The sequence below is a fragment of the Hylobates moloch genome, unplaced genomic scaffold (assembly GCF_009828535.3).
Source record: "Hylobates moloch isolate HMO894 unplaced genomic scaffold, HMol_V3 SCAFFOLD_3, whole genome shotgun sequence".
NCBI lineage: Eukaryota > Metazoa > Chordata > Mammalia > Primates > Hylobatidae > Hylobates > Hylobates moloch.
Genome location: NW_026652278.1, coordinates 136,550,286 through 136,694,464, shown reverse-complemented (window position 1 = coordinate 136,694,464; position 144,179 = coordinate 136,550,286). Strand labels below are relative to the sequence as shown.

The 144,179-nt window shown below is 39.7% G+C and overlaps 1 protein-coding gene and 1 long non-coding RNA gene across 6 annotated transcripts; one reads left to right on the top strand and one right to left on the bottom strand.

Annotated features, from left to right (window-relative positions):
* Positions 1–50,104: 50,104 nt before the first annotated feature.
* SMAD1 (SMAD family member 1) lies at positions 50,105–127,409 on the bottom strand. 5 transcript variants are annotated; one of them, XM_058436787.1, is made up of 7 exons: positions 127,195–127,409; positions 93,981–94,552; positions 69,095–69,352; positions 66,485–66,601; positions 62,280–62,501; positions 55,234–55,490; positions 50,105–51,483 (listed from the first exon to the last, which is right to left on the bottom strand). In XM_058436787.1, the coding sequence occupies exons 2-7, from the start codon at positions 94,378–94,380 to the stop codon at positions 51,340–51,342; spliced, it is 1,398 nt and encodes a 465-aa protein (XP_058292770.1). In that variant the 5' UTR covers positions 94,381–94,552; positions 127,195–127,409; the 3' UTR covers positions 50,105–51,339. The 5 variants fall into 5 exon arrangements, with proteins under 5 accessions (XP_058292770.1, XP_058292771.1, XP_032003719.1 ...); XM_058436788.1 differs by having other exon boundaries at positions 127,203–127,409; XM_032147828.2 differs by lacking the exon at positions 127,195–127,409 and adding an exon at positions 126,893–127,183.
* Positions 91,834–94,393, top strand: LOC131383130 (uncharacterized). Its single transcript, XR_009212914.1, has 2 exons — positions 91,834–92,014; positions 94,004–94,393. It is a non-coding gene; the product is annotated as an uncharacterized LOC131383130 (long non-coding RNA).
* Positions 127,410–144,179: the final 16,770 nt, after the last annotated feature.

The following is a 144,179-nucleotide window of genomic DNA, read 5'->3' as shown; positions in this document are numbered from 1 at the left end:
CAGCAGTATGTGCTCAACAAGAAAATATTTACATGGATAAAAATGAATGTGCTTTATGCATTGCTTTGTCCCCAGAAAATAGTTGGTGAAGTAGTTAATACATTCAAACTGTGGCCCCAAGTGTTTATCTTTTAAGCATGCTTTGTGAAGAAATTGGCAGCAAGCATAAGTCTGCTTTTCTACACAGAAGTAAACTATTGAGGTGAAACGTTTTTACACAAATTTTTGAAACCAGGGTTGAGATAAAAGCATTTCTTTTCTTCATGACACCAGTAATGCCATTTTTTTAAAAGTAGTTTTTTTCAAGTGGCATATCTCAGTGATATATTCTACCTTTTAGTAGCCTCATGTCAAAGTGTAAATTTAATCATTTTAAATATCATGTCAGTTAGGGTTTCTTAAGAAAACCAAACTATGGTATAAATATCCTAATCAACAAGTTCCATTTTAACACTTGATTGTCTCACTCATGATAGAGATCAATGACATTACAGGACATATTTGTACATCATAGTAAAAAATATATAAATAAAAACAAACAAATCCAAATGCCATTCACAAATCTTCAGAAACACCTTCCAGAGCCAGATGGAATCAAAGTGGAGCAGGACTGCATTCGTCATCAACTCTGGGGCTATAACAGAGGACATTCCAGGTATTAAGTGTGATGTTTTCCCCTGTAGTACCTGACTTACTGCTGAGAAAGAAATACTGTGCTTTCTGGGTACATGTTTAAATGATATATTTAGAATGATCAGACAGAGGTCCTGAACAATTCTACCAATCCCGATGACCGATAATTATGATTAGGGCTATTTCAGCAGCAATAGAATCAGGAAAGAAATGGACTGCATGTGGGCTTTTTATCTTGAAAAAAAATTACAAAAAACATCATCCCTTTCACTGATATGAAATAGTCATTATTAAGTGAAAAATATTATGTTTTGGATGAACCTTGAAGATAATTATGCTAAGTGAAAAGAGCCAGACATAAAGTGACAAATATTGTATGATTCAACTTATATGAGATACCTAGAATAGCCAAATTCACACAGATAGAAACTAATATAAAGGCTATTAAGGGCTAGGGGGAGATCAGAATGGAGAGTTAATGTTTAATGGGTGCATAATTTCTATATGGAGTAATGAAAAAGTTATGGAAATGGATGGTGGTGATGGCTGCATAATATGAATGTACATAGTGCCACTGAATTGTACACTTTAAAATGGTCAAAATGGCAAATTTCGTTACAGTTTGCCACATTAAAGTAATTGTTTTATTATGATTTTTAAATTGTGATTAAAATGCACTTAAAGCCAGGCATGGTTGTGTGCACCTGTAGTCCCAGCTACTTGGGAGACTGAGATGAGAAGGTCACTTGAGCCCAGGAGTTAAAGTCCAGCCTGGGAAACATAGTGAGACCCTATCTCTTAAAAAAAGTACCCCAAATTGTTAGCCTTGTGGGTACCCAACACCCAGTTACTGGTCTGTGAATGCTGGAATCCAGCTCTGGAAATTCTGGTTAGGACTTTTGAAGCATCATTTCTACCAACTGAGGGGAAGTGAGAGTGGATTGGAAAAGACCAGGAAGAGGGCTAACCCTGAGAAATTAGGGCTAGGAGGTGAAAATTGAAACTCCTTGTAGTTTTTTGTGGGGTGTCCACTTTCCTCTTATCTGCAGAGACAGAAGCCAAAGAGAAATGTAATGTAGAGTTTTCTTCTCACCAAGGAAAATTCTGTGGTAGGCAGCAGAAGCACATTTGTTGCTGTTTGATAGTTCTGTACTTATTTTACACTTTTACTCGTTAGGTATATTAAAAAGAAAGCATTTGGCTGTAGAATCCCTTCTTTAGGGAAAGTCATCAAAATAAGAAGCCTTTGGAACTTCAATGAAAGACAGAAATTCTTCTCAGACTGAAGACGGCACTATGGTTTAAGTGTGTCCCCCAAAGATCATGTGCTGTAAACTAAATCCCCAATGAGACAGTGTTGGAAGGTGGGGCTTAATAAGAGGTGGTTAGGTCACAAGGACTCTGCCTTCATGAATGGATTGATGTTGCTATTGTGTGAGTGGGTCAGTTACAATGAGAGTGGGCTTGTTATAAAAGTGAGTTCAGGCCCCTCTTGATCTTGCTTTCTCTGGAGCATCCTTTCTTGACCTTCCACCTTCCACTATGAAATGATGCAGCAGGAAGGCTCTCCCCAGATGCTAGCATTTTGATTTGGACTTTTAAACCTCCAAGACTGTAAGAAAGAATTATTTTTCTTTATAAATTACCTAGTGTGTGGTGATCTGTTATAACAACACAAAATGAACTAGGCTGGCATTTCCTAAAGTGGGGACCACGAAATATTAATAGGTGTTCCATGAAAATAATGGATCTGTGGTCAAATAAGTACAGTTGACCCTTGAACAACCTGAGTCTGGGGCACCAACTCCATACAGGCAAAAATCTTCATGCAACTTTTGACTCCCCCAAAACTTAACAACTAATACCCATATTGTTGGAGGGTCAACAACTGAAATTGCTGTAGAGGTTTCTCTACTGCAGATCATTCCAGAGTGCCTTTTGAATTTACGAAAGATTTAGAGTCCTTTTTAAAATGTTGCTGACATGGCTATAGGTCTTAAAAATCAACCCTGTTTATGCTTTTCACAGAGAATTTTGTGAACGTGTATTCTCAGGAACACACTTTGGGAAAGGTTGGCCCCAAAGAATTTATTGTTATTTATTTGCTTCTCACGCATGCTTCTGTGATCACTGCAAATATCAGTGGCTCAGTTGCTGACAAGTGATCATAACACTTTTTGTTATACAGTATGTTTAATATTTATTTTTCTTATTAAAAAGACAATGCAACCTTATTGAAGAAAAACTGGGAAAAAGGTCAGCAAGAAGAGTAACATAAGATGCCCATGACCCCACTGTCTAGGGGTAATCACCGTTAACAGCTTTGTGTATCAACTCAGCTCTGTTCTTTTTAATAAATATGTATACACTTATCCACTACAGTGGCACCATTCACTACAAATTGGTTTTTCACCTGATTTTTAAATTATCAGTCTACTACAAAGTTCTTCCCAGGTCAGTAAATATTCATCCTCAATATAGTTTTCAATGATAAAAATATTTTATATGTGTAACTATATATGTAGAATATTAAAATGCAGGTCTGAATTATCAGCACAAATGTTGTAGGTTTAGGAAATTCATACATGCTTTCATTCATTTTTTTCTTCTGTGTTACATTTTAATGCAATTTTTAAGAAAGGATTTAGTCAGCCCTTCCTTAATCCCTTCACAGCTGCATTTTGACTAACATAGCCACAGCTGATCAAGGCTATGTGTATTGTTAACATATTTGCCTATAAGGTAATGTTGACATGAATACTTGAAAATGACTGTCCTTTTCTGAGACACTTATTAGCAGTTCACAAGTATTTATTTATGCATTGACTGCCATCTCATTGCACATTCTGGACTATAAATGGTGGTTAGCAAATAGAACACAAAGTTCAATACAGAAAACGGGAAAGACACAAAACTCCTTTTGAAAGGAATTTGGCCTTTGAATTGAAATTTATAGGAGAGGTTCCAAGATGGCCAAATAGGAACAGCTCCAGTCTGCAGCTCCCAGCATGAGCAATGCAGAAGATGGGTGATTTCTGCATTTCCAACTGAGGTACTGGGTTCATCTCACAGAGGCTTGTCAGACAGTGGATGCAGCCCACTGAGCACGGTGGGGCATCGGCTCACCCAGGAAGTGCAAGGGGTTGGGGAATTCCCTTTCCTAGCAAAGGGAAGCCATGACAGATGGTACCTGGAAAATCAGGACCCTCCCACCCTAATACTGCGCTTTTCTAATGGCCTTAGCAAAGAGCACACCAGGAGATTATATCCTGCATCTGGCTTGGTGGGCCCCACGCCCATGGAGCCTTGCTCACTGCTAGCACAGCAGTCTGAGATCAAACTGCAAGGCCGCAGCAAGGCTACGGGAGGGGCGTCCACCATTGCTGAGGCTTGAGTAGGTAAACAAAGTGGCCGGGAAACTCCAAATGGTTGGAGCCCACTGCAGCTCAACCAGGCCTGCCTGCCTCTGTAGACTCCACCTCTGGGGGCAGGGCACAGCTGAACAAAAGGCAGCAGAAGCTTCTGCAGACTTAAACGTCCCTGTCTGACAGCTTTGAAGAGAGTAGTGGTTCTCCCACCATGGAGTTTGAGATCTGAGAATGGACAGACTGCCTCAAGTGGGTCCCTGACACCCAAGTAGCCTAACTGGGAGACACCTCCAGTAGGGGCCGACTGACACCTCATACAGCCAGGTGCCCCTCTGAGATAAAGCTTCCAGAGGAAGGATCAAGCAGCAACATCTGCCATTCTGCAATATTTGCTGTTCTGCAGCCTCCACTGGTGATACCCAGGCAAACGGGATCTGGAGTGGACCTCCAGCAAACTCCAATAGACCTGCAGCTGAGGGTCCTGACTGTTAGAAGGAAAACTAACAAACAGAAAGGACATCCACACCAAAACCCCATCTGTATCTCACCATCATCAAAGACCAAAGGTAGATAAAACCACAAAGATAGGGAGAAGCCAGAGCAGAAAAGCTGAAAATTCTAAAAATCAGAGCATCTTTTCTTCTCCAAAGGAATGCAGCTCATTGCCAGCAAGGGAACAAAGCTGGACGGAGAATGACTTTGACGAGTTGAGAGAAGAAGGCTTCAGACAATCGGTAATAACAAACTTCTTCGAGCTAAAGGAGAATGTTTGAACCCATTGAAAAGAAGCTAAAAACCTTGAAAAAACAATAGACTAATGGCTACCTAGAAAAAACAGTGTAGAGAAGTCCTTACATGACCTGATGGAGCTGAAAACCGTGGCATGAGAACTGCGTGATGCATGCACAAGCTTCAGTAGCTGATTTGATCAAGTGGAAGAAAGGGTATCAGTGATTGAAAATCAAATGAATGAAATAAAGTGAGAAGAGAAGTTTAGAGTAAAAAGAAGTGAACAAAGCCTCCAAGAAATATGTGACTATGTGAAAAGACCAAATCTATGTCTGATAGGTGTACCTGAAAGTGACCGGTAGAATGGAACCAAGTTGGAAAACACTCTGCAGGATATTATCCAGGAGAACTTCCCCAACCTAGCAAGGCAGGCCAACATTCAAATTCAGGAAATACAGAGAACACCACAAAGATACTCCTCGAGAAGAGCAACTCCAAGACACATAATTGTCAGATTCACCAAAGTTGAAATGAAGGAAAAAATGTTAAGGGCAGCCAGAGAGAAAGATCAGGTTACCCACAAAGGGAAGCCCATCAGACTAACAATGGATCTCTTGGCAGAAACTCTACAAGCCAGGAGAGAGTGGGGGCCAATATGCAACATTCTTAAAGAAAAGACTTTTCAAACCAGAATTTCATATCCAGCCAAACTAAGCATCATAAGTGAAGGAGAAATAAAATCCTTTACAGAAAAACAAATGCTGAGAGATTTTGTCACCACCAGGCCTGCCTTACAAGAGCTCCTGAAGGAAGCACTAAACATGGAAAGGAACAACTAGTACCAGCCACTGCAAAAACATGCCAAATTGTAAAGACCATCAATGCTAGGAAGAAACCACATCAACTAAAGAGCAAAGTAACCAGCTAACATCATAATGACAGGATCAAATTCACACATAACAATATTCACCTTAAATGTAAATGGGCTAAATATTCCAATTAAAAGACACAGACTGGTGAATTGAATAAAGAGTCAGGACCAATCAGTGTGCTGTATTCAGGAGACCCATCTCATGTGCAGAGACACACATAGGCTCAAAATAAAGGGATTGAAAATCTACCAAGAAAATGGAAAACGAAAAAAAGCAGGGGTTATAATCCTAGTCTCTGATAAGACAGACTTTAAACCAACAAAGATCAAAAGAGACAAAGAAGGCCATTACATAATGGTAAAGGGATCAATTAAACAAGAAAAGCTAACTATCCTAAATATATATGCACCCAATACAGGAGCACCGAGATTCATAAAGCAAGTCCTTAGAAACCTACAAAGAAACTTAGAATCACACGCAATAATAATGGGAGAATTTAACACCCCACTGTCAACATTAGATAGATCAACAAGACAGAAAGTTAATACGGATATCCAGGAATTGAACTCAGCTCTCCACCAAGCGGACCTAATAGACATCTACAGAACTCTCCACCCCAAATCAACAGAATATACATTCTTCTCAGCACCACATCACATTTATTCCAAAATTGACCACATAGTTGGAAGTAAAGCACTCCTCAGCAAATGTAAAAGAACAGAAATTATAACAAACTGTCTCTCACACCACAGTGCAATCAAACTAGAACTCAGGATTAAGAAACTCACTCAAAACCGCTCAACTGCATGGAAACTGAACAACATGCTCCTGAATGACTACTGGGTACATAATGAAATGAAGGCAGAAATAAAGATGTGATTTGTAACCAATGAGAACAAAGGCACAACATACCAGAATCTCTGGGACACATTTAAAGCAGTGTGTAGAGAGAAACTCATAGCACTAAATGCCCACAAGAGAAAGCAGGCAAGATCCAAAATTGACACCGTAACGTCACAATTAAAAGAACTAGAGAAGCAAGAGCAAACACATCCAAAAGCTAGCAGAAGGCAAAAAATAACTAAGATCAGAGCAGAACTGAAGGAGACAGAGACACACAAAACCCTTCAAAAATCAGTGAATCCAGGAGTTGGTTTTTTGAAAACATCAACAAAATTGATAGACTCCTAGCAAGACTAATAAAGAAGAAAAGAGAGAAGAATCAAATAGATGCAATAAAAAATGATAAAGGGGATATCACCACTGATCCCACAGAAATACAAGCTACCATCAGAGAATACTATAAACACCTCTATGTAAATAAACTAGAAAATCTAGAAGAAATAGATAAATTCCTGGACACATACACCTTCCCAAGACTAAACCAGGAAGATGTTGAATCCCTGAATAGATCAATAACAGGCTCTGAAATTGAGGCAATAATTAATAGCCTACCAACCAAAAAAAGTCCAGGACCAGACGGATTCACAGCTGAATTCTACCAGAGTTACAAACAGGAGCTGGTCCCATTCCTTCTGAAACTATTCCAATAAACAGAAAAAGAGGGAATCCTCCTAACTCATTTTATGAGGTCGGCATCATCCTGATACCAAAGCCTGGCAGAGACACAACAAAAAAAGAGAATTTTAGACCAATATTCCTGATGAACATCAATGCAAAAATCCTCAATAAAATACTGGCAAACTGAATCCAGCAGCACGTCAAAAAGCTTATCCACCATGATCAAGTCGGCTTCATCCCTGGGATGCAAGGCTGGTTCAACATACACAAATCAATAAACATAATCCATCATATAAACAGAACCAATGACAAAAACCACATGATTATCTCAATAGATGCAGAAAAGGCCTTTGACAAAATTCAGCAGCCCTTCATGCTAAAAACTCCCAATAAACTAGGTATTGATGGGACGTATCTCAAAATAATAGGAGCTATTTATGACAAACCCACAGCCAATATCATACTGAATGGGCAAAAAACTGGAAGCATTCCCTTTGAAAACTGGCACTAGACAAGGATGCCCTCTCTCACCACTCCTATTCAACATAGTGTTGGAAGTTCTGGCCAGGGCAATCAGGCAAGAGAAAGAAATAAAGGGTATTCAATTAGGAAAAGAGGAAGTCATATTGTCCCTGTTTACAGAGGACATGATTGTATATTTAGAAAACCCCCTAGTCTCAGCCCAAAATCTCTTTAAGCTGATAAGCAACTTCAACAAAGTCTCAGGATACAAAATCAACGTGCAAAAATCACAGGCATTCCTATACACCAATAACAGACAAACAGAGAGCCAAATCATGAGTGAACTCCCATTCACAATTGCTTCAAAGAGAATAAAATACTTAGGAATCCAACTTACAAGGGATGTGAAGGACCTCTTCAAGGAGAACTACAAACCACTGTTCAACAAAATAAAAGAGAACACAAACAAATGGAAGAACATTCTATGCTCATGGGTAGGAAGAATCAATATTTTGAAAATGGCCATACTGCCCAAGGTAATTTATAGATTCAATGCCATCCCCATCAAGCTACCAATGACTTTCTAAACAGAATTGGAAAAAACTACTTTAAAGTTCATATGGAACCAAAAAAGAGCCTGTATTGCCAAGACAATCCTAAGCAAAAAAAACAAAGCTGGAGGCATTAGGCTACCTGACTTCAAACTATACTATAAGGTGACAGTAACAAAAACAGAATGGTACTGGCACCAAAACAGAGATATATACCAATGGAACAGAATAGAGCCCTCATAAATAACACCACACACCTACAACCATCTGATCTGTGAAAAACCTGACAAAAACAAGAAATGGGGAAAGGATTCCCTATTTAATAAATGGTGCTGGGAAAACTGGCTAGCCATATGTAGAAAGCTGAAACTGGATCCCTTCCTTACACCTTAAAAAAATTAATTCAAGATGGATTAAAGACTTAAATGGTAGACCTAAAACCATAAAAACACTAGAAGAAAACCTAGGCAATACCATTCAGGCCATAGGCATGGGCAAGGAGTTCTTGACTAAAACACCAAAAGCAATGACAACAAAAGCCAAAATAGGCAAATGGGATCTAATTAAACTAAAGAGTTTCTGCACAGCAAAAGAAACTACCATCAGAGTGAACAGGCAACCTACAGAATGGGAGAAAATTTTTACAATATACCTATCTGACAAAGAGCTAATATCCACAATCTACAAAGAACTTAAACAAATTTACAAGAAAAAATCAAATAACCCCATCAAAAAGTGGGCAAAGGATATGAACTGACACTTCTCAAAAGAAGACATTTATGCACCCAACAGACACATGAAAAAATGCTCATCATCACTGGCCATCAGAGAAATGCAAATCAAAACCACAATGAGATACCATCTCACACCAGTTAGAATGGCGATCATTAAAAAGTCAGGAAACGCCAGGCGCGGTGGCTCACGCTTGTAATCCCAGCGCTTTGGGAGGCCGAGGTGGGCGGATCATGAGGTCAGGAGATCGAGACCACGGTGAAACCCCGTCTCTACTAAAAATACAAAAAATTAGCTGGGTGTGGTGGCGGGCGCCTGTAGTCCCAGCTACTCGGAGAGGCTGAGGCAGGAGAATAGCGTGAACCCAGGAGGCGGAGTTTGCAGTGAGCCGAGATCGCGCCACTGCACTCCAGCCTGGGTGACAGAGCGAGACTCCGAAGAAACAACAGTGAGAGGATGTGAGAATAGAATGTTTTACACATTTGGTGAGATGTAAATATTGTGGTGATTCCTCAAGGATCTGGAACTAGAAATACCATTTGGCCCAGCAATCCCATTACTGGGCATATAACCAAAGGATTATAAATCATGCTGCTATAAAGACACAGGCACACGTATGTTTATTGCAGCACTATTCACAATAGCAAAGACTTGGAACCAACCCAAATGTCCATCAATGATAGACTGGATTAAGAAAATGTGGCACATATACACCATGGAATACTATGCAGCCATAAAACAGGATGAGTTCATGTCCTTGGCAGGGACATGGATGAAGCTAGAAACCATCATTCTGAGCAAACTGTCGAAAGGACAGAAAACCAAACACAGCATGTTCTCACTCATAGGTGGGAATTGAACAATGAGAACACTTGGACACAGGGTGGGGAACATCACACACTGGAGCCTGTCATGGCATGGGGCAAGGAGGGAGGGATAGCATTAGGGGATATACCTAATGTAAATGATGACTTAACGGGTGCAGCACACCAATGTGGCACATGTATACATATGTAGCAAACCTGCATGTTGTGCACATGTACCCTATAACTTAAAGTACATAAAAAAAAAGAAATAAAGCTGCAATGAACATTAAAATAAAAAAAGAAATTTGTAGAGAGCACCACCACTTTCCCAAAGATGATGCTAAGTATTTCCTTGTGCCACCCAAAACCCTATTTGTAATTATGTTTATATTTCAAAAGCTCTTGGAGATCAACAGAGATGGACAATTACACTCTGCTGGTGGAACCACTGTTTCTCAGGGAGGAAAGAATATTGGTGAAAGACAGACATTTCTTCTTTAGCTTTTTTCAGTGACCCACACGAGATTTCTCTCTCAACTGTTAATCATAACTTACCTTTATTTTCTGCCTCAATACCACCCAAAGAATTCATAGTGGAGTCATGTTTTCTGTGAATTTAGCTAAACCACACCTGAGTACCAACTCTTTGTCCAGGGGAGAGGGACAGCCCCTTTGATGAAATAATGAACTCACCTAGATTTGAGGACCAAGTGGATCAATGACTTGAAGCTGCTGAAGGTAGAGAGTTTACTCCAAATTAGGAATTAAAACTATGAGCATAATCAAGGATAATTCAAAAACAAGTTAAAAGATGGAAGTGTAATTTTATTTTTAAAATACACGAGCATTTAATTCACTTAGAGATATTGTTTCCAAACTATAAACATTTTCAATCAAGCACAAGAATAAGCACAAACTGATAAACAAGGGATTAAAGATAACATCCTTCAAGAAGCAGAGCTAGCCTAATTCTAAAAACCGTTTTAGGATACTGACCACATATAAGTTCCTCTTTCAATCTGCCAAATCACTCAGGCAACCTAAGATATGTTATCATTTCTAGGGACATTTTTATAGACAAGAAAATAATCTTGTGTTTCTTCAAGGGGGCTTTTATTGCCAATAAATACAAAACACACACACACACACACACACACACACACACACACAAACTTCCACCCAATTTCATGAAGGATATTTTAAAAGCAACAGTTAACACTATTGCAAATTAACATTTTAGAAACTTTCACAATTTAAAATGAGTCCAGGAGCAAAAATCCCAAAAGGATACTTAATTAATGCTCAAAAATAATTTTCACTTGAAACCCTGCTCTTTAGCCAATACATCTCCCAGAAACAAGACCAATGTATATTTGTCAATATGATGTCATTTTAAGTGCAAACAGAAATATACAAAGATATGAGGTCATTTTATGTGAAGACACAAATATATTTCTGTGTCTTACTCATCACTTAACAGATTATTTCATCTGATGTCTTCATTTTACAGATGAAAAAATCCTTCCCAAGGAAGCTGAGTTGAGTTGCCCAGGGTCATATAGTCATCTGTTGGCAAATCTGAAACTAAAATGTCTCCCAGGTCTCCTGATGCCTAGGCTGGATTTAACTATCTTTCATGATTGAATCTATCTGTGCAATAACAGTATACATACATATTTATAAAATGTACAATGGCCCTTATTGAAAATTATGCTCCTCATAAGTCTGATCCTCCCAAAAACCTTCACCTACCCTTCAGACTTGGTCAGCAACCCCTTATTCAGTCTTACAGATGTATGTATTGTTTCAGCAAAGCAGTAACCCCAGATGTAATTTTACATTTAATTATTGTATTAGTCTGTTTTCATGCTGCTGATAAAGACATACCAGAAACTGGGCAATTTACAAAAGAAAGAGGTTTATTGGACTTACAGTTCCACATGGCTGGGGAGGCCTCATGATTATGGAAGAAGGCAAGGAGGAGCGAGTCACATCTTACATGGATGGCAGCAGGCAAAGAGGGAGCCTGCCTGATCAAACCATCAGATTTTGTGAGATTTATTCACCATCACAAGAACAGCACGAGGAAGACCCTCCCCCATGATTCAATTACCTCCCACCATGTCCCTCGCACAACACGTGGGAATTCAAGATAAGATCTGAGTGGGGACACAGTGAAACCATATTAATTATATAATCATAAGATTGTAAACTCTATGAAGCCAAGAAATATGTGTGATTTTGTTCACTATTATAGATGCTTAATGAACTATTTATTGAATGGATGTTGATCATTGGTGTTGGTGACTGAAAAAACCATTCATACTAGGTTAACATTTTTTTTCCATGTTGAGGACATGGACAAACTGTCCTGTGGCTTGTGGCTGTGATGATGCATGGCAGCACTGGGGTACTTCTGACTGGTCTGCTAAAGACTATTAATAATTTTTCTATATCTGCCAATAGGAATCTTATGTTATTTTGTCTGTGGCTGTGTTTCCTGTCCTTCAGGGAACAATCAAGCCCCATTTGCCTCAAGTTGTTTTTCTAATGATTTTCCTTTGCCCATATCCTGAACCAGTTTCTGGTGTATCAAATTTCCACAGAAGACTGTACTCAGGATGGCACACCAAAGCACACACACTGATCTACAGCTCCACTTGAGAATCTATTAATATTATAGTAATTTAAAATGTAAAAAAGATAATTTTCCAGCAATGATAATAATAATAATAATAATAATAATAAAATGGCAAGGGATCCATCCACTGATAAGAGAGCTCAACACGTTTCTGAAATGTGTGAAGAGAATGTCAAGTGTTGGCCATGAAGCAGACAAGAGGCAGGAGCCACCTAGAACATAGGCAGTAAGGGCTGCAGCTGTGGGAAGGAGACTGGAAATGACAGATATCACAGTACAGAAATGAGAAGTGAAGCAGAGAACAGAAGGATTAATATAGAGTACAGTTCTCCCACCTCCCTCCCAAATCCAGTAGAATTGCTTGCAGTACTGTGACAACCCAGCAATTACTCCAAGACAAAGATTCTTCCCCAACAAACTCTCTGGGAAGAACTAGGGCAGCCACCACGGCACTTAGAACCCTAGAGCAAAACCCTGCTCATTTTGGCCTTAGGGATTCCCTAACATCGTGGCTGTGCAGGGAAACCTGATGGTCAAAAAGTCCCTTTGCCCATATTCAGAGCTTCTAATCAGCCTTTCTATCCCTCATTCTTCAGGATGAATGAACAATTAGAGCTCAACACATATTTGAGAAAAGTGAACACAATGATGTAGAAAGTTGAAATTAAAAGTAAACAACAGGTTGGGCACAGTAGCTCACACCTGTAGTCCAGCACTTTGGGAGGCCGCAGCAGACAGATTGCTTGAGCCCAGGAGTTCGAGACCAGCCTGGGTCACAAAGCAAGATCCTGTCTCAAAAACAACAACAAAAAAACTCAGAGAAATTTATAATGGAGGAAGAAAAATTTTTAAGTAAAACATTACTGAAAAACTTCTCAGAGTGATGATTCAAGAAGCTAGTCTATCCATAAAATAGTAATAGGATGCTATAAAAAAGAATCAAGGAAAATAGTTCTTGGAAATTGAAAACATAATACCTGTAATATTGAAAGTTTGATGATAAAGGTGGCTAAATTAGCCTGGCTCAGTGGCACAAGCCTCTAATCCCAGCACTTTGGGAGATCAAGGTGGGAATACTGCTTGAGGCCAGGAGCTCTAGACTAGCTGGACAACATAACAAGACCCTGTCTCCATAAAGAGTTAAAAAGTTAGCTGGGTGTGGCATGCACCTGTAGCCTCAGCTACTTGAGAATTTGACTCTGGAAACGTTTTTCCACTGAGGGGCTCAGTTGTTGTGTCATTGGAACCTTAGAGAATGAAGGGTAATCAGACCTCACCACCTAGTTCTGGATAGACACAGTTAGGATAATGTAAATGGTTATTTGTTTGGAACGTTTAGAATCAACCTGTGAACAAATCACAGGAGACTTGGCTATGTTTAAGGAATGCAGTGAAAATGTCATCAGCCTTGACGTCATACAAATAGAGGTTCAGGTGATGAGGTTGGAAGGTGAAGTTGCAGCCAAGGTATGAACACTTATGTCTTCATCTCAGTGAGTGGGCAGCCATGGGAAGCTGTCTACAATTGATGGAACAAGAAATGGAGATTTAAGGTGTGAAGACATGAAGAAGTCCAGTGAAGGAAATGAGAATCATGAAATTGCTACACTGAGAGGAGGTGGGAAAGGGACGTGGGAGTCATATAAGTTAGCTAAATTCTCTATCACTCAAAGAAATCAATAAATAAGGCTTAAAATCAGTAAATCAAGATATAAAAGTTGAAGTTTATTATTTAGTGCTGTGGAGATGCCAACCAAAAGAAAAACAGTAACATATTAAGAATCATTGCCTCGGCTGGGCATGGTGGTTCATGCCTCTAATCCCAGCACTTTGGGAGGCCGAGGTGGGTGTATCACCTGAGGTCAGGAGGTCAAGATCAGCCTGGCCAACATGGTGAAACCCCATTTCTACTAAAAATACAAAAATTAGCTGGGTGTGGTGGTGGGCACCTGTAATCCCAGCTACTCGGGAGGCTGAGGCAGGAGAATCGCTTGAACCCAGGAGGTGGAGGTTTCAATGAGCCCAGATTGCACCATTGCACTCCAGACTGAGTGACAAGAGCAAAACTCCGTCTAGAAACAAAAACAAAAACAAAAACAAAAAACATTGCCTCAAGACAGCAAAATTAAAATAGGAAAGGGTAGAGTCCAAGATTGTTGCTTTGCAGTTCTAAGTTTTTCTGTACTGATTTAACCACAGGCGTGTTACACTTATAAAAATTTGAACAATTGTATTTGTAAAAAAAAAAAAAATCTCAAAAACGAAGAGCTATGTGAGACATGTAAAGGATGAAAGTGAGACAAAAGAAGACTATAGTAATCATATTAATTACAAGGGAATCTGGGATCACCACCCAGTGTTCGACTGCCTAATTATGGCCACAGTAAAGCCCCCCAAGATTCTTGATTGAGGGCCAACGTGGCAGTTCAGCATGGAAACACACAGAGCACACAAACTCTCTGGGAAGAACTAGGGCAGCCACCACGGAGCTTAGAACCCTAGAGCAAAACCCCGCTCATTTTGGCTTTAGGGATCCCCTAAAGATGGCCATGAATGGAAACTTGATGGTCAGTTTCATGCGCATCCGTGTGAAGAGACCACCAAACAGGTTTGTGTGAGCAACATGGTTGTTTATTTCACCTGGGTGCAGGTGGGCTGAGTCCGAAAAGAGAGTCAGCAAAGGGTGGTGGATTATCATTAGTTCTTATAAGTTTTGGGATAGGCGGTGAAGTTAAGAGCAATATTTTGGGGTCAGGGGGTGGATCTCACGAAGTACATTCTCAAGGATAGGGAGAATTACAAAGAACCTTCTTAAGGGTAGGGGAGATTACAAAGTACATTCTTAAGGGTGGGGGAGATTACAAAGTACATTGATCAGTTAGGGTGGGGCAGAAACAAATCACAATGGTGGAATGTCATCAGTTAAGGCTATTTTTACTTCTTTTGTAGATCTTCAGTTACTTCAGGCCATCTGGATGTATACGTGCAAGTCACAGGAAATGTGATGGCTTGGCTTGGGCTCAGAGGCCTGACATTCCTGCTTTCTTGTATTAATAAGAGAAATGAAACAAAATAGTGTTGAAGTGTTGGGGCAGTGAAAATTTTTTAGGGGGTGGTATGGAGTGAGAATAGGCAATGTTTCTCAGGGCTGCTTCAAGTGGGATTGGGGCGACGTGGGCACCTAGAGTGGGAGAGATTAAGCTGAAGGAAGATTTCGTGGTAAGGGGTGATATTGTGGGGTTGTTAGAAGAAACATTTGTCGTGTTGAATTATTGGTGATGGCCTGGATACGGTTTTGTATGAATTGAAAAACTAAATGGAATAAGAGAAGGAGAAAAACAGGTATAAAAGGTCTAAGAATTGGGAGGACCCAGGACGTCTGATTAGAGAGTGCCTAAGGAGATTCAGCATAGTCCTGCCAGCAAAGATTATTTATTTACTTCAAGAGCTAAGAGTGGCAGTTTGGGGATAGCACGAGGAGGTATCAGCTGTGATGGCTTGGAGAAACAGTGTAAACTGGCAGTGTAAACAAGAGCAGGGCATGTATGAGTAGTTGAGAACGGAGAATAGGAGTATGACTAGACAGAAAATAGTAGGGATGACAAGTTTTTTGGGGCACAGTCTAAGTTGGTCCGGTGTCTGGAATGAGACTGGGGCCTAATAAAAAGGAGCTCAAATTGGCTGTACCTTGTAGCATTTGGAGGACAGGCCTGAATTCTTAGAAGCGAAAGTGATAAAAGTATTGTCCAGTCCTTTTTAAGTTGGTGGCTGAGCTTGGTGAGGTGTGTTTTTAAAAGACCTTTAGTCCGTTCTACTTTTCCTGAAGACGGAGGACTGTAAGGGATATAAAGGTTTCACTGAATACTAACAGCCTGAAAAACTGCTTGGCCGATTTGACTAATAAAGGTTGGTCCGTTATCAGACTGTATAGAGGTGGGAAGGCTAAACTGAGGAATTGTGTCTGACAGAAGGGAAGAAATGACTGCGGTGGCCTTCTCAGACCCTGTAGGAAAGGCCTCTACTTATCCAGTGAAGGTGTCTACCTAGACTAAGAGGTATTTTAGTTATCTTACTCAGGGCATGTTGAGTAAAGCTAATTTGCCAGTCCTGGGCGGGGGCAAATCCTCGAGCTTGATGTGTAGGGAAGGGAGGGGGCCTGAATAATCCATGAGGAGTAGCAGAATAGCAGATGGAACACTGAGAAGTTATTTCCTTGAGGATAGATTTCCACAATTGAAAGGAAATGAGAGGTTCTAAGAGGCGGGCTAGTGGCTTGCACTGTAGCATAGCCTGCCTTTGCTGGTGTGTGGCAATTAGGCCTGGTGGAACTGCCATCAATAAATCAAGCGTGATCAGGGTAAGGAACAGGAAAGAAGGAAATATGGGGAAATGGGGTGAACGTCAGGTGGATCAGAGAGATACAGTCATGGGGGTCAGGTGTGGTATCAGGAATAATGTGGGAGGCCAGATTGAGGTCTGGGCCAGGAACAATGGTAATTGTGGGATTTAACAAAGAGTGAGTACAGCTGAAGGAGCTGGGGAGCAGGAAGTATATGCATCAGGTATGAGGAAGAAAATAGATTTTGGAAGTTATGAGAAAGGTAGAGAGTGAGTTGAGCATAGTTTGTGATTTTTAGGCCTCTAAAAGTATTAAAGCAGTGGCAGCCACTGCACGCAGACATGAGGGCTAGGCTAAAACAGTAAGGTCAAGTTGTTTGGACAGAAAGGCTACAGGGTGCAGTCCTGGCTCTTGTGTAAGAATTCTGACCGCACTAACCATGCCTAGGAAGGAAAGGAGTTGTTGTTTTGTAAGGGATTGAGGTTTGGGAGATTAATCAGACACGATCAGCAGGGAGAGCACGTGTGTTTTTATGAGAATTATGCCGAGATAGATAACAGATGAGGATGAAATTTGGGCTTGACTGAAGTAATGGGGGCTGTCTGTGAAGGCTTGCGGCAGTACAGCCCAGGTAATTTGCTGAGCCTAATGGGTGTCAGGGTCAGTCTAAGTGAAAGCAAAGAGAGGCTGGGATGAAGGGTGCAAAGGAATAGTAAAAAAAGCCTGTTTGAGATCCAGAACAGAATAATGGGTAGTAGAGGGAGATAATGAGGATAGGAGAGTATATGGGTTTGGCTCCATGGGGTGGATAGGCAAAACAATTTGGTTGATAAGGTGCAGATTCTGAACTAACTTGTAAGCTTTGTCTGGATTTTGGACAGGTAAAATGGGGAAATTGTAAAGAGAGTTATAGGTTTTAAAGCCCATGCTGTAGCAGGTGAGTGATAACAGGCTTTAATCCTTTTAAAGCGTGCTGTGGGATGGGATACTGGCAATGAGCAGGGTAAGGGTGATTAGGTTTTAATGGGATGGTAATGGGCACATGGTCGGTTGCCAGGGAAGGAGTAGAGATGTCCCATACTTGTGGGTTAAGGTGGGGGGATATGAGAGGAAGACGTGAAGGAGGCTTTGGGTTGGGGAGAAGGGCGGCAATGAGATGTGGCTGTAGTCCAGGAATAGTCAGGGAAGCAGATAATTTAATTAAAGTGTCTCGGCCTAATAAAGGAACTGGGCAGGTGGGGATAACTAAAATGGAGTGCTTGAAAGAGTATTGTCTAAGTTGGCACCAGAGTTGGGGAGTTTTAAGAGGTTTAGAAACCTGTCCGTCAATACCCACAACAGCTACGGAGGCAAGGGAAACAGGCCCCAGAAAAGAAGGTAATGCGGAGTGGGTAGCCTCCGTATTGATTAAGAAGGGGACGGGCTTACCCTCCACTGTGAGAGTTACCTGAAGCTCGGAAGCCGAGGCAATCAGGCAGTGTCAGACTTCAGCTGCTAAGCTGAGAAGATCTGGGAAGGAGTCAGTCAGAGAGCCTTGGGCCAGAGTTCCAGGGGCTCTGGGAGTGGCTGCCAGGTGAGTTGAACAGTCCGATTTTCAGTGGGGTCCCACACAGATGGGACGCGGCTTAGGAGGAATCCCAGGCTGTGGGCATTCCTTGGCTTGTTGGTCAGATTTCTGGCACTTGTAGCAAGCTCCAGGGGGAGGCAGGCCTGGAGGAATGCGTGGCCGCTGCAGTTCAGGCGGTTGGAAGTTTTCGTGTGCTGGAGATATGGCTGGGGTTTGTCTCACATTGGAGGCAAGGAATTGCAACTTTTTTCTATTATTGTACACCTTGAAGGTGAGGTTAATTAAGTCCTGTTGTGGGGTTTGAGGGCCAGATTCTAATTTTTGGAGTTTTATTTAATGTCAGGAGCAGATTGGGTAATAAAATGTATATTGAGAATAAGATGGCCTTTTGACCTTTTAGGGTCTATGGCTGTAAAGCATCTCAGGGTTGCTGCCAAACAAGCCATGAACTGGGCTGGATTTTTATATTTGATGAAAAACAGCCTAAACGCTATCTGATTTGGGGTAAAGAAAAAGGAGCATTAACCTTGACTATGCCTTTAGCTCCAGCCACCTTTTTAAGAATAAATTGCTGGGCAGGTGGGGGAGGGCTAGTCACGGAATGAAACTGTAAGCCGGACCAGGTGTGAGGAGGGGAGGTGATAAAAGGATTATAGGGTGGAGGCGTGGAGGCTGAGGAAGAATTGGGACCTAGCTCGGCCTGGTGAGGAGGGGAGAGGTCAGATAGGTCTGTAGAAAAGGAAGATTAGAAAGGCTCAGTGACACTTGGGGTTGGAACTGAGGGGACAGGCAGGACGGAAAGAAGGAAGATTTGGGATGAGCTGCATTGGGCACAGAGACTAGGAAGGGACTGATGTGTAAAAGAATGCCTGGACGTCAGGTACCTCAGACCACTTGCCTATTTTATGACAAGAATTATTTACATCTTGCAGGATGGAAAAATTCAAAGTACTATTTTCTGGCTATTTGGAACTACTGTTGAGTTTGTATTGGGGTCAAGCAGCATTGCAGAAGAAAATAAGGCATTTAGGTTTTAGATCAGGTGTGAGTTGAAGAGGTTTTAAGTTCTTGAGAACACAGGCTAAGGGAGAAGAAGGAGGAATGGAGGGTGGAAGCTTGCCCATAGTGAAGGAGACAAGCCCAGAGAAAAGAGAGCGTAGAGACATGGAGGGAAGGGGTTCAGGGGTTCGTACCCTCCAGAAAAGTGGGAAAGGGGTTGGGGCACTGAAATATAGGATTCGGGCGCAGAGATATAAGAGGTTGGGGCACTGAAATAAGGGATTGGGGCACAGAGATAAAAAGTTGGGGTGCGGAAATAAGCAATTGGGGGTTCTTGACCCCTAGAAAAGCGGGAGTTGCTGCTAAGGGTGAAGGAGAAGGGGTTGAGGGGTTTTTGCCCCTACCCCAGAAAAGCAGAGAAGGAGTAGAGACATGGAGAGAAGGGGTTGGGGTACTCGCCCTGCCCCCGGAAAAGTAGGACTTGCCACTAAGGGTGAAGGACCAAGGCAAGTGTCCCTGTGTGGTCTGATACCTCTGAAACGTGGGTAGAATAATCAGAGAGCTGTCCCTGCAATGATTAAACACCAAGGGAAGGCTGCCTTCCCAGTCCGTGACTGGCGCCGGGGTTTTGGGCCCACGGATAAAATGTGTCTCCTTTGTCTCTACCAGAAAATGAAAGGAATTGAAATTAAGAGAAGGGAGAGATTGAAGCATGGTGCCAAGATTGAAAGGAGAGAGTTTGAGGGATAGTGGGGGAAGTTGGAGAAGAGAGTAAAAAGAGGCCGCTTACTGGATTTGAATTTGGTGAGATGTTTCTTGGGCTGGTCGGTCTGAGGACCTGAGGTTGTAGGTGGATCTTTCTCATGGAGCAAAGAGCAGGAGGACAGGGGATTGATCTCCCAAGGGAGGTCCCCCAATCCGAGTCACGGCACCAAATTTCATGCGCATCCGTGTGAAGAGACCACCAAACAGGCTTTGTGTGAGCAACATGGTTGTTTATTTCACCTGGGTGCAGGTGGGCTGAGTCCGAAAAGAGAGTCAGCAAAGGGTGGTGGATTATCATTAGTTCTTATAGGTTTTGGGATAGGCGGTGAAGTTAAGAGCAATATTTTGGGGTCAGGGGGTGGATCTCGAGAAGTACATTCTCAAGGGTAGGGAGAATTACAAAGAACCTTCTTAAGGGTAGGGGAGATTACAAAGTACATTGATCAGTTAGAGTGGGGCAGAAACAAATCACAATGGTGGAATGTCATCAGTTAAGGTTATTTTTACTTCTTTTGTGGATCTTCAGTTACTTCAGGCCATCTGGATGTATACGTGCAAGTCACAGGGGATGCGATGGTTTGGCTTAGGCTCAGAGGCCTGACAGTCAGAAAGTCCCTTTGCCCATATTCAGAGCTTCTAATCAGCCTTTCTATCCCTCGTTCTTTAGGCTGGCCAGGAGACTGGGGCAGAATACTAGAGAACAAGTCCAGTATAATGAGATAGTAACATAACAACCAATCCCTAATTAATGTCAGAGGGCATATCTCCCACTGCCTGACATCTCAGGCTCCTACCTCTTGCCCACTTCACCCACAGTCAGTGCAAATGGAGCATCAACTTGACTGCTGTGTAAGGGAACCCGGGAAAAAGGACCATTTTGCCAGTGGCCCCAATTCTATTTGAGTGTAACCACCCACTGCTGGGGATTGAGGCTCTTGTTGGAACTGTCCCAGATTTTACTTCCTCATTGCAATTTCCTGGCAGCCCTGCTCCAAGGCTAGATGAAATCTTCACTCTTGCCAGAGCCATTCTCAATAAACTTTTGCTGAAGAAATACTTGCTACCTGAATGAATGATCAGAAGCCAGAAAAGACAGCTTTCAAGAGGAGCTTAGGAACAAGCAGGTCAGCAATTGGAGGCTGGGGGAAGGCTGGGAACTTGAGGTGGGTACCTTGGGGAAATAGGGAGGTACAGATAACAACTGCATTCTCCTGGTCTTTTCTTTCCTTCTCCTCCTCCTCCACTCCCTACTCCTGCTTCCCTACTTCCCCTTCTCCCTATCCCCTTCTTCTTCTCCTTTTTCTTTTTTTTGTTCTTGTCATTCCTTAACCCTCTTCATTTTTCCTTCCTTTCTTGTCTTCCTTTGCCCCTGGCCTGGGCTGTGAAGCCTCCTTGAAGATCACCCCTCCTGCTCACTAGTTTTCCTCTGCGTTTGCAATTTACATGCATTTGCCCCTCCTATGTACATAATGCTAATGCTTTACTATATTTGCATAATGCTCCTAGACTTTTCTTCTGGTCGTTTCCCCTCCAGGCTTTTTTTTTTTCCTCCTTTACTTTTAGGAATTCCCATAGAGACAGGATTTGTTCCATCCTCCCTTCTCCCCACTAGCTCCTTCCCACCACTCCCCAAGGTTAGATGTTTCATAGTGATAGTAGCATATGTCACCAAGCTCTTCTGCAACTGGAAGCTTTTTCACCCTCTCTTACCCCATTTGAGCACTCTGAGTGAGATTAGTTCAGCAATAATGCCATGCTTTAAGCAGAATCACTGTAGACAGTATGCAACCTGGGAAGAACTTCCTGTTCTCCTTTAGTATTGTAGTTAAATCTCTGAACTATATATAGTTGAACCTCTTCTTTAAAATCTTACAAATAAGAAAACAATGTAGTGTATTTATTTTATAAATTAAAAATACAGCATAACAACTATTTACATAGCATTTACATTGTAGTAGGTATATAATTTAGAGATGATTTAAAGTACATAGGAGGATGTGCATAGGTTATACACAAATACTATCCATTTTATATAAGGGACTTGAGCACCTGGGGATTTTTATATCTGAGGTTGTCCTGAAACCAGTCTTTCTGCTATATGCCTCAGATATGGAGAAACACTGTATTTAAAAGCCAAGAAAATGGTTACAGGAAAGAAAATGGTTACAGGACGATAGGCTGTTTTCATTGATACATCAGCAATTGCATCAAGGGAGTAACTCTAAAAGGGGGGCATATTCCATGATAAACAGAAACACATAACCTCTTTTTGCTATTCCAAATCAAAAAGCAATGATGTGTTTCTTTCCAAAAGCATAAAAATGGAGTTGAAACAAGAATTTCCCTGGGGAATTTCTGATTGTCATTTCCTACAGAGAAAACCAAATATTGAAATGCATAGTTCCTTTTAAAGAGTTAAATAGCTTAGCTCGTGTATAAATAAAGCAAATCATCACTATTTTAGAAACTAAGAGCCTATGAAACTACAATTTTAAAAGCTCAAACACAACTCAGTAATTTTATTATAAAATTTGCATTCTGACCTGATACAAATGTAAAAGGAATTTAAATGCATCTTCAAATTGTAGAAAGCCAGGGAGAAGGGACAGGGAGATGTAAGTATCATAGTATAGTTATATAATCTGGTGTCAAATGGAGATCAAATATAATAAGCCTAGTATTTACCCCTAATTTTAAAGTGCTACCCTTTGATATTATATTTAACTTAGGACTAATGGAAACACTGCCATCAATTTTGGAAGCCTTTCCAACAGAACTGCCAGAGCCTTCAGGCTTCTTTGATAGGACAACGATGTGGCCAAGAAGTGGAAAGATCCCTGGACATTGAGGTCAAGACACAGATATGACACTAAAGTGCCGTGAGGCCTGGGAGAAATGACCTAATTGCTCAGTCCTCAGTTTCCTCCATAGAGGTGGGAGGAGTGGACATTGGGCCAGATCTTAACGTTTTGTCAGTCACAGATGGCTTTGGGAATTTAACAAAAGCTATGGGCCTATCCACCCCCACCCTTTTAGGGAAAAGACATCTTGATATATACACAGAATATTTTACGTGCAATTTCAGGGTCTCATTTTCTGGCCATTAATGCCTCACAGGGACCATCCAAGGGCTTGTAGAGCTACATCACCTGTCTGGTCCCTCATTCTCTCTCCTATGCCTGTATACTGGCCCTCCTCACTTTAACTGTGACCCAGGCTGGGCCACATCTTTCACTCTTTTGAGAACTCCATGATAGTGTTAAGGTTGAAAATATCCTTGGTAAAATCTTATCAAGTTTAAGGACCGAGAGTGGTGGCTTACACTTTTGGGAGGCCAAGGCAGGAGGATCAATTGAGGCAGAAGTTTGAGACCAGCCTGGGCAACATAGCAAGACCCTGTGTCTAAAAAAACAAACAAAAATCTTGTTGAATTTAATGCACATAAATATTCACATGCCTTCATGTATCTCCTGGTTTTGCTGAACTGTATTCTAAAGAGATAGAATCTGAGAATCCCAAGGAAGGAAAGTTCAGATCTCACATTCAGACTGAGTGAGCCTTCCTTGCAGACAAATTGAGTCATGTTCAACCCTAAAAATATAAAAATCATATATTTATTTTTTGAGGTGGAGTCTCGCTCTGTCTCCCAGGCTGGAGTGCAGTGGTGCCATTTCGGCTCACTGCATCCACTGCCTCCTGGGTTCAAGCAATTCTCATGCCTCAGCCTCCCGAGTAGCTGGGATTACAGGTGTGTGCCAACATTCCTGGCTAACTTTTGTAATTTTAGTAGAGATGGGATTTCACCATGTTGGCCAGGCTGGTATCAAACTCCTGACCTCAGGTGATCCACCTGCATCAGCCTCCCAAAGTGCTGGGATTACAGGAATGAGCCACTGTGTCCAGCCAAAAATCATATTTATAATAGCCGTTTCTGAGAGGTCTGTCTACTCCTGCACAAAGAGTTTATATAGCTTTAGGTGAGTCCACTTTTTCATTCAGACTAGCATTTATTGAGTGCTTATTATATTCTGAGCCCTGAAGTAGCACTGGGAATCCTAGGATAAATGAGATATGGTCCTGGATTCAAACAGCAGCTAGCAGAGTGGGAGAATATGGTTAGAAAATTACACAAGGACTATTTATTGCTTGGAATGGTGCATGTGCAATGGAGAGTACCCACCACTGCCTGAGACAGGGATCAGGGAGGCCTCAAGTATTTTTTAAAGGATGAGTTAGAATTTTCCAGGCAGCAGGAGAAGAACCTCTCAGACAGATGTCTGTGTGAGAGCAAGCGGTTGTTAATACAGCCTGGGTGAGGTGTGGCTGGAGCTTAGCCATGTGTGGGGTCATGCTAGGAGGATGGGAGGACTATACATGGTCCCTACACATTTTGCAAGTAAATGGCATTTTTAAAATCTCATTACACATGACATATAGGGGGACAAGAACTTACTGAAGGATTTTCACCAGAGTAGAGTGATATAATTGGTATTTTGGAAAGATGGTGTGAAGGATGGACTGGAGATGGGGAGGCTGGAGCAGGTTAACACACTTTACTCACATCTCTTTGTAGATCCCCTTGAGGAAAATATCCACTTGCCTGAGCACTATGCTTATACTTCAATTTTTGATGCTGACAAGTCTTTTTGTGCTAATTGGTAACCAGGGTTTGCTGGGAGGCATCTGACCTCATCTCCATCCACTATGATTGGTTGGTTTTTATCCCTGGTCTTGATAAGATATCACATAAGCTTTTATACCTCACATTTGTGCCCACAAATATGTTTTAACTAATTGGTATAAAAGAGCGTGCAAATATATTGTGAATGTCAGCTTCAGTTAGCCTTAATTTGCCACCTCTGAAATGGTGGCCTGGGTACCACAGATGCTATAGGTCGGCTCAAATGTTTTAACACTTTAAACACTTTATTTCACTGGCAAAACTTGACAGTTTTCTGTCTTATAGAATTAGGAATGCTATTTATATATTACCAAGAGGATGCTCACCACACTGCCTCACCTTATTCGTTCTTTCATTCCACAAATATGCACTGGGCCCCTACTATATTCCAGGCAATGTTCGAGGCACAGTGGACACACTGTTGTGTAAGACAAAAAAGGTCTTTTATCAGGTGACAAGTGCCAAAGAGAATTCAAGTAGGTGATGAGCTGGAGAGTGCCTCAGGGTGACACTCATGAAGGAGCCATCCATGCAAACTGTCGGGAGGAGCACTGTAGGAAGAGGGAATAAATAGCTGGCGCAAAGATTTAGACTGCTCCCTTGTGGCTTGCATTCATTTCTGTTTATTTTGCCTTAAGATTGTTATGACAACCATACTCTATGCATTGGGAAATAAATCTGTGGCTTCATACAGAAATGCATTCATCCCTCAATGGATGAGTATAACCAGTCCAAAATTTTTGCTCATAAGCCTGGACTGGTATTGTCAATCAAGCATTAATTATTGTTAAAGGAGTAATTTCATAAATTCATAATAAAGTGCTTCGTATTGCCACATGTCAATGCTCAGGCATGTCTCCACTAGAAAGAATGAGAAGCCATCAAATGATTGCCCGTTTAGGTGGAATCACTGTGCAGAAATGTTGCAATAGTGGCTCAGATACAGCCAGTAGCTCCTCTAAGGGTGAGGTGATTTTCTGAAATAGTAAACATTTCTGGACAAATTTTGAAACAAAACAAAGTACATCCTCTTCTACACTGACACAGTCATTGCATTCCTGGAAAATTCCATGTAAGTACTTTGTATTTAATATATAATATTGCATAATGATCCAGGCTCAGATAATGATTGACAGGCAAAATGAAGGACCTTCTCACTATAGTGGGATATCTAGTATTCCTGACCCTGCCTGCTAAATCCCAGTTGCAGCCCCTCTTTCCAATCATTTCAACAATAAAAATTGCTCCCATGAAATTCCAAGCACTCCTCAGGAATGAGAACCACTGAGCCACTGGAAGGAGTTTGCATTTATTCAAAGTACTATGGGAATCCACTGGAAGATTTTATTCTGGGAAGTAACATAAACTGATTTGCATTTTTAAGAGTGCTCTGGATGTCATGTGAAGAAGTGATGGTAGCAGGGGCAAGAGTGGTGGTGGGGAGACTTTGGCAACAGATAACTAGCCTCAGGCAAGGCAGCAGGGAAGGAGCAGAGATGGAAAAAAATTCATAGATTAAGGATGTTTTCAGGGTGGAGGCAACAGGTTTTACTGTTGGTACTGATGTGAGATGAGAAAAGATTTTTGGCTTTAGCAACTGAGTGAATGATACATACCTTTATGGAACCTAGGAGAAATCCACGGCTTTTGTCTTCTTAATGTTTTTAAATTTAACGTGGCCCACACTGAACTCATGATCCCCATGCCACTCCCAAGTTTGAGATGACAGCCATGTGGAGATGTCAAGTTAGATATATGAGTTCCTGTGAGATACTCTGGCTGGAGACACATCTGGGAGTCAATGGTACACAGAAGGCATCCAAAACCGTGGGATTGGAGACGTGAGGTCACCTTGGGAGAGTGGGTGGATGGAGGAGAGAAAGGCAGCCAGGACAGAGCCTTGGGGACCTTCAACACTATTAAATGAGGCACTGTCTTCTATTAATTACTCCATTAAGAGAAAGACTGAGGTTTTTAACATTAATTTTAATGGGAATACTCAGTGATTGATGATACCAGTTTTGGCTTATGAACAGAAATTTTGGAACGAATTATACTCATTTATCAAAGCATGGAATGGACTTCTTCATGAATTTCAAATTATTTCCCAATCATAGAGTATGGATATCATAATAATCTTACGATACCAAAGTAGTAATTAATGTTTGTATTAAGGGCAGTCTACCTAAGGGAGGTCTTGGACTTATGTTCTCATGAAAAATTACAGATAAAGTCCCTTAATCAGTATTCATTGATCACCCACAGAATAGGCTGTGAAATTTTTCAGCTTGAAAATTACTTTCACATTTTCTAAGCGAATTTGATAGATTCAATTTTCCAAATTAAAAAAAATTTAACAGACTTATTGAGGTATAACGCTCATACCATACAATTTTAATCTTTAATTTGAAGTGGTTACAGTGCATTTTCAAGTAGACATATGTAAATTAGAAACTAAATTACCCTGCGAGCTTAACAAAACAAAACAGCAATTACTGTTTATTGGGCATCAACTGAGGTGACAGGTATGATAAGCAGCATTTAATCGATCCCAATCCTCCCAGCATCCCTGAAGAGTATGTCTTCCATTTTACAGAGAGAAAATCCCACCTCAAAGGATCTGGAGAACTGGCCAGAGATCACCCCAGAAGAGAGTACAGGAGCCAGACTTTAGATGCAGGTCTGTCTGATTCAAATCCTTTTCTCTTTCCCTTACTTCATCCTCCCCATCGTCTCCTGAAAAATAGAAGCTACAGTCTGGAATACACACAGAAAACTCTCCACCCATTTTAAGGATACATCAAGATCAAAACTCATTGGTATTGTAATCTTACTAGTTTGAACTTTAAAACATTTTACTGCCATACAGGGACTGGCTTCAAAGAAATGTTTTAGTGGTGTAATGTTTAATGCCTTGTGTTTATGTAGAATTACATATCCTATAAATGTTACGTTGGTTTATCTTGTCTCCTCCCTCTCAAAAGGACCTATGCCAGTTTAAGCTTCTAAATATATTTAGGCAAGTGTTTGGGGGTGGGTAGGAAAATTAGTAGGGACATGAGTTAATGGATTTTTACTAGATACAAGTAAGTTAATATATGCTGACTGGTAAGGGTAGAGTCTGCTGTGTACTTAGGCAGACACCCAGGGCAAAGTGCCTGCCAGTTCACCTAGTTATGAATCATACACTTCCAGAAGTAGAAGAGGAGACTTTCATGTCCTGAGCAAAGGAGACAAAATTATGTTACCAAAATAAATCCTTGCCTGTGAAGGACTAAAGAAGTATATGGGATGTGGAACTCCACAGAAAGAGAATGTCCAAAGCCATGGTGAAGCCACATACTGACTGTGAATTCCTGGTGGGGTGAAAGGATGACTAGCATGTGATTTCAGCAGCAACAGTGGGATGTGGGTGACAGTAAGAACTGAAGAATAGCTAGAATCCTTTGAGGTCAGCAGTGCTCTGAGGCTGAGGATGGGAGTCACGGGTCTGAGATCAGATTAGAAATAATTCAAGGTAGTATAACTGTGGATGGAACCAATGATAAATAAATTATTTTAATATTGGGAATGACAGGGTAAGGGATGCCCTAAAAAGCAGCTGACTAGTCTGTAAATTAAAGGTGGGGTAGGGAATGATGTAGATGAAAATTTACATTTGTAAGTACCCTGAGAGTAATATTATTAGCAAATAGGATAAAACTTGCGGAATAGTCACATCATTATCTTCAAGTCAGGAATCTACGGATGAGATTCCGGTTGGAAGCATTAGGGGAAGATTGGCAGGGTCTGTTTTATTAACATCAGCTATACACATACTGAGCACTGCTTTTTTTTTTTCTTTATTTAATCTAAATTTTTTTTATACTTTAAGTTCTAGGGTACATGTGCACAATGTGCAGGTTTGTTACATAGTATACATGTGCCATGTTGGTTTGCTGCACCCATCAACTGGTCATTAGAAATACATTAGGTATTTCTCCTAATGCTATCCATCCCCCAGCCCTCCACCCGCTGACAGGCCCTAGTGTGTGATGTTCCCTGCACTGTGTCCAGGTGTTCTCGTTGTTCAGTTCCCACCTATGAGTGAGAACATGCGGTGTTTGATTTTCTGTCCTTGTGATAGTTTGCTGAGAATGATGGTTTCCAGCTCCATCCATGTCTCTGCAAAGGACATGAACTCATCCTTTTTCATGGCTGCATACTATTCCATGTTGTGCATGTGCTACATTTTCTTAATCCAGTCTATCATTGATGGGCATTTAGGTTGGTTCCAAGTCTTTGTTTTTGTGAATAGTGCCACAATAAACATACATGTGCATGTGTCTTTATAGCAGCATGATTTATAATCCTTTGGGTATATGCCCAGTAATAGGATGGCTGGGTCAAATGGTATTTCTAGCTCTAGATCCTTGAGGAATCACCACACTGTCTTCCACAATGGTTGAACTAATTTACAGTCCCACCAACAGTGTGAAAGCATTCCTATTTCTCCACATCCTCTCCAGCATCTGTTGTTTCCCAACTTTTTAATGATCGCCATTCTAACTGGTGTGAGATGATATCTCATGTGGTTTTGATTTGCATTTCTCCAATGACCAGTGATGATGAGCATTTTTTCATGTGTCTTTTTCAAAATAATAAGAGCATTTTCATAAATGTCTTCTTTTGAGAAGTGTCAGTTCATATCCTTTGCCCAGTTTTTGATGGGGTTGTTTGTTTTTTTTTTTCTTGTAAATGTGTTCAGGTTCTTTGTAGATTGTGGATATTAGCCTTTTGTCAGATGGGCAGATTGTAAACATTTTCTCCCATTCTGTAGGTTGTCTGTTCACTCTGATCGTAGTTTCTTTTGCCATGCAGAAGCTCTTTAGTTTAGTTAGATCCCATTTGTCTATTTTGGCTTTTGTTGCCATTGCTTTTGGTGTTTTAGTCAAGAAGTCCTTGCCCATGCCTATGGCCTGAATGGTATTGCCTAGGTTTTCTTCCAGCGTTTTTATGGTTTTAGGTCTAACATTTAAGTCTTTAATCCATCTTGAATTAATTTTTTTTAAGGTGTAAGGGAGGGATCCAGTTTCAGCTCTCTACTTATGGCTAGCCAGTTTTTCCAGCACCATTTATTAAATAGGGAATCCTTTCCCCATTTCTTGTTTTTGTCAGATTTGTCATAGATCAGATGGTTGTAGATGTATGGTGTTATTTATGAGGCCTCTATTCTGTTCCATTGTTCTATATCTCTGTTTCGGTACAAGTACCATGCTGTTTTGGTTACTGTAGCCTTGTAGCATAGTTTGAAGTCAGGTAGCATGATGCCTCCAGCTTTGTTCTTTTGGCTTAGGATTGTTTTGGCAATGTGGGCTCTTTTTTGGTTCCATATGAACTTTAAAGTCGTTTTTTCCAATTCTGTTTAGAAAGTCATTGGTAGCTTGATGGGGATGGCAGTGAATCTATAAATTACCTTAGGCAGTATGGCCATTTTCATGATATTGATTCTTCCTATCCGTGAGCATGGAATGTTCTTCTATTTGTTTGTGTCCTCTTTTATTTCATTGAGCAGTGGTTTGTAGTTCTCCTTGAAGAGGTCCTTCACATCTCTCGTAAGTTGGATTCCTAGGTATTTTATTCTCTTTGTAGCAATTATGAATGTGTGTTCACTCATGATTTGGCTCTTTGTCTTTTATTGGTGTATAGGAATGCTTGTCATTTTTGCACATTGATTTTGTATCCTGAGACTTTGCTGAAGTTACTCATCAGCTTAAGGATATTTTGGGCTGAGATGATGGAGTTTTCTAAATATATAATCATGTCATCTGCAAACAGGGACAATTTGACTTCCTCTTTTCCTAATTGAATATCCTTTATTTCTTTCTCCTGCCTGATTGCCCTGGCCAAACCTTCCAACCCTGTGTTGAATAGGAGTGGTGAGAGAGGGCATCCTTGTCTTGTGCTGGTTTTCAAAGGGAAAGCTTCCAGTTTTTGCCCATTCAGTATGATATTGGCTGTGGGTTTGTTATAAATAGCTCTTATTACTTTGAGATACGTTCCATCAATACCTAGTTTATTGAGAATTTTTAGCATGAAGGCTGTTGAATTTTGTCAAAGGCCTTTTCTGCATCTATTGAGATAATCATGTGGTTTTTGTCATTGGTTCTGTTTATATGATGGATTACGTTTATTGATTCGTGTATGTTGAACCAGCCTTGCATCCCAGGGTTGAAGCCCACTTGATCATGATGGATAAGCTTTTTGATGTGCTGCTGGATTCAGTTTGCCAGTATTTTATTGAGGATTTCCACATCAATGATCATCAGGGACATTGGTCTAAAATTCTCTTTTTTTGTTGTGCCTCTGCCAGGCTTTGGTGTCAGGATGATGATGGCCTCATAAAATGAGTTAGGGGGGATTCCCTTTTTTTCTATTGGTTGGAATAATTTTGGAAGGAATGGTACCAGCTCCTGTTTGTACCTCTCCTAGAATTCGGCTGTGAATTCGTCTGGTCCTGGACTTTTTTTGGTTGGTTGGCTATTAATTATTGCCTCAATTTCAGAGCCTGTTATTGATCTATTCAGAGATTCAACTTCTTCCTAGTTTAGTCTTGGGAGGGTGTATGTGTCCAGGAATTTATCCATTTCTGCCGGATTTTCTAGTTTATTTGCATAGAGGCATTTATAGTATTCTCTGATGGTAGTTTGTATTTCTGTGGGATCAGTGGTGATATTCCCTTTATCATTTTTTATTGCATCTATTTGATTCTTCTCTCTTTTCTACTTTGTTAGTCTTGCTAGTGGTTTATCAATTTTGTTGATCTTTTCGAAAAACCACCTCCTGGATTCATTGTTTTTTGGAAGGGTTTTTGTGTCTCTGTCTCTTTCAATTCTGCTCTGATCTTAGTTATTTTTTGCCTTCTGCTAGCTTTTGAATTTGTTTGCTCTTGCTTCTCTAGTTCTTTTAATTGTAATGTTAGGGTGTCAATTTTAGATCTTTCCTGCTTTCTCTTGTGGGCATTTAGTGCTATAAATTTCCCTCTACACACTGCTTTAAATGTGTCCCAGAGATTCTGGTATGTTGTGTCTTTGTTCTCGTTGGTTTCAAAGAACATCTTTATTTCTGCCTTCATTTCATTATTTACCCAGTAGTCATTCAAGAGCAAGTTGTTCAATAACCATGTAGTTGAGCGGTTTTGAGTGAGTTTCTTAATCCTGAGTTTTAATTTGATTGCACTGTGGTCTGACAGATGGTTTGTTGTGATTTCTGTTCTTTTACTTTCGCTGAGGAGTGCTTTACTTCCAACTATGTGGTGAATTTTAGAATAAGTGCAATGCGGTGCTGAGAAGAATGTATATTCTGTTGATTTGGGGTGGAGAGTTCTGTAGATGTTTATTAGGTCTGCTTGGTGCAGAGCTGAGTTCAAGTCCTGGATATCCTTGTTAACCTTCTGTCTTGTTGATCTGTCTAATGTTGACAGTGAGGTGTTAAAGTCTCCCATTATTATTGTGTGGGAGTCTGAGTCTCCTTGTAAGTCTCTAAGGACTTGTTTTATGAATCTGGGTGCTCCTGTATTGGGTGCATATATATTTAGGATAGTTAGCTCTTCTTGTTGAATTGATTCCTTTACCATTATGTAATGGCCTTCTTTGTCTTTTTTCATCTTTGTTGGTTTAAAGTTTGTTTTATCTGAGACTAGGATTGCAACCCCTGCTTTTTTTTTTGCTTTCCATTTGCTTGGTAGATCTTCCTCCATCCCTTTATTTTGAGCCTATGTGTGTCTCTGCACTTGAGATTGGTCTCCTGAATACAGCACACTGATGGATCTTGACTCTTGTTCCAATTTGCCAGTCTGTGTCTTTCAATTGGAACATTTAGCCCATTTACACTTAAGGTTAATATTGTTATATGTGAATTTGATCTTGTCATTATGATGTTAGCTGATTATTTTGCCCATTAGTTGATGCAGTTTCTTCCTAGCATCGATGGTCTTTACAATTTGGCATGGTTTTGCAATGGCTGGTACTGGTTTTTCCTTTCTATGTTTAGTGCTTCCTTCAGGAACTCTTGTAAGGCAGGCCTGGTGGTGACAAAATCTCTCAGCATTTGTTTTTCTGTAAAGGATTTTATTTCTCCTTCACGTATGAAGCTTAATTTGGCTGGATATGAAATTCTGCGTTGTTGAATATTGGCCCCCCCCCGCCCCCTTCTGGCTTGTAGAGTTTCTGCCAAGAGATCTGTTGTTAGTCTGATGGGCTTCCCTTTGTGGGTAACCCGACATTTCTCTCTGGCTGCCCTTAACATTTTTTCCTTTATTTCAACTTTGGTGAATCTGACAATTATGTATCTTGGAGTTGCTCTTCTCGAGGAGTATCTTTGTGGTGTTCTCTGTATTTCCTGAATTTGAATGTTGGCCTGCCTTGCTAGGTTGGGGAAGTTCTCCTGGATAATATCCTGAAGAGTGTTTTCCAACTTGGTTCCATTCTACCCATCACTTTCAGGTACACAAGTCAGGTGTAGATTTGGTCTTTTCACATAGTCCCATATTTCCTGGAGGCTTTGTTCATTTCTTTTTACTCTTTTTTCTCTAAACTTGTCTTCTTGCTTTATTTCATTAATTTGATCTTCAATCACTGATACCCTTTCTTCCACTTGATCGAATCAGCTATTGAAGCTTGTGCATGTGTCTCGAAGTTCTCATGCCCTGGTTTTCAGCTCCATCAGGTCATTTAAGGTCTTCTCTACACTGTTTATTCTAGTTAGCCATTCGTCTAATCTTTTTTCAAGGTTTTTAGCTTCCTTGCGATGGGTTAGAACATGCTCCTTTAGCTCAGAGAAGTTTGTTATTACCGACCTTCTGAAGCCTCCTTCTGTCAACTCGTCAAAGTCATTCTCCGTTCAGCTTTGTTCCATTGCTGGCAAGGAGCTGCGATCCTTTGGAGGAGAAGAGGCACTCTGGTTTTTAGAATTTTCAGCTTTTTTGCTCTGGTTTCTCCCCATATTTTGGTTTTATCTACCTCTGGTCTTTGATGTTGGTGACCTACAGATGGGGTTTTGGTGTAGATGAACTTTTTTGTTAATGTTGATGCTATTCCTTTCTGTTTGTTAGTTTTCCTTCTAACAGTCAGGTCTCTCAACTGCAGGTCCATTGGAGTTTGTTGGAGGTCCACTCCAGACCCTGTTTGCCTGGGTATTATCAGCGTAGGCTGCAGAACAGCAAATATTGCAGAACAGCAAGTATTGCTGTCTGATCCTTCCTCTGGAAGTTCTGTCTCAGAGGGGCATCCACCTATATGAGGTGTCTGTCGGCCCCTACTGTGAAGTATCTCCCAGTTAGGGTACATGGGGGTCAGGGACCCACTTGAAGAGGCAGTCTGTCCATTGTCAGAGCTCAAATGCCGTGCTAGGAGAGCCACTGCTCTCTTCAGAACTGTCAGACAGGGATGTTTAAGTCTGCAGAAGTTGTCTGCTGCCTTTTGTTCAGCTATGTCCTGCCCACAGAGGTGGAGTCTTTAGAGGCAGTAGGCCTGGCTGAGCTGCAGTGGGCTCCACCCAGTTAGAGTTTCCTGGCCACTTTGTTTACCTACTCAAGCCTCAGCAATGGCAGAAGTGCCTCCCCCAGCTGGGCTGCTGCCTTGCAGTTCGATCTCAGATTGCTGCACTAGCAGTGAGAAAGGCTCCGTGGGCATGGGACTTGCCAAGCCAGGCATGGGAGAGAATCTCCTTGTCTGCCAGTTGTAAGACCTTGGGAAATGTGCAGTATTTGGGTGAAAGTGTCCCATTTTTCCAGGTACAGCCTGTCACAGCTTCCTTTGGCTAGGAAAGGGAAATCCTCTGACCCCTTGCACTTCCTGGGTGAGATAATGCCCTGCCCTGCTTTGGCTCACCCTCCGTGGGCTGCACCCACTGTCCAACCAGTCCCAAAGAGCTGAACCACGTACCTCAGTTGGAAATGCAGAAATCACCCATCTTCTGCATCGATCATGCTGGGAGCTGCAGTTCCTATTTGTCCATCTTGGAGCAGACCTCTTTTTTTCTTCTTTTCTTTACCATAATGCTTATTATTGTTACAGGGATTTAAAAAATTCTTACTGAGTTTCAAGTCATCTCTCATATCCCAGGGATACTGAAAATCCTACCACTTCCACTTATTTCATATACACTAGACCTGTATTAATGAACCCCTCTAGGTCACCATGACCATTGCAGCCAAGCCACTATTAAGCACTTACTGTGTGTCTCTGTGCAAGTATTTAATGTGCATCACACCATTACTACCTCACCTATGAGAGAGTGACTGTTATTTTTCCATTTTACAGATAATGAAACTAAAGCTCAGTCATTAATTCACTTGCTTGAGATGATCCAGCTAGATAATGGTAGAGCTGGCAAGTCTAGATAACTCAATATCCGCTCCTAGTCATTACATCTGCAGTATAACTAAAAATCCATGGGATGGAAATTATGTGTAGGTGACTCTTCTCCAGTCTCTGTCAGACACAAGACCAAAGCAAAGATGAAAATATTCTCTCTCCAGCTAGGAGTGGTAGCTCACCCCTGTAATCCCAGCACTTCGAGAGGCCAAGGTGGGCAGGTCACTTGAGGTCAGGAGTTTGAGACCAGCCTGGCCAACATGGCAAAACCCCATCTCTACTAAAAATAATAATAATAATAATAATAATAATAATAATAATAATAATAATAATAATAATAATGCAAACATTAGCCAAGCGTGGTGTTCCATGCCTGTAATCCCAGCTACTCAGGAGACTGAGGCAGGAGAATCACCTTAACCCAGAAGGTGGAGGTTGTAGTGAGCTGAGATCATGCCACTGCACTGCAGCCTGGGTGACAATGAGATTCCATCTCAAAAACAAATAAATAAATAAGTAAATAAATAAGAGATGTTTTTTGTTTGTTTTTAAAAAGAAAATGTTCTCTCTCATATTCTCACAGGGTTTGTAATCCTAGAGTAACAAGGAGCACTGTTGCAATTTCTTTTCTTTCTTTCCACTCCATTTAAAAAATTGTCTATGTTTAGAGATAAAGAGAGTCATGTTACTTTGATATATTTGTTTTTTGGATCAAAGGGAAATTTACAAATTGTCAACTTTTCACAAAGTATTTCTTAGAGACCATGCTCCCAAGTTTTAATTTTTTTTTTTAGTTTTTTTTTTTCTCTTACTGTTTTTTGTTTGTTTGAGACGGAGTCTCGCTCTGTCACTCAGGCTGGAGTGCAGTGGCACAATCTCAGCTCACTGCAAGCTCCACCTCCTGGGTTCACACCATTCTGCCACCTCAGCCTCCCGAGTAGCTGGGACTACAGGGGCCTACCACCACGCCCACCTAATTTTGTTTTTGTATTTTTAGTAAAGACGGGATTTCACCGTGTTAGCCAGGATGGTCTCAATCTCCTGACCTCGTGATCTGCCTGCCTCGGCCTCCCAAATTGCTGGAATTACAGGCATGAGCCACCGTGACCAGCCTCTCTTACTGTTTTTTTAAAACTTTTATTTTAGGTTCAGGGTACATGTCCAGGTTTGTTATATAGGTAAACTCATGTCATAGAGGTTTGTTGTACAGATTATTTCATCACCCATGTACTAAGCCTAATATGCAATCATTATTTTTTCTGATTCTCTTCCTCATTCCCCCTCCACCCTCAGGTAGGCCCCAGTGTCTGTTGTTCCCCTCTTTGTGTCCATGTGTTCTCATCATTTAGCTTCCACTTATAAGTGAGGACATGTGGTCTTTGGTTTTCTGTTCCTGAGTTATTTTGCTAAGGATAATGGCCTCCAGCTTCATCCATGTTCCTGAAGAAGATGTGATCTTGTTCATTTTTATGGCTGCATAGTATTCCATGGGTTATGTACCACATTTTCTTTATCCAGTGATATGGTTTGGCTGTGTCCCCACCCAAATCTTATCTTGACTTGTAGCTCCCATAATTCCCACGTGTTGTGGGAGTGACCTGGTGGGAGATAATTGAACCATGAGGGTGGTTTTCCCCATACTCTTCTCATGGTAGTGAATAAGTTTCACAAGATCTGATGGTTTTATAAGGGGAAACACCTTTTGCTTGGCTTTCATTCTCTCCTACCTGCCACCATGTAAGATGTTCCTTTTGCCTTCTGCCATGATTTTGAGGCTTCCCCAGCTACATGGAACTATGAGTCTATTAACCTCTTTCTTTATAAATTACCCAATATTGGGTATGTCTTTATCAGCAGCGTGAAAACAGACTAATACATCCAGTCTGTCATTGATGTACATTTAGGTTGATTCTGTGTCTTTGCTATTGTGAATATTGCTGCAGTGAACATATGCATGCATGTGTCTTTATGATAGAATAGTTTACATTCTTTTGGGTATATACCCTTCATATAGGTATATAGGTGTATAGGATTGCTGGGTTAAATGAGAGTGCTGTTTTTAGCTCTTTGAGGAATTGCCACACTACTTTCCACAATGGTTGAAACTAATTTATACTCCCACCAATAGTATATAAGCATTTCCTCTTCTCTGTAACCTCACCAATATCTCTTATTTTTTTGATTTTCTAATAACAGCCATTGTGACTTGTGTGAGATGGTATCTCATTATGGTTTTGATTTGCATTTCTCTAATAATCAGTGATATTTAGCTTTTTAAAATATGCTTGTTGGCTGCATGTATGTCTTCTTTTTGAGAAGTATCTGTTCATGTCCTTTGCCCCACTTTTTGATGGGGTTGTTTAGTATTTTCCCTTGTAAATTTGCTTGTAAAGTTCCATATAGATGCTGGATGTTAGACCTTTGTCAGGTGCATAGTTTGCAGATATTTTCTCCCATTCTGTAGGTGTCTATTTACTCTGTTGATAGTTTCTTTTGCTATGCAGAAGCATTTTAGTTTAATTAGATCCCATTTGTCAATTTTTTGCTGTTGCTGCAATTGCTTTTGGCATCTTTGTCATGAAATCTTTGCCAGTTCCTATGTCCAAGTTGGTATTGCTCAGGTTGTCTTCCAGAGTTTTTCTAGTTTTAGGCTTTAAAGTTTTTAATCCATCTTGAGTTGATTTTTGAATGGTATAAGAAAGAGGTCCAGTTTCCATCTTCTGCATATGGCTAGCCAGTTATCCCAGCACCATTTGTTGAATCAGAAATCCTTTCCCCATTGCTTGTTTTCATCAGCTTTGTCAAAGATCAGATGGTTGTAGGTGTGTGGCCTTATTTCTGGGCTCTTCATTCTGTTCCATTGGTCTATGTATCTGCTTTAGGACCAGTCCCACGCTGTTTTGGTTACTGTGGTTCTGTAGCATAGTTTGAAGTTGGGTAATGTGATGTCTCCAGCTTTCTCCTTTTGCTTAGGATTGCCTTGGTTATTCAGGCTCTTTTTTGGTTCCATATGAATTTTAAAATAGGTTTTTCTAGTTCTGTGAAGAATGTCATTGGTAGTTTGATAGGAATAATATTGAATCTGTAAATTGCTTTGGGCAGCATGGCCATTTTAACAATATTGATTCTTCTTACCCATGTGCATAGAATGTTTTTCTGTTTGTTTTTGTCTTCTCTGATTTCCTTGAGCAGTGTTTTGTAATCCTCACTGTAGAGATCTTTCACCTCCCTGGCTGGCTGTATTCCTAGGTATTTTATTCTTTTTGTTGTAATTGTAAATGGGATGGGTTCTTGATTTGCTCTCAGCTTGGCTATTGTTGGTGTATAGGAATGCTAATGATTTTTTGTACATCGATTTTGTCTATGGAAACTTTGTTGAAGTTGTTCATCAGCTTAAGGAGCTTTTGGGTCAAGACTATGTGGTGTTCTATATAGAATCATGTTGCCTGCAAACAGGAATAGTTTGACTTTCCTTCTTCCTGTTTAGATGCACTTTATTTCTTTTCTTGATTGACTGTTCTGGCCAGGACTTCCAATACTGTGCTGAATAGGAGTGGTGAGAGTGGCTATGGGCATAATCGTCATGTGCCAATTTTCAAGGTGAATTTTTCCCAGTTTTTTCCCAATTCAGTATGATGTTGGTTGTGGGTTTGTCACTGATGGCTTTTATTATATTGAGGTATGTTCCTTCAATACTTAGTTTATTGAGATAATCATGTGGTTTTTGTCTTTAGTTCTGTTTAAGTGATCAATCATATTTATTGATTTGCATATGTTGAACCAACATTGCATCTTAGGGATAAAGCCTACTTTATTGTGGTGGTTAAGCTTTTTTGATGTGCTGTTAGATTTGGTTTGCTAGTATTTTGTTGAGGAATTTTGCATCTATTTTCAAGAATATTGGCCTGAAATTTTCTTTTCTTGTGTCTCTGTCAGGTTTTGGTGTCAAGATGATACCAACTCATAGAATGAGTTGGGGAAGAGTCCCTCCTCCTCAATTTTTTTTTTTTTTTTTTTTTTTTGAGACGGAGTCTCGCTCTTTCACCCAGGCTGGAGTGCAATGGCGCGATCTCGGCTCACTGCAGGCTCCGCCCCCCGGGGTTCACGCCATTCTCCTGCCTCAGCCTCCCTTGTAGCTGGGACTACAGGCGCCTGCCACCTCGCCCGGCTAATTTTTTGTATTTTTAGTAGAGACGGGGTTTCACTGTGTTAGCCAGGATAGTCTTGATCTCCTGACCTCGTGATCCGCCCGCCTCGGCCTCCCAAAGTGCTGGGATTACAGGCGTGAGCCACGGCGCCCGGCCCTCAATTTTTTGGAGTAGTTTCAGTAGGAATAGTACCAGCTCTTCTTTATACAGCTAGTAGAATTTGGCTGTGAATCCATCTGGTCCTGGGCTTTTTTTGATTGGTAAGCTATTCATTACTGATTCAATTTTGGAGCCCATTATGGTCTTTTCAAGGATTCAATTTCTTCCTATTTTGGTCCTGGGAGGGTGTATGTGTCCAGGAATTTATCAATTTCTTCTAGATTTTCTGGTTTGTCTGCATGATTATTTGTATTTTTGTGGGGTCAATGGTAACATCCCCTTTGCCATTTCTTATTCTATTTATTTGGATCATCTCTTTTTTCTTTTTTATTAATCTAGCTAGCAGTTTATCTATCTTATTTTTTTTTTCAAAAAACCAACTCCTGGATTCGTTGATCTTTTGAATGATTTTTCTTGTCTCAATCTCCTTCAGTTCAGCTCTGATTTTGGTTGTTTCTTGTCTTCTGCTAGCTTTGGGATTGGTTTGCTCTTGCTTCTCTAATTCTTTTCATTGTAATGTTAGGTTGTTAATTTGAGATATTTCTAACTTTTTTATGTGGGCATTTAGTGCTACAGATTTTCCTCTTAACACTGCCTTAGCTATGTCCCAGAGTCTGATATATTGTATGTTCTCATTAGTTTGAAAGAACTTCTTGATTTCTGCCTTAATTTCATTATTTACCCAAAAGTCATTCAGGAACAGGTTGTTTAATTTCTAGGTAGTAGTACAGTTTTGAATGATTTTCTTAGTCTTGACTACTATTTTTATTGCACTGTGGTCCAAAAGAGTGTTTGGTATAATATCGGTGCTTTTGCATTTGCTGAGGAGTGTTTTATGTGTGATCGTGTGATTGATTTTAGTTTATGTGCCATGTGGCAATGAGAAGAATGTATACTCTGTTGTTTTGGGGTAAAGAGTTCTGTAGGTGTCCATCAGGTCCATTTGTTCCAGTGTTGAGTTCACGTCCTGAATATCTTTGTTAAATTTCTGTCTTGATTATCTCTCTAATACTGTTAGTGAGGTGTTGAAGTCTCCCTCTGTTTTTGTGTGGGAGTCTAAGTCTCTTTGAAGATCTCTAAGAACTTGCTTTATGAATCTGGGTGCTCCTGTGTTGGATGCATATACATTTAGCATAATTAGGTCTTGTTGAATTGAACCCTTTACTATTGTGTAATGCCATTCTTTGTCTTTTTAAATTGTTGTTGGTTTTAAATGTTTTGTTTGAAATTAGGATCACAACCCCCACTTTTTTTCTGTTTACTTGGTAGATTTTTCTCCATCCCTTTGTTTTGAACATATGGATGTCATTGCATATCTTCTCCTGAAGACAGCATATCATTGGGTCTTGTTTCTTTATCCAGCTTGCCACTCTGTGCCTTTTAATTGGGATATTTAATCCATTTATATTCAAGGTTAGCATTGATACATCTGGATTTGATCCTGTCATTGTGTTGGCAGCTGGTTATTATGCAGACTTGTTTGTTTGGTTGCTTTATAGTGTCACTGGTCTGTGTACTTCCAGTATGTCTTCATAGTGGTTGGTAATAGTCTTTCCTTTCCATATTTAGTGCTTCTTTCAGGAGCTCTTGTAAGGCACGTCTGGTGGTAATGAATTCCCTCAGCATTTGCTTGTCTGAAAAGGCTCTTATTTCTCCTTCACTTATGAAGCTTATTTTGGCCAGGTATAGAATTTCTTGTCTTTAATAACGTTGAATATAGGCCCCCAATGTCTTCTGGCTTGTAGGATTTCTGCTGAAAGGTCCACTGTTAGTCTGATGGGCTTCCCTTTGTAGGTGAGCTGACCTTTCTCTCTAACTGCCTTTAACATTTTTCTTCCATTTCGACCTTGGGGAATCTGATGATTATGTGTCTTGGGGATGATCTTCTTGTGAAGTGTCATGAGGGGATTCTCTGCATTTCTTGTATTTGAATGTTGGTCTCTCTAGCTAGGTTGAGGAAGCTCTCATAGATGATATCCTGAAATATGTTTTCTAAGTTGCTTCCATTCTCTGCATCTCTTTCAGTGACACCAATGAATCATAGATTTTGTCTCTTTACATAATTCCATGTTTCTTGGAGGTTTTATTTTCATTCTTTTTTCTTTATTCTTGTCTGTCTTATTTCAGAAAGCCAGTCTTCAAGCTCTGAGATTCTTTCATCTTTCATCTTGATCTATTCCTCTGTGAATACTTGAGATTGCATTATGAAATTCTTGTAGCGTGTTTTTCCAGCTTTCTTGGGTTGGTTACATTCTTTTCTATACAGGCCATTTTGTCTGTCAGTTCCTGTATCATTTTGTTGTGATTCTTGGCTTCCTTCAATTGGGTTTCAATGTTTTCCTGAATCTCAATCATCTTTGTGCCTATCCATAGTCTGAATTCTATCTCTGTCATTTCAGCCATCTCAACCAAGTTAAGAACCCTTGCTAGAGAACTAGTGCAGTCATTTGAGGAAAGAAGGCACTCTGGCTTTTTGAATTGTCAGAGTTCTTGTGCTGTTTCTTTCTCATCTTTGTGGGCTGATGTTCCTTCAGTATTTAAAGTTGCTGTCCTTTGGATGGTCTTTATTTTATTTTATTTGTTTATTATTTTATTATTTATTTATTTTATGGTTTTTATTTTATTTATCCTATTTAATGACCTTGGGGGTTTGATTGTGGTATAAGGTGGATTCATTTGACTGGCTTCATTTCTGGAAGATTTTAGGGAGCCAGGCCTCAGCTCAGGACTCCTAGACTGCATGCTGTAACTCTGGGGGACTGGTATTGGGTCCTGGCTTTGTTCTCTGGCTCCTTGAGGTTAGAAACCTGCTGCACTGGAGGGGTGGATGTATTCTTCAGCTGCTAGTCACAAGCTAGTCACAACACTCCAATGGGTATTGGCAGCCAAAGCACTTTGTAGGGCAGTAGCAGTGGGATCTATCCTTGTTTGCACAAGCCAGCAGCAGCAGCAGCATGGTGGGGTGCACACTCATTGGCTGCAGAAGGTTGCTAGTGGACACCAAGGTGCCTGTCTCTGTGTGGGCATTGCAACAGCAGTGGTGGCAGCATGGCTGAGAGGTGCTGGTGTGGGGGACATGAGGGATTCTGCTGGTGACTGTGCATACATTCTTGCCAGGGGTGGTGTTAGCATGGGGGCAGGGGACTGTTGGGCACAGGACTATGTGCCTTCTGTGCATGTTCACACCAGCAGTGGTGGCTACTTAGGGTGGGGGCATGCCCACTGTTTTCTGTGCCTAGTTTTGCACCAGTGGCAGTGACAGTGCAGGGATGAGGCACTGGTGGGGTCATGGCTGGCAGACTCTACGTCTGCCAACACTGACAGCAGTGGCAGTGTGGTGGGGTAAAGGTGCAGGGTGCACTCATGCCAGCAGCAGTGGCATGACAGGGTGCACACACACATGCCTGCTGGTGGGGAAAAGGAGGCAAGGTCTGCTGATGCACACATGCACTGGCGTAGTGATGTTGGGGGTGGTTGTGTGTGAATGCATGCAGGCAAATCAGCACAGGGGAGGCTGCAGTGAGGAAAGGGTGTGAATGGGCTGGTGCATGTCTGTGGGAGCTGCTGTGCTCCCACTGGAGCTCTCTTCCAGTCAGGCATGGTCTGCCAGCACAGGAACCATGATGTGGGCCCCCAGGAGGTATCCTCCCTGGGCACCTGAGGCTGCACTGCAAGTGGGCATGGCCAGGCTGGGGTACCAGGAGAGGCCACTAGACTGAGGGGTGCTCAGGTCAGGCTGGCCCCATCTTATGGGCAGGATCACCCTGCAGAGTTCAGGCCTGACAGTTCTATTGGAGCTAAAGTCCCCTGTGGGAGTGAGTGGAGCCTATGGTCATGGGCATCCCTGGCTATGCTCCACTATACGTGCTTCTGCACAAAACCCTCTGGGCTCCGCACCAGCTGGAGTTCTGCCCCTACCACTTCTCTGAGCAGCTCTCTTTGTCAATTCAAGTGTCCGTGGTGGTCATGGAGCCTCCTGCTGTCAGGATTCTTGAGGTCTATGGTGAGAGTGTGTTGCTCCTTGCCTGTTCAACTCACCCTTTCCCCAGTAGTCACTGGGGGCTAGGACCAAGTCCCAGTGTGTGGTGGCCCCATGCAGGGTTCCCAGCTTCCTCCCCCTTTAGCCCAGCATCTGTGTCTTCTCATCATCCACTCTCAATGCCTTCCTTCTGAAGATCTGTTAGAAATATGCCAGTCTTCCCAATGTCCTGGTTTCTCGGTGGCAGATATTCCTCCTGGCTGTGTCTAGTCAGCCATCTCGCCATCTCTCCTCAAGTTTTAAATATGGAAATTCCCTGCCTTTTAATTATCAGCCAACATTTAGTCTGAATAGATCATGGCCTTTCAGCTGCAAACACTGAGCTTCCAGATCTGTTGAGGTGGTTTTACAGTTCCAGTGCTTGAAAACTGCAGGCCTGAGGTTTCCCTACAGCACTCTCTTTGGGGAGCCATTGCTTTTGAAACCACTTAAGAATTATGAAACTACACATGGTACAGTTACCAGACACAATAAAAAGTAGACTTTTCAGTAAATTGCCTACAATTTGTGCAACCCCAATTATCCCAGAAAAAGTAAAAACAAACACATGTATATGTAACAATTAATATTGTGGCCTACAGCTCATCTTTTATGTTGGGTGAAACCTGAATCTGGCTCTTTTCTGTACTTTTTTTTTTTTTTTGGACTGAGTCTTGCTGTGTTGCCCAGGCTGGAGTGCAGTGGTGCAATCTTGGCTCACTGCAACCTCTGCCTCCTGGGTTCAAGCAATTCTCCTGCTTCAGCCTCCCAAGTAGCTGGGATTGCAGGCATGCACCACTACGCTCAGCTAATTTTTTTTAGTAGAGACAAGGTCTCACCATGTTGGCCAAGCTGGTCTTGAACTCCTGGCCTCAAATGATCCACCTGCCTTGGGTTACATGTACTGGGATTACAGGCATGAGCCACTATGCCCGGCCAAATTTGGCACACTTTTAAGATACTCAGCAAATTATTTCTTTTTAATAAGTCCTAGTAGTATACAAAAATGCAGGCATAAAATGAAACATTCTTTTAAGGAATACCTACTGTTCTAAATGATTATATCAGCCCAGGAAACACCAAATGTCCTATGCTTATGGTCCCTAGAGTTGGCAATAGACAATGAGCTTTTCAGAGATTCACTATTGTTTCACTTGTGGCTAGAAATACAGTGTGCTTTGGGAAGAAGAGAGGTCTGGCTGAGATGAAAAGATCTTGTATCCCCATCACCATATTCCTTTCCTGCTATTCTCTCTATGACCTTCTCGCTACATTCCATTCATTCCACTTGCTGGGTGTGCTCTTATTCTGCATATTACTGACATAGAACATATGGGGAAGCAACTAGTTCATACCCGAAATATGAGAAAGGAGACTCTCAGGAGCCTGGGAATTCTCAGCCAGTGTGCTTCACCAACCTAATTTTCTTCATCCCACACTTGTTTCCTTTTTCTTGAGTTCCTACTTTATTTAACAGTACCACAACCTCTGTGAACTCAGCTAGAAATTCTTCAGAAATCCTTCTAAAACCTCAGGTATAGGGAATCTTTAAAAGATACACAAGACAGAAGATGAATGTCTACTGAGCTCTGGTATAATCCCTGCCTCTGCCAAGCATGTGGAAGATCATTCTGATCCCAGGGTGACAGATGTTGCTGATTTGCCCTGGTTTTCTTTCTCATTTATCTTCCTTTTCAGACCCTTGTTCTGGATTGTTGATGGTTTAACTTTTGTTTCTTCACTACAGTGGCTCTGCCCCTCCCTTTCCCTAATTCCACTGTAACGTTCACAGTGTCTCCTGTATCACCACAGGTAACTCAAATGTCTATGAGGCTAGACAATATCATTCATTCATTCTTTACTGAAAGCCTACTGTGAGTTAAGCACTACCTGGTGATGCAAGGAGGAGCAAAAACACTTCGCTCCTCTCAGCCTACTTCTTGGTTCCTTGATTTTCCTCTCCTCCAGTGACTTCTGCAACTCTGTTTCATATTAGCAACCCTCATGAAATGGCCTTGGTTCAGGATTTATTACCTCTGAGAATTTCAAGATGCTCGTCTTCTCAAATTTCTCGGGGGGGAAGTAATGATTGAAGACTGTGGACACTCACACTGAATGCACTCTTTGCTGTCATCTCAACTTCCCAGCAACTCCCTTTGACTTCTTGTTCCTAGTTTGATTCTTACCCTGCTCCACATAGGCCATCATTCCAATGATGGTCATTAGTCTGACAGAATTTCCCCAAGACTGCTTTGCCGATCCTCAACTCTAAGCACTTTACCACTCTTTTTCTCTGATTTGGTCCCCAAATTCCAGAGACTTTGTGTGATTATGTGGACTGAATCCACCTCAAGGTCATATCACCCAATCTCTGCCGTGCACACTGATACTTCTTGACAGTGCTTTGCTTTATTACTAGTGCACTCCTCTCTTCACAGGTGGCTGCTCTGACTTTTCTGTTCTTCAGCCTGGTCTTAGTTCCCTTTGAGTGGATGACCTCACCAAGGAGGCAGACATCATTGAACAGGCATGTCCATAGCTCCTTGTTCTGGCCTCTCTCCACAGCTACTCATCTCTCCAGCCACCTCATTCTATCCTCTTTGTGTCCTTCTCACCAATAAACTTTTCTAGAATCAAAATGCTTTTGAGCTGGGCACAGTGGATCACGCCTGTAATCTCATCACTTTGGGAGGCCAAGGTGGGAGGATCACTTGAGCCTAGGAATTTGAGACCAGCCTGGGCAACATAGTGAGACCTTATCTTTACAGAAGAAAGAAACTCTTTCCTCTACTTTTTTTAGTCCCTTGTAATTTGGCTTTATGCCACACTCCTACAAAACTTTAAGGTTATCAAAGACTTCCTAGTTATTAAGTGTAAACTTCTTCTAAGTTCCATCCTTCTCTGTCTTGTAAATCAAGCCCTGCTTGTTGAAATGCCTCCCTTGGCTTCTATGATTATTTCCCACTCTTTGTTAGCTCCTTTCTCCTCCTCATGTGTATGCTTGGCTGTTGGTTTTCTCCTGGCCCCTGTTCTGTTTGATCCTTAGGTTGAGATCCCTAGGAGCTAAAATCCTTGGGAAACATCCCATTTCTTAGCAGAACATACACAAGATTCTTAATGGCTTGGCCCCTTCCTACCTCTCCATTCTCTTACTTACCATTGCATATAATTGTCCTACACCCCAGCTACGCAGAATTACTGGTTGTTCCCAACAGTCTTGCCTTGTTTTCTGTCTGGTAAACATTTCCCCCTCCCTATTCCTTGCTGTGTAATACCTATTATCACAGCAAGACTCAGTTCTGAGGCACTATCTCCTCTGAGAAGTCTCCCCTTACTCCTGTCTGGGTAATGTACTGTTCTGTGCCCCTTGCTATCATGGCACTGTGCCATCAGTCGATTTACTTGTCTGTCTTTCCCATTAGAGTTCAGGCCCTTGAGGGCTGGGCTGAGATTTGTTCAATTTTTTCACCTAACACAGTGGCTAACACAGGATTGGTACTCAATAACTGCTTTAAAAATGGAGTCAATCATCATCTCTTTACTAAGCAGGTAATCCAACTAACCTCTAGACTTGCATTTCCTATAGCATGCTATCTCTATGCCAGGTTATCATCACCTAGTGCAAGGATAAACTAATTCAATTATCATGGGTTAATACAGGTAATTTTAGGTTTCTTCTTTTTGTTCATCCTGTGCTTTATGGGCCCAGCATGCTTCCACTGCGTGACTCTGCTTGTTTATTCCATACTTTAAAAATCTTTCATGAACAAGTATTATTTTGGTTAAAAGAAAATTATCTATTTAAAAAAGATCTATCTTTTTAAAAAAAGTCAAACATTTTCATACTGTATTACTTTAATCCTCATTTGCTTCTAAGGAACAAAAACCCAAATGAAACTACATTAAGCAAAAGGCGAGGGGAGGGGGGCATCTGTACGGATTCTGGTGTATCCAAGGACAGCAAAGAACAGAAATGTGGCAGGTCTTGGTAAATCCTAGACCCAGGACACTGGATGCCCTGAGATTTCTGTCTCTTCTTTCTTGTCTCCAGCCCATATAGCAGGTGAGATGACGGGACAATTCCCAAGGTTTACTGTATCTTCAGCCATGCAGAGACTTTACTTCTAGCTCCAGAATTCCCAAAGAGCAGATTCCACCCAACAGTAGCCAGAGGGGATATGTCATGCAGTATGATAAATCCCAATCACCCTGAGGCCGGGAGGCACATCTTTAAAAATTGGGGGGTAGATGCTGGGGCATGGCAAACAACAGGTATCTGTCTTGGAGTCTTCTCCTGCCCACAAGTTCCTCCAATTATCAAAATGCTTCCCACCTTTCAAGCTCAATCTTAAATGCCACTTCCTCTGTAAAAACTCCACTGATCTCCATCCAAACAAGTCTGAACTACTTCTTCTTCCGTTTGTGCTCTTCATTCTACTTTATTTTATAGTAAGTACATGTGACTGTAAACTCACGAGAAAGAAGACTATAGTATTTAATAGAATTAACTCTAGATTTTAAAGTCAGATCTGAATTGAAACTGATTTCCACACTAACTAGCTAGGTGACTTTGGGCAACTTATTTAGCTTCTGAGTTAAATTTCCTCATTTATAAGAAAAATGGCAGCCAGGTGCAGTGGCTCATGCTTGTAATCCCAGCACTTTGGGAGGCCGAGGCGGGCGGATCACCTGAGGTCGGGAGTTCAAGACCAGCCTGACCAACATGGAGAAATCCTGTCTCTACTAAAAATACAAAATTAGCCAGGCATGGTGGCGCATGCCTGTAATCCCAGCTACTCGGGAGGCTGAGGCAGGAGAATCGCTTGAACCCGGGAGGCAGAGGTTGTGGTGAGCTGAGGTTGCGCCATTGTACCCCAGCCAGGGCAACAAGAGCGAAACTCCCTCTCAAAAAAAAAAAAAAAAGGCAAGAAAAATGGCATAAGGAGTTGGGGACAGAGTAGTATCTCATATGTCCTTGGGAGGATGACAGACAATGTTTGCAGAGTCCTGGAACACAATAGGCTAGGCACTCAAGCATTGCTAGTTTTCTTTCTCCAGGTTTCTCTCTCTAGACTCTGAGTTCCCAAAAGATAAAATCTTCCACTGTGTTTATTAAATACTTCAAAGGTAAGTAGGTCTTCATCAAATGTCTCTTGAATGAAATTCCTTTCAGGTGTCTTCCCAGCCAGATTTAGCTGGCTGTATTAACACTTATTAAGAGGTTCTAACTGCTTTGCATGTATCAGCTTAATCTTCATGATAACCCCAGGAGGTAGGCTTTACTCTCTCCATTTTACAGATAAGGAAACAGGTGCAGAAAAACCAAAAAACTTGATGGGAGTCAAATACCATTAAATGAAGAATGAGGCAAGAGCTCTAGGGCCCTCCATTTCTAATAGTAGATTTTTTCCATTCCTTTAAACCTTTCCAAGAGATTTAATAGCCTTCTACGGCTGATGACAATGGTCTTCCTAAGATTTCACCAAAAATACATAGAGTTGCACTTAACCATGAAGGACCTACTTATGCACCATGTTGCAACCAGGAGATTTCAATTTACTGGTTGATCCTGGTGTTTTATCTGATAGAACTTCAAGCTGGTTACCAGCATTGCTACACCCAACTAACAACTTGCCTAACTGTCCCACCAGGCAACCATGGGAACTCAAAATTGGCTTTTCACTAGGAAAAGGATGAGGAATCCTAGCCTGAGCTCTTTATCTCTTTACTTCATTGTTAAGCCTAATAGTTTTAATATCAACTTTGATTATATCCCACCAATCACTATTATCTAGATTGCCTGTGCTTGAAATGACTTAGGTAAGTGGAAAATAGAGCGTATGAGAGAGTTCAAGTGATCCCCACACTTGCATGGCAGATGCGTTTTTAAGGCATCTTCACCTCAATTTTGTGACAAGGCACAACTATATTATTTCCACTTGACAAGTGAAGAAACAGAGATTCACATAAGTTAAGTGACCCAGCAAAGATGTGCATGAATTTGTGTTATAATGTAGGACTTCTGTCTGGGGCTTTCTCTACTTATATCATGATGTTTTTTGGACACAAAAAGCAGCAGCAGCAATTTTTCCTTGGTCATAGTTTAGGGAATAAATGTTGTTATTTTGGGGGTGAAAAAGCAAGGCATTCTTTTCTTTAAAACTAGGTTTAAAAAGGGAGGGTCCTTAAATTTCAGGTCTCATAAACACACTCGAGGAAAGATGCTATTCTTTCTCCTTTACATTTTTATGTATCTATTGGGCCAGGAAATAATCTAAGTGTACTTCAATCTGTGTCCCTCATTGGTAAACTTTTTTGTGGGGGACTGGGTAGTGTTGGGATCATCCCAGCCTTAAGTAGACTGCAAAGGTAGTCATCTTTTCCTGCTGCAGTGTGAGTTCTCATCCCTCCCCCTTTATTACCTCCTCCCACAGTCACGCTTGTATCTTCATCTGAAGTTTAGAAATTGTTGCTTTGGTTGACTGCGTGGTACTAACCAAAAAGTGCTGCTGCTGTAATTTCTAAAATTAAAAAGTTTATACACTTAGATTTTGGCAGTTTTTCTCAGTTTTTCAAGGTGTACATGTCCTTTGTTTTTTGATTTAAATTGGCTCCGGTTTCTTCATGCTGCTGTGTTCCAGTCTCTGTATTAGTAATTTCATTCATGTTTGGTGGAGGATATTTGAGAAAAAAACTCTCAGAAGAGTAGCAAATTTTACTGATCCTAAAATCTAGTAGGTGAATAAAGGAAATCACAAATTTTTAATCAAAGTAAGCAATAATGACAGGTTTATTGAAAATTTCCGGTAGAGAAAACCCACTAGTTTTGGAATAAAAGTACTCAATGTACGAGAGCATAAGTGAATACAAAAGATTAACAGAAGGAAAATAAAACCAAACATAGTACAAAAAAATTTAAAAAGTTTGAAATGAATTCAAACTGGGATGTTCTTTAAATCCTCCAAATATTTAACAGAGTTACTAAGTTTGGCAAAAAGTTCACTTGAAAATTAAAGCCTATTATTTCTGTACTGTAAACTCCGTAAAAACTGCTTATTAAATTCAAGCGCTCCATATAACTGGTATTGAAACATGTAGGCAATCTCAGAATAGCAGGAATTATTCATTTGCTCTCACAGTTACATGAATTAACCAGCTGCAGAACTGCTTTTTGAAGAGTATGAGATAAAAGAATGCCAAGAGAGAAAAAATGATAAAAATCTCTAAAAAATGGAAACACAGCAAAATTCAGATATCAGTTTGTTTCTTTAAAGCAACAAACTGAATTTTTAAAGTACAGTCTACATTTGCAGTTGTCATTTCCCTCTTCCCCCCCACCCACCTCAAATACTTCTAAATTCACTAGTGTAATCAATTCTTAACTTCCAAATACTCTGTACATACATATTTAGCAAAGAGCATATGCCTAGCATTATTCTGACAGCAAGTATGGTCGGCATACAATTTTAGAAAGATTATTATGTATATCATCAAGATTAACCTTTACTTAAAACAAAACCATCGCTAAACAAATAGTTTTAAAATATTATGAAAACCCATGAAAAGAAGACTCAACATGGGCTCTAAACCTGATAAAACACGTTTCAGAACAACTATTAATGCTAAACTTCTGCCCAACGATGACCTTAAAGTGCCAAACACCAAAGAATCTCTTAGGACCGTTTTCTAATAGACAATTTGTCCCTGGCTTGGCCATCTCTCCTTTAACTGTACACAAAGTCCTGCTAAAAGTCTGCATTTTAGTTGATTTTACAATAGAATGTTACAATGTAAACTAAACAGGTTCCTGATATCAACAGTATGTTACCAAGGTGTGTTTTTTGTGTGTTTAAATTTCTGAATCCAACAGTTGGTCACAGAGGTCAAGTATTATCAAGGCTCCTTTGTCAGTTCTCAATGGTGTCTGACTCATCCCATCCTTCAAGTACATGCAAGGCTCAATAGTTTTCCAGAGGCAGATGCCTGGGGCCATTTAAGACACAGATGAAATAGGATTATGAGGTGAACCCATTTGAGTAAGAACTTTATCCAGCCACTGGAGGGGGCCGTGCAGATGTATCTCAATCCAGCAGGGGGTGCTAGTAACATCCTGGCGGTGGTATTCTGCTCCCCAGCCCTAGGAAAAACATACTGGAGGTCATTTAACTTGTTTAACTCAGTGGTTAAACTTATTAAGAAGAGTTCACATAACCAGAGACTGATTAAAGCTATGCATCTTTCCTCCCTGACCCCCCGCCCCTGGAGAGAAAAAAAACACACATGCGCAAACGCACACATAATTTGGCAGGCAGTTTCAAGGGATGGATGTTAGCTCCCCAGGGTCCATCCATGGATTCCAATAAGAATTACTGGTCTTGAGGAATGAAGGTTTTAAAATACATTATACAGTTGTCTTAATAAAGACACTTTAAAACTTTTATTTTAATTGCCCATTACTGATAGTAATGTAATAGCTATTATTCTCATTTTATCATCAAGGAAATAAAACAAAGAAGCTATGCTAGACAGACTGACATTCAATTTCTTCCCTATTCAGCCACTGAAGGTCCTCCTATCAACACACAGCTCTTGATCTTTCAGTCTCTAAGCAAAACGAGCAGGAATACATTCAAGTATACAAAAAGCTATTATTGACACCTAGCCATTGCCATGAATCAGTACATTCTATCATTCATTTGTACAAGAAGGTAGCTTGGCAGAATTAGTGCATTAAGACAGTACAGTTCCATAGAATAAAGTTACTATGAAAAAGAGAAAAGTAACTGCTACTGCAAAGATCAAAAACTCATTGGTGGGGGTGGACAATGAATGTGAAGTTCTGATTAATCCTTTAATCATTGTTTCATGAGGAATATCAGAGAAGGTTGGGTTCTATTTATTTCTGCTATCTATCTACTCCAGTAGTTTTAAGAAATATATCTGGGGCCAGGTGCGGTGGCTCATGCCTATAATCCCAGCACTTTGGGAGGCCGAGATGGACAGATCACCTGAGGTCGGGAGTTCGAGACCAGCCTGGCCAACATGGTGAAACCCCATCTCTACTAAAAATATAAAAATTAGCCAGGTGTGGTGGTGTATCCCTGTAATCCCTGCTACTCGGGAGGCTTAGGCATGAGAATCACTTGAACCCAGGAGGCAGAGGTTGCTGTGATCACACCACTGCACTCTGGCGTCGGTGACAGAGAGAGACTCTGTCTCAGGCAGGTGATCACTTGGGGGTCAGCAGTTTGAGACCAGCCTGGCCAACATGGCAAAACTTTGTCTCTACTAAAAATACAGAAATCAGCCGGGTGCGGTGGCCACACGCCTGTAATCCCAGCATACTCGGGAGGCTGAGGCAGGAGAATTGCTTGAACCCGGGAGGCAGAGGTTGCAGCGAGCCGAGATTGCACCATTGCACTCCAGCCTGGGCGACAGAGCAAGACTCTGTCTTAAAAAAAAAAGAAAAAAAAGAAAAAAAAAGAAAATATATCTGAACATCAGAAGTTGTATGAACTACATCTATGTAGATACATATATCTACATAGATGTTATGTACACTCATGCATTTGTAAATATAAACAAACTCCCAAATTTAATTTACAGGCTTATGTGCAGGTTTCCTCCATCAGATAGCAAGATCTTTGAAGGCAGGAATTCTTTGAAGGCAGGAATTTATCTTTACCTCCAATATATAGCATAATGATAGAAAGCAGAAGCTCCATAAATACGTGTTCAGCTGAGCTGACTTGGAATTTTCAGACATAGAGTTTAAAGTACAAATAATTTATAAAATGTGTTTTATGTTAACATCCAAAAACGATCATTTTAAAAACAGCACAAGATTGGCTATTGTTAGTAAAATGTTCTAATTTCTTTAAAATGTTGAATGGGAGAGGATAAAGTATGCAGTCCTTATAATAAAGAACAGTTTTGTAAAAACAGTGTGCAAATTTTTTGTTGCTAATATATGATAAACAACTTCTCTTTAACATTCAGCAGGATTTTTAAATAATATTTATCTTCAGCTCTCCAAATCCAACTTCCAGGCTAAGTTCATTATATCTTGTATAACTCTCCATTCTAGTTCTTATCAATTTATAATTAAAGATATACTAGGGCATAAGGATCTTGATGATAGAGACTTTAGGTGCTTTTTCATCTTTGTATTACTTCTCTGAAATAGTGCTAAAATATCTGCTGAATGAATGAAATCTAATAAATTTTGAATGCATAATTTTGCATTATAAATAGCTTTTATTAGTGTAAAGGTTGTTTTTACTTGTGTAAAAGTAAATTATTAAAACTCTACAAAAGTAAAATAATTAAACTTGATTGGGTAAACAATAAGAAATGAGTTTGAGCAGAAAGCTAATTGAAACATTAAAGTCATAAATTCTCTTACAGTGTTCCTTCAATAACAGACTCACTGAGGGACCTTAATAATAATTACCACAGTTCTCAACTCCATCCACCCCCATTTCAAAGACGATAAACATGAGAATCAGAGAAGAAATCTGTGCCTTAATCACACGGTTAAAACGGCAGAAAAAACTGGAAACTGCATCTCGACTCTCAAGAGCTGTTATTTCCTCCATACCAATTAAAACAATAAACAAAAACACTTCTGGCAGGTCACTGTTCTTATTTTAAAAATCACTTGAGTCAAATGCTAAGTCAAAAATTAAACAGCACATGTTAACAATGAATAAGATAGGTCTTTGTAGTCCCATATGTACATAGCATATAGGTCAACCTCTTTAAAAGGTAAAAAAATTTTCTTAATACTAACAAGGTACCAGACTCAGCTACAAATAACTGTTGAAGTACACTGCAAAAAGCAAGCAAGCAAACACACACACAAAAACAAACACTAAGGGAACACACTGAAAATCTAAGATGCTTTAAATAAGTAGGAAAAGTAATTATATTCAGGAAAAGGTATCTTTGATCTAAGGGATGATTAACAAGTAAGGCTCCAAAATTATCCTCAGTAATAAATACATTACAAAACAGGTTTAACAAGTTTGGTGAGCTTCCGAAGAGAAGACATAAAAGGTAATTGCCTCACTCAAATATATAATTAGCTCTGTTTCTCAAAGTATGAGAGGATGAAATTTATTTTTGAGAATTCAGAGACAGGTCAGTTACTAGAATAAGTCACTGACTCATGAAATCTAATCAGACATTTAAGGTTTTTTAGATTTCAATGGCATCTTAAAAATTTTTATTTCTCAGAGGCAGAAGTTGACACAGCAAAAAGACCAATTATTATGAGCAATGTCTTTAACCTTTTCCCTCATCAAACCTTACAATGCAATCTTTGAGCTAAGGCATCTATTTATCTTGAGCAAGGGCCTTATTAACTTTTGAATTGTAAGAAAATCATGAGGCTTACTGAAACCACTAAAAAAAACCTGACCAAACACGATTTCCAATGTGATGAACTTTAATTTTTACAAAAAGATCACTTGCTTACTGTTGAAACAAAAACAAGCATTACCATCATAAAAGTACTAAAAACAAAGAATGAAAGTAAGGAAGATAAGCTTACTCAACTGATCTCATAAAACAACCATGTATTTAAATTATATGTTAAATATATCACAACATATTCTACTGGTAATACAATAGCTAAAGCGGTGCTATCTGAATAAGGAAAAGGCTATTAAAACCTACTGCTATTGAGATTTAATACAAGTACTCCTATGTTCCAATGATATTTTCCTAATAATTGACATTTTTGTTAAAGTTTAAAAATGCCTAGATAATAAGTCAGCTAATATGATAATATGTTATCAAGAGGATATAGATTCATATACTGTGAAAAAAAAAAAGCACAGCAAAATATGTTAGACCCTAAATGGAGGAGTCAGAGCTCACTTACCTTCACAAAGCTCATACGTATAGTACACATTTTTGTAAGCTCATAGACTGTCTCAAATCCATGGTTCACAGACTGTGCCAATAACTGAGCAAATTCTTGGTTGTTAAAAATTTTCAGACTACACCCACTAGGGATCTTGCAAACAGTAGTAGGATGAAATCCATGATGGTAGTTGCAGTTCCGACTTTGCACAAAGATGCTACTGTCACTAAGGCATTCGGCATACACCTCCCCTCCAACATAATAAAGATGAACTCCTATAGGAAGACAAAGCATATCATTTAGTTATTATTAATTTTTATAGCTCAAAGGCACCTGTGCAGCTTCAACACAGAAACTTAAATTTACATGGATTTAAACTTTGGCTAGTTAGATAGCTATTCTCTAAGTCCTGTACAACAGGGGTCCCCAACCCCCGGGGCCATGGACCAGTATCAGTCTGTGGCCTGTTAGAAACCAGGCCACATAGCAGGAGGTGAGTGAGCAAGCATTACAGCCTGAGCTTCACCTCCTGTCAGGTCAGCGGCAGCATTAGATTCTCATAGAAGCATGAACCCTATTGTGAACTGTGCATGCGAGGGATCTAGGTTGCGTGCTCCTTATGAGAATCTAATGCCTGATGATCTGAAGTGGAACAGTTTCATCCTGAAACTATCCCTTTCCCATTCCCTGTGGAAAAATTCTCTTCCATGAAACTGGTCCCTGGTGCCAAAAAGATTGGGGATGGCTGATGTATGACTGATAAAATCTTAGTTAACTGTATTAGTTAATACAGTATCTAGGAGGTTTCTAGAAAATAACATAACAAAATGTTTTAAAAATAGTAATAGGCCAGGCACAGTTGTTCATGCCTGTAATCTCAGCACTTTGGGAAGCCAAGGTGGACAGACTGCTTGAGCTCAGTTCAAGACCAGCCTGGGCAGCACAGTGAAACCCCATCTCCACAAAAAAAAAAAAATACAAAAAATTAGCCAGGCATAGTGGTGCATGCCTGTAGTCCCAGTTACACAGAGGCTGAGGTGGCAGGATTGCTTGAGGCAAGGAGGTTGAGGCTGCAGTGAGCTGTGATTGAGCCACTGCACTCCAGACCGGGTGACAGAGTGAGACCATCTCAAATAACAACAACAACAACAACAACAACAACAAAAGGTAGCAATTTCATTTTGGTAAGTGATTAATGTCCTATTCGGCCACACATCGAAAGTATATTTTCACTCTAAAAATATAGCATAATAAAACCTGGATGCTATGTATTTACTATAAAGTGCTCTTGCATTTATTGTACAGCTAAGATGTTTGGAAAATTTTAGAAAGGGAAGAGAGGAGAAAGAGAAGAGAGGAACTGGAAAGCCACAGGTGGAAGAAGTATTGCCGAGAGCTGTAAGATATAAGATCCAGCAAAAAAAAAAAACATGAAAATGAAACTAGAAAAGTCATACTGTGTGTGTAAAATTAGATCTCACTAAACTATCACCTGCTCCGAACTTCTTCCTGTGAGACCCAGAGTGCTTAAAGTGCAGGAAATTGGGCCTACCCTGTCTTTAAAAAAAGGAAAGTAGGGGTAAAAAACCTCATTCTCACAAAGCCCCACACCATTATGGGAGATGACTTTATACAGGTCACCCAGCAGCGTTAGATCCCATGTGGGTTTAAATGATCCACCTTGTAGGTAACTCTGGTATGGCTTAGTCAAGGCTATACTGTGTCTTATAGAAAACATTACAAGTTGTGTTTATATGTATACACAGCGGTTAGCATTTCTGTAACAATTAAATAGCTGCTAGAGCAGAAGCCCATTTTTTTGGCCTGATGTAGAGAAAACTATTTAAGAGTGTGTGTGCTACTAATTTTTCCTGATGATAACAATGACAAATTGTCAATCCTGAAAAATCAGAAAGTAAATCAAAATATAAAGAAGCAGAAAATATTATCACTCTTTTAGTGACTCAGAGGCAAATGTCTTTGCAAACACTTAAAATATCTGCATGATTGTATGAATGTTTTTAAAATGATTTTTCCCATTAGTGGACCATTGGGTTGATAGCAATGTTCTGCTTTTATAGTAATGCCATGATAAATGTCTCTGGACAATTTTTGATAATATCCTTAGGAGAGATTCCTGGAAGTTAAATTATTGGATCGAAGGCTGCTGATTAACTCTGCCAAATGACTTTCCAGAATGCATCAATTTACACTGTCACCAGCAGTGTAGGAATGCTTTTCTCATTTCACCCGTGCCAGTACTGAATTTGAGTGTAGAGCAAAAACAAAATGTCCCTAATTGATAGTTGACAAATAATTGTTTAATTTGCATGTGAGGCTGGATATGCTCTCGTACTTTATTAGCCATCTGTGTTTCTCTTGTGAATTTACTGTTCACATTTCTTACCTATTTATCTCACTGGGGCCCTATTTTTATTATTTTTTAATGAACTGTTCATGTAAGAAGGGTATAAATACTTTCTTATTTGTTTCCCTGTTAGTCCTTTGTCTTTTAATTTTACTCGTGACATATTTTTTAACCTGCAGAAGTTTGCAATCTCTTAGTCAAACCTCTTATGGTCTTTTGTTGCTTTTTATGCTTAGAAAATTTCTGCTTCTCTGATCAAGCATATTTTCTTCTAGCTTTTTAATTGTTTGCCTCTTGAAAAACATTCAACTCATTAATCTGTTTGCATATATGGTATGAGGTCAGGGTTTCTCTTTCCCAGCCTCACCCAAAAGCTAACTTGGTTATTGTAGAACCATTAGAACTCTGCTGATTTGCTATGCTTCACTTAACATACATCATATTTTTATATACAGTATAGTATGAGTTTAACTCATTCTACTGTTTTGTCTACACATTAGTTTACTTGTAGTTTTACAATGTTTTATTAACCCTAATGCCAATAATTTTTTCTTTACTTTTCCATTTACAAAGTTAGCTAGCCTCACTTGTTTATCCTTCCAGGTAATATTCAGAATACATTTTCCAATTTTCAAAAAAATCACATTGTGATTCTGAAAAGAGTTGTTTTAAACTATAAATTAAATTAGATGGAATTAATATGCTCAAAATGTTCTCACAATATTAAGCCTTCCTTTTAAGGAACACAGACTGCCTATTTATTCAAATTTTCTTTCAGTAAAATTTGGTTTCTTCATGTAATTCTCACATATTGCAGGTTCAGATTATTTCCAAGAAATTGATGTTTTCTGTGGCTATTGGGAAGGCGATTTCCCCTTTCATTATATTTTCTAATTTGTTATTACCAGATTAAAGGAAACTGACTTACATAATTTTTAAAAGATAGATTCTTTGGAGGTTTCTAGATAAATAATCATATCATTTGAATAGGCACAATGCCCAACCATAATACTGGCATGGATGAAGGCAGAAAGGCACTCATATATTTCTGGTGGGAGTGCAAATTCATTTTATGTATGTCTGTATTTATTTATTTATCTATTTAAATTAATTTATTTACTTCGAGACAGAGTCTCTCTCTGTCACCCAGGCTGGAGAGCAGTGGCTCAGTGCAACCTCCGCCTCCCAAATTCAGGTGATAACTTTGCCTCTGCCTCCCAAGTAGCTGGGATTACAGGCGTGTGCCACCACACCTGGCTAATTTCTAATTTTTAGTAGAGAGCCGGTTCCACCATGTTGCCCAGGCTGGTCTCAAACTCCTGACCTCAACTGATCCACCTGCCTTAGCCTCCCAAAGCGCTGAAATTACTTTTTTGAAAGTAATTTGGTGAAATACATCAATAGATTTTGATCTACCAATTTCACTTCAAGAATCTATCCCGAGAATACTGTCAATCAAACATATATAATCTACACAAAATGATAATCTTGCCTTATTTCCATTATCTATAATTGTATATTTGAGTACACTACTAAGGGCATCTGGAACAATTTTAAATAACAGCATTCCAAGAATCCTTATTTTCTTAATAATGTTTTAAGAGGAAATGTCCCATAGTACAATTTTTCTTTGCTACTTTGGGGTAAGAGTCGTCTTTAGAATTTAACGAAAAGTATGTCTTTCCTCCCAAATGTATGCAAAATTGTGTTTACATACAATTTCAGAGGTTTACAGACCATAGAAAGATATCTATGTATGTTATGAACCTAGGTTCTAGCATTTCATTATTAAATTTATAGTCAGTTTTTTTCCTTTAATTATATAAGAAAATATCTATCAATTCCTGATTAAGAGTTGGAGTTTTCTTCCCCTCAGGATTAAATGTTACACTTTATCTTGAATGCTTTTAAAGCATCTAATAAATAACCTTTTAATCTGGTCCACTGTTCTAAATTTCATAGTAGGTCACTGTTTCATACTTTTACTCTGGAAATAATTTCAAATTTGTAGAAAAGTTTGAAAGGGAACAAAGAAAAACAGAACAAAGAACACCCATAAAACCATTATCCAGATGCATCTATTGTGACAATTTACCACATTTGCTTGATCACTTGGGCCCTCCCTCCCCACTGCTGCTGCACACGCACTGTGCGATGTGTGTGTGTGTCTGTATGTATGTATGTATTGTAACACAGGTTTTGGATAGACAGACGGTGAGTAGACAGGTATCTTTATATACTAATTTCTTCTTGAACCACTTCCTTAAATACTTATTTCCTAAGAATAGGGATAGTCGCTTATATAGCCATGGTATAGTTGGCAATGCTAATACATTTAACATTGGTCTAATCTACCATTCATATTCCAGTTTTGCCTGCTGACCTCAATAATGTCCCTTACAGTATTAATATTTTTTCTCCTGTTCAGTACAGGATCATGTCCAGGGTCAGATATTGCATGCAGGTGTCATATCTCTTTTACTGCTTTTAATCTGGAACGTTTCCATACCTTTGTCTTTTCACATTGATATTTTGAAAAAGTTAGTCCCCCTTCTTCAACCTTTATAATAGAATGTTTCTTGCTTTGAGACTGTCTGATATTTCCTCAGGATTAGATTTGGATTTGCATTCTCAGCTGGAATCCTGCGTAGGTGATGTTATGGCCTTCTCAGGGTATGACATCTGGAGGTATATGATACCCATCTGTCTCTCATTGGTGATGATAATTTTGATCTCCCAGTCAAAACAGGGCATCAATTATACAATTACAATTAAAATACAAATGATACAGTTTCTCCACTGTTTAGTTAATGCTTTTTATTCTCCCTTGTACTAACAGGCAGTTTGAGGGTAAACACTCTTAAGACCATGCAAATATACTGATTCTCATAAACATCTTCTTTATATTTAGCATCCACTGATGATTCTTGCCTGATCCTTACTATGATGGTTGCAAAATGATATTCAAACTTTAGCACTGAGTCTGCATTTATCAACCAGCCTTCCCCATTCACTTATTTATCTATTTATTATGAGTATGGACTTATAAATTTGTATTGTTTTTCAATGGTGTAAAATTCAATACCGTACTGAGGCAAGGCACAGTGGCTCACACACCTGTAATTCCAGAATTTTGGGAGGCCAAGGCAGGCTGATCATTTGAGGTTAGGAGTTCGAGACCAGCCTAGCCAACAAGGTAAAACTCAGACTCTACTAAATATACAAAAATTAGCCGAGCGTGGTGGTGCACACCTGTAACCTCCCAGCTACTGAGGAGGCTGAGGCACAAGAATCACTTGAACTTGGGAGGTGGAGGTTGCAGTGAGCCAAGATCACGCCACTGGACTCCAGCCTGGGTGACAGAGGGAGACTCCGTCTCAAAAAAAAATAAAATATAAATAAATAAATAAAAAATAAATAAAATGAAGTAAAATTCATCACTGTAATTATTTTGGAGCTCAAATTGTCTGAGAGTTGGCCAGTGGAAGGCCCTCCAAGTTGGCTCCTGAGGCATGCCCCATGATTTCCACAAGCATTTCTTTACTTTCTGCCACAACAAGATGCTCCAGGGTCCTCCTGTGTCTACCTATCCCAGCCTAGGGGTCAGCCATTTCTTCAAGGAGCCCTAGTTCCTTCTAGTGGGACATGGTATTAGCGATGATGATCTGAACAACAGATGTGCTTATTGCTACTGGGTATGTATGCTTCTGGGCCCTTTCAGCAGGCAGATCAGAAACTATATGCAAGTAAAAACGCATATACATACGCATGCATACGCACATACGTAATACATGAGAACATAAACATGTATACATACATACACATATGTATTATTAAAATCAGAATTTTGCACTGATACCTCTATTCTCCTTCACAGGGTTTATTTTTTCCTCCCCTCCCCATTTATATGTCTGTTTTCCACAGTGGAAACCCAGGCTCCCAACAATATCCACACATTTAGTCACTTGCTTCATCTTTACTTATGACAGTTTCAGAATGGTTTCACTCATACTGATATGAAATAATCAAGTTTACCAAGAAGAGTTCGGGATTTATTTGAAATCCTACCCCTACTCTATCTACTCCACTCAGCCTAGGCTGAGGATATATAGTCACTTACTATATTCATAACTTACTAGGCTTGTTTTTTGGTCTTATTTTTTCTTATTATAAAAATATCCATGCTTGATTTTTTGTTCTTTTGAAGGTGCTGTCTTACATGGACAGGTGTTCAATTTGGTGTCCCTTTGGGGGTACAATCACTGCAGGGTTCTATCGTGCCACCTTGCATGATGTTTGTGCTAGAATCTAGTTCTTTCTATTTACTGAGTTATGGTATTTATTTGAAATACAATTAAGCAATTAACTTTAATTTGCTTTTAATTTTAGGTTGTAATTCATTTTATAACAGCCAATTTGTTCTGTAGCAAAATATCATACAGAATAGTGTCTTAAAATGGCAAATAATAATTTCAACTAATTAATTTCAATATTATGAGAGTTGATCGACCACAAAAATCACTGACTGCAAGAGCTTCCAGATAGCAAAAACTGGAAAAATATTTACAAACTGCAGCAAGTGAACATTACCTGGTCTTTGCCACAATAGTTTGTTACAGGAATGATTTTAAGTCAGCTCTAGAGGAACAGGGACACAACAGATAAACATCTGAAAGAGGTTAAAGCAAAAACTCACCTTTTCCAATATGCCGCCTGGTGTTTTCAATAGTGGAATTCCGGTTAACATTGGAGAGCAGCCCAAGGCAGAAACGGTTCTTATTGTTGGAAGGATCAGTGAAACCATCCACCAACACACTTGTGGAAGAGGCATGGAACGCTTCACCCACACGATTGTTGAGCTCATAGTAGACAATAGAGCACCAGTGTTTTGGTTCCTCATAAGCAACCGCCTGAACATCTAGAGGAAAGAAAATGTTATATCAACCAAGGTTAGTGCCTCAGGCTCTCAAAAACTGAAACCATGTTGCTGAATTGGCTCAGGATCATGGAATGAAGACACTGGAAAAGCAATTGCTATTATAATGTATACAGTTTTTCTATGATGTTTAAAGCAGGTACTTCTTACTAAATATGACATTCTCCTTATTCTCCTAATTGGAGAAAATTGGAAAACAATTTTCTCCAATTACTATCAGATAACCAAAACACCAGCTAAGGAAGTATAGCAAAAACTTTTGCTGAATATTAACAATATGCTAATTGCTCTGTAATATGCAGAAATGGAAATCACCCCTACCACAGACTTTGGCTCACCATCTAAAGAAACACAACAAGTGACAAGTGAAAAAATAAGTGGGAAGAGAACAATAGAAGATAGGAAATATGCCAAAGGTACTGGCATAAAAATGAATTACTTTTGGCAAAGACTATGCCTATGCTTATTCAAAGCAATGAAAATCAGTTTCTAATTATTGATAAGAAGTTACTTTACCTCATATTAAGTTGCCAATAACTATCACAGCTACAGTGTTGCTCCAGTTCTCAAACTCAGGAAGAAATCTTGCCAGCTGGCCATTCTTACAGAATGAATCATATCTTTCTCATCCAGATTTCATGCTAACTTCCTTATATTTGCTTTAAGTCATGCAGAGCAGGTGTGTTTTGTCTCTCCATTCCCAGAATGGGCCAACAATGGAAATTACCCAACTTTACTGACAGGATGCAGCTTGTTAAGTCAAATCTCTTAAGACTAACAAATCTCCAAACAGAACATGGTTCTAAACATTTGCAACTAAAAGGTTTTAAAGATGAATTCCTTCTGTAGTAAAACCTCTTGTACCACTGCTTTAGAGATTCCAGGAATACAAACCATGTATTTCCAGCATACCAATATATAATGATCTGAGGTTTATGAAGTCTTGGGTGTACAATAATATAAGAAATAAAAGAAAGTTCACATCAGAAGCCCAGACTATAACTGCTAAGGGAGAAGCACCTCTGTGTTCTTAACATCAAATTCCACAAATACTAAAATGCACTTTACTTTAGAATTTGGTAAAAAAACAAAACCAACAACAACAACACACACACACACACACACACACACACACACACACACAAAACAAGGAAAATACTCATTAAAAAGCCCACACATAAGTTAGTTGCTTTATATACGTAAATAGTTAGCTAAAAACATACACTATCTTCCCTGCCTGCTAAGCAACTCTACCACATCAATTTGCTATAATTCAAAGAGCAAAACTTTAGTGATTTACAAGTGCCAAATCTTAAAGCAGACTGCAACATTATTAACAGAAGGCTTTAATCAGCCATCAGCATACATCAAAATACTATTCATCTAGGTCAGAGGTTGATAAATTTTTTCTGTGAAAGGCCAGAAAGATTTTATGGGCTGTATAATCTTTATCACAACTATCCAATTCTGCCCGTGTAACACAGAAGCAGTCATAGACAATATGTAATGAATGAATAGAGCTGTGGTCCAATAACGCTTTATTTACAAAAACAGATAGCAGGCCAAATTGGCCTGTGGGCTGTAGTCTGTTGACCCCTGCTCTAGGAAAATCACCAAAGGTTAAAAAGAAGTTAAAAAAAAAAGGAGGGGGGGAAAGAAAAAAAATGGCCAACATTCCTTCCTCGTGAAAATATTAACTGACTATAAAGGAAAAAAAAATTAAAGCTATTTAAATGAAAAAAATCTTAAAGCAATTTAAAGATCTGTTTCCTGAAATCAGACATTTTGGGTTTAGTAATAATAGTTACTGGGTCCACATGCTCCTAATAGTGTGGTACTGTGCCTATTCTCTCCTGGTATCCTGGTCCTCAAATATAAATTCCCCCAACCAGAGTGTTCATTGACTCGGAATTATGTTTGATAAGATGTTCAAGAGATAATCAGGAACCATAAAATACAGAGGCAATAAAAAAGATTTAAAAAATCATAATGATTAAAATGGTGTACATTCCAATTTATGACACTGCACATCCAAGAAAGGTCCTTTGAGTTTATCACCAATTTTTTTTTCTTTTTTTTTTTTGAGACTGAGTTTTGCTCGTTGCCCAGGCTGGAGTGCAATGGTGTGATCTCGGTTCACTGCAACCTCTGCCTCCTGGGTTCAAGTGATTCTCCTGCCTCAGCCTCCCAAGTAGCTGGGACAACAGGAGCCCGCCACCACACCCAGCTAATTTTTGTATCTGTAGTAGAGACAGGGTTTCACCATGTTGGCCAGGCTGGTCTTGAACTCCTGACCTCAGGTGATCCACCTGCCTCGGCCTCCCAAAGTGCTAGGGATTACAGGCGTGAGCCACTGCGCCCAGCCTTCGTCACCAATTTTTAAATCGACGTTTAAAGCAGTTTTAGGTTCACAGCAAAACTGAGTGTAAGATAGAGTGATTTTCCATATGCCCCCCACCCCCACACCCTCCTAGCCTCCCCCATTATTAATATCCCCCACCAGAATGGCACATTTGTTGTAACTGATGAACCGACATTTATCCTACAGACCTACAACCAAAGTCTACAGTTTATATCAGGGTTCACTCGTGGTGTACATCCTATGGGTTTGGATAAATGTATAATGACATGCAGTTACCACTGTATAATGTGTCATAGAGACAAAACCAATTTTAAGTACTTAAAAATATAAGCAACTCCTATTTTAGTAAGTATCTCCTATTTTAATAAAAAAGCACTAAAATGAAACAAGACATACCTAGTAATCAAACTGCACTTTAACTTCAATTTGTATTAACATATAAATTGCATGACCCATGCCATGTGTTGAGTGCAGCAGTGAAGCACTTTCCTTCATGAGAGGTTATTTAAGAACAGTTTTATTTGCCAGGGTGGCTGTGGATTCTAACAGATTCTCAGAGAGTCTACCAAACTTATTTACCTGAGTTCTCTGCTCACTTAAGTCTATTCTACTTGCCTATGTAGAACTGGAAGAATGATGGCATCCTCCACTCGGTCACTGCTAAGGATATATACAGCGCTGGAATCAAAGATCCACCCTTTACTGGAGGGGGAAAGAAATTTTCATTTCTGCTTGCAAGTTCTTCAGGCTGAGAAGGGGAAAAACCTGTGCCTCAATTTCTTTTAGTAACAAAGTTAGAAACAAATAGCAAGAAATTCTATTAGTTTGTTCCAGTTGCAGTTACACATACATAAGAACTGAAAAATAGATGGGGTTTATGAGCATCTATCCTAATTACAGAAGAAAGTCTTTGGAAAGCCCAGTTACACCAACTTCCACTTTGGAAATCACCAGTGAAAACTCTACTTCAGTACTGTTATACTTATTGTTTCTAAATACCATTTTGTTCATTTAAAAATACCCTTTTTGGCTGAGTGCGGTGGCTCACGCCTGTAATCCCAGCACTTCAGGAGGCCAAGGTGGGCGGATCACCTGAGGTCAAGGAATTCGTGACCAGCCTGGCCAACATGGTGAAACCCTGTCTCTACTACAAATACAAAAATTAGTCAGGCGTGATGGTGTGTGCCTGTAATCCCAGCTACTCAGGAGGCTGAGGCAGGAGAATCACTTGAACCTGGGAGGCGGAGGTTGCAGTGAGCCAAGATCGTGCCATTGCACTCCAGCCTGGGTGACCAGAGCAAAACTCTGTCTCAAAAAAAAAAAAAAAAATTTTCATCATCAGTTAAAAATTATTAAGTATGAAAGATCTAAACAGATAACTGCAAAATTATTCTCAGGTCTTCATCAGTTAAGTCAGTGTATTTGTTCTTTAAATTAAAGACTTACTTGTTATCCAGGAATTCTACTGAGCTTCTCTTAACATTGGGCTCTATTTTTCTCAAATAGCTCTCTTTTTAAAGACTAACAAAAATTTGTGAGAGAAAGTAACATCTGGACAAACTTTAGACTCTTAAGAAAGGGAACAGGGAGCAATTAGTTTTACCTCCTCTGTTGATTTCTGAGGGCAGGGGAGGCGCCATCATGTTTGTGTCCATCGGCTGAGAGCCATCCTGGGTCATGGGGTCTTCAGGAGGCAGGTAAGCAGGTGGGGGCGTATCAGCTACAAAGTTTTTAAAGAAGTTATTTCTTAACCCTTAGTAAACATACACGCTCAAAACACATATCCTCTTCTGTACTGAAATTCTCAAGAGATCAAGTTGCCATTTCAATCTTCCCATTAAAAGACTAAAGGCTACAGGCACTGGCCTTGATGTACAATTTCTGAAAAGTATTAATCATGCCACATCATATACATTTTTGTGAAAATTCAGTGGGAGGAAAAGTATTATACTATATGCCAGTTCCAGAAGCTGTTTGCCTATCCAGGATCATGCTGTTTAAAAGCAATCAGAAGAGTATTTTAAGCACACTTCAATATAATCTGCTTCGAGAGGACTTCTGCATTTCACTGGTAGATGGAAAACCTCTGAAAGCTTCACTGGACTTCTTAAGAAAAGGAGCTTCAGGGTCTTTTGCATTAAATCTATGGGCTTTTAGAAAATTTACCGAGTTTCATTATAGCCTACTGATTTGAACTGTTAATTTTCCATGACTTTAGGGAATCTGTTAGGACCACATTCTCCCTACTCATTTAAATAATCACTAGCTTTAAAATCTCTAGTAACAGAATAATAGAAAATGAATCAGTTTATCACAGCTATCTTCTATTTCAGAATTTACATATATGTTTCTTCTGGCAAATAAGAGGCAAACATTTTTTAAACAAAGAACACTAACACAAGTCTTGCATTTTCTTAATATAAAACAAAGGGTATAGGTTTCTCACAAATAATGCTTTTCCAGCCAAAAGCAAGTTCCTCACTAGCTATCATGAGCTCATCTAGCATATGTGTCAGAGCCTTGGAGACAAAATTTTACCTGAGGGAATCATGAATGTTTGGATAAGTAATCGAGACCACTCAGAGCAACTGTCAAATACAAACAACTCATGTCGTTCCATCAGAGAGCCCCAGTGATTTCCAAGACTCACTCTCCAGCTGAATCACAACCCGGTAACTTCACATCCAGCTGCTAACAAGCAACAACTCATAGTACTGAGATGGGACTACTGGGACCTTCTCTGGATGCCTCTTTTGCCCCTTTTCCAGCTTCTTTTAATTCAGCCTCTTCTCTGCAGCTGTAAGGCTGACTCAGCTTTATCTCAAGCCAGGAACAAAGACAAAGAGCCTCCTCTGAGCCCAAGTCAATGAATTTCTGCCAAGAAGCTGGTGAAAATTTCATTGGCAACCTATGGCATCAGCACAACCAAGAGGGACCCGATAATTCTTGATACTATTCTACTATTCCTACAAGCACCTCCTCCCATCCCTTGCAACTGTTTTCCATATTTCCATTACTTGGCCTTTGCCTTAGGGACAAAGTAAATTCAAGCAATAACCTTTAATTCAATCTTGGGGCCACTCTGGGCTGCCACTGCTCAAAAGTCTTCTGAAATGTATCTCCTCACCACTAACCTGCCCATCATACAGGTTAATGGTGAGGAGCAAAGGAGAGAGGTAGACAGGAAGTCACCAGTTACTTTGATTTTTAAACTAGTCTATCTCCCAACCCTCATCCCAAACAGCTTTGGAGTGAAAAACAGACAAAACAATGTGAAATAAACAAGATTTAAATAAAAGAAGGTAATAAATACATAAATAAAAGGAAGCAATATAAATGTGGACCACTTTTCAATTTTTGAAGGCCCAGCACTGATGTTGAATTCAAATTTACTTAAAAACATTTTAAGCAGCCCAATAAACACACTTGCCCAGTCATTTTCCCTTCCGAAAACATTAATAGATGTTAAGTATATTTTTGTTTAGGGTATCTTTCTTAAGGTCTACTGGCAAGAAATTTGGCACCCTTTTTTTTTTTTTTGGAGATGCTTGCTCATTAACCTGTAACTTAAAAATATATAATGTCCTTATTAATCATTTATTTTGATAACCATTACACCATCAGTTATGTCTAAAAAAAGAGGATAATTGTTTTTTGTCTTTGCTAAGTTGAACAAGCAGATGGTTTCCAGTGCTTCTGTTGTAATTCCTTTGTTGTTAAAGTATATGTTTCTTGGGATTACATCATCATTTAAATGAATTTAATTAAGTAGGGGGTGGGATCCCTCAGGAAATATTTTTTCTGAGGTTGCACTTACAACAGGAGTTTTTTCCATGTATGAAAACGATGCTGATTGAGGTTGTGTTCTCATAACAGCAAATGTGTGTAACACACGATTTTTCTTTTTATCAAGAGTAAAGACTGTAACAATTATGCCACTCCCAGAAGGATGCAGCTGCTTCAAAACCTTTTAAAAACAAGGGAAAAATATAGCTTATTCAAGCATCTGTGCCTGACAAATAAAATAAGACATTTGCTTACTTGGCTATGAGGTCTCCTTTCTCCAAAAGTTTTATCCTAAAAGTGCGAGAGCACTATGTCATATACCAGGGCTGAAAATCTCCCTCCACTGCAGGTTGACCCAGCTTTTCCGTGACACTGTGATAACACTGTCTGATACGACCACAGAACATCACTGAACATTCCAACCTACCTGGCATCTGGAAAGGGCTTCCTGGGTCTGAGCTGGTGGGAGAGTGAGGGTAGGTGCTGCTGCTGCTCCCAGGAGAGTTTGGGTAACTGCTACTGGGAGAGTGAGGAAACGGGTGGCTGTTGGGTTGCTGGAAAGAATCTGGAAAAGTGGCGTTGAGTGGCATGTGAGGCTCATTTTGTCCTAAGTTACGGAACTGAGCTAAGAGGCTGTGCTGAGGATTATATTCGCTGTGTCTTGGAACCAGCACAGGAGGAAGTACTAGAAAAAAGAAGGGAAAAAAGAGAAGACAAAAATGAGAATTATGATCTATAATTACATCACAATAAAGTAAAACATAATCTGTAAGCAACAACAAATTATCTGATCCCTGTCCTGCTGCCAACTCAAAAGCATCATTCAAATGAAAAGCTATTTTACCCTCAAGAACAAATGCAGGAACAAATACAATCTCTTTAGAATCACTGATGACATATGCCTGAGATTTGCAGTATTCACAAATTGCCCAAGGAAAGTTGGCAAAATACAATCTTTTAGGTTAAAAATGTTAAGGTTCCCTCATTCTTAATTTTTTCATTCACCAAAAACCAAAGCATAATTGTTCATCACCATTGACAATTATATTTCATAGCCCTGGCTGATAAGACTTCACATTTAAGAGTTAATGCTTATTGAATGATATGAATTATTCACCACAAGTGTTTTAAGCTGACACACTAGTTCACTTTAACACAAAAAAGCAGCATAGTAAATAAAGCTGAAGAGGTAAAATCAGTGAACTGTAGAAAACGCAAATGCCATGAAGATAGTTAATTATACAAAATATGAGGTGTTTTGTGGGACAGAATTTATCTTGTATCCTGTCCTAGGAGTCACACTTTATGAACATCTTTTTTCTAAGGATCTTACCCACTTTTCAAGAATCCTTAACACCACCTGTGAGGTCAAGGAAGAAATAGGTCATACAATTCACATTTTGCTAACTGAAAACTCAAGGTACAAAGGCGGCCCAATAGGTAGGCACCTGTTGAGAAGCAAAGAAAACAACTCCTGTCACTCCTAAATGTTCTACATTAGGAACCTAAGGAGTTAATAATTGGCATGGTCACCAATCTCCAGAAACCTCCTGAGGCAAAGCCACTATAAATATAATTATCCTAGAAAGGCAGGGCTGGCTAACAGTTACAGAGCCCTAGCCAGATCCTAGAGTTAGATCCCAAGTTTCCCTGCCAGGGTCACCAGATGGATGCTCTAATAAAGGCCTTTGCAATCCCTCCAGCTCCTGTGGCCTCAGCTACAAAAAGAAAAGCAACCCATTTCATAAACTGCATGAGAGGAGACAGGAGAGATTTAAAACTTATGATTATTGTTGGTTGTTAGGAATCAGAATATATTTCCCCAAAGAAACAATATTTGGTGGCAATAGGAATTTAGCAGACTTTTGAGGGCCTTCCAGGGAATCTATGCATAATTTATATCATTTCTACAGTAAAAAGTGCTCTTAACACTTGGATTATCACTTTTTTATGAGCTGAAAATTGCTTTTTAGATAAAGTTTTTAAAAAAGTATTAAAATTTCTCATATGCTATATTTTATACTCCTACATAATCCCATAGCATCAGATTTGTTATTTCTCTATTTGATCCTTTAGGAACAAATCTTTTGAGTATATAATAAATGTATTTTCTTTTTAGTACACTGATAGAATCTTCCCAAACCAAACCATTAAAAGCATAAATTCTTCTTCTACCTTTCAATAGTCATCTGAACTATAAAATGGTTTTGTTTTGTTGAAAAAACATTCCTGATAAGGGATCCCCAATGCCAATAAAAATGTATATTCCAAAACAGTCCAATACCTTTCAATTACCTTTGCAATGACAAACATTCCCTTTTCTTTTAGCTGCTGTGACTTGAGTTACCATTTCCCAACTTGCCTTTTATAGGCATCTAGCTATGGTCTCAATTACGATTTTTACCCTTAAAAGGGGGAAACATTGGCCTCTAAACCCCTCCCCATAAATGCAGCACTAGACAGCAATCCTTCATGTCCTCTATCGTTCAGAGGACCCCTCCCTCCTACAACACACATGCAGAGTCCATTAAGGTTGGTGCAAAAATAACTGCGGTTTTTGCATTTAATGGCAAAAACTGCAGTAACTTTGCACCAACCTAACACTTAGTGGAGCATCTGTTTTAGCAGCTCTTGTTTCCTAACAATTTTAGAACTGGGGACTTACTTGTTCCTACTACTTGCAGATGGGGGCAGTCAGGGAGGAAGAACTAGCCTTTGCAATAGCCACAGCAAAGGGCAATGTATTTCTGCTCCCCAAGTTGATAATCTGCATATGTGTTCCTCAAAATGTGAGACTCATCCAATGTTGTGTGTGTAGCACCTTGTTATATATATAAACTACAATTTATTTGATGATACAATTTTATCTTCTGCTGATAAATACTTGGGTTGGGGGGAAAAAAACCAACTCAATGCTTGGGTTATTTCCAGTTTGAGGCAGTTATAAAAACTTCTATGAATTTTAAAAAATTTAACTGATTTTGAAATAATTTCAAACTTACAGAAAAACTGCAATAGTACAAAGAACACTCAAATACACTTTACCCAGATTCACCAATTTTTAACATCCTGCCACATTAACTTATTCATTCTCTCTCCTCCATTCCCCGGCCCCAGAACACAAATACACTTCTTCTGAATTATCTGAGAGCAGGTAACATACATGTCCCTTTACCCTATAGCATTTCAGAGTAACTCCCAAAAGGAACATTAACTTACATATACACATTTGTTAACAAACTTGAGAAATTTAACATTGATGATTTTATCTAATATAAAATCATATTCCAACTCTGTCAACTGTCTCAACCATGTCCTATGTAGCAATTTCCTGATATAGGACCTAAGGTAGAATCACATATTGTACTTTGTTGTCATATTTCTTTAGTCTCCTGTAATCTGGAATAGTTCTTCAGCGTCTTTTTTCCTTCCTGCTTTCATGCTACTGACATTTTTGAATACAGGCAGTTATTTTACAGACTGTTTCTCAATTTGGGTCCCTCTAATGCTTCTCCGTGATTAAACTCTGAGACTTCGGTTGGACTACTAGATAAGTGGTATTATTCCCTTCTCAGTTCATACACACAGAAGCACACGATGTGTCTGCCTGTTTGAGGTTTAATCCTGATCACTTGGTTAAGGTATTGTGCATTTCTTCCACCGCAGACAGTTTCTATCTTTCCTTTTGTAATTAATAAGTAGTGAGAGATACCACGAGACTGTGTAAATATCCTGTTCCTTATCAAGCTTTGTCCCCTATATTTAGCATCCATTTTGCCTGAATAAATTTTTGCTATAATGGTTGTGAACTGAATTTTCTTTGATTCCATTATTCCTTCATTATTAGTCAGAATTCTAATATGGGGACGTGCTTTTCCATCTCTTGTGTCTATATGCCTATATATAACAGTCATCAGTATGGCTTCATGGATTCTTTATCAATGAGCTATAATCTATAAATGTCTTCATCTATTTTGATGGTCATATTGTCTTAGATTTGGCCATTGGGTGCCTGTTCAAGCTAGTCCCTGTGCCTTTGTAACATGCTCCAATTATTTGAGTATTTCTTAATTTCTGGAACAAGACATTCCAGGCTTATCTCTTACCTTCCCTTTCCACCACTCCAGCAATCTCTGGTTCCCTTTAGTGAGGAATAGTATTTAGAAACCAAAATCTGGGATTTGGCTGTGTTCTGTATGTCTACTGGAGCCACATTGATTCTAACCCCGGGTGTGTGCGTGTATGTACTAGAAATTGGGTTATGCTGTTACATCTAAGCGTAAGCCAGCTCCACAGGGTTTTCATTTGCCTTTCTCTATTTCCTATCTGTATCTCCTTATTTCAACAGTGAGAACCTTGGCTACCAACATCAAAGTATTTATGAATGTGCTTAATTCTATGATACACTGAAAAAATTTCGGAAATTATAAAATAAACCTACTAAGTTTTGGGTTTATTCTCTTTATTTTTTTGGTATACAAAGTACTTGGATTCATTCAAATTCATTCAAAATCTACTTGGATTCATCCCTCTCTTCTCTTCAGTGTTATTTTATTACTTTGAAATTTTATGCAATTTCTCCCTTTCACAGTTAGTTTATTCGAATACATCTATTGCTGTTTGCGCTTAGTTTTAGGAGTTCCCCTCTCTCATTCTTGTTGATTTTACTTTTTAAATACAGACAATATTAACACGATTTTAAAGTCAAAACAATACACTCCCTACCATGTCCTTTCTAACTTAGTCCTCCAATTTTAACATCCTCCTAGGGCCACCAATTTCATTTTTTTCTGGCTTATCCTGTGTTTCTTCTTGAAAAAAGCAAGCAGATAAACGGATGCTTTCTTATTTCGTCTTTACTGCTAAGAAGAAAGGTAGCCTACTATATATGCTCTTTTGCACTTTGCTTTTTTCACCTGTATATGAGAAACAACTTCATATTAGTGCACAGAGGTCTTCCTCATGTGGTTTGACAGATAATAACACCAAAGGTGATTTAACAATCTCCCATATCTGGCCATTTAGGTATTCCACAATATTTTACCATAAAATGTAATACTGCAATGACTATGCATATATATGGTAGCATTGTCAAAGGTGTATCTTCAGGGCAAATTCCTAGATGTGGAAATGCTGGGTAAATGGGTAAATGTATATATAACTTTGTTATTGTCAAGTACCCCTTTCCAATGGTTGCACCATTTTGCACTGTCACATAGCAGTGCCTTTTTCCCATACCTTCCAGAACAGAGTCTGTCAAGCTTTTGAATCCTGACAACCTGATGGGTGAAAAATGACATTTTGGTGCAATTTTAATTTACATTTCTCTTACAGTGAAAGTTGATCATCTTTTCACGTATTTCAGAGAGTGCTTGTCTATCTTTTTCTTTGAACTGTTGGCTTATGCCTTTTGCCTATTTTTGGAATTTTCATCCTTCATTAAAAAAAACAACATACTAGAGATACTACCCTGTGATATATGTTGTGGATATTTTACCACGACTATCATTTGTCTTTTCACTTTGCTTATGTATATTTTTTGGTAGTCACATTTATCAACATTTTATTGCATATTTATTTTTGAGTCCTAGAAAGCCTTCTCCTATATTCCCAGATTATAAGGAGGAATTCAACCATGCATACTTCTAGTGCATATAAAGTTTCATAATTTATTTAGCTCTGTGATCCCTTTGGAGTTTAGTGTTATTTGTGGTATGAGGAATGGATCTAATTTTATCTTTCTCCAAATGGCTAGCCAGTTAACCCCAACACCATTCATTAAAAGCCCATCTTTGACCCAGTGATTGGAGTTGCCGCTTTAAAAAAGTTCCATAAATGTTCGAGTCTACTTTCAGACATTTAATTCTACTACACTTCATCTAGTTCTAGTCTGTGCCCTAGTACCACTCTGTTTTAATTATAAAGGCTTTATAGAGATTTTAATATCTGATAGGGCCAGCCCCTCTCACAGTTCTTCCTTTTCAGTGTTTTGTTTGCATGCTTAAGCTTTCCATATGACTTCAGTTATCACCTTGTTTACCTCCAGTAAAAAAAGTTATTAATACTTTTATTGAGGTCACATTATATTCATAAATCAAGATTAATATCTTGATGATGCTGAAATGCCCTTCTGAAGATATAGGAAGGTCTGTTCAAGCCTACTTTTGTGTTCTACAAGTACTGTCTGTATTAGTTGCTAGCACTGCTGTAACACAATACCATAGACTGGTGGCTTCAACAACAGAAATTTATTTTCTCACTGTTGCTGTGAAGGCTGGAAATCCAAAGTCAAAGTGTTGGCAGGTTGGTTTCCCTGAGGCTTCTCTTCTTGGCTTGCAGACAGCTGCCTCCTCAGGGTGTACTCACATGGCCTTTTCTCCTGAGTTCTCTGCATGTTTCATCCCTCTTCTTATAAAGACCCCAGTCAGACTGCATTAGGGCCCATGCTCATGGTCTCATTTTAATTTAATTACCTTTTTTAAAGGCCCTATCTCCAAAAACAGTCATATTCTATGGTGCTTGGGGTTAGGGCTTCAATATATCAATTTTGGGGCACGCAACTCAGTTCCTAACACTACATATAGGATTTGTACATTTCTTGTTAAATTTATCAAGTTGTTGCTATTTTCAATGAGATTAAATGAGGCTTCTTCTCCAATGTATCTTCTAACTGGTAATTACTACCACATGGTCCACAGCAGCACTTACAAAAACTTCCTTCTCTTATTTGCTTTTTTAAAAACAAATTTTATTATTATTTTTAGAGCTGGGGTCTTCCTATGTTGCCCAGGCTGGAGTGCTGTGGCTATTCACAGGCATGATCATAGAGCAATTCAGCCTCAAACTCCTGGGCTTAAGTGATCGCCCTGCCTCAGCCTCCTGAGCAGCTAGGACTACAGGTGCCTGCCACCATGCACAGTTTTTATTTTTTGTAGAGACAGGGTCTCGCTATGTTGCCCAGGCTGGTCTCAAACTCCTAGTTTCAAGCTATCCTCCTCCCTCAGCCTCTCAAAGCACTGGGATTACAGGCATGAGCCACCACACCCACCCTGGAGACTGTTTAAGTAGGGTGTCTGTAAGTTCTAGCTTGCCTGGGTAGTGCCAATTTGTACCTGTTGTCCGATGTAATTAGTAATAGGTGACTCTTGTCAATTTCAAGCCTCCTGGCTTGGACAATAAATGTTCACACTAACTATAAACAATGACTAATTAAATTCAGGAAAGTAAAGAGACAGGTCTGGAACAGCTGCCAGCCCTAGAAAGAAGTATTAATGTGGCAGAGAGGAGACACATGGAAGTTAGTCAGGCTGGGTTAAGCCTACACACACGTGCTGCTCTAAAATAACAAGGCCCAGGCCTCTCTCCCTGTGTGGAATCCTGAAGGACAATGCTGTGGTTCTCTCCCAGATGTCTCACTCTACCCCCACTTCATGCTCCTTTCATTTCAGCAAGATTTCAGTAAAGAATAATTAAAATATGTTTTCTATTAGGCGAAAAGGAAAGAAGAAACATTCAGATAATTATTCATGTTTAAGCACACTTTCTTTGTGCAATTCTCATTTCTTGGGTGAGAGATTTACCAGCCTAAAGAATGAGGATTTGCAAACTGCAGGCCCAACTCAGGTCACCAATAGGAAGGGAGAGAGGGTGAGCAGTGTTTCCCTCTGACTTGTTCTACGTCTTGGGCTGTTCCTATTTTATGGAAAACAAATATGGGAACATAGACTTTTCTGGGGAACCATTTTCTTAGTGCACTAAGGTGACCCTTGCTTGGTAACTTCAAAATATGGCTAAAGTGTGGGACTTCCCTCTTTAAGGGCTGCTCCTATTGGTTAATTTGAGTAAGAATCTGCTTTCAAAGAGGAGCCCAATGTTAAAACATCTTTCTTTGTACACATTAATTTCTTCTGAGTTATGTAAAAAACAGGCCATGTATGTCCTCCTTGTATCCTAAGAGCTCTAACTCTGGTAAAAACCCAAATCTTTTCTCCCACCCTAACCCCTCAAATATATTCTGAAGAAAGGCCCCTAGGTGATTTCACCAATCCTCTCCACCCATTTGAAAATGTCTAATTGTGTTATGCCTTTAAAAGCCTGAAGCTATCTTCTTTTCCTGATCTTTTTACCTTTTCTCTCAAAAAAACCTTCAGATTTCCGCCTTTTCTCAGTAACGTTAACTCTGCTTTTCAAACTGTGCATCTCCGTTAAAAATAACATCCCTTTTCCAGTCAACAGGGAAACCCAACTAAGAATGTTTCAGGAAGCAAAAGTTTCAGAGATACTTGTGATTCTGCTATTACACTCAGCTTTTCGGCGTTGCTAAGGTACAAGGAAAAGAATGAAAAAGAACAGTTAAAATTGTAGAGAGGGGCTGAGCTCTGGAAAGGATTCCTGTAAACTCTAGATGTGAGAGCTTTTTTAAGATTTTGAAGTACTGCTTGAAATTCTATCACCAAGTTGTCAGTGGTAAAGTAGTCTAGTAATGAGACAAAGTCTGACAAATCCCCACGTGGGCTGTGACCCAACAAATGTTCGTGAGAAAGCAGCTTTTTTTTTTTTTTTTTTTTTTTTTTTTTGAGACGGAGTCTTTCTCTGTCCCCCAGGCTGGAGTGCAGTGGCGCAATCTTGGCTCACTGCAAGTTCCACCTCCCGGGTTCACGCCATTCTCCTGCCTCAGCCTCTCCGAGTAGCTGGGACTACAGGCGCCCGCCACCACGCCCGGCTAATTTTTTGTATTTTTAGTAGAGACGGGGTTTCACCATGGTCTCGATCTCCTGACCTCGTGATCCGCCCGCCTCGGCCTCCCAAAGTGCTGGGATTACAGGCTTGAGCCACCGCGCCCGGCCAGCTTTTTTCTTTTTTAAACACACAAGAGAGTTCTGATATATGTTTGCCCATATAGAAGTAACGGGAAAAAAAAAAAGAAGTAATGGACACAAGCTACTTGTTACCTGGCAGTACAGAAATGCCTTCTAGTTCTGACAAGGTGGAAAAGGCATTTAGGTTAGAGTCAAGACACCTTAGTTCTAGTTCTGACTCCCATAACTACTTTTGTGACTTTGAGCCAATCACTTAATGTCTCAGAGACTCAGTTTCCTCACACAAAAGAGCAAGAAACTTGCTCTCCACAGGGTCTTCCTGCTCTAAATTCTGCAAGTCTGCTGATTGATGAGAATGCTGCTCATGTACACCCGGAGCTTCGTAATGTCCAAAGCTCAGCCCCAGATGGCATCTAAGTTGAATCTCAGGACATTTCAGTGAGGCCACCTACAAGCAGAAAGGAGGCCCAGGGCTAGGGGAAAAATGGCCCCAGAGCCAGTCAGCTGCAGCAATTCTCATGAGAAAGGGAGGGCAAGCTGCCAGAGCAGCTGTGCCCAATATGATGCCTATGCGAGACAGATGTCCCCAGTAGAGTGTGTTCAGTGACCTTCTAAACAGAGACACTTCAAGTAGGAAGTGCTGGAAAGGGTAAGAGTAAGAACACTTAAAATTAATAGTATACACATTTATGAAATAAAATTCCTTACCTCAGCATATGTCAGGGAAACTTTATGCTGAAGAAATGATTCTTGGAACCTCAATAGAGGTTAAATTTTAATGAAAATATATAACAGCCTAAATCCCTGAGTGGTGGCACTTTTTTTGTCTCCTTATTGGTGATGAGGTGATAGTACGGAGGGTCTGTAATATAAGGTTCACTGGGTACCATATGTCTCATCATGCAGGGCACTGCAGGTATGAGTCAACAGGACAGACACTGTCCTTGCCCATTGGGAAAAGTGTCTATCACTAAATCCTCACAGCAGCTATCTGTTTTACAGGTGAAGGTTCAGGCTCAGCCTAGCTAAGTAACCCATGCAAGGTCACACAGCTGCTAATTGAGGGCCAGGATGTGAATCAAGGTCTGCTCATAACCACTAGACAATTACTCAGTACTATAAAACTGGAAAGAGATTGTGGAAGTTGTTTTTTAAATTCTTTTTCCATCCTTCTGTTTGTTTTTTTGGGAGCAAGATCTTTTTAAAAGGTAAGATAGTTTTGCCTAAAGGTAGCAACACTGTAGTATTTACTTTCTGGGAGTATAGTTACTCAAGTACAAATATATTAAAAGACAAATATGTGAACATAATTTGACATACAGAAATGAATTTCATTCAATAATATCATCAAGCATTAAACAAAAGCCACTAAATTTACCTAAAAATCACCTAAATCTAACTCAACTTCTGAGAATCCAACTTCCTACATAATGCCAGGCCAATGATTCTTTTTGTATACCACTGATTATTTTCTTAAAAAATACCTTCTCTGGGCACCCACAGAACATCTGCCACAACTCCATGACCTAGTTCAGATTCCTGCTCCAACCTATCTTTGTGGCTTTTTGCAGTTTTCATCTGCTAGTTTCATACTTGTGCACCTTTGCTCACTTGGCCATATTTCCAAGTCTCAGTTCTAACAGTACTCCCATGGTGCCTTTCCTGGTCTTTCTACCCACCCCTGGTAGAAAAGAATTCCTCCCTGTGCCTCAGTGTGCCCTACACAGACTTTCACTGTAGCATCTGCAACATTTTATTGCTAAGTTGACTTTACTTCACCTGGACTGTAATGCCTTTGTGGGCAGAACTGATTTTCTTTCTTTTGAAAGGAAATAGGTGCCAATGTCTGGCACCTAATAGGTCCTGAATGAATGTTTCTTCAATTATCGTATGTTTGTAAATTGTATTGCTATTCCTGACCTGTCTAGTATAAGTGGGTTCATATAAACCAGTCTTTCTCAAAGTTCGGCCCTCAGACTCTCTGCACCTGAATTAGATACTTACTTAAAAAGGCAGATTCTTATACCTCATCCCAGATATAACAAGTCAAAAGCTTCAGCAATTTTGGGTGAATACAGCCTAGGTACAGGAAGACAAATGGTTACTACATGCACTGGCAAGACAGCTAGGTGTCTGGCCCTATCTATGTCTCTAAGTAGCTATGGAAGTTGAACTTCAATTTTTCTCATCTTAAGTCAAATTTCTAGAGATCATCCCTTTCACTTACAAAGAAACTCTAGACAGTGTTGGTCCTGATTCTTTGATAGTATACACATATAAATCCAAATGACATGGAAAAGGCTGGCATGGCCTTATAGTAAGCTTACAGAAAATTTATAGGGCCCAGTTTTTTTGGTCAAGAGGCACGTTGTCACGGAAAAAGCACTGGCTTGGGATCAAGTTAGCCCAGGGTCTTAGCTGTATGAATTTAGGTGGCATAAATTCTCACCTCACTTTCCCCAAAGGGATAGCAAGCCCTTAACAGCACTCTGAGAATCAAGAATGGTGGCACACAGCAGTTTGTCAAACCTAGTTCCCTCTCTGTCTTTTCTCTTCCTACTTTCACCCTAGTAGTTTCCTTTCTTTTGCCAAGTATTTATTTGCTTTACTTCCACAGAAGGAAGGTGCTATGTTATTAGAGACTTCGACAGTTGTTAGAGGTAGAAAAAAAACTTCAGGGTATAACCTAAAAACATCAGGAGAAAAAAAAATACCTTCAAAAGCCACACATGAAGTATAGTAACAGTCAGAAGCAGGTTTTAGTTTCTCAGTTCCAAAACTGGAAATTCTGCTTATTTACTAGCCGATTAACTAGGGCAATTTACTATTTAAACCTCACTTTTAATAGTAAAATAGGAATAATAGTACTTCTCAGATTTTCTTTTAATATGGTGCTTATACATGTGTGTACCAAGTGCCATGTACCCAGCTGTACCAGATATTAACTCATTTAATCCTCTTAACAACTCTGATCCTAGGTACTACATTACCCCTACTTTATAAAAGTGGAAAATGAGATACAAAGAATGTATCACCAATAACCAGGGGAGACAGGATTCAAACCTAGGCAGCCTGGCACTGCAATCCAAGTTCTTAGCCACGGTGCTATGGTGTCTCTCAATGTTGCACAAGTTAGTTTTTAAAAAGTTCCATAAGCACTCAGTGAGAGGTAGTCATTACACAAAGAGCAGTTAGCCTATGGTGTCTAATCATCTATTGCACTATTGATATGTAAATGATTAACCTAGGTGTCACCCAGGCATCTTTGTTTAATTTGTAACTGCAGCTGAATTAATTATATTCAGCTCATTCTGAGTTTATATTTGATGCAATTAAATATATTCCATGAAAATGAGATACTTGGTATCTAATAAAGAACATTATGGTCAGGCGCAGTAGCTCATGCCTGTAATCCTAGCACTCTGGGAGGCCGAGGTGGGTGAATCACTTGAAGTCAGGAGTTCAAGACCAGCCTGGGTAACATGGTGAAACCTCCCGTCTCTACTAAAAAATACAAAAGTTAAGCCAGGCGCAGTGGCTTACGCCTGTAATCCCAGCACTTTGGGAGGCTGAGGTGGGCAAATCACGAGATTGGGAGTTTAAGACCAGCCTGGCCAACATAGTGAATCCCTGACTCTACTAAAAACACAAAAAATTAGCTGGGCATAGTGGTGGGCGCCTGTAATCCCAGCTACTCAGGAGGCTGAGGCAGGAGAATCACTTAAACCCAGGAAGTGGAGGTTGCAGTGGGCCAAGATCGTGCCACTGCACTCCAGCCCTGGTGACAGAGTGAGACTCCATTTCAAAAAAAAAATATATATATATATATGTGTGTGTGTGTGTGTGTGTGTGTGTGTGTGTGTATATACACACACAAAAAAATTAGCCGGGAGTGGTGGTGCATGCCTGTAGTCCCAGACACTCGGGAGGCTGAGGCAGGAGAATCACTTGAACCCAGGGCCGGGACCGGGGCAGGGAGGGGTGGAGTTGTAGTGAGCCAAGATTGTGCCACTGCACTACAGCCAGGGTGACAGGGTGGAATTCTGTCTTAAAAAAAAAAAAATTACTGATCAACAGGAAATAAACACAAGCCTCCATAAACACTTCAATGGCAGATGTGGACTCGCAACCCAAAACTCATGCAGCTGGTGCACATATGATCACATTCTCTACCAAAATCTCTGGATGCCCCTCCTTTTTATTGAGAGAAAACTGATTAAAGAAAAGACTTCTTTTGGGAAGCAGTATAGTACAGTGGTTAGCAGCATGGATTTTGCAGTTAGGCTTTAATTTGAATCCTAGCTTTCCAGATACAAGTTGTGTGAAAAATTTACTCAAATTCTACATCTCAGTAGCCACGCTGGTACCATCTTCCGGCAGTCATGGTTAGGATTAAATGAGAATAGATGGTAAGTGATAAGCACAGTGTCCAGCACACAGGAAGCATAAAAAGTCACTATTTTAACTTTGTTAATATTTTATTCTAATAATATCATTGCTTTTCTGAATATGTTTAATGAAAAGTTGTTTACATTACAAATTTTGTTTCTATTCTAAGAAAGATACACAGAAGTGATGTTCCTTGTATCACTATTTCAGTCATATTGTTTCAAGAATGCATTAGTATATAAAGCCTTTTCACATGCATTAACTTTATCCTCAACCTGAAAAGTAGATGTAACCACTCCCCCATTTTATGGGTTAGCAAACACAAGCTCAAAGAGGACAAATGACTAACCCAAAGTCAAAGTTATCAAGTGCCAAAATTCAGTCCAGGCCTTCTAACCCTAGATTCTTCCCACCATATTTTAACTACTAGAAAGAAATAAATATCTCCTTTAAATGGCCTTATTGTCCAGAATATCCTAAAGAACTCCACATTTACTGGCTGGCAATGGCATTCTACTGTGAGCAAGAGCCTTTTCCTTCTCCCCCATTCATCATCAGCATGGATTCCTGTTTTTCTCCCAGTGGTCTGTAATTCACTTTTGTCCTTAATTATTCTGTTGCTCAAATTGTCTCAGATTTGTCACCAGCTGGCCTCTGGGTCCTTGTGACATGCTCCCATCAGTTTTCTCTTAAATAACATTTTAAGATTAGCTATTATTTTTCCTATTTAAAAGCTGTAAGTTATATGTGAATAGACATTTATCCACAACTTTTCTCCCAAGTTGATCATCTTAAATATCTGTCAAGCACACCACCATACCCTGGGTAAACTTCTCAGGTGCTCAAAGAAAGGTATTGTCACACACAAAAAATACTGCAAAATCTGCTACAAAGCTAGCTAGCTAGAACTGATAGGGAAACTACAGGGAAACAAAGGCAAAAACATATAAGGCAATTTCACTCTGTTATTTATATGTTTATTTTTAGTTTACAATAAGCTGTCCAAATACACTTTATAAAATCACTCTTCTTTTACTTTATTCTCACTGAACATCCCAGACAGGCCACTGGGCAATTAGTCCAAGTGAAGGTGATGTGTGACCACATAAGCCGGACCACGCCGGGCCACAATTTAGATAAAAAATGGCTTTTCTCATGCGAAAGAATAAAGAACTAAGAAGGGCAGCATCTCTTGGGCAGCTGTTTTAGAACCAGGGTAGTGATATAGCAGAATATAAACCTGACCTTCCCTTTTTAAAACCTGCTAAGATTCCAGAGCATGAACATTTAGAGAACTGGAGGAAAATTGCCAAACACTCCTTTGTTGACCTAAATCTTGATTTAAGCCACAGAACGTGTTTCCAACACTCTAGATCTTTTATCAAGGAAATTACATTTACCTCTAGTTACATAGTTTTATGTGGAGCAGACCTGCAATTGAGTATTATGGTCAGGCTTCAGTGCTAGAGAAATCCTGTTGAGGACTGAGGGCCATGATAATTAGAAAAGTGGGGTGGGTAAGCAGCAAGTGATTATTTCTCCATCTCCCATACACGGGGAGGCCTGGCCCAGCTCAGCCCCACTCAGCCCAACCCAAACCAGCCCAGCCCAAACCCAGGGGAAACGAGTCTGCATGCAGACATTCAAACTAGATTCAGCACCAAACAACTACACCAATCCCCAGCCAAACTGGCAAATTAACAAAATGTGGGGGTTTTAGCTCTACTATTCTGCAAGCCCTCTTAGATTTTTACCACAGTGCTCATGGTATCCACCCTACAGCTGCTCCAAATCCTCCAGCTCTGCTTCTTCAAAACAAATAAACCCTTGTTGCTTCCCCATCTCCTCCCCAAACAAATCTCATTTTTCCAAATATCAGGGCAGAGGTTTGATGATCTGGCTAATTCATGCTTATTAGTCATGATGCTTAGTCTTTCTGAGAGTATGTTCATTTTAAGGGGAAAATGGCAAGGGGATAGAACATATATTTGACAGAAAGCAGTCTCTGGTCTGTTCTCTGGCCTTTTGATATCTAGCACCAAAGAGGCTGAAAGTAAAACCAAATTAATCAGCCTGAGATCATTACATAAGCCGACCATTCTCTTCTATTTCTCTCCTTTTTCCAAGTATCCAGCAAGGCCACGGGGCACTCCCACTTGGGGCAAATCACCTGTGACTCCTCCTAAACTCAACCAATGTAAAACTTACTCAAACCTCCAAGAAATCATTGTTTCAGGATGATCCACATGTGGGAATAATAAGCCAAAAAGCACAATTCAGAAGGTCTTAATTATTATTTCACCCAAAGCTAGTCTTGGAAATATTAGCCTGGTTTTTTTCTTTTAATTTAAAATATTATGACAAATGTTTTTCTATGGTTTTCAAAATTGCTGTTTTTCTTCAGCCACTTTTTTTTTTTCGTTTTCTTTTTAACAGCTGCTGGCTGGCTGGTGTTCTTTCTGCTCTATGAACTAGCAATGGAGGGTGGAAGACAGCTGCACTTTAAATGAATCTGAAAGATCTGAAAATATCTTCTCTTGCCCACCTACTATTGCAGAAATAGAATAAGAAGAAAAATAATAAAGCAGAAGATAAACGTCAGGAAAGCAAAAGTATGAGAAAGGTACTTTGTGTGATCTATAGACTATTGTCTTACAATTTCAAATTAAAGTAGATTTGGCGATAGAAAAATTCTGCCCAGAAACAAATCACATTGTAGTTGTCTAGATGTCTGCTTCCATCGATGTATAACAATTTATATACTTTTACAGTTTATGTAAAAGTAACATACAGTAATGGCTGAAACTGTATCTATTCATCAATAATCCAAAACAAATGCCACAAACAATGCATTTAAGAACAGTTGCTCAGAAAAGAAAAAAAAATTAAAATAAGCTTCACATTTTGCCTAGGATTTAACACTGGAATCCACTAAAAGATCTGGGTATAAAATCCTACTCATGACTATATTATTTCATCTGTTTCTAGTAATATTATAGATGAAAACGATAAAATTATCAACCATAAGCCAATGCCAATGATAAAATCCTGGAAAGCATTCACTGTCTTATCTCCATGTCCACTTGGCTGTGTGGATAGAAATCTTAGTGACCTTGTGCTTTTTCAAAAAAGAACTTCCAGACTGAGCATGGTAGCTCATGCCTGTAATCCCAGAACTTTGAGAAGCTCAGGTGGGAGGATCCCTTTAAGTCAGGAGTTTGAGGCTGCAGTGAGCTATGACTGTGCCACTGCACTCCAGCCTGGGCAACAGGGCCAGATCTTGTCTCAAAAAACCAAACCAAAACAAAAAGCCCAAAAAGAACTTCCATGTAGACTGAAGAATGAAACCCTGAGAGGACTGTGGAAGAGCAACTGCAAAAGCCAGGGGGCACTCACCCCACCTTAAGGCACCCCTCCTGCCAGAGGCCTCTGCAACCGCCTCAGTGGCTCTGCCCGGAACCCAACCTTCAAGCGCAAAAGCTGATTTGTATCTCCTAACTCTTAAAACTTTCTTCATCTCCAAGCTATTAATACATACACCTCTCCCCCACACCAAAATTATTATGAGAAACATGCAAACTAGGATTACAAACATATAATAACTATACATAGTTATTTTTGTTTATAGTTATTTGTATTATAGTAACTCCTATGGAACACTTTTGTGCTAGTTTTTCTCAGTCTTGATCTTTCATTGTGTTTTCCCTGGTCTATTTTATTAGTAATTCCTTTCTATTTTATTGTATGTCCACCTGTAAACTGATTTAAGTCCTTTCTGCACTGAAACATACACATATATCCCATCACCACACAGATTGCAACACCATGTATTACATGTGTCAGAGTGAGCAAGCTTTTCTGTGGTGACTCCTGGGTGTGTAAGAGTTAGCTGCAGCCTCTATCCAGCGTGTAAGAGTTAGTCGCAGTCTCTGTCCACACCTTTATTCAATTTAGCATACAGTGCTGTAATTACATGCTAACCTTCTGGGGCAGGCACAGTTCCTGAGGAGTTAGTTTATCATGTGCTTTAAATGTCTGAATAAAAAGAAATTTAGACATGCAGGAACACAAGGCATAATGCCTTATTTTAATTTTTATAGTTAATATTATTGCCAATTAATCCCAAATATTTAAAAACTTAAAACTTCAACTAGACTTTTTGTTACCACAGACATGTCATATAAAAACACATTCACAGCCGGGCACGGTGGCTCACGCCTGTAATCCCAGCACTTTGGGAGGCTGAGGCGGGCAGATCACAAGGTCAGGAGTTCGAGACCAGCCTGGCAAAATGGAGAAATCCCGTCTCTGCTAAAAATACAAAAATTAGCTGGGCATGGTGGTGGGCGTCTGTAATCCCAGCTACTCAGGAGGCTGAGGCAGGAGAATCATTTGAACCCGGGAGGCAGAGGTTGCAGTGAGCCGAGATCATGCCATTGTACTCCAGCCTGGGAGACAGGGCGAGACTCCATCTCAAATTAAAAAAAAACAACAAAACAAAACAAAATATTCACAATGTGGTGAAGCAAGACATTTTTTAAAGATTTCCATTTGTTTTTTTGGAGACAGAGTTTCGCTTTTGTTGCCCAGGATGGAGTGCAATGACACGATCTTGGTGCAATGACACAACCTCCACCTTCCGGGTTCAAGCGATTCTCCTGCCTCAGCCTCCGAGTAGCTGGGATTACAAGCCATGCACCACCATGTGGGCTAATTTTGTATTTTTAGTAGAGATGGGGTTTCTCCATGTTGGTCAGGCTGGTCTCAAACTCCCAACCTAAGGTGATCTGCCCGCCTCGGCCTCCCAAAGTGCTGGGATTACAGGTGTGAGCCACTGCACCCAGACTTTTTTTTTTTTTTTTTTTTTTTGAGAGAGAGTCTTGCTCTGTCGCCCTGGCTGGAGTGCAGTGGCGTGATCTCGGCTCACTGCAAGCTCCGCCTCCCAGGTTCACGCCACTCTCCTGCCTCAGCTTCCCGAGTAGCTGGGACTACAGGCGTCCCCCACCACGCCCGGTTAATTTTTTTGTATTTTTAATAGAGACGGGGTTTCACCATGTTAGCCAGGATGGCCTCAATCTCCTGACCTTGTGATCCGCCCTCCTCGGCCTCCCAAAGTGCTGGGATTACAGGCGTGAGCCAACATGCCTGGCCTGTTTTTTAAAAATATTAGTTTTATTACATTTCCACTTGTCTTTTTAATATTCTGTGTGACAAAATGAAAAGTGCACAAAGAGCACCAGTGAGAGCTGTGAGCTGAACTAGCTGCCTTTTTTTTTTTTTTAAAGAAAACCATTTGTTAAATCAAGGTAATTGTAGATTCACATGCAGTTTTAAGGATAACAGAGAAATCCTACTTACAGAATCAGAATATTACATACTATCACAGAATATTACAAAATTATCACAATCAAAATACTGACATTGATACAGTCAAGATACAGAAAATTTCCGTCACCCCAAGGATCCCTCACATTGCCCTTTTATGGCTACACCCACTCCCCCTCCCCTCTTACCTCTTCTTGGCCCCTGGTGAGAACTAATCTGTCCTCCATTTCTATAATTTTAAGACTTTCTCTTCAAGGTAAAATTTACCAGGACACGAATTACACAGTGACTGAGGCAGCCAAAGAGTGAAAACATGCATTCAGTCAACAGGTGAAGAGGATTTTACGTGAATTTTAAACAGCTGGCAGCCATCATGCTGAAAATGAAAGCACTTGGAAGCTAATGCCGTAAAGATCAAAACTGAAATCTCAGAATTTCAAGCTCAGATTTAATATGCCCTTTCAAGCTGATTAAGTTCAAAGTGCAGAAGATAATTTTCAAGAACCATGTGAAAAACCTTAAAAAAGAAAACAGGCCAATGGCAGGTAATCTCCATTAAGGTATTTTTAATAGCAGAAGATAGCAACTGAATGGTCTTCTCAATACCACAGTTAGATTGCTTGCTTAACCACTGTCAGCATTTACTCTGGTAAGAAAAAATAAACCTTACATTTAATTCAACCACTAATAAGTAGCCCTGATTCTGAAGGCTAGTAAAAGGCCAAGTAAACAGTCCACCTGTTAATCATCAGCAGGGACATAGTCTTCAGAAGCTCCACGAACTTTCTCTTTCCTGTAAGTATTCACATATTTGCAGAAAAAGAAATTCCTAACATTTTCTACTTTCCCAAAGATCTATTTTTCAGCAATGGTCAAAGTAGCAAATTTCAACAAAAGGAAGGTTTTTCTCCTTGCACACTTGTCATTGTTAACTATAATAAATACAAGTTGTAGCAAAGTGTTTTCATAAGTTTTTCCCCACTACCATTTTTTTACACTTTTATTTATAAGAAAATAAATGGCATAGGTTAAGGAAAAACAACAATTACTCCAGTCCGTAATATTACTTTTGTCAAAGAGATAGAGATAGTACACTCTAAAGAACAATTCCAAAACACGCACTGAGCTGAATAACAAAAGCATAGACTTCTCCCCAACTTCTCCACCCACTTAAAGACAACTTATCCCATCTTGTCAGACGGCTAATCTTAATGAATATCAGAAGGAAAACTCTGGAAAGAGCAATTTTCTATCTGTATCCAAACATGCAAAATTAAAAATGCTGGAAGATTTAAAAGACTAGCTCATTAGCATCTCTTCTGAATTCAAGACAACTTCATCCAGACAATCGGACTTGATGACTTGCCTGGATACCTCAAACCAGTGGTTCTCAAACTTTTGCAGTTATCAGTTTCACTTGGAGAACTTGTTACAACACAGATGTCTGTCCGCATCTCCAGAGTCTGATTCAGTATTGTAGGTCTGTGGAAGGGTTTAAGAATTTGCATTTCTACACATTCATCCACTGAAGAGCACTTAGGTTAATTTCATACCTTGGCTATTGTAAATAATGCCACAGCGAACTTAGTAGTGCAGACATCTCTTTGACACACTGATTTGACCTCCTTTGGACATATACCCAGTTGTGAGAATGCTGGATCATATGGTAGTTCTATTTTTAATTTTTTGAGGAACCTCCATACTGTCTCCCAAAATGACTGTCCCCTTTCTCTACATCCTTGCCAACACTTGATATATTTCATCTTTTTGATAACAGCCATTCTAACAGGTGAAAGGTATATCTTACTGCAGTTTTTGCATTTCCCCGATGATTACTTATGTTGAACATTTTTTTCAAATTAAATACTATCCAGCCTTAAAAAAGGAAATTGTCACTTGTGACACCTGGCGGACATTATTGTTAAGTGAAATAAGCCAGGCACAGAAAGACGAATACTGCACAATCTCACTTACATGTGGAATCTAAAATAGTCAGATTCATAAAAGTAGAGTGTAGAATTAGAATGGTGGTTACCAGGGGCTACAGGGAGGGGTGAACATGGAAACAGGAAATGCTGGTCAAAGGGTACAAACCTTAAGCTAGGAGTAGTAAGTTTTGGTGATCTATTGCACAGGATGGTGACTATAGTTAATAATACATTGTATATTTCTAAATTGCTAAAAAAGTGGGTTTTTTTTTTTTTTTGAGACAGGGTCTCTCTCTTACCCAGGCTGGAGTGCAGCGACATGATGATAGCTCACTACAGGTTTGGCCTCCTAGGCTCAAGTGATCCTCCTGACTTAGCTTCTGAATAGGTAGGACTATAGGCACATGCCACCATGCCTCGCTAATTAAAAAAAAAAAAAATTTAAGACGGGGTCTTGCTATGTTGCCTAGGCTAGGAGTGGATTTTAAATGTACTCACCAAAAAGAAATTGGTATGGTGAAAAAAAAAAAAGGTTCAGCTAGGCTTGGTGGCTCACGCCTGTAATTCCAGCACTTTGGGAGGCCAAGGCAGGTGGATCACCTGAGGTCAGGAGTTCGAGACCAGCGTGGCCAACATGGTAAAACCCCGTCTTTACTAAAAATACAAAAATTAGCTGGGCGTGGTGATGCACGTCTGTAATCCCAGCTACTCGGGAGGCTGAGGCAGGAGAATCTCTTGATCCTGGGAGGCGGAGGTTGCAGTGAGCCGAGATTGTGCCACTGCACTCCAGCCTGGGCAACAGAGCGAGACTCTACCTCAAAAAACAAACAAACAAACAAACAAAGAGTTCAGAGAATAGGCAGTTAAAAAAAGGAAAAAAAAAAAGAAGCAAATATGCATGGGAGGTGACAGGTATGTTAATTAGCCTCATTTGATCATTCCACAATGTCTACATGTACCAAAACATAACACTGTACTCCACAAATATATACAATTATTTGTCAATTTTAAAATAATAATTAGCTTTTCTAACAAGTTCCAAGGTGGTGCTGATGCTACTAATCTGTGGACGACACTTTGAAAACCACTACTCTAAACCTAAATATTCTCAATTTTTGAGTTTTTTTTCAAGTCATTGAGACCTCAGCAGAAAACACCAAGTTTGGGAGACTTAAATTTGTTAAACTGCTAAACTGTTCTTTGAGATACTTCATCAGAGGTAAAATAATGACAAAGTTCAAAATAATTCAGTGTTGAGCTGTGTATATGTGCAGCTTAGAATTCCAGACCCCCTTTTTCTGATTTCACAGAAACAATACCCAGGTGTACTCTGTACAGCTTTATAGAGGGCTTCACTTCTGGCAGTGTGAGGGGCTAAGTCCCCTTGCACTTTTTTTTTTTTTTTTTTGAGATGGAGTTTCACTCTTGTCCCCCAGGCTGGAGTCCAATGGCATGATCTCGGCTCACTACAACCTGTGCCTCTCAGGTTCAAAAGATTTTCCTGCCTCGGCCTCCCGAGTAGCTGGGATTACAGGTGCCCCCCACCTCACCAGGCTTATTTTTGTATTTTTAGTAGAGATGGGGTTTTACTATGTTGCATTTTTTTTTAACTTTATTTTTCTGAGACAGAGTCTCACTACACTGCCCAAGCTAGAAAGTAATGGCTATTTACAGGCACGATCATAGTGTGCTGCAGCCTTCAACTCTGGGGTTCAAGTGATCCTCCCACCTCAGCCTCCTGAGTAGCTGAGACTACAGGCATGTACCACCACATCTGGCTGCCTCTTGCACTTTGATTTAGTAGAGTTTCTCTTCAGAAGGTACAGGGACTGCTTCATAGTGGTCTCTGGAAAAAGTCCTTTGTTCCAATTCCCACATCAGTCACTTCACAATGTGAAAAATATACATAAAATCTTGATATGTTCAAATTAAATAGATCTTAGCCTCACCCTCCATGTTTTCCAGAATTGTTCTATTCTATCCATGACTCACAAGACTCCTGGGTAAAGGAGAGGCTGAAATGGCATTTGTGGAGTCTCAAAATGCCTATGTAAGCCAGTTTTCCACCTCTTCCCCATTATTTTATTAGCGCATATGTTATTAAGAGTAACAAATTCATCTCAGTATTGGTTTTAACATTTCACCTTGTATCAGAGGTGTAATAGCCATAAAATGACCAAAGAAGGGAAGAAGATGGTCAAAAGGTATAGACAAACTGAAAATTCAGCTCTAAAAAAATGGCCAAATGACGATATTAAATTAAAAATCAGCATTACCATTTAACAGCAAAAATTTATCAAATTATGCTTGTTGCTAAATATGGAGATGTTAATAATACACATAGTCCCTGCCCTCATGGAGCTTTATTTACTATCTTGCAGAGAAGACCAACAGAACAATCATTACAAGTGTGAAGAACGTTCTAAAGAAATTCAGGTTGCTATGGGAAATGACACCTAACCTCCCCAAGAGGAGTAGGGAGATATGTGTGAAGAAGGAGCTATCAAGAAAGGTTTCCCCAAGAAACTGACCTCCATCACACAATTACTTAGTTTATTAAGTAATGACCATGTGCTAGACACGAACGATAAATAAGAGTGGGCTAGGCAAAGAGGGAGGAGAAACAGGTACAGATAGAGGAAACGTGCGTGGAATGTTTCCAGAGAACTCAAGCACACAAAGCATGCAAGAGTACAAAGGAAGTTGGAAAGGGAGGCAAGGACCAGAATGTGCAGACCTCTCTAGAGGACTTCTCAACAGTAGGGAAAAGCAGGACAACAAGAGGATCATGTCTGCATCTTAAAAGATCCCTTTCTGTAGACAATGGACTGAAGGGGGTGACCAGTCAGGAGGCAGTTGCTGCATTGTAAGATGAAATGCTGGAAGGTTAGCGCAGGGTGAGGGGGAGTATGGATGGAGAAGACATATTCATAGTGTTTTTTAAATAGTGAATTTTGGCTTTCATGTCAAACACCTCTATTTTCTAGTTCTAACACAGGGCACTGAATTTGTAGGGGCCTCAGTTTCATCACATATGGAGTAGAATTAAAATCTTCCCTATGTATTAATACTTTTTAAGGTTACTACGAGGATCAAAAAAATCATGTGCCTAAATAATATTGCTGGTACATATTACTTATCTACTACATTTTACTCTCCAAAACTCTTTGCTCCATTTCCATTTCTGGCTAGAAGAGGGACATGTACCTCTGTGCTGTGTTTAGAAAAAAGAACACTGCATCACAGCTGATATAACAAGCAGTAAAGAATGTCTATATTGGAACTGGTAAGGAGAATTCAGCACAGTTGTAGAAAAAAGGCAATGCTCTCTTAGCCAAGAGCAACTGTAACAAAATGTAACTTTTAAAAGGATACAATAAAAACCAGTTATCTAGAAATAAATCTAATATGTGCAGGAGCTGTATGGAGAAACTTAAAAGTGCACTAAATAATATTATGCTCAAAAGCATACTATGCCAATCTTCCCCAAATGAAATCAATGAAATTCCAATAAATTCCCAAAGTGTTTTTCACAGGACTTAACAAGGTAATCCTAAAGTATATAATCTAGAAATCACAAATGTTGGATGAACATAAACAAGTTGTACAAAGAAACTCCAATATTATGTAACATTTTTAAATATATAAAATATTACGTATTGTCATGGACTCATACGTATGTAGTAACAGTATAAAAACATGCATGAGAATGATAAGGGTCAGATTCAGAACAGTCGTTACCAAAGGGAGCAGAATCAGAGGAGCAAAAACAGGGGTTCCAGTTTACACGTAATCTTTTATTTCTTAAAATGAGTAGTGGATACAAAGATGTTTGTTATACTATTGGTCTTTAAAATCTTTTTTTAAAAATATGTCTTAAATATTCCACAAAAATACAGAATGCCTTTTATTTGAAAACCATGTTATTACATGATCTAGTTTAGTAATTCCCAAACACCAATCCAATAGCTACATCAGTAACACCTGAAGTACTTGTTAGAAACAAAGATTACCAGGCTATCCCAGGATCAGGATTTCTGGGAGGAGAGCCATGTGATTCTAATATACAGCCTTAGTAACCCAGGAACTATTAACAGCCAATCCATCAACAAAATTGGTCCCAATCGACAATGAGACATTTAAGTGCTTGAATATCTAATCACTTTCCAATGATCCAACTGTCTAGAATGTAGATTCTAACTTGAGGGCAAAACCGTACAAATTTTAAAATACATCCTTTACTGTACCCTCCCAAAAGACTATACATGTAAAAACTGGGTATATTTTATTAAGTAATAGTATCAAATGATTCCATAGAAGGATATAATTCCTTCATATTCACCACAGGAAATATGCCACAGCAAAATTCCACCAGAGATGATAAAAAGTGCTGTTCTTAAGTTCAAAATGGTTTAAGTCACTGGCAACTACCCTCATGATGTACTTCCCTCAAGCATATAGAAAGCAATAGTGCATTTCTTTCCTAATTTTCTTCCCTTAGAATACAATTCATAGCTAACTTTATCTAGAGAAATGCAGAGAACCATGAGAGACATAAAAAATAAATTTAGAAAGAAAACAATTTATTAAAAATTACAGGTATTAGTACTGCAATGACAATTGTCATAGCCTGCTCCCAAGACATAATGTTGACTAGAGATGACTATGCTGTTAAAATGTATGAAACACTCAAGGGCCTTCTCTCTTGCATTCACACAGACACACACACACAGTTTCCCCTATTTTTTTAAATTACAACTAAAAACAAGGAAAGGGATTATTTTGATGTTCTAAACAACACAAATCCAGTACTGGGCACACAAAGCACATCAACATAAAATAACTCACTTACCAGGGCTTTCTACTCGCTTATAGTGGTAGGGATTGATGCAGACCTCCTTCTGCTTGGAACCAAAAGGAAACTCACAGCATTCCAGTGGTTTTAGTTCATGGTGGCTCTGAAGATCGGGCCAGCGCCACACACGGCAGTAAATGACATGAGGCAGTCCCTTCCGGTGGGAGACTTGCAGCCTGCCATCCAGAGAGCGGGGAATGGTGACACAGTTACTCGGTTGCCCTGGGCAGCTCAAAGCCTTTTCCAGTTCCTCCATAGCACCTTTCTTTTTCTTCAGTTTTTTCACCAAAGCATCAACAGCTTTCTCTGCCCATTTTTCTTCTTCATCGCCCTGTTTCCACCCAAGAAGTCTCTTCACAGCTGGACTTGTAAAGGAAAATAAACTTGTCACATTCATAATGACAGCACTAGTTATACTCCTTGGATATGGTGAAATAAAGCCGTCTCCAAATGCAAAAGGACAGCAGAAGAGATTTATTTACACAGAAGTCTCTTTAACTTCTTAGTTTGAAGTCCAGAAAAGTAGAAATTACCATTCCTAATGTTTAAAAAAGTAACCCAGTCAGCACCTACAAAAGAAAAAAAGAATGGTTAGAATCATCTTTACCATACAACCAAATTTATTAATCACCATGTGCTAGGTACTATTTTAAGTGCTTTTATGTGATACAGTATGCTGTGGACTGAATTGTGATCCCTAAAATTCATATGCGGAAGCCCTAACTCTCAGTATGACTATATTTGGAGATGGAGCCTCTAAGAAAGTAATTAAAGTTAAATAAGGTCATCAGGGTGGGGCCCTAATCTGATAGGACTGGCGGTCTTGAGATTGCTATCTCCCTCCTCCAGCCTCTATGCACACACACTGAGGGTACTGCAAGAAGGCAATCATCTATAAGCCAGGAAGAGAGCCCTCCACCAGAGCCTGTATTGTCCAGAACCTTGATCTTGGACTTTCCAGACTCCAGAACAAAGAGAAAATCTATTTGTTATTTAAGCCACCCAGTCTATGATATTTTATTATGGCAACCAAAGCAGAATATATAGCATTTAATGCTTTTCACAATCCTTTGAGTTAGGCAATACAACTGCTGCCACTTTACAGATGAGTAAACTGAGAAGCAGTTTAAAAAGTAAGCCACTGTTAGCAAAAGCTCTGGGATAAAAGCAACAAAGTTAAAAAGTCCAAGTTCTCAAAAGATACTGTAATATTTTGGATTCATTTATAACCTCTAAAAATATATTTCAAAACACCTCAATCAACAAAAACTGAAAGCAACAGGGAGAAAAAAAAATATTAGTCTAATATCTGTTTTTTGGTTTGTTCTACAAATATTTCTTAGGCTAAAAGAAAATTCCTATTATATAAATGTAGTAATATTTTAGGGTATTTCTTCAGTGAACAAGCCTGTGTCTATGGGCTACAGGGCAAATAGGATAGGAAATACATCTCTTGCTTTAAAAATTTTGCTATTTATTGACATAAAAGCAATAAAGCACATGGACACATACTGTACCAAATTCTTTAGCCAAGTTGCCTCATTTAAACTTTCTATTTACTCTTTAGCACATGAAAACATAAAACGTGAAAAAGGTTAAGGAGGTTAACTTTGTACAAACCCTGGCTAAACTGGAGTAGCACCTATCAGACCAACCTCCTTCCAAACAAACAAGCCAGAAAACAAACAAAAGCCCAGCTTTTTAAAGGCATCAAAGAGGAACCAAGGCACTCAGGACTTGAGGGGGCCAAGATCCTGGAGAGAAGGGAAATGCAATGAAGTGAGCTGAATATTCGTCACCACTCTTTCTTTCCAGGGATTTGCCGATAGCTATGCTATGAGCAGCAAAAGGTCTAGGAGCCAAGCAGAAAGAGGTAACTAAGAGGCTAAAAACTAAGCAGAGCTTCTAGTAGACTCATAGTGCTGAGGAACCCCAAAATAACAACACAACAACAAATGGAGTTGAGGGCCTGCTGCGGAGAAACCCTGGTAAATAGTCTAGGCTTTCAATGGAATCTCCTGGAGGAATATGCCCCAGTCTAAGGGCAAAAATGAAACGGATCAGTCTTTACAACCAACCTAGAATCATCTTAATCCTAGCCTTGGTCTAGGTGATGGGTATTGCTCTCTAACAGCTTGCCAGAAGAAAAACAAATTCTCTATAGAGGAAGACAACATCAACCTTAGCCACTACAATTTTAAATTCACAGTATATAGCAATGAACCAAAAGTTATCAAGCATACCAAGAAACAGGACCAAATGACCAAAACAAAACAGAACAGAAACAGACCTAAGGGGTGACCCAGGTAATGGAGTTACCAGAAACAGACTTTAAAGTATTAATGATTACTACTTAATATGTCAAGGAAAGAGAAGACAAGGTTGAAGATTTTAACAGAGAACTGGAATCTATAAAGAAGAATGAAATAAAAATTCTAGAACTGAAAAATATAACTAATAAGACTTTAAATAGGATGAACTTAACAACAGGTTAGATATAGTAGAATAAAAGATTAGTGAGCAGGAAGATTGGTAAAAAACGCTCATACTAATGCAAAGAGAGGGAAAAAATGAAAAATAAAGAGCTGAGGAGACATAATGGCTCTAGTGAAAGGTCTAGCACTGCGTAAGTAGAGTTTTAAAAGAAAAGAAGAAAGACTAACAGAGCAATATTTTTAGATACTAGCCAAGGATTTTTCCAAAACTGTCAATAGACATCTAACCATACATTCACGAAGCCCTATACCTTCCAAGGATACATACGGAGAAATCCACAAATTTCAATGTGTCATATTACAGTAACATTCCTGAAAACCTAAGACAAAACTCTTTAAAAAGGCACATTACCTTCAAGTAAGTACAATCAGGTTGACAGCTGACATTTCAGCATAAACAATGGAAACCAGAAGACAATGAAATGACATCGTTAGTACCAAATGTAAATAGCTGGTAGCTTAAAATTCTACACTTAGAGGAAAAACACATTCAAAAAATGATTGTGAAATAATGATGCTTTCCAACAATCAAAATCTGAGAGAAGTGGTTTACAGCAGATTGTCACTAAAAGAAATACTAACAGGAATTCTTCAGGCAGAAGGAAAAAGACTCTAGAAATAAGCAAAGAACTGCAGGAAATGAGGAAGAGCTCCTGAAGGTGAAATAAGGGTAAGTTTAAATGAATACTGACTTCACAAAACAACAATAGGAATGTCTTGTGATGTTTAAAATATATGTACAATTAAAATGTATGGCAACATCAAAAAGACATATATGAAGTTAGCATTCTAAGGTCCTTGTGTTATCCAGGCCATGGTAAAGTATAATTTACTATTAGTATAATAAGTTATGAATTCATGTCATAATAAAGCAACAACTGAGAGAGTAAGTTACAAATTATAACAAGCTAATAGATGGGTTAAAAATATGGAATTAAAAAAATATATATGATTGGCCCAGTGTGGTGGATCATGCCTGTAATCCCAGCACTCTGGGAGGCCAAGGTAGGAGGATAGCTTGAGGAGTTCCAGAGTAGCCTGGGCAGCACAGGAAGATCCTATCTCTACAAGAAGTAAAAATGTAGTCCAGCAAGGTGGCATGTTCCTGTAGTCTCAGCCACTCAGGGGGCAGAGGCAGGAGGACTGCTTGAGCCTAGGAGTTATGATAGGCGTTATGATCGTGCCACTGCATTCCAACCTGAGTGACAGAGTGAGACCTGTCTCTAAAAATCAAATAAAAATTTTAAAAATGATTAATGCAAAACATATGAAAAGGAGACAACAGATGAGACAAACAAAATAGTAAGATTTAGATATAATCCCAAAGCATAAGCAATTACTTAAATATAAATGACTAAAATATGACAACTAAGAGTTGTGGGGAACACTATTTAACTATATTGTACTTAAAAGAGACACACATTAAATGTAAGAACACAATATTGAAAGCAAAGAGTGGAAAAATATATACTATGCATATTCTACCCAAAAAATTGGCATAGCTACCCATTCGGATAAAATAGACTTTAAAAATAAGAGGTATCACCAGAGATTTTTAAAGAAAAAAAAGAAAAAAAGGACATTTTATAGTGACGAGTTGAGCCACCATGTAGTTTTTAAATTCCAAATTTTATGTAAATAACAACAGCCTCAAATTCATAAAGCAAAAGACTAACAATTACAATGACAGGCAAACCCACAATCCTAGTGGGAGATTAACATAGTAAATGATAAAACAAACAAAAATCAATAGATACAGAAAAAAAGTGTTTAAAAACTTGATCCAATTCATATACATATTATCACAGCACTCAACAACTGTACAATTCATAACACTTTCAAATACACAAGGAATACTTACTGAAATTGACCATATAATGAACAACAAAGCAAATCTCAATCTGTATCAAAATACTAAAATCATATAGAATATATTCTTTGATTTTAGTATAACTAAGAAATCAATAAAAACAGTTATTGAAAAGAACCAAACTTTAAAATAACCCAAGGGTCAAAGAAGAAATTATAGCGGAAATAGAAAATATTTCTAACTGAATAATTGTAAAAATATCACATCAAAAATGCAGGATGTGGCTCAAGGCACAGAGGGAAATTTATAGTCTTCAATGCATGTATTAGAAAAGGAAAAAAGCTGAAAACTAACACTCTAATACCCACCAAAGATTTTTTAGAAGGAAAAATAAACCCAAAGAAAGTAGAAGAAAATGAAAGCAGAAATTTAAAGCATACTAAAGAAAATCTATAAAATCAAAGTTGATTCTTTGAAAATACTAATAAAATTGGATAAATCCCTAGCAAAACTGATAAATAAAGAAGAGAAGGCACAAATTACCAACAAATGGATTAGAATGCAGAAATCATTAGTGAGCCTCAGAAATTAAAAAATATAATTATTATAAATTGCTGTCACGGCAAACTGTGCATGTCTATAGCTACATTGTGATAATCTACACATCTGTCATCTTCACTACAGGAAACGATGTAGGACTCCAACTTATTATTTTCTTACCTTTGGAACTTGGCATAGTAGCTGGCACATAGCTGATTCTCACTAAATGCCTGATGAATAATTTAGCTCCCTGAAGGACTTAGAAAGCCAAATATGGAGCGTCAACTCTATTTGGGAGGCTACAGGGCGTCCGCTGTTTTCCTTTTTAAAGAGTTCATCCAAATTTACTAGTTTTTTTGAAGTTGGTATTATTTTCATTTAACATTAAAGGAAAGAGAAAACAAAACTATGCTATTATCAAAAGTCACACTTGGTCAGAGTGTACCTATTGATATGATAATTCCCTTTTACTAAAAGGTTAGTTTTGCAAAAGAACAAGAACTTTTTTCTAGGCTTCTAGGAACAATTTATAGAGGGAGTGTATTTCTTCATATTCTATATGTCCATCTCTTCTTCAAAAACAGCTTTTTAACATTTTAAGCAATAATTTTTAAACAGAATGGCTAAGTTTGTATCAAAATAACTTGGGGCTATTTTAAAATATGTAAGAAATACATTTAAACAAATACCCCCAAAATCACTTGGGCGTACTTATTCAAGGCAAGAGTGTTGGGTAATGTAGTATATAAGAACCACTATTTCAGATTTTTAACTATTCAAATCGACATTCATTCAACAAAGTTGTATTAAGCACCTGCTAAGTATGCCTAGCACAGTGCTAGACACAGGAGACACAGAGGCAAACATGTCTAACATACTGGAGGAGCTCACAATCCACTGGGAAAGCCAGCGTGTAAACAACTAACTCCCATAAAGCAAATTGCTAACCTGCATGCTAATTCTAAAGGACTTTGCTGAGATGTGTTATTAGGTGACCTTCCAGGGACTCAGTCAGAAGAAATACTACGATTATACCATTGCCCACGGGCACAAGAATAACCGAAGAGGAGGCCCATGTGCTGTGCATTTACCTACTATTAACTAACTCTAATATCATGCATGTGATAAAGGCTATAAAACAAGTATCAACAACACTCTGGTCTGAATATTTGTATCCCCTCCCTAAATTCACATGTTGAAATCCTAACCCCAAAGGTGATAGAATTAGAAAGTGAGCCCTTTGGGAGGTGATTAGGTCATGAGGATGGAGCTCCCATAAATGGAATTAGTGCCCTTATAAAAGAGATCTCAGAGACATCTCTCCTCCCTTCCACCATATGAGATTACAGTGAGAAGAGGCCATCCAGGTACCTTGATCTTGGATTTCCCAGTTACTATAACTTTGAGAAGTAAATTTCTGTTGTTTATAAGCCACTTAGTCTATATGGTATTTTGTTATAGCGGCCTACAAACTAAGACAACAATAATATATAAAAACGGAAAAGGAAAGAACAATTCTAGAGATTTCAGAACATTTTTTTCCAAGAGAAAACAGACTTAAAGGGTAAGTAGAATTTTGCAAAACAATAGAGCAAACATTCTGTGTGTTCATTACTTGACAAACACTGTTCACTGCTGTTTATCTATTAACCAGTTTAATCTTAGCAACAATACCTTAGTATTTACTGTGAAGTAAATACTATCATTTTCTTTATTTTACATGTAAGGAAAATAAAATATAGAATAGTTAAGCATCTTGTCCAAAGTTATGTAGACAGCTATAAGTGGCAGAACCTGGATCTGAACCCATTTTGCCTGGCTCTAGAGCCAGAATTTTTAAACCACTTTTCCAAATGGCTTGTTCCAACAAACACATGATAGAAATGCTAGGGTTTAATCCAGCTGGAGATGATACAAGGCTGATATGAAGGAAGGGGCAAGACTGAAGAATCTTATCATATGGACAAGTGGAAGGTTTTAAATCTGAGAATTAACATGATTAGATCTACATTTTAGAAAGACAACTAAGGTAATATCTTCAATACAGAAAGATTTCTTCATACTGGGAGCAAAAAATAAAATAAAATAAAATAAAATTCTAAACCAAGGGCATCCAAACATTATAGAAGCCAATTAGGTGGTAAATGTCTTGAGGCCACTCACAAAAATTAAAGTGAAAGGATCACAGCACTTTGCATATAAACATGCACAGACAAAACAAAACGCAGGCTGATGACTAATTTTTACCTGAGCTAAGCATTTTTTAATATTAATATACAAGTCAAACAGGTAGCCTACCTCATATGAGGAACTCAAATGAGTCCATGATACTATGGCCTTGGCAAGACAACTACTTTTTTTCTGCCCCTTTTTGTACTTCCTGCCTTAGTTTATGTCAAAAGCTAAGTGGCCTTATCAGTTTAAAGTGCAAAATAAAAACATGAGTCAGCAAACAGGGATTTCCTTCCCTCTTGTCCAAATATAAACATTTCACACTGACAAAAAAGTATTCATCTAGTAAAAAAAAAAAAAAAAGAACCCAGCAGCCTTAAAAATATTGAGATCTTTATTCCAGCAACTTTATCTTCAGAAATTTACTCTAAGGAAATATTCTGAACTGGAAAGGGAAATAGTTTTTGCACAAAGATTTTCATCAGAGCATTATTTATAATAGTGAAAAAAAGAGAAACATCTAATAATTGAAAAATAGCTAAGTAAACTGCATACATCTACTCAATGGAATATTATACAGACCTTAAAAATTATGTTCATAAAGACTACATAATAATTTGGGGAAAACTGTAAGCAGAACATAAAATGGTTGGTTATATGTACCATTAACAACTATGTAAATATATGAAAATATTAACCATGACTGGGTTTGGAAGATTAGTAATGTGTCTCTCTCCTCCTTTTCTAAACTTTTCATTCTTTAATGAAAAAATGTAACTTTCGATTTTTTTTAAAAAGGCTTTTGATGCAAACATTTGCTAATTACAAAAAAAACCCCACAAAAATAAATTCATTATCTCAAGCCACATCTATACTCTACTTAGAAATCAGGTTGGATTTATAGTGTGATCTGGTTTGAGAAGTTAAAAAAAAACATAATGTCGTTTAAAGCAGTGTTCTAAATTCAGAACATCTTCCTAAGGAGTCTCACCCATGGGAAGGATTTCTATCAGAACTGCCAGAAGTGAAATTAGAAAAATACTCTTATACTACTCGACATGGCTATTTAATTTTCCAACTTACGTGTTATTCCTTAATATTAAAAGAAAAAAATGTTAAAATACTCTTAACTGCTACATAACTTGCTTTATATTTAAAGGAAGCCTAATCAGCCAATTGCAGAACAAATGGACATTTTTTTCACCTTGGCCTCATCTAGTAAAGCAACAAGTAAATTATCCAACTCCTGTGATTATCAACAAAATACACTCTCTTCCATTTAATATGTTACAGATCCCAAATTCCCACAGAAAGTTTTTTTTAATTACTCTAATTTGTATATGAAGATATAATTGTTTTTTAAAGGAAGGAGTAACCACCAAATGTTACAACCCAAGTACCTTTAATAAAAAGATGAGGAGACAAATAATGTCCAACCACTCTCTGTATCAGCTTCAGACTAGAGGCTGTTTTATAATTCTTGCACCAGTATGGAATTCAACAGACTAAATAAATGCTCCCATTAAATACTGAGGGAATAATTGTATTATTCAATAAAATGAACAAAAAATATAGGCTACAAAAAGTGACTGGGGGAAAATAATCCAAAAACTCCCAGTACTTTAAGAAAGGCAAGTAACAGAAGATAAATGGTCTATTGTCAAATAAAGCAGGCAACTCTTTTCTCCCCCTACTTCTTGTTCTTTGGTTCATTACTCTTTCTTAACTAATAGTAAAAAATCATGGCACAAAGATCAAAAGAATTAAGGAACTAAAAGTACAGGGTATTGATTAACTTCACTTTGAAAATGTTTAACAGCTGGATCTTTTCTTTTTTTTTTTTTTAAAGACAACTTTATAAAAATTCTGTTTGATCGGCCGGGTGTGGTGGCTCACACCTGTAATCCCAGCACTTTGGGAGACCGAGGAGGGGGGATCACCGGTCAAGAGTTCAAGATCAGCCTGGCCAACATGGTAAAACCCTGTATCTACTAAAAATACAAAAATAAGCCAGGCATGGTGGTGTACACCTTTAGACCCAGCTACTTGGGAGGCTGAGGAAAGAGAATCACTTGAACAGGGAGGTGGAGGTTGCAGTAAGCCAAGATTGTGCCATTGAACTCCAGCCTGGGTGACAGATTGAGACTCCGCCTCAAAAAAAAAAATTGACCTTTTTTTTCTTTTTGGAAACAAGTATTTCCAAGTAACAAAACCACCTATGTGTGTATTTCCAGACTTACATCGCCAGATACCTTCTTGAACAGATAGACTGGTCTTGTGAATACACAGAAAAAGTAAGACTTGAGCTCCCAGAGTAGACCTATGGTGGGCTTCAGAGTGATCATAAGCAAACTGCACGAATTTTGTACTTCAGCATTTTTTTTTTTTTTTTTGAGACGGAGTCTTGCTCTGTGGCCCAGGCTGGAGTGCAGTGGCGCAATCTCGGCTCACTGCAACCTCCACCTCCTGGGTTCACACCATTCTCCTGCCTCAGCCTCCGGAGCAGCTAGGACCACAGGCACCCACCACCATGCCTGGCTAATTTTTTATATTATTTTCCAGTATTTTTAATATATGAAACTATTTCACAATACACCTCATTAGATGCCATGGAGATGCAAGATATCTCAGAGACATGTTGTAGCAAGTGATCAATACTAACTGGCAATATTAATTAGTATTACAGAAATGTATGTGTCATCTATCCTAACATCCAATTTTGGATAGGATTCAAGGCCTGGTGAAATCAACTCTTGCCTTGTTTGAGATGCTTAAATTAAAACATCAAAAAAGGTCAAAGGGGAACATGCCAGGGGACCTGTAATGTAATTCTCATTACTCTAAAACAAACTACTTTTTTCTAACCTGCTCCATTTCACTTAGGTACTCAACTGTATAGTCCGAACAAAGATGGAATTGTCCAAGTAGATCATGATTCCAAAGGATAATAAAGACACCTGAAAAATTCCTGACACTTATAGAAACCACAGACTCACAGAAGATTATATACACTAAAGATGTAGGGTTAAAAATGCATAAAAACACAAAGGTTGCAAAAACCATATTATTTCAGCAATTTAAGGCCAATAAATATTTTAAAACAAAGAGCAATCCACCATTGCTTGCATCTTTCAAGCCATCTTGTAAGCAAAGAATTGCAATGAGATTTATTGGTAAAAGATGAAAAATTCACAAAATGGAAAGGGGATCATAATCATAATCATTCACCCTAAATAAAATCAGGCTGAATTAATCAGCAGTCCAGAAGAACTGGGAACTTACAAACTTTTGATAAAGCTGAAATAACTATTACTTAAATGTGGAACAGCAGACAACCCACATGAGACAATGGCCCAGCAAGAGGGCTGAGGCAGAAACTGCCATCCGCTCACATTTCCAAACAGAGAAATAGTACCCCTAAAAAACAGTACCCCTAAAAATGAAGACAGGTGGAGACAGAACTCTAGAACAAGTAGAACGCAACGATAAGTAGTAGACAGTAGGAACTGTAAATGGTTCCTAACAAAAAGCATGAAAGATTATTGTACAGCTCCTTAAGGAAAATGATAAATATCTACCCTTAAGGTTAAGGCAGACAGGCAAAAAACAAGTTAAAATTTGCTATACAAGTCCAGTGCCATTACAATGAATATAAAAACAGAAATATCTAGTTATTTCAGTTCCAGAAAATACCCTAAAGTAGCAATGTTCTTTGATCTGGTTCAACAAATAATGTGTTCAAATGCTTCTTTAACCCGGTTACTCCAATTAGGAGCTAACCAGGTTTTCAGATACAGTAAGTCCTTACTGGTTCTTGGAAACTGTCGCTTTAAGTGAAATGATGTAAAACAAAATTAATTTTAGCATCGGCTAATTTATATAAACAAGAGTAATGTTCCTTCAGGACATTTCTGGTCACAAAATCAGCAAACTTCTAAGACCCAAAAGACTTCTAAAATTAACACTGAAATAAATGTGAGCCATATATACATTTAAGAAAGATGAACAGAAACAAGATAATTATTTACCCAATTATTCCAATTCAGGGTTGCAGTGGCCCGAGCCGATCCCAGCAGCTTAGAGAACAAGGTGGGAACCATCCCTGGACAGGACACCATTTCACGGCAGGGCGCACTCACACACACACCTACATTCACTGCAATGGGAACAATGTAGACATACTAATTCACCTAATGTGCACACCTTTGGGATATGGGAGGAAACTAGAGTAGCCAGAGAAAACCCAAGCAGATGTGGGGAGAATGTGCAAACTCCACACAGACAGTGGCCTAGGCTGGGAATGCTTTTTCTCATCAGCGTTATAAGGAAATGGCATTGAACGAAATGAGGTTGTTCGAGGACCTGCTGTATTTGTATTGGAGGAGGAAACAGGTGAAGTGCCTGCACTCCTTTTTCCTGTTTTAAAACAGCAGTTAGCCCTCAACTTTCAACATTTGTCTCAATCTCAAATGAGTCAAATTTAGCTAAATAAAACTCACCACTAAGCAAAATAAGGGAGAAAAAAACCCCTAGAACACAAAGAAAAATGAAAATGGATAAAACCTTGCTCTTTACTGATGCTAACATACTTCATAAAGTACAGCGCTTAACTTCATTGCTAAAAAGGCTATAATGAACTCTATTTCGCTTTAGTCCTTAGGGGAAAAAATGTATTTAAACAAAATTCCTACACAAGAAAGCCATATGGAGACCCACAGAGAACACAGAACTCTGCTGCTCTCAGTTCACAGCAGCAGGAGAGTCCTACTGTCACAAACACCACAAGTAAAGTTCCATCTTACTGAGCCTCTTACTATTCAGCCTTGGTCCGGTTACTGCCAAACATGGGACTGACGATGCAGAATAGCTAGTTTGACATTTTTCCCATTGAAAATTTATTTTTGCCAGAGATTATTTTCTGAATCTGGAGAAATTGGGGGCTGGAGGTAGGAGAGAGGTTCAGCTCGTGAAAACCTATTTATAGTGATGCAATAATGCAGGTACTATTGCCTTTAAAGCGCAGACACTGACAGCAAGTCTTCCAGTCTCTCCAGTATAACAAGTGACCTGCTAGCAAGAGATGCAATGTGGTCCCTCAACAGTGTTAAGTGAGTAGAAATCTTAGGAATCAAAAAAAAAAAGAATACCATGTAGACTGAATTCCAGCTTACTACTTACCACTTGTAAGTTCACCGAAGCTGTGAAATTTCACCCAAACAATTTCAAAAGTAGCATCTCCTTGATGAAAAGGAAGCAAGGAACTTATGGATGTCACAATGACAAGAGTCTCTAAGGATATAACTGTAGTTTATGTATTTTAGGTGTGCCAAGTATGCTATTAACGTATCTTCATTGTATCAGAAAATTCTTTAAAAAGAGTTCTTTCTGGTTCTGTTCTGCATACACAAATACTTCCATCCTGACGAATCTAGGCTGCTAATAGAGTACCTGGTTAATTCTTCTTAATCATAGAGATCCCCTATAAAATAGCAGCTGTCACATCTGTTTTGTCTGATTAGATGATTACTTGCATAGTTAAGGCAATTGAAAGTTTTCTTATTGTCCCCAACTTCAACAAAGTTGGCTTTTCTATATCTTCTTGCCATTTCCTCTAAAAGTTGTACAACATTCCTTAATCCCATTGAACCCCCATTCCCAAATTCATGCTTGTAATGGCACACTGTCCTTCAGGACATGGTAGCCTTTCAAGATATCCAGCTCCCCATAAGCTCACCCTGATAAAGTCCATTCACATTCATGTCAACTCAAACATTGTAAAGACTCCTGGCCTACAAATGCTCACTCCTCAAACACAGGAAAAACTGAAGACCACAGACATTTTAAGATTTAATTTTATTGACTACCCCAGGAAAAAGTCTACGGTAGTTGTCTCTTAGAAAAAACTATTCTCTTTGAGTCAGTTACTAAAATAGCAATTTTAGACTACAAAGAATGCTAAATGTGGTAGATTTCCGTAAGTGACTAGTTATGAATGATTCATCAGTAGCTAATAAACGAAATTGTTTGAGTTACCAACTTATACAAGCATTATACTGGTTGTTTTTACAAACATTATTACATTGACTCCTCACACCAATCCTTCGAGGTAGAAATCATTACCTCAATTTTACTAATAAACTTGAGGCTCAGAGGTTAAAGTAACTTTCTCCAGACCATATTCTGGTAAGTAGTAGATCTATATTTTAAACCAGTACTGACTAATACTAAAGTCCCTCAGTCAAGTTTAAAAAAAAAAAAAAGTAATCCAAATATCAAATTCACAGATGAAAATGGAATCAACTACAGGAGGAAAAAACTATCCCTTTAAAAAAAAAAACAAAACAAAAAACCTGCTGTATTTCATGTTTTGGAACATATTTCTCTCGCTCCACTGATCTCACAGGTGCTGTTTATGACAACAAACATGCACATCTGTAGGGGTGAACTGACAGACACAAAGCAGGACGGCCTGAACTCTCTTCCTATATTTAGATCCTTCAGCTCAGCTCTTAATTGCGTAATTTAATCAGGACCCTCTAGAAGGGAAACACATCCATATTCATCACAAGCATCAAAGGAAACATCTTTACAAGTTATATCCTTTTACAAACCAACATATGGTCTCACGCCACTTTCCCAATTGTTGAACTCCTCCTCTGGGAAGAGCATGGAATTTTATTTCTTTTTATCACTTGAAAAAATCACTTCCCTCCTAATTCAGTAAAACTGGGTGGAGGCCACTTCCCCCACAGGTGAGAGAAATAAAACTTGTTGATCTGTCATTGTCAGGAATTTTAACGTTAACCATTTATTTTACATATTTTCAAAATGGAAACAAAAGGCAGACAAAACCCAGAATGAGAAATTGGGGCACATTCTCCATGCTTTCAAATAAAACCTCTACCTATTTTTTTGTCATTTTAAGATGGTTTCTAAATTAGAAAACAAGTGTCCTTAGCTTGAATAGGTTTGAACTGCAGCTGTCCACTTAGTAGCTGTACTTTGAAGAAAACAACTCTGAGCCTCAATTTGCTTTTCCACAAAATTGTGATACCATCACCCAATCCACTGAGTTATGCAGATTAAACATAAATATGAAAGGCTTACTTCAGAATTATAACATGCTGAAAAACAAAGTGATTAACAAAGCAGGTTTACAAATAAGGCTAATTTTAATATTTTGCATATCCAAAAAAAATGAAGTTTACAGTCTAGTTTTTGTCTGTTTAATGAAGTTCTAACTTCATACAAAAAGAGAAAAACTAGTAACCACTACAGTTATTCAATTCACTCAACAAACAGCTATCACATGCCAGGCCCTATTCTAAGCACCAGAAATGCAGCACTGAAAGAGACACAAAAAGTTTTTCAAAGTCTGTTCCTGTGCCTTGGTGGGGCCTACATTCTGGTGGTCAAGGAAAGCCTCGTTGTGAATGTGATATCTGAACAGCCCCCTGAAAAGGAATTAACTGGGGAAGGGCATTCCAAGCAGAGAGAAGGGCAATTGCAAAAGCCATTTGAGCCATTTGGCAAGAATGATCCTGAGATGTTCAAGAAATGGCAAGCAGTCCTCACTGAGGCTGGAATGGAGTTAAGTGAGGGGAGAGAAATGAGAGATGAGGCCAGAGAGGTCACAGGGGAAGGTATGTGCAGGACCCACAGAGACTTCAGAGCTTTTGACTCAAATGGAGATGGAAACACTGGGAGATCTGAGCAGAGGAGAGCCATCATCCAACTTAGAATTTAACAGAATTACTGTGGCTTGCTGGGTTGAGAACATACTGAAAGACACACGGATGGAAGTAGGGAGTGGTGGGTAAGGAGACCAGTTAGGAAGCTATGGCAATTGTTAAAGTACAAGATGATAAAGATTTCAACCAGCATGGCAGAAGTCGTCAGATTCTGGATATATTCTCAAAGTACAGACATGAACAAATAATACTTTACTGCTTATATAAAGAAAATAATTAACTGTAAGGTTGGAGAATTGTTTAATTTTTAGAAGTATGAAATCCCGTATTACAGGGACTGTAAGACTGAGCAAGATTTTTTTTTTCTTTTTTTATGGAATCTTTCTACCCAGAGATTGAATATCTGAGATAGGACCAAAGACAAGGCCACTGGAGGAGTAGTAGTCCAAGAATTATGGACTAAATGTCCATAATTCCTGTACAGGAATACAGGCTGAGTATCCCTTATCTGAAATGCTTGGGACCAGGTGATGTTTCAGATTCCAGATATTTTTGGATGTTGGAATATTCTGAATATACACAATGAGGTATCTTGGGGATGGGACCCAAGTCTAAACATAAAATTCATGTATGTTTCTTCTACACCTCATGCACATAGGCTGAAATTTTTATTTTTTTCTTGAGACATGGTCTTGCTCTGTTGCCCAGGCTGGAGTGCAGTGGCATAGCTCACTGCAGCCCAGACCTCCCAGGTTCAAGTGATCCTCCCACCTTAGCCTCCTGAATAGCTGGGACTACGGGCAAGTGCCATCTCGCCCAGCTAATTTTTGGATTTTTGTTAGTGACAGGGTTTTGCCACATTGCCCAAGCTGGTCTTGAACTTCTGGGCTAAGTGATCCACCACTTCAGCCTCCCAAAGGGTTGGGATTACTGGCATGAACCAGCATGCCTAGCCAATTTTATAAAATAATTTTAATAATTTTGTGCAGAAAAAAGTTTTGACTGTGACCTGTCAGATGAAGTCAGGTACAGAATTCTCCACTTGTGGTACCATATCAGTCCTCAAAAAGTTTTGGATCTTGGAGCATTTTGAATTTTCGGATTAGGGTCGCTCAACCTATAGTATAAAGGGAATAACAACTAGGAGTTAAATCTTGTAGGAATTAGAGTGAACGACACGGGCAGTGGGGCAGAAAATGACTAACAAGGAAGTTACGGTAATGAGTGGTATAATTTTACATGATAGTCGAAGTTGGGTGTTTTTTATAGAGGATGGTAGAAGAATGGTCTGAAGGTGGCAATAAGAGGTAAACGGCTTATGTGAGAAACCAGCCACGGCTTGAGAGAGCCACAGGGGAAATAGCTCCCTCAGATGAACACACACAAAGATCTACGTTCAAGTATATTTGTGTTCTAAATAACCCAGGTGCCTAACAATAATGGAATGATTAAATAAATTATGATACATTCCACTATGATGTAACTGTTAACAAAATAAGAAAAAACAGATGGACTTTCATGTACAATACTACCATGAAAAGAAAACTATACCACAACTGTTCAGTAAGAAGTGGTAAAAAGTATCTATAGTATGGTCTCCTTTTAAAAACACAAATAGAAACAAAAACTGTCTATGTATATACATGTGCATTTTTAAAGGCCCAGAAAAAAATAAAAGAAACTGAACAAGTAGTTACCTTTAGGAGTGAGCTGGGTACAAGGGAGTGCAGCAGAGCCAACTACTTTTACTTTTAACCAATTGCTGTTTTCAAATTTAAAATCACAATAATAAAAATAAATAAAAACTGACAGTAGGTAAGGGAGTTATTTCTACATGGCTCTAGAAGAGACAGCATTATGACCAACAGGTGGCAAGATATATCTTCTTATAAAGGAAAAAAAATAATTGAAAGTGTATCGGCATAGGATTTTCAGAAAAATGTATTCTGGTAAAATACATGACCCTATTCTGGGTTAAAATGATATGGATAGGAATGGAATGTACTATTTTATTAAGGATTCAGGCATATAATCAAAAAATTCCATTTCACAAAATGGCATATTATAGCAAAAAAGTAAGTTTCCCTCCCATTTTAGACCCTTACTCCCCTTTCTATTAACTATTCAAATATCCATCAAATTTTTCAATGCATGAATTTCTTACTAAAATAAAAATGTTCTATGTTATTCAAATATCTTCATGAGCAATTTGGTCCTGTCCTTTTTCCATTACAGAAATCTGTTATTTGAAAGAATAACTTCTAAAAATCAAAGTTTATCTAACCACTGAAACAAACATTGACATCAGCCAGATTTCACTCTCATATGACAGTCAACGACAGACTTTTTTAATCTGCCAAAAACTGGACTGGAATTGCAAACATTCACTTGGCCACCTCGGAGGAGAAACTGAACAAATAGCAGCAACCCCCTCTTCCAGAATGTGAGAGCTCCCTACACCTAAGAGCTAAAAGAAGCAAATGCAAAGTTTTTCACTGGTTTTAGAGAAATAATGCTTTAGATATAAGCAAGCATCACCTATAGAATTAGGTGAGACCTGTACCCATGAATCTAGTCCTTTCTACCTCTGATCACTTGTTCAGTACGGTCTTATCTGCTAACTTCCCTAAAGTAATTTACTTACCAGTTACAATTGAAAAACCCAAGACAATATTCTCAGAAGACTTCAGAACCCAAGCTCTCCTCCTTTACATGCTCAGCTACTAAGAAGGCTTTCGTTTCCATTAATCCAGTATTTAACTGAACAAATTTTTAATCTCTTATCACCAACATAAAGGTGCAGTAGAAAGAAAATGAGTATAACACGGTTCCCATCACCATCAAGCTTATGGTTATGAAGTGTGTATGGGAGAGATGGGAGAACCATATCATATGGTAGACTATGGTAAGAGTCACAGGACCGCCTGTTCAGGCTCTTCGTCTAAGGAGAAACATACATGCAGACAGAGCGACCTACAGTCCTTGCTACGATGACATCTTCCACGCATCCTGAGCTCTGTGTTACTTACCCTACAGTGGAAATCCAAATGGTCCAAATATCAACCAGCTGTTTCAGTGGGTATGAAAAATGGAACAGATAATCCAAAGCAGCCTTACTAGTAATTAACTATTGCTTCTACAATGTATTATGATTCATCAAAGCTTTTAATCATTTATATTTTGCTTACACTATTAATAAAGCTACAATATGCCCTGAGAACATAGTAAATTCTAGAGAAATGCCTATTTAAGATTCAAAAATTGCTGTGGAAAATCTGTAAATGGATGACGGTTAACTATAAATGTTTTAGTATATTATAGAAACATAAAGACAAACATTTTATGTCATATAAATCACTCTTTCTCTTGGAATTCAGAGTATAGGCAAAAAAACAGACTTTTACAGAACACCTGAAACATACTAGTTTTAAAACTCAAGAAACTTTTATCACTATCACCACCAACTTCAAAGGGAGAAAGTGGTAGGTGGTTTTATGGGAAACACTGTATAAAAGTGCATCCATGGTCTCCACCAAATTTCAACAGAAGTATAGTCATCCCTTGGTATACCTGGGGCACTGGTTCCCAGACCCCACCACCCAATACCAAAATCCTTGCATACAGGTCTCAGAGGGCCCTGTGGAACTCGTGCATAAACAAAAAGCTGGCCCTCTGCATATTCAGGTTTCACCTTCTGCAAATACTGTATTTTCTATCCACTTTTGGTTGAGAAAAAAATCTGAGTGTAAGTGGACTCATGAGGTTTGAGCCCCTATTGGTCAAGAGTCAACTATATTCAAAAACAACCAAAAATCATCCTTATATCATCCTCATCACCACAACCACAACCATAATAAATCACCACACACTGTTTTGAGCACTTTAAATTTAATTAAGTAGCTCTCTTAATCCTTACACAAGTCCTGTAGAATAAGTACTATTTTATAGATGACAAAACCGAGGCACAAAAAAAGTTAAGGAACCTGCCAAGGTAACCTCTCTACTGCTTCTCCACAGTAGTTCCCTCCTTGGTTTGAAGCATAAGGCAGAGTAACAGGCAAGGATTTGCTTATAGTTTTAAAAAATTCCCTCCATCTCCTTCTGTCCCTTTCTAATTTATTGTTTTTGCTATTGCTTTCCTTCTTGATATCTTCCCACTTACCCAGAACATGAAAAAAAAAAAGAGTTTTATCAGGGCAGCAGTGACAGAATTAAATTCACTTTAAAGAGCTTAGAATAAGACATTATAAGCTATCATTCAACAAGACATCAGAAAATTGGCACCATTAGCTCTTGTATGTGTTCAAATCTTAATAGTCCTTTTCTCATGATGAATCTGTAGAACACTAAAATTAAACTCCTTTTAAGAAATTCATTTGCTTCACCCAGGTGCAGTGGCTCACACCTGTAATCCCAGCACTTTGGAAGGCCAAGGTGGAAAGATTGCTTGAGGCTGGGAGTTTGAGATCAGCCTGGGCAACATAACATTTAAAAAAAAAAAAAAAGCCAAGCACTGTGGTCCACGTCTCTAGTCCCAACTGCTTGGGAGGCTGAGGCAGGAGGATCACTTGGGCCCAAGAGTTCGAAGTTAGAATTAGCTGTGATCACCAGCCTTCAGCCTAGGCAACATAGCGAGACCCTGTCTAGTAAAAAAAAAAAAAAAAAAAAAAATTAATTTTCTTTACATTCCCACTGATTATTTTGAGATCCTTTATTGAAAACATAAACAAAACAAAAATTGCTAGCTCTTTTTATCTTGAGGTTAACAGTTTTCCAATCAAGTAGACGTAGCGATAAAGAAAATTAAAAGGAATCTTTCAGGTATATTTTAACATAGATAAGATGCTAAGATATTAATTTCAACACCTAATACACAGTTGTAAGTCACAATGCTACTTACAGATAATGGCAAAAATAGTACTCTGCACTCTGAAGGATTTGTGGTAAGGGGGTAAGGAAAGTGGGAAGATAAAGCACACAAACTGTGTGCTGGTGTGGCAGAAACGGTCATGACACTACTCTTTCAGTTATCCCATTTGTCTCCTAATCCCCTTTTTTATCCTGTATTTCAGGGTTCCTCAACTTTAGCATTACAGGATGTTTGGCTGCATCCCTGGCCTCTACCCACTAGAAGCTATTTGCAACCCTCCAGCCTCTCCCTCCAATTTGTGACAACCAAAAATTTTTCTGACATAGCCAGATAAGCCACAGCTCTATTCTGCCACTTTTCCGCTCCTTTTCTCTTTGCAATCTAAGCACCTCAGGCCTCAACTCCGGGATTCACAGAACTGCTGATTCTTCCACAAAGGGAAAAGGGAGAGATGTCAAACACATATACCCTTTCTGTCTCTGTTCTCCTCAATGAAAAAAAAGGGGAAGCAAAAGCAGTCAATCCTCAGAACTTAACTGGTGTGTCTGAGCACCCACAACTGGCATCACACAGTGCTGGGTGCTACAGAGTATAAAAGACATGGTTCATAACTACGATGAACTCACGACATACCATGTTTCCTGATGTAATTCTAAAAACAGCAAAATGAAAAAATTCACTCATCAAGTACCTACTGTGTGCCAGCCCAACCGTTCTTAATATTGCTGGATATTAACAATATTTTTAAAAGCTTCCTTACCATAACCCTTCAATAGGATGGGCCCAGGCATTTTTGTGGTGGTAGCTGTTCATATGATTTTGATGAGTAGACAAGGGAGAACCACTGCACTAGGCACTGTGCTAACACAAAGATCATAAAGACACTGGCCATACCCTCAAGGAACTCAGTCTAAAGAGTTAATAAGGTAATTGTAGTAAAAGGCATTACAACAGATGCTAGACTAGACAAGCAGGTTTGTATTGTTCCTTAAAGTTAGAAGATTCTCAGTGCAGGTCCTATACTTACAATTTCTTATCCCCAACTTTATCAAGCTGTCTAAGAGATACACTATGAACATAAGCATAAATAAAAATACAGACACTCAAAACCTTGCTGAAAGAATGAACTGGGGCCGGGCGCAGTGGCTCACGCCTGTAATCCCAGCACTTTGGGAGGGAGAGGCAGGTGGGTCCCAAAGTCAGGGGTTCGAGACCAGCCTGGCCAACATGGTGAAACCCCGCCTCTACTAAAATACAAAAACTAGCTGGGCATGGTGGCGGGCACCTGTAATCCCAGCTACTCAGGAGGCTGAGGCAGGAGAATCACTAGAGCCTGGGAGGCGGAGGTTGCAGTGAGCCGAGATCACACCACTGCACTCCAGCCTGGGCAACAGGGTGAGACTCTATCTCAAAAAAACTTAATAAATAAAGAGTAAACGAAGGTAGAAGTGGGCCAGAGGCAAAAAGCTCTACCAAATGCATCAGACTTTTTTCCCCAATCCCTTGATTTTGAAGTGAAACAGCTTCAAATGCACAATCTCCTCTTACCAATTAGATTGCTTCTTCAGGGCAGAAAATGACTTACAGTTTTCTCTATCCCACCCAAAACATAGTCCAGTGCTGGATGCACAGCAGGAATGCATGAAATACTTGCTGAATTGATTAATATCAGCTTAACAAAAAAGGAGAACTCCACGGTGAGGACACACCCCTTTTAAAGGAGCCTTTTCTAGAATACAGAACATCTCAGCCCACACAAATTGACAAAACTCTTCAGCAAATATATGCTATAAATAAATGCGAATAAATGCTATACAGTTTTTGTGCCAACGTTTAAATGATAATCAAGTTAATTTTGTTCACAGTTAACAGAAAAACATTTAAAACTAATCAAATATTCCCTCAAGCTTGAATAAACTAAATAGAAGTCCTGAGCACACAAACATAAACACATGAAAAATAAAGAGGTTGTTATTAAATATGTTGGACTGCAAAGCCAGCAATGGGCAAAAAGCAAAACAGGAAGCTGTAATAGATGAGATGGCAAGCTATACACAACCAGCTGTATAATTTCTACAGCAATATCCACTGTATCATTATTCTCTTTCATGAAAAACTACTGTCTCTGATAAAATTAAGACTGATTTTCCTGGCATTTCTCCTCCCTCTACCACTTAGCTCAAAGAGTTTGAGTGACAAGTCTCACCAATGCACATCACTTCAGGGCCCGTACTCCCAGTCACAACTCACTCAGAAAGGACTTAAGGATGGGCAGGGGATGCTAGTGGGCCAAGTTGTGAGCCTGAAGGTGAGATTTAAAAGCCTTTTTTATCCAACTTTAAAATGTTTGCAGGTCATTTAAAAGAAAGGAGATGGTAAGACAGAAGACGCAGACAAATTCTGATTCTGTCTAGTGGCAAGGTAAGAACCCACTTAAGACTGAATGTAATTCAGTTAGGTACGGATCCTACCAATAACCAGCAGACTCATTCCCTTATGGGCGGCATATGAATAGCCTTTTAAACCTGCGGTACTGTAAAATATATATTTGGGCTTCAACCTTGTTTCTGGCATACAGCTCCTAAAATCCTTGGAGACTCCAAAGTGATGTCTTTTTGTATGCTAATGATTGACTGTTGGCTGGCAGCCCCTAACTAGCTTTAGGATGGTGGCAGGATTAGAGGATTGAGACTTTCAGCCCCACCCTCCAACCTCAAGGGTGGGGGCAAGGGGCTGAAGGTTAAGTTGATCATCAGTGGCCAATGGTATAATCAATCATGCCTATAAAATGAAGCCCCATAAAAAACCAAGAGGATAAGGTTCAGAGAGCTTCTGGACAGCTGAACACGCAGAGCTTCCTGAAGCGTGGCACGCCCAGGTTAGGCATGGAAGCTCCATGCCCCTTCCTCCACACCTTGCCCTATGCATCTCTTCATCGGTACCCTTTTTAATATCGTTAGAATAAATAAGTAAATGTAAGTTTCCCCGAACTCTGTAAGCCATTCTAGCAAATTAATTGAATCCAAAGAGTGGAGTCATAGGAGCCCCAACTCGAAGCTGGTCAGCCAGAAGTCCCAGAAGCCTGGACTTATGTTGGAGGTGGGTGGGACTGAATCCTCAATCTGTGGGATCTGAGGCTATCTCCAGATAGTGTCAAAATTGAATTGGAAGACACCCAGCCCAGCCAGTGTTTGGTGTGTAGGGAAAAACCCACACACATTTAGTCACAAAAGTATTTTGTGTTGACTGTTGTAGTGTGAGAGCAGAGGGAAAAACAGTTTGAGTTTTCTACTGACAGAAAACCCATGACCTCTATTATCCTTTAAAAAAAATTTGTAAAATTAAACACTGATGCCTAACTTTTACGTTTTTTTAAAACATTATAAGACTTTACTACAAGGGGAACTTTTCTCACTTTATTTAATACCTCATAAACTCATCCATCTCAATAATCAAAACTATACTCCAAGACCATCACTGCATCTCACATCAATGAGTAAATGCCACTATAAAATCTAATACCACAATTCAGGTAGGAGAGAAAGGGGCCTATTTCAATATGCTCTAGGAAGCACTGGTGTCTTCAAGGTTCATCATCTACGCCAGGTGACTAAGAAACTGTATAACTGATAGCCCCTCACATTGTAATAAGGAAACTCCTGGACGAAAACCATGTTATGGAGGGAAGCAGGGTGCCTGCCTCTTAAACTCTACTTTATATATATGTCGTACCTCCTTGACACTCCAGATTCTCCTAGGAGGCTGGGAAATTCGGGCTTCCTTTCCTTAAATGAGAAAAGCCCAGTCTTCCCAGACTGATACTTCCTAGTATACAAAGAATAACAAAATACAGGAAAAAGGAAGACATCATCCCCATTTCAATCAAGAGTCTGAGCCAGGACATAACCAAAACATTGTGCGTTCATTAGCAGTTTGTACTTCTTTTTTCCTTTTTCTTGAGACAGTCTTGCTCTGTTGCCCAGACTGGAGTGCAGTGACACAATTATAGCTCACTGCAGCCTTGAACTGCTGGGTTTAAGTGATCCTTTTGCCTCATCCTCCAGAGTAGCTGGGATTACAGGCGCAGAACCTTCCTGTCAGCAGCTGGCATTTCATTTGCTTGTGAAATGCTTGTTCACGTCCATTACCAATTTTTCTATTGGGGTGGTGCTTCCTATTGATATAAGTCTCTCTTGCAAAGAACAATATCTTGTTGCAAATCTCTTTATCTGTCTTGCAGGTTTTGTTTCTGAGTATGTTTCGTCACATAATAAATGCTATCAAATCTATAAAAAGTTTCCTTTATTGTTTCTGCCTTTGGAGCCACATTTTGAAGGGTTCTGTGGCTGGCTATTAATAACCCTCCCCCCAATGGCATAAATCAATCTCCCCTTTCCTTTTAACGCTATGACAAGAATCCACTGCAGAATCTTTCTGCATTAAGCATGTATTGGTTTAATGAAAAAGAAATGTTTTTAACCGTAATGAATGCTATAAGAAAAGCCACAGAAAAATTCAGAATACAATACTTATTTAAGTTCTAATTAACTTAAATAACCTTTAAAATCATAAAAGGGATTCGTCTGTTAGTTCAATTTCTATACTTTTCTTAGAAACCTTTATCTAGAATTGTTAGGGAAATGCTCTATCTACAAATTCCCAAACTTGATATTTCACTACTTCGTTACCAAGATTCTCATTGCTTACCTCTTCTCAATTCATTTAGTTCATCAGGCTTCTTATAAAACAAGTGTTAGGGCTTGGTCTTACACCCAGGCAATCTGACTCTAGAGCCTTATCTCTGAACCCATTTGCTATCCCTAAGCCTACCAGGCCACAAAGTGATACCAAAAAGTAACAACCTAGTCTCCTATACAGCAGCCTCACCACACTTCACCCCAGGTTTCCCCCCAATTGTTTAGAATATGACTTCTCTACAGATTTCCTGGCACACTACCTACGGTGGTTCTTCTTCCCTTACCATGTGCTGATCTTCCTCCTCAACATCCCAGTGAAAGGACTTACCTCCAACAATACAGGAAAATCAGCAAAAGTGCACAGGAGCTCTGCCACATGCTTTCCTCTCACTCGGACCCCATTCTGTTTCTTTCTCAGACAACTCTCCCTCCTTACCAGGGTCAACATTTTGTCACTTGTGCTCCAGATTGCTAACTCCATCACCTCTAATTGCTCTCTGTCCACTGACTTCTTCCCCTCAACCTTCAAATATGAAGAGGTCTCATCTATCTTAAAATTCAAGTCACTTAAGGCAATATAAGACTTTATTTCTCACTTCTTAACGTATTCAGTCTTCTCTGAAATTGCATTCACGTGATTATCTGACTACTTCTCCTTCACCCTGAACTGTACATTTTCCCCTCCAAACCTACTTCTAGAATCTCTCTTCCAGTGGCTTCCCGGTTTCCCCACTCCTCTGACCCCATGTCTTTCTTCCAGTTTCTCCTTTGGTCTATGTCAAACAGCCTCTCAGACAGTCTACTTCAAATTAGCCTCTTCCTTCTATTAATTGCTAACTGTGGGCTCCAGTGGAAGATTCGATCCACCAGTTCTTTCTCTCTTTGTGGTTCTCTCAGAATACCCAGTAGATGACTGCAGAGAGTCTAACGTAAAGCTTTCAAGTCCTCCCAAACCTTATCTCCAACCTGCCTGTAGCATACTTTGACTTAGATATCGCATGTTAAATTTAACACATCGTCTAATTTATCATTTGCACAATTTTTATTCCTTCTACAACCAGCTCTTCCCTATTCTTAAGTAACACCTTTATTAGTTTTCCAGCCACCAAGGTTAGAAACTTAAGGATATATCTCCGACATCTCTTTCTCATTACTTTATAGCCATGTAATTACCAAGCCTTCATGGTTTTTTGTTTTTGTTTTTTTTTTAATCCTTCTCTTTCCATGTCTACCTTTACCAGAGATTTATCATCTCATACATAACTCAATAGCTTTCTTATTGATCTCCTGGCACTGGGCTCTATCCCTCCAGTGCAAACTGCATGTTCAAACACTTTCAGTGACTTCCCAATGTTTCCTTATTCTGGCACTCTAAGGCCCTAAAATTCTCACTGGAACTCAACCTTTCTGAGCATCTCCTCCACACCACCATACTAGGCTCCATGAGGAACAGCCACTGAGGTCAGGCAGGGCTGCTCACTGCCTCTGGATCCGTGCTATTTGATATGATAACCACATATGGCTACTGAAACATAAATTAATTTTTTAAAAAATGCTCTTCCATGTATGGCTATAGCTACTGTATTAGCCAGATGTGGAACATTTCCATCACTGCAGAAATTCTATTGGACAGTGCTGCTCTACAGATACTCAACACTCATGCTTATCTCCCAGGTTTTTCATGCCATTACTCTGCCTATAATGTCCCTCTTCCTTCTGCCTATGCAAACTCACATGTCCTTCCAGGCCACAGTGGTCCTGATGTGAGCTGTCTGTACAATTTACTCCTATACTACCTTGTAACAGCTCTTATAATGTTGCTGCATTTAATTTTTCATGTTTGTGTATCCTCTAATTATTGAGCCTCAGAACTAATAAATATTCAGGGAATAAATGAAGCATATACTTATTACAATACTGCAGCAAAATGATCAAATAACGGCCCATTTAATATCCCTCCTTCATTAAAAAGATACGTTTCTTTTCAATCTAAACAAACAAAAGATCTTGCATTTAGTTAACTGAATAATGGCTTAATTAATGCCTAATTATAACAGTTGAGAGAGTCTCCCCGTCAGCTTTTTTCTAGCAGTGTTTGAAACTAAAAGAAAAAAGCTATAAAGGTCTGGAATACTTCTACTTTGCATAAGCACACCACAAAGAAACCACAAAAAAAAAAAAAAAAGACAGGGAGAGGATAATAAATGAATAGTTTGAGTAACTATACCCTAACAATCTCAGATTGTAGAGCAAAATATCCACAGTACAGCAGCCCTGCAATTAAGGGGAAACTACAAATAAAGCATTAAAACTTATGTACAAAAATATATTCTGAATCAACAGAGAGACCCCTCTCTCCTCCTCTTCCCAAACAGGCCCTAGTGAATATTCATTTACATCCTGAACTCAAAAGTATATAGATGCATAATTAACAATTGTATGTTCTTTCTTCAGATCCAGGCTTATTGTCTCAAAAAAAAAATTTGTTAAGAAACCAATCTATACTGCAAACCTTGGTTCTTATTGAAAAAAAAAAAAAAAAGCTCCTTTTTCAAACACTAAGAACAGAGAAGAGATTTGGGAGAATCACCAGGTAAGGACTTCCTCACACCTTAGAGGATTTAATGCTTTATTTTCAAGAGAGAGTCTTCCCTAAAGTTCAGATTTTAGCTTATAACAAAAATTATAAAGATGCTGAACTGTTCAAATAGCGTAGTTCCCAGTACCTTACTAAAACTCTGATGTAGTCACTGGAGTGAAACTGCTTGTGAAACTTTTGGCTTTTCTTTTCTGAAAGATAGTTTCCTTTATGCAAATGAATGTTCTAGAGAAGCCCCTCATTTCTGCAAGTCAGCCCGCAATAGCTATAGACATTACTGTTTTGCATATAGGACTAGCCCTGCACCTCTAAAACTGACACCATCTTAATAACACACAGCGAGTATTTTAATTTAGCTTTTAAGCAATTACATTAATACTATTTGGCTCTGCCTTTTTCTTCTCTTTCCTTTTCTTTTTAAAGGTGGCTACAGTGGAGTGATGAAAATACTTCAGGTATTTTTGCTGCAAATCAGATGACAGATCAACAGATTAGACTGACTATTTGTACTACCAGATAACAGCAGGAAAGGAAAATAAAGGGTCAAGAGGTTTCAGATTGGGGCAAAGAGGAGATGCCCCTATTTGTTATCAAAGTATGTCCTAAAATCTTGGTACCAAAGAGTAAAACCACATATAGAAGTAGCAGAACATTTCATCAACCTCAAAGACACACTATGACTTAAAACCGATTTTCTCCACTTTTTTATATTTAAATTATCCTTTTTCTCCTCAGACCTGTCCAACTCTCACCCTAGGACTCCCTAGCTCCCTAGTATTCCCTAAATACCCCAAACTTTAGCTTTTGGTTAGGAATGTGATCTGTTTTTGAGAGTCAAGAGGAGATTCGTATATTTTGCTAAATGTCAGAGTTGCCTGCTTTAATTTGAACTTTGTACAATCTTGGATCTCCCATTTTCTAATAAGGTCCCATTGATTAAATCAGATATAGGGCTTTTCTTTTCCATCTCCAGAATGAGAAAGAATCAATTTTAATATGTAGAAAATAAGCATTTATCTCCGGTTGTCAGATTTGATTCCTACTTAGCTCAAACAATGTTAGGTATCAAAAGTCGCTAACAGGCCAAAAAATTCTTTCCTCCCTTCCCTAAATTACACTGGATATGCTCACACCAAAGCCTCAGAAATATAGTGAGCATGGTACGGGGAAAAAAACCCCAAAAACAAAAGGGCACTTAATGCTAAGAAGAGTCCAGATCTTGGCTTTCCCTTTTCCAATCACTAGACAGGTAACTTTCGATGTCAGTTACCTTCTCTGGACTTCAGATTGTTCACCTTGATATGAACCAACCAGATTAGAAAATCTTTAAAGCAACTTTTAATACTAAATATCTCTATTCTCTGTAAAGGAAATTACAAATCTTAATGTTTATGAAAGCACTTGGCAGGGCAGTCCCATGGACATATTTCACCCGAAAGACCATGAGATTTGGATAGTTAAGTATACATATTAACTCACCATGGCATATAAGCATTTTGGGATAGGAAGGTGGGAATAAGAAGATACAAGATCCATAGTTTCATCAGATTCTTAAACAGCCCTGACCTTGTAAAACATTTATAAAAACAGATGTTAAATGTTTTTTTAAAAATCCCCAATGAATTTGCAATTACTATTCTTACAGTGTTTAACATCTCAGGGAAGACAGACTAATTTTGGTAAGACAGACAAACTGAATTACTACAACTTTCCTCCTAACTTAATATCAGTTTGTGATTATGTAAGAAAATGCACGAGGAAAGTGACAAGAATTACACAGAAAAGCAGAGATAAAACTAATTTGGCATTATTAGTTGAATAATGCATTATTGAAATGCATTATTTTCATGCCAGATTTATTCTTCAAATTATGTACTGCTTAGATGAGCATTATTTTTCCTTTCTTAAACACTTACAAAAAAAGAAGATAGCCCAGAAAGGCACAACAGAAGGTAAATTTATTTAAAGACCTACAAAAGACACAAGCCAAGTCGTCTATACTGGCATAGAAAAGCACAGCAGAACAATGACGATTTGGGTCTTCCGAATGAAGGACCAAAAAACATAGTTAAGATAGAGTTTCTACAGTTGGACGACCTCGATCATATCCCAGGTAAGATTAGAAATCATAATTGTTCACTATACCGCCTGAAGCATCATTCTGACCTCAGTTTCTTTACCTGTAAAATGTGACAACAACAGTACTTATGGAAGTTTTGAGGCTTAAATGAGATACGGGTATTATAAACAATGCCTGGCATACATACAGTAAAAATTCAGAAAAAAAGGTTAGCTACAATTATTTCTCCTCTCTAAGGCTCTAAACCAAATTAGAATCGATGACACTAATAATAAATAACATCTACAGAAAAGTCAAACTCCTTTTATCCAGTAGCTTCAACTGTCCCTTCCAAACTGTGTTTTATTTTAAAAAGAACAGCTAGTTAGTGATAAAATTAGTTTATATATGTCTTTCCATCTTTGACTTCACAAACTCATTAGTAGAGGTAACAAGTGAGATGAAGTAAAGGTCCTGGGGTGGCACTGGCTAGCAGAACCTTCTGTGATGATGGAACTATACTATATATACGCTGTCCAGTATGGCAGCCACTAACCACAAGCAGCTACTAAGCATTTGAAATGTGGCTAGTGCTGAGAAAATGAATTTTTATTTAATTTTAATTTAAACTTAAACAGCTATACGTAGCCAAGTGCAGTGGCTCACACCTGTAACCCCAACACTTCGGGAGGCTGAGGCGGGAGAACAGCTCGAGCCCAGGAGTTTGAGACCAGCCTGGGCAACATGACGAAACCTGTCTCTACAAGAAATACAAAAACAAATTAGTCAGGCAGACGTGGTGGCAGTGCCTGTAGTCCCAGCAACCTGGGAGGCTGAAGTGGGAGGATTGCCTGGGCCTGGGAGGTCGAGGCTGCAGTGAGCCATGATCGTGCCACTGCACTCCAGCCTGGGTAACAGAGCGAGACTCTGTCTCAAAAAAAACAGAATAAAATAAAATTTCAAAAAAGCTACATGTGACTATGGCTAGGATAGCAGAGCCCTAGATAATCCATATGCTAAATAAGGATTGTCAGAAATTTAAGCAAAATAAGGATCTTCTTTTCCTGAACTATTTATATGTTCAATTCAAATATCTTTGTTTCTGGTATAGGCCTGGTAAGTTTGACTAGTTAAAGAAATAACATGTCAGTTGATACATCAATACAGTGAAAATTCAGGGGTAATAAAAGGATCAGAGTTAAGTACGTGGTCCACTGATATTTTAGAAGGTCCCTAAGGCCAAGTTAAATTCAAACTCACATGAAGCATTCAGTACACATATCACAGCTGCAAAGGTCCTTATCAGCATCCCTAAAGCATCTGTTTCTCCTCTACCAAATGAAAAGCTACTTATACAATTCAGACTGAATATCTCTGCATTTATCTTAAATTTTTCTACAGAAATTCATAGTTCTGTAAGCCTTTTCCCTCTTTCACGCGCACTGGTGTCCCTGGCCATCTCAGCCTTTCCACTATGAACAAAACCCATGTACCACCCATATCTGAAGTATAACGCCAGACTCCTGCTCAGCTACCCCTGTAATATGGTTTAATTATGATGACTGAACTAATAGGCTGACATCATAGATTTTTACAGGCTGACCCCATGTCATCCTGATGTATCATTTTGCACCAGTTCAGTGCTGTAAATCAATTTAAGATCTCAAGCAGGTTGAAAAGGCTGGTAATGATGCTTTCTCTGCCGTCTCTGGAGACTCTACATTATACCCAACTTACATTATTTATAAAGCCTCAGTGATGCCTCCATTAGCCTTGTAAGACTACACAAATGAGATCTTTTATACACACACATTTGGCCTTGATTATGTAGGCTACTGCAGCTTAAACATTAGTCTAATTATACCCAAGTTACTTCTTTTTCCAATCTACTAAGTTATTAGATTTTATATTTAACCCAGAATTGCTAGAAATCAAAATTACAAAGTGAAATTTAGTTTTTAACTAATAAATGTAATACACGTAGTTGAGAAAATGTGACAACTTCCTCTTAATGCCTTAATGAACTTGGTAGAAATAAAATTAAATTCCAAGAAGTGTAAGAGGTCAATGTCTTTAATTGCCTAAAAATTGTCATTTCTCTAAAACACAAAGGTCATCAGCTCCTCAAGGATACGAAACCAAAGGATACTGCAAGAGGTAAAATGTATTTAGTTATATACCTATGGTTGTAGGGGTCAAAACTAAATCAAGGACAAATCCCTACCCTCAGAAGAAACCCGATCCTGCCTGGATCCTCTAGAGGCTCTGGCATCACCCACCTCCAGAAAAATCATCTCTCACGACCCTAGTTACACATTCCTAAGAACTGCAGTATCACACCAATGATACACCACCTGCACAGAAATAGCAAATAACTGCAAATGGGAAAGAGAGTGGGAGAGGGCAGAACAAACACTTTAATCAGTACAGCATATTTAGATCTGGCACCTACATCAGAATAACACTGATGCAACAATATTTATACCAATTGAAAATGCTGGGGCAGTGAACACTTCTGCTCCGATTCTTTTTTAATACAGTTCACCTACCTTCAATACAATTTAAAGTAATTACAAACAATTTGAAAAATCAACATGGGCAGGGAACAGTTTTCTCATTGTGTTACTGAGATGTGGGCAAGTTATCCACAACAGGCAATTAGACCCAGAGATGTTCTAAAATAAAGGCATTCTGAGATTTAGCGGCTGAGAGTTTCAGCAACAGGAAGACATAACAGAAATCATGCAACTTCTGTATCATTCCATGTACTTTGAAACTTCAGATACAATGGAAAGAAAAGAGGGGGGAGGGCAGAGAAAAAAAGACAGTTGTCTCAGCACTCACGAAAACGATGCCTTCTCAGGAGATGGTTCTGAGACCGGCCTCGATTTTCAGAAGGAACGCGCCTTTACTGGTTATCTTGCACCGTGTATTTAAAAATTGCATGCGCTTCAAAATAAACAAAAGCTCAGCTACTGTAGCTGTGAGATCTGGCAGGCATTTGTTCCTCCTCCCCTCCTAAAGCACATCAAGAAAACGTTCTCCCTTTAAAACCTTCACACAGATTCAGAAACTAGAGCCCACGTCTGTCTCTCACGCCCACCACCCCCACCTTCCTACAGAAACAACCCCGAGAAACACTAACAAAGACAGGGAGCAGAGTAAAGGAACAGTTGTTCAACCGCGAACTCACGAATACACATGCAGTGAGGCAATCGACTCCGGTAAAGGGAAAGGAATGAGACACCAGGAGACGCAGCGGGTGTAGGCGGAAGAGGGGGAAAAATTACGCGCCGCCGCCAAACCTCTGAATAAATTAGAGGGGATTTCGGTGCGAACTTTCCTTGACCTCGACCCCAAAGAGGCTCGCTGGGGCCGAGAAGGAAACCTGTGCGGGATGTGGAGGGACCCGGAGCGCCGGGGTCCCCCGCCCGCGAGACCCGCTCCACCAGGCGCCTTGGAGAGCAGCGCCGGCGGTCGTCCTCCAGCTCCCGCAGGGATCGCCCCGCCGGCGCGGGGGACACAATGGGTCCGCTGGCCGCGCGAACGGGCCTCGGCCCAGCGGCAGCACGGGAGAGATGTGAGGAGCGCGCGGAAGGGGAGCGCGGCCGGGGAGGTCCCAGCGCGGTCAGGCCCAGGAGCCGAGGCTCGGGGGCCCGGGAACTGGGCTTCCCACAGCAGAAGACCCAACAAAGACACCAGGGGAGCCTGGCGGGCTGGGCGCGAGAAGACGCGGTGGCAGGTTCGCTCCTCCGAGCGGCCGGGAGGCGCCATCATGGGGGGTGGGGGGATCGCGGCCCGCCCCGCGCAGAAAGAGCCCCCTTCCCGCCGACGCCCGCGTCCCGAGCCCAGGACGACCGCGGCGGCCCCACGCGTGCAGAGGCGGCGGCGGCGGCGCTGGAAAGCCTGGGGCGCCGAGGGGAGGGCTGGGACGCGGCATGAAGGGAAAGTTGGGTTTGGGTCTGTTTCGTTTTACCGGGTTGGCGGCGCGCCCGTCCGCGCGGGCGCACGAGTGGCCGGGCGAGCTGGGTCCCGCGGCCCGGGTCCGGCCGCCTGGGCGCTGCGCCACGCTCCGCTCCCAGGGTCCCTCCCCGAGCCTCGGCCCGGGTTGAGCCGCTCGGCCTCTCCTTTCTCCGCCCGCCCGCCTGCTTTCTCCTGGAGCCTGGATTGATCTGGTCGCGCTGGCGTCAGGGAGTCGGAGCCGCCCAGCCTCCACTCCTCGGCTGCCAATACCCGGCGCACTCGACTGCCCGCCCGCCCGCCCGCTCACACGCTCACCCGCTCACCCGCGCGCCGCCGCCGCTGCCGCGCGACCAGGGATCCTCTCCAAATTCCCGGCCCGGCTGGCGTGAGCGCAGCGCGGCCGGGGCCGGAGGACGGCGCGGGGGAGCGGCCGGAGCCACCCCCTTCTACCCGCAGCCCCACGCCCCGTTTCTTCCTGGAGAAAAAACAGTGTGGCGGCGTTCAGGCTTTCCTAACCCTGCCTTTTTAGTCCCGGTGGAGCGGACTTAGTCCATTATCTGCAAGTGAATTTCGATGTTCCATATGTTTATTTTCTGAAATGTTCATTAACGCTTCCACCGCGCCCACCGAATCGTTCTATAAACGTGGAGTGCATGTTGACAGTTATCTTTCGAGACGCGCCCTTTTATGTCTAGTTTTCGTTGCCCCCACTCACTCTCCAATAATTTGCAGGCCCCAGAAGTTGTACGTACCCAGAATTGGATAGCCTAGTAAATACTGCACGTGCTTATACAAACCCTGAGTCAACAGATGCGTTTTGTGTCAACTCAGGATCCAGTGATTCGAGTAGGTAACCTTGTTGCTTCAAATAATGACATGCCACAAGGAGATACTGCTTTAGAACTCCACATTTTTGGTCCAATTTCTACAGTCTTTTAGATGATGCCAACTCCCCTGCACTTAACTCTTACCTACCTGATCTGCATAGACATTGAAAATATCTTCTTGCAAGAGTCAACTTTTCTCTTGGCTAACTCTTGAAGCTGCATAAAATCTTGCATAATTACTATAATGTTGAGTTATGTTTAGAAAAAATGGTTTTTTTGAGGAATAAATTTCACATGAAGCAAAAAAAAAAAAAAAAAAAAATCACTCCCAGCAATGTGTATCAGAATATGCCTTCTAATTAAATTCCTTTTGCCCTTAACCTGTTTGAGCACTTACTGGTCAATTCGTGGGCCTCATCTTATTTTCTCTAAAAGCAGCATTTGACACAGTTGATCATTCTCTGCTCCTTAGAACAACAGGAAAGTGAACCTTGTTAAATGCCACTCGGATCAGGCCACTCCTCTGTTGAAAACCCTCCCTTGATAAATAGTATGAAGTATCCCATACAAGAGAACATTATTCAGCCATAAAAAGGAATGAAGTACTGATACTGACGCATGCTACATGGATAACCTTTCAAAACGTGTGAAGGGAAAGAAGATAGACCACACATTGTATTCTTCCACGTATGTGAAATGCTCAGAGTAGGCAAGGCTATGGAGACAGAAAGTAGATTGGTGGTTTGCATAGGGTTGGGGAAATGAGGAACTTGGGGAGTGACAGCTAAAGGTTATGGGGTGACAAAATTGTTCTAAAACTAGTTTCTGGTGATGGTTGCACAACTCCGTGGCTATACCAAAAGCCATTAAATTGTACACTTTAAATGGATCAATCATTTGGAATGTGAATTTTACCTCAAGCTATTAAGAAAAAGCATGACAATGAAATGCAGTATAAGACCTTGACTGGATCCTGAATGGGGAGGGGGAGCTATAAACTGTCATTTTAAAGTTGTTAATTTTTTAAAAAATCAAAAATGGCATTTATTTATTTAATTTTGAGACAGAATCTCGCTTGGTCGCCCAGGCTGGAATGCAATGGCGCGATCTCGGCTTACTGCAACCTTTGCCTTGCGGGTTCAAGCAATTCTCCTGCCTCAACCTCTCGAGTAGCTGGGACTACAGATACACACCACCACGTCCATCTAATTTTTGTGTTTTTAGTAGAGACGGGGTTTCACCATTTTGGCCAGGCTGGTCTTAACTCCTGGCCTCAAGTGATCCACCCGTCTCAGCCTCCCAAATTTCTGGGATTACAGGCATGACCCATTGCGCCCAGCCTAGATGGCCTTTCTTAGTGCAGTCCTAGCAGTCTTAAATGATAACTATTAATATTATTATGTATGCAATAAAATTTCATTTTGCCCATTGTGCAAGTTATTTCTTTAAATGATAATAAAAATTTGGATATTCTTTTTAAAAAGACATTGATGAGACCTTTATAAAAACCTAAATATGGACTGTATATTAATAGCATTGTATTAAATTTTTTAAAACTCCTCCCTTGGGTCCTCATTTCACTCAGAATAAAAGTTCCCATAATAAGCACAAGACTCTACATAATCTTTCCTTCCCCTCCTTTACCACTCTGACCTGCACCTCTACTCTTCCTCTTGCTCACTTCCCCAAGTCACACTGGCATCCTCACTCTTCTGGAACAATCTGGGCACATTCTCACCTCAGTATCTATGTGCTAGCTGTTCCTGTTCCCTCCCTTTGTGAGTTCATTTTGTGTTGCTGTAATAGAATACCACTGATGTTTGGCTATGTGTCCCCACCCAAATCTCATCTTGAATTGTAGCTCCCATAACATCCACGTGTCATAGAAGGGACCTGGTGGGAGGTAATCGAATCCTGGAGGTGGGTTCTTCCCATGCTGTTCTCGTGATAGTGAATAAGTCTCATGAGAATCTGATGGTTTTATAAAGGGCAGTTTCCCTGCACATGCCCTCTTGCCTGCCACCACATAAGATGTGCCTTTGCTGCTCCTTCACCTTCTGCCATGATTGTGAGGCTTCCCCAGCCATGTGAAACTGTGAGTCCATTAAACCTTTTTTTTTTTTCTTTTTGAGACAGAATCTCACTCTGTCACCCAGGCTGGAGTGCAGTGATGCAACCTCGGCTCACTGCAACCTCCGCCTCCAGGGTTCAAGCAATTCTCCTTCCTTGGCCTCCCAAGTAGCTAGGACTACAGGCATGCACCACCATGCCTGGCTAATCTTTTTTTGTATTTTTTAGTAGAGACGGGGTTTTGCTGTGTTAGCAAGGCTGGTCTTGAACTCCTGAGCTCAGGTGATCTGCCTGCCTTGGCCTCTCAAAGTGCTGGGATTACAGGCGTGAGCCACCGCACCCAGCCCTAAACCACGTTTTCTTCATAAATTACCCAGTCTTGGGTATTTCTTCATAGCAGTATGAAAATGGACCAATACAACCACCAGCTGGGTAGTTTATACACAATAGAAGTTAATTTAGCTCATGGCTCTGGGGGCTGAGAAATCCAAAATCAAGGGGCTGCATCTGGTGAGGGCCTTCTTCCTTCATCACAACATAGCAGAAGGCATCACATAGCAAGACAGAGAACATGAGAGGGAGGGTAGAAAAGGGCCAAACTCATGCTTGTATCAGCAATCCACTCCTAAGATACCAAACCGCACTCCCATAATGCCATTAATCCATTCATGAGGACAGATCCCTGTTAAAAGAAAAACTTTAGGCAAATTAAATTTAACAGAGTTTAATTGAGCAAAGAGCAATTTGAGAACTGAGCAGCCCCCAGAACCAGAATAGTTTCAGAGCAACTCTGGGGCTGCCACAGGGTCAGATGGTATTTATGGGCAGAGAAAGAAAAGTGACAGAAAATGGAGTGAGGTACAGAAAAAACTGGATTGGTTAGAGCTAAATATTTGCCTTATTTTAACACAGTTTGAACAGTTGGCTGCCTGTGATTGACCAAAACTCTGTGATTGGTACAAGAGTTGGTTACAGTCTGTTTGCATATCCAGTTAGGTTACAGTTTGCTGTGTACAGAGAAACCTTTAGGCCTAACTTAAAATATGTATGGGCCGGGCGTGGTAGCTCACGTGAGCCTGTAATCCCAGCACTTTGGGAGGCCAAGGCGGGCGGATCACCTGAGGTCAAGAGTTTGAGATGAGCCTGACTAACATGGAGAAACCTCGTCTCTACTAAAAATACAAAATTAGTTGAACTTGGTGGCGCATGCCTGTCATCCCAGCTACTCGGAAGACTGAGGCAGGAGAATCAGTTGAACCCGGGAAGCGGAGGTTGCAGTGAGCCAATATCATGCCATTGTACTCCAGCCTGGGCTCAAAAAAAAAAAAAAAAAAAAAAAAAAAAAAAAAAATATATATATATATATATATATATAGAGAGAGAGAGAGAGAGAGAGAGAGAGGCAGCTTTAGCCTAAACTTAATTTAACAGCCCTCATGACGTAATCACTCCTTGAAGTTCTCACCTCTCAACACTGTTGCATTGGGGATTGAGTTTATAATATCTAAACTTTGGGGAATGCATTCAAACCATAGCACTCCCTGGACAGCTCTTCCCACAGATGTCTACGTGGCTCACTCCTTTATCTTCCTCAAGTCTTCACTCAAATGTCTCCATATTATTTAGCCAAAACAGCAGGATTTCTTGTCTTCTGTGTTCATTGCTATAATCTCAGCACCTGAGCAGTGCCTGGTATTTAACAGGGGCATATTAAATACCTGTTGAATGAATGAGTAAATGAAGCACTGTTCTAGCAGGGGACATGGTGGCAAGCAGAAAAATATCCCTGCCCTCATTAAGGAAGACAGATAATAAATAAATACATGGCCAGACATGGTGGTTCATGCCTGTAATCCCAGCACTTTGGGAGGCCAAGGCGGGTGGATCACGAGGTCAGGAGTTCAAAACCAGCCTGGCCAGCATGGTGAAACCCCATCTCTACTAAAAATACAAAAAAAAAAAAAAAGCCAGGCATGGTGGCATGTTCCTGTAGTCCCAGCTACTTGGGAGGCTGAGGCAGGAGAATCACTTGAACCCGGGAGGCAGAGGTTGCAGTGAGCCGAGATCGTGCCGCTGCACTCCAGCCTGGGCGACAGAGCGAGACTCCATCTCAATAAATAAATAAATAAATACGCAAATATGCGAGGCAGTGGTACAAGTGATGGAAAAAACAGGGGAAGAGGGATTGAGAATGGAAGAGATGACTGTTTCTAAAGGGGTAGAGAAAACCTCACTGCAAGAGGTCCTGAAGGAAGGGAAGGAAGCACAGTACACACTCTGAGGGATGAGTTCCCAACCTCCCAAGCGAAAGGAAGAGCAAGTGTAAAGACCTAGAAACTGAGTCTACTTTACACATGCACTGAAAAGCTGGGGGGCAGGGTTGGGGACAGTGCAGTGATGTAGGAAAAGCTAGCGACTGGAGGGAAGGCGGAGTATGTGGACCCAGATGCACACAAGCTGGTGCTTGCTTGCAGAGGTGAGAACACAGGGATGATCTCTTCTCACCACTCTCTCATCTTGTTGAAATTGCCAGGGAACCTGCTTCCTGAGAATGGTGGGATTGAAGAGATGCTGGAGGTTGGAAGAGAGAGGAGTGATATCTAAGTCGTCTGGGCGGGTTTGGGAGCGAATGAACTGTGGAAATGTGGTAAGATTGCTACTATTAAGTGTCCATTTGAGGTTAGTGGCCATTAATTAATTAATTTATTTTTTATTTTTTGAGACAGAGTCTTGCTCAGTCACCCAGGCTGGAGTGCATTGTCACGATCTTGGCTCACTGTCATGATCTCAGCTCACTGCAACCTCTGTCTCCCAGGTTCAAGTGATTCTCCTGCCTCAGCCTCCCTAGTAGGTGGGATTACAGGCACGCACCAGTATGCCCGGCTGATTTTTCTATTTTCAGTAGAGACGGGGTTTCACCATGTTGGCCAGGCTGGTCTCAAACTCCTGACCTCAGGTGATCCACCTGCCTCAGCCTCCCAAAGTGCTGAGATTACAGGCATGAGCCACTACACCCAGCCTAGTGGCCATGAATTTAAAGTAAGACCAGTCGGCATGGCTGTGGGTTTTTCTCCAGCCTCGGTTAACCTAAGGGGACAGAGCTGAGTTTAACTAGGGCTAGGGTTTTGCAGGTGTATGTCATGGAAGGAAAGGGGATCAGACAGCAGAAGGTATAGGCAATGGAGTGACTGTCAGGGGTCTGTGATAGGAGGAAGGCGAGAACATATGTAATGTGAAATGCTGGAAAGATGATAGGATCCACCGAGTGAAGGTCCTAGTGGGGTCCATGAGTTAGTTACTGGAGTTGGGAGCCTTTCCCAAAAGCTGGGGAGCAGTCTGGGAATGAGATACTTGAAATTGAAATCATGATGCTGGGGCAGTTTTGAGCAATGCCAAGATGTAGGGGTGTGGCCAGAGATAGTGGATGGCTGAGGTAGAGAGGAGGACAAGATCCTTCTAGAAAAGGAGATATTAAGGAACTGAAGGCAAATTAATTATGCTATGTAATCAGTTTATCAGGAAAAAATCAGTTACTAATCACCTACAATAAGACGAGCCCTTAAAATTGGCTGCAAATTTTATATAGGCAAAATGTACATCCAAAAACCTGTTTTAAGAGATGATTCTACTCAATAGAAAAATAAATGTAATGATTTATAGTTCAGCTCCATCAGGGAATTTAAGTGACTGTTTTCCTGGAATGAGCCTGCCAAGGATCATTGGTGTGTTATTTTTCATATTAAAAGGAATGCTGGCCAGGCATGGTGGCTGATGCCTGTAATTCCAGCACTTTGGGAGACCAAGGTGGGGGTCAGGAGTTTGAGACCAGCCTGGACAACAGGGTGAAACCCCATCTGTACAAAAAATACAAAAAATCAGCCAGGTGTGGTGGTACATGACTGTAGTCCCAGTTACTCAGGAGGCTAAGGTGGGAGGGTGGATTGAGCCTGGAAGGTCAAGTCTGCAGTGAGCTGTGAGGATGCCACTGTACTCCAGCCTGGGCCAAAGAGCAAGACTCTGTCTCAGAAAAAAATGTTGTTGTTGAAATCCTTTATTCTCTCATCACACCCTTTGCTCCAAAGAACTTTTAGTTTTCTGTAATTATAAATGTATTTAGTCAAATTGTTGAATATCCAGTGAGAAAACACTGCTGCTCTTCTAAGTAATATGTGGGTGGGAGCTGTATCTAGTTTGTGTTCCCATCTCCAAGCCCAAAGTTTGTACAGACCTGTCATGGCAGACCCTCAAATATTTGCCGAAAGAATAAATCTCTAATACAACTGTTGTGGTCAAACACAAATTGGTATTTTTTCTTGATTACAGCTAGTAATTGTTCTCATTATTGCCCCCAAGTCTGAAATTCAGATCTAATTATAAATTGTAGGAATTAATAAAAAGTTGTCAGCCCTTTTCCTAAGAGTTTTGTAACAGTCTATACATTACAAAGTTCCATGTGAAAATTCTATGGTAAACATTATGATGACAGTAGAACTTTATATTTCCAGCTTCTTAAATTTGTGGGGTGATTTAGTTTGGCTCTCTGTCCCCACCCAAATCTCATGTTGAATTGTAATCCCCACGTGTCAGGGGAGTGACCTGGTGAGAGGTGATTGGATCATGGGGGCAGATTTCCCCCGTGCTGTTCTTGTGATAGTGAGTGAGTTCTCATGAGATGTGATAGTTTAAAAGTGTAGCACTTCCCCTGCATTGCTCTCTCTCCTGCTCCACAATAATAAGACGTGCTTGGTTTCCCCTTCAACTTCCACCATAATTGTAAGTTTCCTGAGGCCTCCTAGCCTTGCTTCCTGTTTAGCCTGCAGAACTGTGAGTCAGTTAAACCTCTTTTCTTCATAAATTACCCAGTCTCAGGTAGTTCTTTATAGCAGTGTGAGAATGGACTAATACAGAAAATTGGTACCAGGAAAGTGGGGAATGACTATAAAGATACCTGAAAGTATCTGGAGGCAACTTTGGAACTGGGTAATGGGCAGAGGTTGGAACAATTTGGCGCACAGAAGACAGGAAGATGTGGGAAAGTTTGGAACTTCATGGAGACTTGTTGAATGATTTTGACCAAAATGCTAATAGTGATATCGATAGTGAAGTCCAGGCTGAGTTGATCTCAGATAGAAATGAGAAAGTTATTGGGAACTAGAGTAAAGGTCACTTTTGCTATTCTTTAGCTAAAAGACTGATAGCATTGTGCCCTTGCTGTAGAGATCTATGGAACTTTGAACTTGAGAGAGATGATTTAAGGTATCTGGCAGAAGAAATTTCTAAGCAGCAAAGCACTCAAGATGTGATCTGGCTGCTCCTCACAGCATACAGTCATATGTGTTCACAAAGAGATGGTCTGAAATTGGAACTTATGTTTAAAAGGGAAACAGAGCATAAAAGTTTGGAAAATTTGCAGCCTGACCATGTGGTTGAAAAAAAAAAAGAGAGCCATTTTCTGGGACAAATTCAAGCTGGCTGCAGAAATTTGCATAAGTAAAGACAAGCCAAATGTTAACAGCCAAGACAATGGGGAAAATGTCTCCAGGGCATGTAAAAGACCTTTGCAGCAGCCCCTCCCATTCCAGGCCTGGAGGCCTACGAGGGAAAAAAGGTTTTGTGGGCCATGCCCAGGGCCCTGCTGCTCTGTACTGCTTTGGGACATGATGCCCTGCAACCCAGCCCCTCCAGCTCCAGCCATGGCTAAAAGGGGCCAAGATACAGCTTGGGCTATTGCTTCAGAGGGTGCAAGGCCCAAGCTTTGGCAGCTTCCATGTGGTGTTGGGCCTGCAGGTGCATAGAGGACAAGAGCTGAGCTTTGGGAGCCTCTGCCTAGATTTCAGATAACGTATGGAAATGCCTGGATGTCTAGGCAGAAGTGTGCTGCCAAGGTGGAGTTCTCATGGAGAGCCTCTACTACGGCAGTACAGAGGGGAAATGTGGGATTGGAGCCCTCAAATGGAGTCCCCACTGGGGCATTGCCTAGTAGAGCTGTGAGAAGAGGGTTGTCATCTTCCAGACCCCAGAATGGTAGATTCACCAACTGCTTGCACTGTGCACCTGTAAAAGCTGCAGGCACTCAATGCCAGCCTGTGAATGCAGCTAAAGGGGGCTGTACACCGCAGAGCCACAGGGGCATTGGAGTTGCAGAGCCACAGGAGCTGCCAAAGGACTTGGAAGCCCACCCATTGCATCAATGTGACCTGGATGTGAGACATGGAGTCAAAGGAGATTATTTTGGAGCTTTAAGATTTAATGACTGCCCTGCTGGGTTTTGAACTTGCATGGGGGCCTGTAGCACCTTTGTTTTGGCCCATTTCTCCCATTTGGAATGGGAGCATTTACACAGTTTCTCTATCCCCATTGTATCTTGGAAGTAACTAACTTTTTTTTTACTTTACAGGCTTATAGGCAGAAGGGACTTGCCTTGTCTCAGATGAGACTTTGGACTTGAGCTTTTGAGTTAATGCTGGAACAAGTTAAAACTTTGGGGGACTATGGAGAAGGGATAATTGTATTTTGCAATGTGAGAAGGACATGAGATTGGGAGGGGCCAGGGGCAGAATGATATTGTTTGGCTCTGTGTCCCCACCCAAATCTCATGTTGAATTGTAATCCCCACATGTCAGGGGAGAGACCAGGTAGGAGGTGATTGAATCATGGGGGCAGATTTCCCTCATGCTGTTCTCACAATAGTGAGTGAGTTCACATGAGGTGTGATGGTTTAAAAGTGTAGCACCTATAGGCTCTCTCTCTCTCCTGCTCTACCATGGTGAGATGTGCCTTGCTTTCCCTTCACCTTCTACCATGATTATAAGTTTCCTGAGACCTCTTAGCCATGCTTCCTGTTAAGCCTGCAGAACTGTGAGTCAATTAAACCACTTTTCTTCATAAATTACCCAGTCTCAAGTAGTTCTTTACAGCAGTGTGAGAACAGACCAATACATGGGCCATTCTACACTCTTTGCTTAATGGAATTATTGTCTTGTGCTACATTGTCAGTGAAGTCAGGAAGTATTTGTAGTATTTAGACACAGACGTTTGAGGATGATTTATTCTCTCACTCACTATCCTGCCACATAGAACTTCAATACTTCAATGTCCTTATTCCCCAAAACATCACAGAGAATATTAATGCTGCTAGATTCCTGATATAGACTGACAGCATTCTCTTCACTTATCTGATCTCTATTAGTTCAATCATTTTATATCCATTGTTCAAATGTTGCCCCTAAATTCACCTAACAAAAGCAGAGTAAACAGACAACCCACTAAGTGGGAGAAAATATTTGCAAACTATGCCTCCGACAAAGGACTAATATCCAGAATCTACAAGGAACTCAAATAAATCAGCAAACAATAATAATAATAATATTAATCCCATCAAAAAGTGGGTTAAGGACATAAATATAAATAGACAATTCTCAAAAGAAGATACACAAATGACCAACAAACAGGAAAAAAATGCTCAACATCACTAATTATCAGGGAGATGCAAATTAAAACCACAATGAGATACCATCTTACTCCTGCAAGAATGGCCACAATTTAAAAATCAAAAATAATAGATGTTGGTATGGATGTAGTGAAAGGGAACACTTTTACACTGCTATTGGGAATGTAAACTAGTACAACTACTATGGAAAACAGTATGGAGATTCCTTAAAGAACTAAAAGTAGAACTACCATTTGATCCAGCAACCCCACTGTTGGGTATCTTCCCAGAGGAAAAGAAGTCATTATATGAACGAGACATTTGCACATACATGTTTATAGTAGCACAATTTGCAATTGCAAAAATATGGAACCAGCCTAAATGTCCATCAACCAGCAAGTGGATAAAGATAATGTGGGCTGGGCATGGTGGCTCACCCCTGTAATCCCAGCACTTTGGGAGGCTGAGGTGAGTGGATCACCTGAGGTCAGGAGTTTGAGATCAGCCTGCCCAACATGGAGAAACCACATGTCTACTAAAAATACTAAAATTAGCTGGGCATGGTGGCAGGCACCTGTAATCCCAGCTACTTGGGAGGCTGAGGTGGAAGAATCGCTTGAATCTGGAGGCAGAGCTTGCCCAGTGAGCCGAGATCTCACCACGGCACTCCAGCCTGGGTGACATAGCAAGACTCTGTCTCAAAAAAAAAGTGATGTGTGTGTGTGTGTGTGTGTGTGTGTGTGTATACCATGGTATACTACTCAGCCATAAAAAGGAACAAAATAACACCATTCACAGCAACCTGGATGGAGTTGGAGACCATTATTCTAAGTGAAATAACTTAGGAATGGAAAACCAAGTGTTGTATACTCTCACTTGTAAGTGGGAGCTAAGCTATGAGGATGCAAAGATGTAAGAATGATACAATGGACTTTGGGGACTTGTCAGGGAAAGGTGGAGGTGGGGGTGAGGGATAAAAGACTACACATTGGTTACAGTGTACACTGCTCAGGTGATGGGTGCCCCAAAATCTGAGAAGTCACCACTAAAGAACTTATCCATGTAATGAAAACCACCTGTTCCCCAAAAAGTATTGAAATAAATTTGAAATGAGAGACTTTTTCAAGTGTTGTTACATATCAAACTTATAATGGCTAGAATTGACAGAGCATTTACCTGTCACAGTACTAAACACCTGAGAGGCATCATCTCTTTCAGTCTCAAATCTCCATACAAGGTAGATGCCATCTTCCTTATCTGTGGATAGTATCAGTGTTTACTGAATAGAGTTTGTGAGGCACAATAATAATAGTGATAATAATAGCTAACACTTATGTTTACTATTTGCCAGACATTGTTTTGATCACCTTACATATATGTTATAAACTCCTTTATTCTTCAAATCAATCCTATGATATAGATACTATGCTATTTCCATTTTATAGATGAGAAAACTGAAACACCAACATGTTACATGACTTCCCAAGGTCACATAGCAAGTATGCTAATGCCTCTAAAGTACTTAATGAGGTATCTGGCATATATATGTGTTCAGCAAATGTAGCCAATATTCTTTTCACTGGACATTCATAGTGTTGTACTTAAGTGAAGTATTTTAGGTAGACTCAATTAGTGGGTTAGTCCCTTTTTTAAAGTTTTAATGATCACATAATTTCCAGAAACAAATTATTTAACAGTTTTGCTTTCAAAAGTAATTTCCCTTCCCTAGGCCTTCATCCATTGGCAAGGTTTTCCATGCTGAAAGATTGGCTTTGGCTACATTTAATACAAAACCTAAATAACAGTGGCTTAAGCAAGATAGGATTTACTTCATCTCTTGTAGAAAGAGACCAGAAAAAGGAATTTCAGGGACAGTTCAGTAGGGTAGCTCAGGGCCATATCTGGCACAAACCAGGGGTTTGAACGTGTGTCAGGTAAATTTTAAAAACCCCAAGTAATCGACTCAGAGGTGTTAGGCCAAGGTCTCTGTACTTCCCTTTGCCTCTCCCTCATTGTTGATTATAAAATGGCCACTGCAGCTCCAGTCACCTCTTTATTCTGGACAGGAAAAATAAACAGGCAAGGACAAGAAGGATGGACCAAGCCTGAAGTCCCTTTAAGGAAGACACCACCTACCACCACCATGGGTGATAGGCTGTCATCACTACTACAACATCTGCCTATGCATCCTTGGTGAGAACTGTCATGTGGCTTTTCCTATTTGCAAGGGTGGCTAGGAAATATCATTTTTGGTTTTTAATCTAAGCAAATTATTTTTAATCCAGGCAACAAAATGACAAAGTGAGAAAGAAGGTAAAGGATGAATGCAGTGGTGTGCTCCAAATGACTTGTACTGGCTGTGAGAGCTGAAGGTGACATTTTCAGATTTTTTGCAAGCTTATCATGAAACACATTGGTAGCCTGAAATTGGCCATGGTGGGAGTATTTACATTGCAAAAATTGTCAAACACTGAAAATTAAGGCCCTGCCCCCTTTTGTGGAGAGGCAGTTGTTAAACTTTTACCAGCACACCACTGAATATTGGATAGGTAAATGGGAGTCCCTGCTACTGAAGGCTTTTTTTTTTTTTTTTTTGTCTTACTACGTTTGTCACTTATTTCTGACTTTACTGGTTGAGACTTATTAACACATAGGTAGGTAATCTTTTGAAATACTTGTTGTTTTAATAATCCTTCTCTCTTTATTCTATTGAGTTTTATTCTTTCTGCAGAGAATGTACAAGTTGTTTCTTGGTAGTAAGTTAGGAGAGTCATAAAATATTGTGAATTTCTGTTCTAGACATTTAAAAGGCTTTATTTTAAAATATTCTGATCTAGAAAGATTCAGATATATTCAGAAATAGCTTCTTAATTTTATATCTGAAGTAATTGTGATATCAAGCTGTTGCTAAGACCATTAGCTTTTCTAAGGTATAATTTTAATGAGGTAGAAAAAAAAACCTTACAGTAATTTTTCTTCCCAAATTTAATCCTGAGAAAAGGGTAAAGTGGAATGTTGTCTCCTCCTGGTTATAAGGAAGAGTCAATGGCTTTTCACTCTCAAGGCTGAGATTTCCTAAATAGGTCTTTTCCCCTTTTCTTTAGACTATAAACAGGTACTTAAAAGCACAGCATTGACAATGACAAAAAATGCTTTCCTTTTGGCTTAAAAGAAGGCAATAAGAAGAAAGATTTTAGGAGCGGAGCTGGAAATTAAGAAGAAAGCCTCAACGTTTTGTGAGCATGAACCTACTTAAGGGGTCTTGCCTCCAAGACAGTATTTAGGATATAAAGAAGGATGGGAAACAAAGGTATGTATCAGAGTTCCAACATGTACCTTAGATGTTTCTTTGAAAAATCTTGCTTTGTTTGACTTCCTTTAATGTTATCCAACTGTAGTAGTTATGATGAAGAATTTTTTTAATAAAAAAAAGATCCATAATGATCAGTCTGAAAGGATTGGCTATGCAGCTGAATTATACATATTTGAACACTGTCTATTGAGGGTTTTTAGAGGATGGTCATTAAATGACACCTGCTTGCTCTCCTAAGTATGAAGGCAAATAAGGACCCAAATCAGGCCCAGTGCGGTGGCTCATGCCTATAATTCCAGCGCTTTGGGAGGCTAAGGCGGGAAGATTGCTTCAGCCTGAGAGTTAAAGGCCACAGTGAGCTATGATTGCACCAGGGCACTCCAGCCTAGGTGGCAGACTCTGTCCCAAAAAAAAAAAAAAAACAAACAAACAAAAATCAGAAGTCAGAGAGATAAAAGTCTAAATATTATCTTTATTATCTAAAAAGTGGACTGGAAGATTTGGCCTTAGATCAGTGGCCAAATTTGCTTGCTAATATTTTACCTCTAAATTAAAAAGTCTCGGATACGACCATAGTGGAACAGCCACAGGCTGCAATTTATTTGCAATAACTGTGGATCATAAAAGTTCACTCTCTCATGAGAAAATGCCCTTCTTCTGGTTTCCCGAAAGATTATTCCACTCTGTATCAGTTTATACCCTAAGTTACCTCATCTTTCAAAAGACAGGCTAATGTTGTGCCTTTCCATTTGAGACAAGGTGATCACTTTTTTCCCCAGCTAACCAAGGGAGGCTCCATTTGGCCTAAATAAGACTTCCTGAAGTTGTTTTTGTTTGTTTGTTTTGAGGTCTTACTCTGTCTCACAAGCTGGAGTGAAGTGGTGCAATCACAGCTCACTACAGGCTCGAACTTCAAGCCATCCTCCCATCTCAGCCTCCCTAGTAGTTCTAGGACTGCAGGTGCATGCCATCACAACCAGCCATTTTTTTTTTTTTTTTTTTTTTTTGGGAGATAGCATCTTCCTGGTCTTGAACTCCTGGCTTCAAACGATCCTCCAGCCTTGGCTTCCCAGAGTGCTGGGTAGAACCCAGAGGGATTCAGATGTAGGTGAGCCACCACAGCCAACCAAGTTTGTGTTTTCTTCTTAAGGTGCTTAAGCTCAAATTGTATCCATTTCAAATGGATTGTATTGTCCCCAAAAGCCATGGCTAAGTTGGAATGCTTTGTGTAAAATCACAGGAGATAAAATCATAAGTAAAAACATGGGAACGTTACTATAGAAAGTCCTGGTGACAGTGAAAGAACAATATTAACTTAGTTGGCTAATGTTTAATGAGTACCTGCTGCGTGCTGGGCACAGTTCTAACCACTGGATGACTGCAGTGAGCAAGAAGCTTCCACTTTAAGTTGGCAATGATATTTTAATTGAGGAGAGCAACAGTGAACACAGGAACACAATATAAGATGTGAAATCTAAGCTATGAGGACAATAAAACAGGGTAATGTAACAGAGTGATATTAGGGGGTGGACACCTTTATATTTTTCAACCATACTCTCAATAACCTCAGGAGTCTTCTCTTCAAAAAATGAAGAATTGCACAATTTCTTCACTAGCAACAACCTTTCTTTTCCTGTAGTCTCAAATCTTTCTCTCCATTGGCTCCTTCCCCCAAACAGTAAACATCCTAAAAATATACACATATGCACACGCTTATAAATACACAAAACAGAGCCACAAAAATAAAACCCCTCTTGCTCCCAAATATGTATCTAGTTTTAGCCATTTTCTTTTTCTCCTCTCATTCACACTTCCAGAAAAAGTAGTTTAGGCCCCCACTGTCTTCATTTTCGTAAGTCACATTCATCCCATAACCCACTAAAATCCAACTTCTGTCTGCTCCATGCCATTGAAACTATTCTTGCTGAGGCAGGGCCACTGCATACTGCTGGGTAGGTTGTGTATATACAGTTTTTCCCTGGTTAAAATTTAATTGACCTTTGTATTGCCAAATCTAATAAATACTTTTCTGTCTTTATTCTATTGCATGGCTCAGATTCATTAAACACTACTAGTCATTCTTCCATTCTCAAAAATCTTGGCTTTGTCAAAGGCTGGAAACAACACAACTGTCCATTCCTAGAGGTCTACCTGAATTAACAGAATGGAGTACTTTGGAGCTATAACAAAGTGTTAGGACTGTTTTCTATATGCTACAGAGAGTAATTGCCAGGATATATTGTTAAGTGAAAAAAGTTGAGTAGTAGAGAAAAATATGTATTATATGTTATCATTTATTTTTAAAAGGTGAGGGATATGAATATATACATGTTTGATCATAAAAAATAATAATGGAAGGATAAACAAAAAATGTTTTAAAGTTACATAGAGGGCAGAGGGGAAAAAGGTAGAGAAAACAGAATGGAAGCTAGATTTCTCTGAATATACCATGTTTTGTGGATTTGACTTTGAACCCTGGAAATATTTTACTTACTTATAAAGTGAAAGTCATTTTGTAAAAGAATCAATAGAAACTAAAATAAAAAAACAAATCAACCTGTTAAGCTTGTGATACAGAAAGGAATTATTTCAAATGACTTAAAAAGTGCAGGCAGATCACGAGGTCAAGAGATCGAGACCATCCTGGCTAACACGGTGAAACCTCATTTTTACTAAAAATACAAAAAAATTACCTGGGTGTGGTAGCGCGCACCTGTAGTCCCAGCTACTCGGGACGCTGAAGCAGGAGAATCACTTGAGCCCAGGAGGCAGAGGTTGCAGTGAGCTGAGATTGCCCCACTGCACTCCGGCCTGGTGACAGAGTGAGACTCCATCTCAAAAAAAAAAAAAAAAAAGGCCGGGCGTGATGGCTCACGCCTGTAATCTTAGCACTTTGGGAGGCCGAGGCAGGTGGATCATGATCTCAGGAGTTCAAGACCAGCCTGGCCAAGATGGTGAAACCCCATCTCTACTAAAAATACAAAAAATTAGCCAGGCATGGTGGCACACACCTGTAATCCCAGCTACTCCAGAGGCTGAGGCAGAGAATTGCTTAAACCTGGAGGGGCGGACGTTGCAGTGAGCCAAGATCGTGCCACTGCACTCCAGCCTGGGTGACAGAGCGAGACTCCATCTCGGGGAAAAAAAAAAAAAAAAGCAACAATCTGTAAATCCTTCGTGGAATATAATTGAAGGGCAAAAATAACTAGAAAAGAAAACTTTCAGTAGTCATATCATTATTAATAATATTTGGCATTTTAACTTTGAAATTATCGTAAAAATATACAATGATGCAACACATAGTGATGTTTTGGTCAATGATGGACTGCCTATATGATGGTGGTCCCACATAAGATTATAATGGAGCTGAGGAATTCCTGTCACCTGGTGACGTTGCCATCATAATGTCATAGCATGATGCATTACTCCTGTTTGTGGTGATGCTGGTGTTAACAAACTGGCTGTACTGCCAGTTGCATAAAAGTATAGCATATACAGTTATGTACAGTACATAATACTTGATAACAAATGACTACGTTACTGGTTTATGTGTTTGCTATACTATATTTTTTATCATTATTTTAGAGTGTAGTTCTTCTACTTATTAAAAAAAAGTTAACTGTAAAGCAATCTCAGGCAGGTCCTTCAGAAGGTATTCCAG

What these genes read in the sequence shown, in the direction of transcription:
- SMAD1 (XM_058436787.1), bottom strand. Translation starts at nt 94,380, where the DNA reads ATGAATGTGACAAGTTTATTTTCCTTTACAAGTCCAGCTGTGAAGAGA. An exon ending in CTCAGAAATCAACAGAGGAG is followed by an intron (nt 62,502 to 66,484) that starts GTAAAACTAATT and finishes TCTTTCCTCTAG; the next exon opens with ATGTTCAGGCGGTTGCTTAT. An exon ending in TACGTATGAGCTTTGTGAAG is followed by an intron (nt 51,484 to 55,233) that starts GTAAGTGAGCTC and finishes TGTTTTTCCTAG; the next exon opens with GGCTGGGGAGCAGAATACCA.